Source organism: Rhinopithecus roxellana, chromosome 19 (assembly GCF_007565055.1).
Source record: "Rhinopithecus roxellana isolate Shanxi Qingling chromosome 19, ASM756505v1, whole genome shotgun sequence".
NCBI lineage: Eukaryota > Metazoa > Chordata > Mammalia > Primates > Cercopithecidae > Rhinopithecus > Rhinopithecus roxellana.
In genome coordinates this window covers 102,110-232,805 of record NC_044567.1, presented here as the reverse complement: position 1 = coordinate 232,805, position 130,696 = coordinate 102,110, and the positions used below count along the sequence as shown (strand labels likewise).

Sequence of the window (130,696 nt, the reverse complement as noted above, 5' to 3'; positions counted from 1 at the left end):
AAACTATTACAAGGATAGAAAATCAAACAACACATGTTCTCACTCATAGGTGGGAATCGAACAATGAGAACACTTGGACACAGAGTGGGGAAAATCACACACTGGGGCCTGTCCTGGGGTTGGAGGAAGGGGGAGGGATAGCATTAGGAGATATACCTAATGTAAATGATGAGGTAATGGGTGCAGCACACCAACATGGCACATATATACATATGTAACAAACCTGCACATTGTGCACATGGACCCTAGAACTTAAAGTATAATAATAAAAAAAAAGAAGAAAGAGATTTGCAATGTGCTAGTCTCAGTGTTAAATACAGAGTACATACAAAGAGAAGCAAACTCTTCAATACTCTCTTAAATTAGGACTTTTATGCTTTTAATTGTTCTATCTGGTTTTTGGTTTTGATAGTCACAATCATCCAGTGTAATAGCTAGGGGATGTCTGTGTGTGCGTGTGTGTGTGTGTGTGTGTATAAATATTTTTATTTTGCCATTTTTTAAAGTTCACCAGAATTTACAGATTATTTCTATGTTATACATCTTTTTAATGGACTTTTAATTCCATGCAATAAGGAAATAAATATTGCACTTGCCTCATGTCTTCCCACAATTTAAAATGAGTCTTGTGATGTGAGCCCGAAGTGTTAAAACCATCTTCCTCATAGTGCCTTGTGGACTGATTTGTAGATTGCTGGATGTGGCTAAATCGAAAACCGCCCTAATGGGTCAGGGACTGTGTTAACTATGTTACAATGTCTTTACCGTTAATCCTCACCAGAGTCAACTCTAGAGGCTGGGAAGTCCAAGATAAAGGTGCCAGCAGATTCAGGGTCTGGTGAGGGCTTGTTCCTCATAGATGGCATGTTATACGTATCCTCACACGGAGAAAGGGTAGGGTACCTCTTACTAGTCTCATTTAACAGATGATAAAAGTGAGGCCCAAAGAGATGAGGCGAATTACCAGAATTCAAATAGCAAAACAGATCTCTCAAACTCAGGCCTCTTAACTGCAAATCCAACACTCTTTGGCAGACAACGCATGTGAAGAGACAGGGATATGGTGAGCTGGAGGGAATTTTAAAGTGAATCCACAGAAATTATGCATATTATTCCAGAAACATCATTCATACCTTTCATCCCAAACACAAAAATGAAAGCATCATTTCAAAGAGTACCAAAAGAATGGGGTATCAAAAGGATCAAACATAAATGATATGTAGGGACTTCTGTGCAAACCCAATTAGCCAGAGAAAGTGACAGGAACATTTTAAATGTTCCCAAAGTGTGCTATTTAATCCTCTGCCCTGGTCTATGGCTTGATCCGCACCAAAGAGCTCCAGATGGAATGGATAGAGAGTCTGGGGTCGGCGTGGTGTTGTATTATGACTGCAAGTTGGCATCTCGCCAGGCTGGGCCTTCACTCTGTCCTCCTGCATGACCTTAGCCCACTTTGGCTTGCTGAATTATTTAAATGTTGTACATTACTAGTTAATAGACACAACATATTGAAAGTTTTACAATCAAATATTTATGCGGCTAGAAAACATTTTACGTTATCTTTAAACAGCCATGTCATCTATTTATTTTCATTCTCTGATCTTTCTGTTTTGTATCAGAATCAGAGAATTTAGCCTATTTACCCAGAAGTAAATATTATGATGAAAACACAGGGCGGCTCAAAAGTAGACTTAGTAAAATGCAGAAGTATTTTTTTGCCAGTATCAATTGCACAACAGCCCCTGCATGGTAATAAATTAAGAAATTTCTATGGGATGCCTGAAGTATGGTGGTTAAATACTTCATGGCTAGACACTGTCTCTGCCTGCCTGATCCCCTGATGGCAGGATGTACCTAGATACATCTAGCAATTCTTTCTGGCCATTCATTCTTTTCTACAATAGAGAGAAACTCTCCTAGGGCAGTGAGGCAGCATTTGCAGGTGACTCCAATCAGGGAAATATATTTAATACTGAATCTTGGGTCGAAAGTAAGAGTTGACAAGCCTATGGTCTGAAGTGTCCTGTTGGTAGTTAATGGTCACTAAGTTTTCAGCTTGGTCTCCTCCTTTCTTGCCAGATATTTCTAACTTCTGAGTGCTTCCCCCTAATTCTGTCCTGTATGGTTGCTTTACTAGATTTCAAGAGCTGGTCCCATGCACTTATCTCTTCCCCGGAGAGAGTATCTCCTCTTATCACTGAGTATCTCCAACCAGTATCTCCTCTTATCACTGAGTTAGAGAGAAAGACCCTCATTCTTCCCTTTTTTTTTTTTTTTTTTTTTTTTTTTTGTTTTTGTTTTGAGACGAAGTCTCACTCTGTCACCCAGGCTGGTTGCAGTGGTACAATCTCGGCTCACTGCAACCTCCACCTCCTGGGTTCAAGTGATTCTCCTGCCTCAGCTGCCCGAGTAGCTAGGACTACAGGTGCCCAGCATACCTGGCTAATTTTTTGTATTTTTAGTAGAGACAGGGTTTCACTGTGTTGGCCAGGATTGTCTTGATCTCCTGACCTCACGATCTGCCTGCTTCGGCCTCCCAAAGTGCTGGGATTACAGGCGTGAGCCACCGCAACAGCCCCTCCTTCTTCTTTTACATACCACTTCCAAAGAACATTCACATAAGGAAGGGATCAGAACTTCAGAGGGCCAGAAAGCACCACCCTCCGACGGGCCTTGGTCCCCAGCCTCTGACCTGAGGTGCTGAAGACCTAATTTCTGCCCCTTACCCTTCACCTGGTTCTTCTGGGCTATTTCTTGGGCATTCTTGCTTCACCCAATTTCCTAACCTTTAACTCGACTCCCAGTCAGTCTTACATCTGTTTCACCCTAAGGGTGAAGGCTGATAACCTTCTGCCCCTGGGGTTTTCTTCCTTACCAGAAGCTTCCTTAGACAGGTGGAAGGTGGTGTATGGATTTAGGGCAAGTAACACCTGTGTCAGAATGGATGCTTCTGTCAGTAGCCTCAGGCAACCTCCTAACCTCCCTGAACATCAGCTTTTTCCCCTACTATAGAAGAATGAAGCGCAAATAGTAGGATTGATATAAGGAATAAATGTAGTTTATGTGTAAAGAACCTCATACTATGTTTGGTCCAGAGTGAAGACTCATCAGCCAAGTAGTGGTAACTATTACTCCTACTATTTGTGGTACAAATGCCCTGATTTCCTTAAAGCTTCCCCCAGGCTTGATTTCCTCAATTTCTTCCTGATACTGACATGGTTTCTCTAAGTCATTACCTAAACGTTAACTCTTAATCAGTGATTCGTAACTACAAGATGATGTGGAAGATAGATGGGTGAAAGAAAATAAAAGAAAGTGAGAAAGGATGAGAAAAGATTGGCGGAAAATGCAGGTTAGAAAATCCATGCTCTAGAATAAAGTATTTATATATATATATATATTTTTTTTTGAGACAGAGTTTTGCTCTTTTTGCCCAGGCTGGAGTGCACTGGTGCTACCTCCGCCTCCCTGGTTCATGCAATTTTCCTGCGTCAGCCTCCTGAGTAGGTGAGATTACAGGCATGCGCCACCACGCCCGGCTAATTTTGTATTTTTAGTAGAGACAGGGTTTCACCATGTTGGTCAGGCTGGTCTCGAACTTCTGACCTCAGATGATCCACCTGCCACAGCCTCCCAAAGTGCTGGGATTACAGGCGTGAGCCACCGCACCCAGCCAAGTATTTATAATTTTAAGAATACAAATTCAGTAAAGCACAAATTTTTACTGAATATAAACTCAGAAAGTAAAGAATAAAGGTCCCTTTCTACAAGAGAAATGAGACATAAATGAGATAGGAACCCAAAAACAGGGAAGAGCTCCTGGGTCACAGAAACCCTGGTTCGAGTCCCCGTGTGAGTACCTGAGCAAATGGGTCCAGGGTCCATTTGCACGGGCCTCAGCTTCCTCATCTCTGAAATGAGACAATATAACCAGATTCATTGGACAAACGCTTAGCAACTACTCACTGATCGCCTACTCTGGACAAGTTCTAGTCAATGAGGTTTCCAAGGAGCACAAGAGAATTAAGCTTCCTGCCCATATTCCAGTAGTAGAGACAGAAAAAAGTAGATAACTAAATGGAATAATTTGAATAATCAGGAACTTATAGAAAATTAATTGGATTGTAATTATTTGGGAGGAGTGGACTGCTTAAGATAGGAAGGTCAGAAAACTTGTTTCTTGAGGCTTCTGTGAATGGAGTCCAGGCATGCAAAGATCTGGCGGCTGGACGTTCCAGGCAGCGTGGACTGCAAATGGCCATGGGGTGTGTGCAGAAGGAGAGGGGGCTAGTGTGGCCAGAGACCAGCAAAGAAGGAGAGCCTGGATTGAGGTTAGCAGGGCAGGCAGGTGCCAGGCTTGCGGGGATTCTAAGTCAGCAAGGAGCAGAGGGCATGTAAAAATCGGGCAAATGGAGGTGATTCTGACAAAAAGGGATATTCACAAAGTTGCGGGTGGGATAGGAAAACCACCAAACATGGTAGGACAGCAGACACCTGACCACTCTTAGCACCTAACAAATAGGAGACAGTGGTCACTGGGACCACAGGGAGGGAGTCAAATAGAGAGAAATTCTTGGCTGGAGTGCTGGCGGGGACCCTGGGAAATAAATGCCCTGACCTCACCCTTTGTCTCCCTCCAATCCCCAGTAGAACTCCCCATTAGCTGAACACACCCAGAAGCCAAAGGGCAAAGGAGTCTACTAATGCAGGTCCTATTGACCAACTTCCCTGGGGACCCCCCAGGGTGAAGAGTGGGACCAGAGGAGAAGGAGGAAGATGCAGAGGGGCAAAGCGAAGCTATCAGGAGATACAGCAGCCGTGATAAGGTGTTCGCTTTATGCTAATGGCACTGGGAAGGCTGCAGGAGAGTTTTAAGCAAGGGAATACTTGGAAATGATTTATGTTAAAAGATCTTTCTGGCTGCTGTGTGGAGCCAGACTTAGAGAGGCTAGATCAGAAGTTGGGAGAATATTTAGGAGGTGATTACACCATCTATGTAAGAAATGCATGCTAATATGCTTCAGCATGATGGCTGAACATAAAGAGAAAGAAATGGATTTATAACACACATTGGTATAAAAATTTTAAAAAAAACACCCAAGTTCTACCATGGCCGTGAGCTAAAGTGAAGCTTTCGTGCAGCCGTAATGGAAAATAAGAACATATGTGCACCGTGCCTGCTGCAAACCCTGGAACCTCTGGCCAATACCAACTCATGTTGCTTTTACGGTGCAAAGAGCATTGAGATAAATTTATCAGCTCTATGCCATTTTTATTTATAATAAGGAGAAAGCAAATAAAAGAATTTTCCAAGCCCAGCATGTAGAAAAATGATTTGTTCAGTTGACCCGACAAATAACAAATAGTAAAGTCTTCCAGTTTTATTGTTGGCATTATCATAAAGAACAGGCTGTGCTTATTATCTGGTTCAAGGGGGTTCTGTCTGTGTGATGTTGAAGTGAGTTATAATCTTTAATAAACAAATAACATCGATTTTTTTTTAATTTCATAGTCATGGATGTTTGTGGAATTGTCTTTTCTCTCCTCTCTCTCTGGTGATGCTTTTGGCAGACATCAGAAATGCTTTTGCTGTGTCCCCAGACATGGGGTGTCATTTCCAACTATAGAGTCGTGAGGGCTGTTTCTAAATTTCATCAATGCTTCTTCAAGGACCAGGCTATACCAATGATGGCAGCTTAATGGCTCCTGTCCCAATCCCAAGACATTAATTCACTCCTGGGAAGTTCCAATGTCCCATGATAAACCTGTGTAGACTATTAAAGTTATATTCTTAGGTGAGGTAAGCCTAGCATAGAACGAGGTCACAGAGCAAAGGGAACCGTGGAAAGGTGGTTTGGTCACTCTGCACATAAAAGATGTAATAAATATTGTTTAGAGAACTGATCGGTTTTTGCAAAATTTACGTATAAGGATCAAAACTCCTAGTATTTTTAAAAACAAAGAACAAATATGTGAGTACTTCAGACACATCTGAGGTCAAATGTCAGCCCCTATGCTCACCAAATTGCTTCACCTCTGTAAGCAGGGCTACCCCTAGAAGATGCAAGGGCTTTTCATATATATATGTGTGTGTGTGTGTGTGTGTATATATATAGTGTGTGTGTGTATATATATATATAAATGTATATAGCAGGGATCCCATCTGCATAAATAATTTGAGTCACAGAAAATCAGCATGTCAGCTCCATTCTTGAGGCCCAATCTTGTGCCAATTCCACAGAAGAAATAATGCACAAGCCAAAGGAAGTTATCAGCTCACTAGGCTACCCTCCCGAAACCAAATGTGATCATGGGGACCCAGGACAGTTCATGAGGCTCAAGTTTCAGAGCTCGTTCAGGCATCTGGTTGATCCCACCACAGGACAGAGGGTTGGAGAGTACCCTGAGGGAAAGCAACAGGAACTAGGGAGAGGGTCCTACCCTATGTGACATGGGGTCAGAACACCTAGCCGAGACGCTGCCTCTTGCCTCCACAGTTCCCAGATACCACAGGAAGACGTAAAAGATTTCAAGAGAGGCATTCCAAAGTACAGGAGGATCCCTGAGATGTGGCAGCTGGGATGGAGGCCCTACTTGCATTGATCTAAGGATGGTACTCTCTCTGAACCTCAGTTTCCCTATCCGTAGGATGGGAATAAAAATTGTAACTACTTGCTAAGGTCATTAAGTATTAAGTGAGATAATACCACCATTCAGATTCCTAGCACATAGTAAGCATTCACTCAATATTGGCTAATGTTGTACTCATGTGTATATATAAATACATACACGTAAATAAGGGTGTTGTAGCCTAATTTCAGAAAACGGATGTGTTCATTAGCATTTAACATTGGACTCTATTCCCCAGCAGGTGTGGTGACATGCCTGTCTTCAAAAACCACTGGGAAGCAAGCTCAAATACAGCCAAAGGAAAGAAAGAGAGGACACAAAAATCTTCAGAACGATTAGCTTTAGTTTCACAGAGTTCTGCCCAAGCAGATATTCGTCTGCAGGGTTTATTTTGTTTTTCTTTTCAAATAGGGCAAAAAGAACACTTCCAAAATGAAATGCCTCAAAACTGAATATAATTGTTTCCATTGTTATAATTAACTTAAGCGTGAAGCATTCCTCATTTATATTTTGAGTGAAGCCTTTAGAAAACTCAGTAGTCGGCCAGGCGCGGTGGCTCAAGCCTGTAATCCCAGCACTTTGGGAGTCCGAGACGGGCGGATCACGAGGTCAGGAGTTCGAGACCATCCTGGCTAACACAGTGAAACCCCGTCTCTACTAAAAAATACAAAAAAAGCTAGCCGGGCGAGGTGGCTGTCGCCTGTAGTCCCAGCTACTCGGGAGGCTGAGGCAGGAGAATGGCGTAAACCCGGGAGGCGGAGCTTGCCGTGAGCTGAGATCCGGCCACTGCACTCCAGCCGGGCGACAGAGCGAGACTCCGTCTCAAAAAAAAAAAAAAAAGAAAACTCAGTAGTCCACCAACCCAGGCCAGCATCTCAGGGGGTCTGACAGCAGCATCCCTGGAGATGGCCCCACGCCCCTCGCAGGGGCACCACGGCAGCCACGAGGCACTGATTTCATGCAATGCCAGCCTGGTCTGATGGAACTGGATGCCGTTTCAATCATATTGAACTTTCCCCTGGTTTGTAATTGGTCTGGCTGTTTTACCGCAAAAAAATAGTTATTTCCCAAAGGATCACCATTACAGAGTCTGAATATGTGGCATTTGTAGAGTACTTTAGAATAGATGAGGTGTTTCTTTTTTCTTTAGTTTTGCTTGTAAATGGATTGGTTGATGCCTAGGGATTCTAGCATTATCATCATCATTGCCTTCACCACCACCATCATCACCATCATCGTCAACATCATCATCATGGCTCTCATTTGTAGGAAACCTATCATGTACCAGGCTCTGTCCTGAGTGTTTTCTTTATATCTGTTTACCCACTGAATTCTCTCCATAACCTATGAGCTAGATATCCTTGCTAACAGATGAAGAAACCAAGGCACAAAGAACAGAGAGGTTAAGTTAGTTGCCCAAGGTCACACAGGTAACAAAAGGTGGAGTTACAGAATTGCATTCTGGTGCCAGGCTCCAGAACCCGTATCCTTTGCCTTCACTAGCCTCTGTGCTGCTATAGCCAAAGATGAAGACATACAAAGCTACCAATGACTAGGTGTTTCATTAATCTTCTCTCCAAACCGAAACCGTCTACAGCCACATAAATTTTATCGGATCTTCTAGGATTCTTATTTGGTCATTTTTAACAAATTTTCTGTCAAACACACTGGAGGATATCCTAGACGCGTGTCTTGAAAGCCGTAGACACAGATACTGTTCTTTAGTTTTAAATGATAATGTAACAAAATCCTGGTTTTATTAATGGAATGGGTCAGTACCAAGGTCAGTTCGTAATAAAGAATTTTCCAGAAAAAAAAAAAAGAAAAAAAGAAATTGGCAACGTACTGTAAGAAAAGACTGCATGAGCCAGGAAGCAACTTAGAGATGTTTAAATCTTCCCTGACATGAATGCTGGCCACCCAGAGGAATAAAAAAAAACACCTGTCCCAGCCAGGCAGAGATTCAGGCAGGGTATGTAGATACCCAGAGAGGGAAACCTGAGCAGCCTTCTCAGTCATCTGTCACATTAGAGGCCCCATGTGTCCATGAGTCACACAGAAGCCTTGCGACCAAGACCTGGTCTTAGGTCTGTCTCCAACTAGAGAGGCCACTGTTGGTGAATCAGTGACTCTTTGTCCTGTGTCCATTTTTTCAATGGTACAAAAGTTTCTTAAATCTCTCAAAGGATTGTGATGAAAAGTCACAAAGGAAAATACACACAAACGGGCTTTAAAAAGTTAAAATTACATATGACATTGGAGAAAAGAAGCATAAAAACAGTGCAATTGTGAAACAGGAAGGTCCTTGTCAAGACAGGCGTATGACAGCTAAGGGCTGTGAACTGCTGCTGGGATATTGGGCAGGTTAAAGTCTGAGGACCGCTTGAGTCAGTTTCTATAAAACTGCATATCTGCTCAAATCTTAGGCGCAAAAAGGAATTTTGCTCCAAAAGCCTTCAGTGGATCTGAATGTCCCTTGGCCATTTGCTGGACTGAATGATTAAGTTTTCTTTGAGTGAACACCGGGTTCCTGAGACCGGCTTCCTGAGAGTATCGCTGGTGGACAAGCCTCCCACTGTGAATTTTCTTTACTGTTATTATAGCTGGTTTTAATAGCATCTGGAATTTTTCCTTTTCAGACATTCTCACTTGGAATGTACTAATTTTCATAGTCAGATGTTGGTTTTAGCTAATTTGTTGTAACTCTTTGAATGGGCCATGCTATTACCAGAGAGAGAAAAATATCTTTCCCAGTGTCCCCTAAAATGAAAAGCCCCGCTTCCTGACTCATAGCCCTGGAGATGTTGGGGGAGGTGAAGAGACTTAGAAAGCTCTTGAGAAGGGCTGGGCACAGTGGCTCATGCCTGTAATCCCAGCACTTTGGGAGGCCGAGATGGGTGGATCATGAGGTCAGGAGTTCAAGACCAACCTGGCCAAGATGGTGAAACCCCGTGTCTACTAAAAATACAAAAACTAGCCAGACGTGGTGGCAGGCACCTGTAATCCCAGCTACTCGGGAGGCTGAGGCAGAGAATTGCCTGAACCCAGGAGGCAGAGGCTGCAGTGAGCTGAGATCGTGCCAAGCACTCCAGCCTGGGTGACAGAGCAAGACTCCATCTACAAAAAAAAAAAAAAAAAAAAAAGACATGCCTTAGGGGTGGGGGGAGGGATAGCATTAGGAGATATACCTAATGTAAATGACGAGTTAATTGGTATAGCACACCAACATGGCACATGTATACATATGTAACAAACCTGCACGTTGTGCACATGTACCATAGAACTTAAAGTATAATTAAAAAGAAAAAAAAAAAAGAAAGCTCTTCAGGGATTTCTATCCACTAAATAGTACTGCCGGCCTTCCTCCGCCCCCTCCTCACTCCCCTTACCTATAGGGTGGTGCTTCACCATTCCTTAGCCATAATAGGCATCCTGAGTTAATGAGATGAGGCATGCATGATTTGTAAGGTCACCTGAAGCAGCTCAGGGATTTATGGGCCTCCATTCTGTTTTCTGCAAAGCGGGGGAGATACTAAGCAAACTGAGAGAAGGGGGGAGTTAGGAAACAGAATGCAACCAGTTGCAAAAAAGAAAGAAAGAAAAGAGGCCGGGCGCGGTGGCTCAAGCCTGTAATCCCAGTACTTTGGGAGGCCGAGACGGGCGGATCACGAGGTCAGGAGATCGAGACCATCCTGGTTAACACAGTGAAACCCCCGTCTCTACTAAAAAATACAAAAAAAAAAAAAAAAAACTAGCGGGGCGAGGTGGTGGGCGCCTGTAGTCCCAGCTACTCAGGAGGCTGAGGCAGGAGAATGGCGTAAACCCGGGAGGTGGAGCTTGCAGTGAGCTGAGATCCGGCCACTGCACTCCAGCCTGGGCGACAGAGCGAGACTCCGTCTCAAAAAAAAAAAAGAAAGAAAGAAAAGAAAAACATTTAGAAGAGAAAGCAAACTCCCAGATCACACTTTACGAACCAGAAGAGGTTTAAGTGTATAGTGTTGTATTAGGCCCTGAACAGAGTGAATCAGAACAAAACAGTTGCTACACCCAAGCATCACACAACAAACCCCTGTTGGGCAGCTGCTTTTTGAAAGCCTCCATATATCATGCCTTGGTAGAATCAAAGGATACAGGACCAGCCAAAGCTCTCAAGAAGTATGTAATCTATTCACAGAAGAAAAGACAAAAGACAATAAACACTATTCTGTATATAATAATTCAAATACAAATTATGTCAAAGGGCAGTTTATTATGGAAAGAATAATAGAAACTTAGCAAAATAGTAATAAAAGGAAAAATAGATATTGGGTTATAAACATAAATGAAAACTATATTCCTATGCTCCAGGAGCCTTCAAACTAGTAGAGGAATTTTTATGCTAAAAAAATAAGATGTCCCAGGCACGTGGCTCATGACTACAATCCCAACACTTTGGGAAGCCAAGGCACTCAGATTGCTTGAGCCCAGGAGTTTGAGACCAGCTTGGGCAACATGGCAAAATCCCTTCTCTACAAAAAATACAAAAATTAGCAGAGTATGGGGATGAGGTGGGAGGATCCCTTGAGCCTAGGAGGCGGAAGCTATAGTGAGCCAAGATCACAGCATTGCACTCCAACCTAGGCAACAGAGTAAGACCCTGTCTCAAATAAAATAAAATAATAAAATAAAATAAAAAGTAAAGTTAAAAATAAAAATAATTGATGATACTTTGAAAATGCAATAACAGGCCGGGCACGGTGGCTCACACCTGTAATCCCAGCACTTTGGGAGGCCAAGGCAGGTGGAGTTCAGGAGCTCACTTGAGTTCAGGAGTTCGAGACCAGCCTGGCCAACATGGTGAAAGCCCATCTCTACTAAAAATAAAAAAAAATTAGCCGGCATGCCGGCAGGTGCCTGTAATCCCAGCTACTCAGGAGGCTAAGGCAAGAGAATCGCTTGAACCTGGGAGATGTGGTCATTACTCACATTGACACTGTTTAAATGAGCCGAGATCGCACCACTGCACTGCAGCCTGGGTGACAAGAGCAAAACTTCATAGAACGAAGGAAAGAAGGAAGGAAGGAAGGAGGAGGGAGGGAGGAGGGAGGGAAGGAAGGAAGGAAGGAAGGAAGGAAGGAAGGAAGGAAGGAAGGAAGGAAGGAAGGAAGGAAGGAAGGAAGGACCAAACGAATGAATGAACGAACAAGGTTGGGAAGAAAGGGGAGGAAATAAAGGAGGAGAAATTGACAAGGGCCATAGTATGTGGAGCTTTCTATGTCACACTTAGGAGCATGGACATAATTATTTGGCACAAGAGAGCCAAAAAGGAGTTTAGGAAGGAAGCAACATGATCCGCCTTATGATTTAGGATTATCCCTTTGGTGACAATGTGGAAGATGGACTGGAGCAGGGAAAGCCTAAGAGGAAGAAGACCACTCAAGAGACACATGTAATAAACCAGGAGAAAAAATCAACAAGAGCTTGAAATAAGGAAGAGGCATTAGCGATAAATAAAGGAGGTACATTCCGTAGATATTTTGGGAGGAGAATGGATATGGCATGGTGATCGATTGAGGATAGAGAGAATGCAGAAACACAGATTGTGGCCATTGTCCCCAAACTAGTAATTATGTGGACACTTTTTCTGATTCATTGGAATGAGCAGGAAAATTCAAGAAGTAAAGTGTGGGAAAAGGATTAGGTCTGAAGGGAAGCTTGATGAGAGGAAGTAGTTAAACTTGGTTTTGCACCTGTTATTGTCAAAGAGCTTTTGCGAAATCAAGTGGAGAAAGCATTTGGATATATGGGTCCAGAGCAAAAGAGAAGAATTTCAGAAAGATATACAGCTTCGGAAGGAGTTCTAAGAGGAAGAAAAGAAGCAGCAATGATCAATTTCAAGAGAACCTGGAAAAACAAAGATGGATAAGTGTCTACTGGAAGACTGGGTGATCATTACTCACATTGACACTGTTAAAATAGAGGGGGAAAAAAACAAGTAAAGTTGAAGAATTTGCACCCTGAAAATTGCATCTACCCAGTAATGAATGACAACTATGAGTTCATCTCCATGCAGCACACTTCTCCATTGTCCCTATTCTCTATGGCAAACAAGTCACAGCAGCGAGACAGTCCTCTCAGATATAACTTGGACCCCAAGGACACTATCATTACATGGGTCCAGTGCAAACAAGCTTGGGCAATATCTCTGTGTCATATAACCTAAAGGCAAGAATGGAGCTGGAATCACGAATGGTTTGCGTTTACACACTGCCAGAACGCTCACCGTTTCTATTCTACACTCCTCTTCACCCCTCTTAAAGTGAGAGTAGCAAGGAACCAGGAAGACAAAGAAGAGGCCACACAGGGGTGCATGACTTTCAGCATGGTGACCCTGCTACCTAGTAAATGCGGCCCAACCCGGCGGCTCCAAATCGGGATGAGCACATTGTATTCCCTTTTCTTGGGCAGGAACTAGGATGGAAAAGTGCAAAGAGAGAGAGGAAGGGTGAAAAGCATTGCTGGCTGTCAGGCAGACTCAGAAGGGGCTATGACCGATCCTGCAACTGAGACTACTTTCTTTATGTTGTTTAAATCTTTGTTTAAATTAGGCAAAAATCCTTTTACATTCACTTTTATGAAAGAAAGCAGGTTATGTTAATAGTGTGGCTGACACGAGTTCCATCTGTGCTTTCATGACATTAACTCATAGAATAATGACACCGGATTTCTAGTTTGTTGAGAGTTTGTGGATGACCCCTACCACGATATTCTTAGCCCCTAGAGGTTCTGGACCCTATCTGCTTTATCTTTATATTCCTTAGAGTGCTAGAACACAGTCTGTGCTTAATAAATATTTCTGGAATGGAAAGAAATTGAGAGGCTGAGGTTGCATTTCTTAAATAGGTAATTCTTCAAGTAGGTAACTTGATGGTACATACTTCATCCTTGCCACTGCAGTCAAGTTCTTGGAAAGCAGAGGATAAATTTCAGAACAGAGTTCACCAAGAAGGTTCATAGGGGGTCTGACTCAGTGTGCAGACCTGCCCTATTGGCTCCAGAGCTGGACTCACCCTTCCTCCCCACCCCTGCTCCACACACACACATACAGACACACACACTCTTGCATGGGCCTAGTGGGTGCTGGGAGTAACTGAGGGTTTTAGAGAGTTCAAGGTGGAAAGGAGAGAAGGCAGGATGCAATTAGAAAGCATCTCTACATTATCATTTCTGGTCAAATTGACTAAAGAATCTTAGAAATAAAAAAATACTAAATCTTCCATGCTACTGTTAGGCTGTGATTTCATTTCTCATTCTGTGTAAAAAGTCAACCTTGCACTTAAAATCATATTTATAATTTTGCATTCATTTTTAAAAGAACCCTCAAATTTTATAAGACTCAGATCATACAATTTGGATCTGCTCCTGGCTGACCTATAGTGTTTTAATACATTTTTTAAAATTACAGATAGTTCTTTTTTTTTTTTTTAGAGACAGAGTCTGGCTTTGTCATCCAGGCTGGAGTGCAGTGGCGTGATCTCGGCTCACTGCAACCTTTACCTCCCAGGTTCAAGCAATTCTCCTGCCTCAGCCTCCCAAGTGATTTTTGTATTTTTAGTAGAGACGGGGTTTCACCATATTGGTCAGGCTGGTCTCGAACTCCTGACCTTGTGATCCACCCACCTCAGCCTCCCAAAGTGCTGGGATTACAAGCATTAGCCACTGCACCCGGCCTAGTTGTTCATATTTTTAAAAGCTAATACCTTTAACATTACAACCTGGATTTCCAGTGTCTTTGAACAGTAAAGGAGTACAGCAATGAGGGCCTGTGTTCCTTCCCTCATGGCTACAGTCACCTAGAGCTAGATCATGGCTGCCCTCCTTGGATGAGCCATCTGCTGTCCAGTTGGTTTCAGGAAATCCCCTTCTGCCTACATTTTCTCTTACCTCTGGGTCACTCAACTCATTTGAGTTTGCAAACCTATCTCTCTATGCATGCCTGCCAGGCACTTGCCACAGTGACTTGCTGACAACCCTAAATGCATTTCCTTTTCCTTTTTCTTTTTTTGAGACAAGGTCTCACTCTGTCACCCAGGCTGGAGTGCAGTGACACAATCATGGCTCACTGCAGCCTCAACTTCCCAGGCTCGGGTGATGAGGTGATTCTCCCACCTCAGCTTCCCATGTAGCTGGGACTACAGGCATGTGCCACCAAGCCTGACTTGTGTGTGTGTGTGTGTGTGTGTGTGTGTGTGTGTGTGTGTGTGTGTGTGTGTGTTTAGTAGAGATAGGGTTTCATCATGTTTCCCAGGCTGCTCTCAAACTCCTGGGCTCAAGTGATCCACCTGCCTTGATCTCCCAAAGTGCTGGGATTACAGGTGGGAGCCACCATGCCTGGCCCCCTAAATGCATCTTAAATGAGCTAATGAAAGATGGAGAAATGCTTCCCTGAAGTTACTTATTCACCGATGTGTGAGAGAAAAAAAGAGAAAACAGACAAGAGGTGATACTGGAGAGAGGTCCTGAAGAACTGTTCATGAGATCCATTCACACAATAATGACCTTGGTGGGGGAAGGGGATTTGCTAAGAGAGGACCACAGGGAGAATTCGAGGTCCTGAGGTTAACATAGGTGAGCTGTCCCTCTGCTCACCACACTGTCCCCTGTCTGTGACCCAGCCGCTGACCTCATGGTGCTCCTAGGAAAGGAGATGTGTTAGGGGTCAAGATTTAAGCTAGTGACTCTGCACTGTACTTTGGACTCGCACCAATGGATATAATCACTTCCATTGTGGCTGAAGGCTGAGGACCACAGCTGCAGAAGGCAGAATTGAAAAGTGACCTCTCAATGAACTATCCCCTTGGATAATCTTCTCCTCTTCAATATGGGAGAGACCAGTGACTGTGATGGAGGCACTGTTATGATTAGGTACATTATTTAGCAAAGATGAAGAGGTTTTTCAGACATAATTAAAGTTCCTAATTACTATGACTTGGAATTAAAAGAAAGATTATCCTGGGTGAGCCTGACCTAATCAGGTGAACCCTTTAAAAGAGGACATTCTCAGCCAGGTGTGGTGGCTAACGCGTGTAATCCCAACACTCTGGGAGGCCAAAGAGGGCAGATCACCTGAGGTCGGGAGTTCGAGACCAGCCTGACCAACATGGAGAAACCCCTTCTCTACTAAAAATGCAAAAATTAACCAGGGGTGGTGGCGCATGCCTGCAATCTCAGCTACTCAGGAGGCTGAGGCAGGAGAATTGCTTGAACTAGGGTAGCAGAGGTTGCGGTGAGCCAAGATTGCGCCATTACACTCCAGCCTGGGCAACAAGAGTGAAACTCCGGCTCAGAAAAGAAAAAAAAAAAAAAAAAAAAAGTCTCCTGCTGGCCTTGGAAAAAAAGCCAGCCATTGTGAGTTCTAACACTGCAAAGACCTGAATTCTATCAACAACCAGTAAGCTTGGAAGGGGACACGGAGCTTCTCATGGGACTACCACCCCAGCCAGCGCCTTGAGTGCAGCATTGTTAGACCCTAAGCAGAGGTCCCAGATAATCCATGCCTGGACTCCTGACCATGAAAACTGTGAGACAGTAAATATGTACATTGTTTTAAGCTGCTGAATGTCTAGCAACTTATTACACCGGTAACTAACAGCAAAGGAGAGAAAGATAAAATGAAGGGGAAGGAGACAGAATTGCTTGGAATCTTCATGAGTGATTGGAGGTGGTTGGGGCAAGGGAAGTAAAAAGAAGGGTCCAAAACACACCAGGTCCGGGCACGGTGCCTTATACCTGTAATGCCAGTGCTTTGGGAGGCCAAGGCAGGCGGATCACCTGAGCTCAGGAGTTCAAGACCAGCTTGGTTGGTCCTGATGGAGTGAAGCCCCATCTCTACTAAATATACAAAATTACCTGGGCTCAGTGGCACGCATCTGTAATCCCAGCTACTCGGGAGGCTGAGGCAGGGAGAATCTCTTGAACCCGGGAGGCGGAGGTTGCAGTGAGCCCAGATCACGCCACTGTACTCCAGCCTGGGTAACAGAGCAAGACTCTGTCTCAAAATAATAAAAAATAAAATAAAACCCACCAAGAAGAATTGTTCTGGGCACCCCACATGTATTGTTTCATTTAAACATCCCAACTCTTCCCGGAAGTATTTCTAACTCCATTTTACAGATAAGACGTTGAGCATCCCGGAGAACCCCAATACTTCCCTCCGAAGTGCAAGGTTATCCTGATTCGAAGATCTTTCTCACACTGGAGGCTCATGTCTTGCCTCTGTGTCACACCACGGGCTTACTCCAGGCCCCGGGAAAGAAGGCCGTGGAGTAGCCTGGCAAGAGAAACACACTCCAAGATGGTGACATTGCAGGACAGAGCCTGGCAGCACGCCACTGCTGCATTAGCCCTGCTGCTTCTGAGCATAGCAGCCTAGGAGTTTTGTTTTCCTTGGGAACATCTTCTCCAAATTCCATCCCTCTCCATTTTTGTTTTTTTTTTTTTAAACCAAAAGTGCTTGGCTAGAGAGGAGAAATGATGAACTTCTATATGAGCATATTTATAACCATAGATATTCCAAGCCATAGGGGGTATAAATTTCAGGACATATGTCAGTAACTCCACACTGTGGTGGGAAAATTGAGGGGGTCTGTGGTTACTGGTATTTCCCAAACTTACTGAAAAAAAGAAACTATGCTTCCCTACACACACACATGCACGTGCGCCCACACACACTCCACACATACACACACACTCCCAGGCCTGCAGAGAGAAAAAACAACCTACTCCTGGCCAACTCATCTAGGTCATGCAGACCCTACATTCAATGCTGGCTTCAGCTAATTTCACCCCAACTTGCACTGAAAAAAATAATTCTCTGCCAAGTTGCCATGTATCTCTTCTCAGCCCCAGAGCCTTAGGGATAAAAATCTGTTTGGCGTTTTCTTTTTTCTTTTTTTAATGTTGCTCAAAATAGTTTTCCCTGCTCAGATAATTTTGCAATATTCCTTATCCCACCAATCTCTTCCCTGCAGAGTACCTCCCTGCCACACACATCTCAAAGCCGGTCGGAGCCCTTCCAGACTGCTGTGTGCACCCGTTCCCAAACCTCCCTCCACTTTTCTTCTTCTCATTGAAGACCAGGGGGCTGGGGGTTGACTAAAGACCAGGAGAGGTAGAAGAGAAAGAAAGAGCTCAGGCGGAATCATGCCCTCTCCCCCCATGTTCATGTCCTAATCCCAGGAATCTGTGAATAGGTTACATTATACGGCAAAGGGAATCCAGGCAGTAGATGACATTAGGGAGGATAATAAACTGACTTTATGATAGAGTTTATTTTTGCAGTAAGGTAAATGTAGAAGAGGAAAGCAGAAGGTGGGGAAGGGAGCGTTAAAGCGATAAGATGCACTAAGAACTTGATCCATGATTGCTGGCTTCAAAAATGGAGGAAGGGGCCACAAGCCAAGAACTGGGGCAGCCTCTAAAAGCTGGAAAAAGTGAGAAAATCGATTTTCCCCTAGAGCCTCCAGAAACGGACACAGCCCTGCCGACACCTTGATTTTGACCCACTGAGACCCACTTTGGACTTCTGACCTCCATAACGGCAAGATAATAAATGTGTGTTGTTTTAAGCCACTAAATTCGTGGTAATTTGTTATAGCAGGAATGGGAAAATGACGTTACATAACCGCTGAGATGCTCCCGCACCCCAAATCAGCCTAGAGTCAGGCGCCCAGGCCAGGACTACATCCCCAAAGAGAACATGGACGGATTGTTCTTCCTCGTCTCTGACACATCAGCAAGAACGTGTCTATCCCTGAAGACCTTATTTACAAAAGCGACCCACTCAGATCCAGAGAGTAAGCTCAAGGGTTAACCCCTCTAATGTGTTTTCAGCAACAGGGCATGGGGCAGAGGCCGGGACTCAGGACATTAGAGGTTGTCCCCATGAGCTATTGTCACCTCGGGTCTCCATCTGTCACCGACTGATTTTTTTAAGGACTCATAGTAGAGACATAGGCAGGCTTGTGTGTGATAGATGACACCCGGGGCCCACGTGCATATGAAGGTGCAAATAAACCCTAATTATATACGTATATAGAGTGGGTTTTATGTTCTGAGCCACCAACTATTAAACCAGCTTCTTGAGAGATGGGTCTTGGTTTTATTTCATTGATCCGTGTGCCTATAACACCTCGGCCAGATGCACAAATAACTCTGGGTCGTTACGGAATGGATTTCCCCCTAAGGACAGACTCATTCGTAGGCAGAGTTTTTGAGCCTTCCCCAAGCTAAGCCTAACCCGAGGTCTGACTTGCCCCCTGCTCCAGAGCCCCTCCCTGTTTAGAGCCCGGTAAGTTTTTCGCTCCGACTCAGGTATCTTTTCCCATTCCCTCGGGGTTGTGAGGTGTGAGCGCTGTGTCGCAGCTGGATCTCCAGATGCACCGAGTCACATTTGTCTCCCAAAAAAGCATATCCTAGAAAAATGAAAGTCTTTCCATTTTCCCCGTGGAAATGCATCTCAGTCCCGTATTGGAGCTGCGAGATACAGAATCGTCTCTGCCAGTACCCTGAGCCCCCTGCAACCCAGGAGAATGCGTGGGCTCCGGTCCGTCGGAAGCTTTTCTTCTCAGCGGTCCAGCTTATTTCCAAATTGCCCGGCGCCAGCCGTCCCGCCGGCGCGCACGCCCTTTCGCGCAGCCTTTGAAGCCGGCTGGCGGGGAGATCCCGGCCGCTTCCCTTTCGCAGGCAGAAGCCGGGCCGGGAAAGCCCCGGCTGCGCACGCCCATCCCCAGGCCCTCGGAGCTCCCAGCGGCCGCCGCAGCCGCGCGCACAACCTGCAAGCCCCGCGGCGTCGCAGCCCTTCCGCCTTTCCTGTGGGCATAGCTCCTTAGCTCGCGCCCTTCTCCCAGATTCCCGACCCCCGGCCTTGCTCCCGCCCTGTGCGCCTCGGCGGCTGCTGGGCCCGCTGCAAAGAGTTAAGAGCCGGCTCCCGAGACAGCTCCGGCGGCTCCAGGTCCCCAGGCCCCGCTCGCCGCTCCTGATTGGCTGAGCGCCTGTCAGTAGTAAAGAGTATCAGATGGCAAAGTTGGGACCTTCATAAAGGCGTGGTGGCGATTCTCCGCAATCGCCGGCAGCCTATGACATCAGCCAGGAACGCCTGGGATGCCGCTGCTCCTGGCCAACCTCCGAGGAGGAGGAGGGTCCCGCCGGCTAAGAGTTAATTAGCCCCGCACTGCGAGGGGGGAGGCGCCAGTTTTCTGGGGACACTGGCTGCCACTGTACTCCTACCCAGGGGAGCTCACGGAGAGTTGGATGAATTCTGGGTTGTTAGCTGCGGTCAGCTGGGCTCCCGGGAGCCTGTTGCTGGTGGAGAACAGGGGGCGCCTGGCCAAGGGACCAGCGGCTTGCTGAGACTCAACATGACACTCCTGGGGTCTGAGCATTCCTTGCTGATTAGGAGCAAGTTCAGATCAGGTAGGGCGAAGGCATTTAGCATTCCTTCTTAAACTTTCCTCTTCTGCAATTCTCAACTCTAGAACTGCTTTCCAATAAATGTTTCAAAGCCTGCCAGGTCTCCCGCAACTTTGTTCCCCAAAAGCACATTGTGGAAGCGAAGAATTTTATTTGACTTTGGGGGCCTTTCGTGTCTTCCGTTGTAAGTGCTTTGGGTGGTTGAGTGTGGTTGTTCATCTGTGAAAAGGCCAATCCTTTTATTTTATTTTATCTTATTTTCTCTGCATCTATGACTAGAAATTTTGAAGGGGTACATTCGGAGGGAGCAACTTTGGAAATGAACAAATAAGGGATTTCAAGTTTGGAAGCTGCGTAGTATCAGTTACAATCGCTGAGAAGATGAACCTGATGTTGTGTTAGGTACAGGGGTCACTTAAAATGTAGCTAATCCAAACAAATGTATTTCCCAAAAAAAGTCACTTGGGGGAAGTAAAAATAGCAAATTTGGAGCACACCAAGTATTTAAAATGACATCACTGTAGAAAAAAAAAAAAAAGAAAGCCCAGTGCCACAAATATTTTTTCCCAAACCATCTGATATTTATAAATAGAGAATTTCCCCCAAAATTTCTGTTAGTGGCACATGGAGAAACTTCTCAAAGGACGCTGAGTGGAGGTGAGTGGCAGGGAGAGACGGGAGCTCTGACCGCTTCTCCAAAAGAGCTTGTACACGCGCCCATGGAAGGTGTCTGTGTGGGCCTCCGTGTTTGGACAAAGCAACACTTGACTTCTGAAGTTATTTTTCAGTAGCTCTGTGTATAATGTTGATTTTAGAAAACTGGTTAACAGCACATTCAATACTGTAGGACTTCTACTTAGATTGATTACTTTTATGAGAACTCCGATGTGAGCATTAGACATAACAGGTGTCAGAAAGACGCTGGCATAGTTTGCTAAGCTAAGTTTTCCTTAGCGCTTCTACATGGGGCGAACTCAATTGTTTCACTTGGGATGGATGGTTCAAAAAGGAAAAACGTAGATGCTGGGAGGTAAGGTTCAGTCTCTGACTTTCTTAGATGCCCTCGGATTTTAGATGCCTGTGGGGTCAGCTGGAGATTTTCTTAGGATCTTCACTGTTGACGCAAGGTGAAAATTCAAGAGCTTAGGCGGTCACGAGCCTCACTGTCCCTGAAGCTCTGGGATGAGTCTGCCAGCCACCGGGGTCGGCAGTGGATTAAGTCCTTCCTTTTCATGGTGAGGTGAGGCAGTTATCTGTTAATTAGCTAGAGACCTCACCACTGCTTTGTATTTGGTCAAAACCGTAAGGCAACACTGCCACCTTTCTGAAGAAGAGAGGATGTAGATTTGTTTTGTATGAAGCTGCATTCATATCAAATGCTTACTGGCCAGTTTAAATGTGGAGGGTCTGGTGGTGCTGGTTTGTCTCTAACAGGATTTGGTGATATACTGGATAGTAGACTTGCAAAATGCTCATCAATCCCTCCTTCAGCTAAAGTGCAGTGGAGAGGGAAGACAATTTTTGCAGCGCTCCCAACTTCCATCTCAGTGGATTTGTGGAGTCCTGGTGTCTCCTAAGTAGACCCCGAAGACCCTGATCCTGGAGCTTCAGAGAATTCCAGCCTCACTTTTTTTAAAGTTGTGCAGGCCTTTGTGTCATAAGGAAAGGTAGCTTCGGGAAAACATGATATCAAAGCGGAAGCGGGCATCCTTAATCCTCCCGTGGTTGATAAACAGGGAATCTGGAATCTGAGATGCAAGCATTGATAGTCTCTTGACAGACAGGAGAAAAAAAAAAAACAAGTGGAATGTAAAACTTAGAAAATGTAATGTTTGAATGGTGGTTATTCTTTCCGGAGGTAATTACTCCTACAGCTGTGCCAGCACTGAGGTGGAGGCAGGCTAACGAGAGGGTCTTTCCTTAAGAGAACGCCTTTTATTTTGTCACCAGCAATGAAAAAGGGCCTTGACTCTATTTTGATTTCTCTCTCTCTTTTGCTGTTTTCCCTTCTCCTTCATCATCTTCTTCTCCTCCTCCTCTTTCAAAAACAATTCAAACTGTAAACTCATAAAACTCTTTCTATCTTACTGTGAATATTTGCTCTGATAGTAGATCGTGGTATTATGTATTCCGTTAAACATATTTCAAAAAAATAAATGCAACAGAATTGTTCTGTGATTACAGCAAGAGACTCGCTGTGACAGGGTTTGTTTATAAGTGAGGAGATAACTGCTTTTACTCTCAAATCATCATCCATGTCAACCATGGCCGACCAACTTTCTATAAGCTGTATTTGAGTGACCCCGTGATTAAGGACGAAATTATGCTACAGCAGCAGTAAGCTCTGAAAGTTTACATGTATGAACATGTTTAGTGACATAAACTCATTCGAGAAGCCAAAGGGTGTCCTGGTTGAGTGGGTGGGTCTCGGGGGCCAGACTAGCTGGGTTCTTAATAGTCGTCTCTACTTATTAGCCACATGATCCTGAACGTTAGGTAGATTACATAATTCTCTGTGCCTCAACTTGCCTCACCTGAATAATGAGGATGACTATAGGGTCATTGTGAGAATTAAATGTGAAGTAGAGAACTTCAAAAATGCCCAGGCCTCAGAAGGCTCCTACAAAACATTTTTCTATTATTAATATTGAAGTGCAGTTGGACCCCCAGTTGGTCACTTTCTCTGAGTCTCAGTTATTTAATCGGTAAATGCTGAGGTTGGATTACGCGATGTCTTAGACCCCTTGGGTAACATTTTATCGTTCTCTGAAAACATGTAAAAATTGGCTGGGAACAAGTATAACTGTGACTGTGCTGTGTGGCAATTGTACATGAAGGAGAGGCAGTTTACATGAATGGAGTCATTTGTGCTGATTTTAAACTAACTGCATTTTTCCAGTTTTTAATCTTCTCATGTTGTTTATTCAATATCTAATCAGTGTCACTATCAGCAGTTCTCCTCCATATCAATCTTCGTGTCCTACAAAACACACAGGGAGGTACGTATGTGTGCCACACACAGACACACACAGCCCTCAGACACAAAGGATTGAAAGTGGAGAGAGAGGTCTGTGAATGGACGTTGCTTCTAAAGAATCGTTGCATTTCTTTTGCTTCTCTCTCCCTCTCTTTCCCACTTCCCCATCTTAAACCGCCCAAACAGAGGCAAAGTCTGGCAACTGCCATGACCTTGACCCCACTCCCACAAATATAAACTTGTTCAGTTTAGCAAATAAAAATACAGAATGCCCAGTTCAGTGTGAATTTCCAAGCAATAATGATTAATTTTTACTATATAGCAGTACTTGGGACATACTTTTCTCTGAAATCCAAATTTCACTGGGCCCTCTGTATTCTTTTTGGCAACCCTACCTACAGTCTGAGTGGTCTTTGATAAACACTTTCTGCTACCCCATCCAATATCCTATCAAGCTCTTGAGATTCTCTGGATTCCCAAGGACTCCTCAAAATGCGAAACTTGTGTTTTAGGCATGAAAGGAGAAAACTCCAGGTGGGGAGGGGGTACCACGAGAAGGAACCCTAGGTCCTCCGGAGTACAGCCAGCTTATGGGTGAGGAAGAACGTGGGAGCTTCACCTCTCTCTGGTGGTCTGGGAAGGAGGAAGATAAGCTCAGCAGGCAGACCGGTGCTCAGGCAGCAGAGTATCCAGGGGTTGTAACTGTAGTTAAAAGAAGGCAAGGAACACGCAAAGCAGGCACTCATGAGGCTGTGGCTGAACTCAGGTAGTGCGACCCACTCCACTATGTTCTTCTACTCCAACAGACCCAGGATCAGGCCTCCGGTGCCTGTGTTGGTAGCTTATCCTTTCAGAGAGGGCAAGGGACATCTTAGCAGGACCCTGCAGTCATCTCTCTCTGTCGTTTCTCTGTTCTCCATCCTTCAGACAACCTAAAATGATGACTGATTCCTACTTTAAGCTAAATCCTCCATACCTCTGGCACTGAATTTTCTCTCTCAGGACTTGAGGTTAGCCTAAGAGGTCGGCCCCCGAGATTTTTATCATTATGGACACTATTGAAGACATTTTCACCATGAGCTTGAGAGAAGCCCAGACTATCTACCTTCATCAGCAATTAGTTTTCTCGTTTAGAACAAATAATTTAACCTACAAGAGTGCCTTTCCCATGATCTGTAATATTTCTGTACGTATATATAATTTAATTCACCTTTTTAGATCTCATTTTTACCTTCTACAAAATGGAGGGTTTTGACTGGTTCATGTTTCAAGTTGCTTTTAGCCGTAAGACTCAATACTTTTCCAAGGGAATGACCCTAAATATTTTTGTAAATGCTTGATCAAAGCATTACATATGAGAATACAATTTAATGCACCTTTAAAAATGAACATATTTTAATTTCTACATGGAATTTAAAAGTTAAAGGAACATTTGGGGTCTGGCTCAAGCCACCTGCTTGAGACCATTCCTGTCTCCTCAAGTCCAGCTGTATTCAATTCACTCACAGCCCTCATGCTCTTCCCTCACCATCTTAATCACTATAGCAAGAACCGCAACCCCCCACCTTCACTGCCCTAGTTTTATTCATAGCTCTTATCACCATTGGACAGACTAAACTGTTTACTTGCTTATGTTCTTATTATTTTAATAATAAGGCAGAAATTATTGTCCATAACGGCAGAAATTATTACTTGTTTGTGTTTGTTTTTTATGTTTTATTCTCTAGCACCTAACACTGCTGGGCACAGAGAAGGTACCCATTAAATATACGTTGAATAAATATGTTTTATTCTTCCTCCAAAGTCTATTCAAAAACATTGAAAGCAAACAATATAGGTTTACTGTTAGGCGTGTGTTTGTGTGTACTGAAACTAGAACAAAAAGGAGAGGAGTGAATATAAATACAAAAGTCAAAGTTATAGCACAGTGGAAGATGCTAAATGAGGAGGTAGGGGTGTAGCCCAAAGGTAAGAACCAGGTTATCCCTATTGTTCTTAGGTTAGTCAGTAGTTGTGTCCCTGTGTTGTTAAGCAAATTAATTAAACAAAGGCTCAAAGACGATGGTGTGACAGTGTGTCATGAACCAAGGATTGTGATTAGTTCAATTCTGTGTACTCAAGGTACTTTTTAAAAAAACATATAAATTATTTAAGACCAGGAAGAGTGGCATTTGTCTTTTATCTGCTACAGCATACGACAGAAACAGTTAGCAAGATTGTGTCAAGTTGACTTGAACCAGATTGAATGTGCTCTACTCTAATTGGATTAAATTGAAGAATAACAGAAGTGCAGGGCAGAAGCAAAATGCTCCACCCAGGGTTAGAATTTTACACGCTTCAAAAAAGCCAAACCTGAATAGGAGATGTTGGAACAGACTGTTTTTCGTTTCCTTTATTTTCATCTAATTAGCAAGGCTTCCAGAGCATCTAATGAATGGTGAACGGATATCCCACATCTCTGTCCAGATCAAGGGGGAGGAGCTAGCAGGTGCATTTCACAGGTCTCTGCTTTCCTGGTTCCATTCCTTCTATCCTGTGGGCCGAGTCACAGTGGGAGCTCATCTGGGACTCTGTGATCTTGGGAACATGTTTATATTCCCAGGGCTCTCTGGGCCTCTGTTTCCATATTGGTAAGGTGACTCATGGTCTTCATGTCCTCATACCTCTATGAGGGAAAGATCTTTGTAGAATTATTAAGAGTTTCTTTCTGAAAAGAAAGAAATTAGTGAACCTTTATTCACTATGTGGAAATGGATTACTACTGGATCTGGTGGCATGTGAGTTGCATGAGAGTTCTCACTTGTGTGTGGAGTAGTTAAAAGTTTTCGATAAACACAAATAAGATTAATAACAACAACAGCAACCATTACCCCAATAACAGTTTTGCAGCCTTATGATTTTAGCGCTTTGAATTTCTATTTTATTAGGCAGATAATGCTGATATGTTTCAGAATAACTAGTAAGTCAAGCTTTACTTAATGAGTTTTGGATCATTATTCTTAGATAAAACAGAAAGAGGTGTCCAATTTTTGTTAAAATAAAATGTATCATTTATCCCCAGAAATTTAGAATAAATAAAACTGTTTTGTGACTTTTATTCTTCCAGAGCATAGCAAAAGGTTCTCTGGAACTCATGAAGGGAGAATAATGTCTTTCTTTTCTCCTGCTGGTGAGGGAAGATATGTTCTTTCGTTTCACTGTTGGAGTACTTCTCTTATGAGTACAATTCCTCTGACTGATTGATGTTTGCTGTGTTCAGCTACCTTAGATCACTAGAGAAGAAGTTGAATTCAAAGTGAATTAAGCCACTGTAATATTGTAAAATGTATGTATTTTACAATATTTTACAATATTTACTCCTAGCTCTCACTTAGTTTGTGCAGCAATGATTAATGGATACACAGACCCTCAAATACTTAGTATATCTCTTTATCAGCAATCCTTCTGACACCTCAGTTTGAACTACTGCATTGAGTATCCTCAACTTGTATCTCCTTCCCCGTGGCCTCTTAAGTGGTACAAAAGCATCAATCAATCAGTTGATTCTCATAAAATATGGTCAAGTAACCCCAGGCAATATCCCCATTTCACAGATGATGTGAAATGACTGGAAAATACCCCATAAACTATTCTGCCTTTTGTATTTCTGAAACAACCTCTTTAGGAAGCCAATCTTGTTTCCTCCTGCCTGGTTGGGCTGGTTTTTCAGTCCTAGGTAAAGTTCCACAAGGAACTTTTTGTTATTTATTTGAGACTTATTGCTCTGTCTGGAGCTTCTAAAAAATGATTCCGAAAAAGTTAAATCCAGAAAATGCTGTTCAACATTAATTGAATGATAGTTCAATTGTTCTCCTCAATACATTTATTTTTATCATTTGTGTTCTCTTTCCATCCTTGTCCAGGTGCATAAAGATTTTTACAACATGATAATCAGAGTATATACATAAGTTTATACTCAGCCTTTTTATCAGTTAGTGTAATAGCATAAATATTTTTCAAGCGGCTACATAGCAGCATAATTTTTGCTTTAAAGACTGTATAATATTCCCCCAAGTGAGTATATAGTAATTTACTATACTACATAGTATAGTAATATAAACCTTCTCCACTTGTATTGGAAAATTAAGCCAGTTATAATCTTTATATTATAAATAACATGACTATGAAAATCTGTGTGCATAACACTACTGTGAAATCCTTCATCTAAAGAAAGAAAATATTTTCCTTCCTTTGGATTGTTTTGGAGGCTACTCATTATTTAGAGTAAATGCCTAAGTGTGGGAATAATGGATCTGAATATTTATAAGCTGTAATGATGGCTAGTGTTTTTGGAGCACTTACAATGTAACAAACTTGACTTTAGGCCTATTTCTATTTGGCGATGAATGCTTGTCCCTACTGTACAACTAACTCAGAGTAACCTTGGGTACTTACCCACTGTTGGCTGGTATCTGATGAGCCTTTCATACCTTTTTAGTAGAGATTGAAAAGGAAAATGAGTAACAGTTGCCTAATGGCTTTGGAAACTTCCATGTGGTCTGCTATTTAGGGACCACCTGTTACCAAATATGACTCACGCCTCATCAAAAGGGAAAAGAAGAGGACTAGGAGTTACTGAACCTATTATCTGTGGACATGTTTATCATCTCATTTAATCCTTACAAAAATGTGATTATTCCTATCTTAGAGATGAAGAAGCTGAGGCTCAAAGATGTTAGACAACCTGGAGGCCAGGTATAAACATGTTTGTTCCACTGTCCCATGAAGATTATCTTTATTATAACCAACAGCTCCTTTCTTTCTTTCCCCGCCCCACCCCATAACCATACACACGTACTCGACCCAGTAGATTTCATATGCCTCTTTCTGGGCTACAACTCCAGGCATATACCCAATTACTGCTATCGTCCTTGATTTCTTAAATAGTGATTTATCAAGCTAGTTGTTTCTAGTACTTAACCTATAAATTACACATGCCATTCCTACAAAGTCCCAGGGGTTTTAATAAAACTTGACTTTTTAAACCTCAGTTTATTTGAGAAAAAAAAAATAAGAAATTTTTGAAAGGCAACAGCAAGAAGAGATTTGCTCTAAGACATCAAACATAGTTATAAAAGAAATATCTAACAGTTAATACCAGAAGTAAAACAATTATTATCAGTGGATCAGAATTATGTGTATGTGCATGCATATGCATATATCCATAAATGGATATATGCATAGATTTAACCTCTGATAACAGTGACTGTTCAAATCTACAACAAAGTATGTAATGGATTTGTTGAAAAAATTGACTATTTCTTTGGAAATACATACTTTGAGATATTTTATAATATACCTTAAAATAAACTCCGTATAGGATTAAAAAGCTAAGGAAACCTATAAAATATTTGAAGAAAAGAGAGGAGAATAATCTGATCATCTCAGAGCAGGACAAGCCTTCCCAAACTTGTGGCCACGGCCAGGTTAGAAATAAAAATGGACATATTTGGTCACTTAAACATTTTAAAACTCCACAGTAAAATATCAAAATAAATTTTAAGTCAAACTGTAAATTGAAAAAAAATACTTGAAAATATACATGAGACAAAGTTATTGAAAGGACTTACGTGAACAATAAGATTTAAAGCAAACAACTTAAGGCAACAACAATTCAAGGGGAAAAATAATCAATCGGCACATGAAATATACTCAACTCACTAGCATTCAAGAAAATGCAAAGTGAAAGATCAAGATACTATTTTTTTTTTTTTTTTTTTTTTGAGACGGAGTCTCACTCTGTTGCCCAGGTTGGAGTGCAGTGGTGCGACCTGGGCTCACTGCAAGCTCCGCCTCCCAGGTTCACACCATTCTCCTGCCTCAACCTCCCAAGTAGCTGGGACTACCGGCGCCCGCCACCATGCCCGGCTAATTTTTTGTGTTTTTAGTAGAGACAGAGTCACCGTGTTAGCCAGATGGTCTCGATCTCCTGACCTCATGATCTGCTGGCCTCAGCCTCCCAAAGTGCTGGGATTACAGGCATCAGTCACCGTGCCTGGACTACTATTTTTTAGAAACTTCAAATTAACAAAATTTTTAAATGTTTATAATATTGAGCATTGAATAAGCATGAAGACATAGATACACCTATCATGTTGGTGAGCAATCTATACTGTAAAGTCTTAACAGATACAATTTTATTACAGTTTATAATGCCTAACCCAAAAAAGATGGAAACAGCATAAACATCATCTGTAAGGGAATGATTCATTAAATTACAATATATTCACAGTATAGAATACAATAAAACACAATGCAAAGCAAAAATAAATGATAAAATTCTTTATGAACTGATGTGAAAAGATCTCCAAAACATATACTTAATTTTTTAAAATTCAGTTTATCAAACAATCCGGCAACATATTTTCATTTATGTTTTTTAAAAAGTATTGGCTGGCCGTGGTGGCTCACACCTGTAATCCCAACACTTTGGGAGGCCAAGGCAGGCGGATCACGAGGTCAGGGGATTGAGACCATCCTGGCTAACATGGTGAAACCCCGTCTCTACTAAAAATACAAAAAATTAGCCCGGCATTGGTGGTGCCAGCCTGTAGTCCCAGCTACTCGGAAGGCTGAGGCAGGAGAATTACTTGAACCCAGGAGGTGGAGGTTGCAGTGAGCCGAGATCACACCACTGCACTCCAGCCTGGGTGACAGAGCAAGCCGCCGTCTCAAAAAAATAAATAAATAAATAGTATTTATATATAAGTACACAGAAAAAAAAGTTTCAAAGATATAAGTAGAACTGTTGATTATGGTATCCACAGATACAGACAGCAAGACCTTATCTTTCCTTTGCCATTTGCATCTTTTAAAATAAAACGGTATTTGTGTCTACGTAATTTTTAAATATGCCTAAAACATAAGAAGAACTTGACATCCTAATAGCGGTGGGGGAAAAAAAGCATATCTGTAAGTCTTTAATAAAGTAGGCAAAGATTTAAGTGAAGATTTAGAGGATGTGAACACTAAATAATATTTGATTACATATTTTAATCCTCTTACTTGATATAGAATACAATTTTAGACTTAGCACCCACCCCCTGCACATGCACACATGCACACACGGAAAGAAGACCATAAGACAGTAAAAAAAAGAAATTTCTTTTAAAAGTTAAAAAACTTTAATCCCAACAAGTTGCGAATTAAAATATACCAAAGGTGCTAAAGCACACGCATGGAAAAAAAGCCTGGAAGGACCCTGTTCCCAAAATGATTAGCTCTGGGTGGTGAGATTATGAGTAACTTTTAAATTTTCTTATGTTCTTTCTTATATTCTTGATTATGATTATCCAGTATCTCCTATACCGAGTATTATTTGTTTTTTAAGATATGGAGTGATGGGGAGTGGGTTAAGGATACCACATCTGCGTAGCAGCTCAATCAGGAGTTGGCTGAGTCCCTGAGAGGTGTAAGTTGCTCTCAAATTCTCATTAATCCTGGATCATGCTCACAACTCAAACTGCAACAAACTACAACAAATGAAACTTGCTTCTCAACTAAGGGACTGAAAACCCACAACTCTGCTATTAATTTTTGTTGGAAAATCTTAACGTATATATGTGGTATAGGTATGCCATCTGGCTGACTTGGTTTCAAATCCTGGCCTCCATCCTTATTGGTCGTATGATATGAACTCGAGTGCATGCCTTCAAGCTCTCAACCTTCTACTTTTCTATGTGTAAATGTGGAAACAAGAATGCCTCCTTCATTGGAAATTTTGGAGGTTTTAGTGGAAAAGTATATAAAAAGTGCTTGACATAGTGCAGGGATGTGCTGATGTACTTGATAAACGGTAGCTATTTTATCCACACATAAATATTAATTATATTTTAATTCACACTATGCAGCCCTAAAAAAGAACGCGATCATGTTCTTTGCAGGGACATGAATGGAGCTGGAGGCCATTATCTTTAGCAAACTAATGCAAGAACAGAAAACCAGATACCACATGTTCTCACTTACAAGTAGGAGCTCAATCATGAGAACACACGGACCCACAGGCGGGAAGGATACATACTGGAGCCTGTTGCAGGGTGGAGGGTGGGAGGAGGGAGAGGATTAATGGGTACTAGGCTTAATACCTCGGTGATGAAATAATCTGTACAACGAACCCCCATGACACACGTTTACCTATGTAACAAACCTGCACATCCTGCACATGTGCCCCTAAACTTAAAAGTTAAAAAAAGTATATATTATCATATCAATGTTTATATCAATATGCTATGATATGTTAATTTACAATGTTTTAAAATGATTTGTTATAATAAGATATCATATTGATTCTAAACAACAATGACCAGCCTCTCATGAATTTCTCTTAAGATTCACTGCCCAGTTATTATCATTTCTCTTTTTTTTTTTTTTTTTTTTTTTGAGATGGAGTCTCACTCTGTCCCCAGGCTGGAGTGCAGTGGCACTATCTCGGCTCACTGCAACCTCTGCCTCCCAGGTTCCAGCGATTCTCCTGCCTCAGCCTCCCGAGTAGCTGGGACTGCAGGTGCGCACCACCATGTCCGGCTAATTTTTGTATTTTTAGTAGAGATGGTGTTTCACCGTGTTGGCCAGGATGGTCTCGATCTCCTGACCTCGTGATTTGCCTGCCTCAGCCTCCCAAAGTGCTGATATTACAGGCGTGTGCCACCGTGCCCAGCCTATTATTTCTTTTTACCCCAGATTGTGCTTGAGAGTTATGAAGGTAATTTTTGTCGTTATATAATTTATATTGTATTTTGCAAAGTGTTTTATATATCTATCATCACTTATTTTTTTCCTTGCAAAAAAAAAAACTGAAAAGGCATAATAATTATACTTATTCTCCAGTGAGGTGTGGTTTTTATTTTGGATCTGGTCCTTTCATGCCTCTGAAGATAGTGCCAAGCCTTGTCTGGGTCTCAGCAAGATCACTACATGCTATGAGGACCAGCAAAGGCTCATGGCTGAGCCCAGATCCTCTTCTCTGATAATTGAGAATGCTGTTCTGTCTAAATATAAAACCAAAGAGAGAGAGCTGGAGAGAGCTCTAGAGAACAAAGTTTTGAGGATAGACAGCTGGGGGCAGGCTTCCAAATTATAGCACCTCATATTTCTTTGATGTATTCAACTCTCTCCCCCACCAAAAAAGATCATATTCATTAATATTTTTATTTATTATTATTATTTGAGACTGAGTCTCACTCTGTCACCCAGGCTGGAGTGCATTGGCGTGATCTCGGCGCACTGCAAGCTCTGCCTCCCGAATTCACGCCATTCTCCTGCCTCAGCCTCCCGAGTAGCTGGGATTACAGGCACGCGTCGCCATGCCTAGCTAATGTTTGGTTTGTTGTTGTTGTTGTTGTTGTTGTTGTTGTTGTTGTTGTTGTTGTTGTTTGAGATGGAGTCTCTCTCTGTTGCCCAGACTGGAGTGCAGTGGTGCCATCTCGGCTCACTGCAAGCTCCGCCTCCCGGGTTCCCGCCATTCTCCTGCCTCAGCCTCCCAAGTAGCTGGGACTACAGGTACCCGCCACCACGCCCCGCTAATTTTTTGTATTTTTTTAGTAGAGACGGGGTTTCACCGTGTTAGCCAGGATGGTCTCAATCTCCTGACCTCGTGATATTTTTCTACCAGTTCTGTAAGATTACAAGTTTGATTGTACACATGAGGTTACTGAGTTTCCAGAGACATTAAGAAATTGGCCCAAGGTCACCCGGTAGATTCAGACCTAGAACTCTCATCTCAGGGCTTACAAAATCAAATTTACCACATGGTCCCCCAGAGAAATGGGCAGCCCAGGGGAATGTGGTCTTTTCAGATAGGCAGATGCCTGGCATTTAACCCATTTCCTCTCTCAACCTAACAGTCCGTCTGCTTAAAGCTTTTTATTTTTTATTTTTTTTGAACATGGTAGCCATCTGCACTGGCTTCAAGATTGAAAGAATGAGATGAGAAGGAGAGATGGAAAATTCAGCAAGTGTAACTCAGGGTTGGCTGGGAGAGGAGGACAGAATGAGGCATAGGGGATAGCGAAGGAATCCTTGGCTTAGTAGAAATGCAGCCTTCACAAAGGATTGTGTTCTTAACACATAGATTAGAACCTGGCAGTAGAGAACGTCCCAGAGACAGAAAGTATTCTCAAGCATCATGTTTCGCTGTTTCAAAACCTTGTGTCTAACAGTAGAGCCAGGATTATTTTCTAACATTTAAAGAATGGTTAATAGACCTATATTTAGATATATGTATAAGCATATGTTTGTATATGATATATAACATATATATAATATGAGAGAGTTAAAGATTTATCTTGGAGGATGCTCTTTGCAATGATATATATGCTGCAGTAAAACTGAGGGAAAACTGGAGATGCTTAACAAAAAGAAAATATTTAAATACATCAAAAATGGGATTTACCATGCGCGTTAAATATGGTGTTTTCAAAGGATCATGAGATGCAAAACTGTTTACAATGCAAGAAGGAGGTTTCAGAGTTGCATGTGATACAATCCCAATTCTTGAGAACTTGTAGGGTAGGTGCCTTTTTATATCCATGTTCAGGCATATGAATCAGAAGAAAAAAGGCAAAGTATTAGCAGGTGCTGCTTATCGCTGCAGACTTGAATTCCTATTAATTTTACCGTTCATCCTGAAACTTTTATACATTTTTCAAATTTTCTATAATGAACATGCACTTGTTTTATAGTCAGAAAAGGTAATATATGCTTTAAACGCTATAATAGAATAGTATATATCACAAGCTTAACTTAGGCTCTCAAAAGAACTTAAACCTATATTCAAGAACCACAGCCCCACGGAATGAAGACTCTTCTCTTACTTTTAGAAGAACTGCTTTGCCTCATAAAATACACCCTTTCTTCCAAACTCTAATTCCCCTAACTCTTATTCAGCTACTTAGTGGATACCCACAGTTAACCTCATTAATCTTCATAAGGTAATTTACTAGGGCTAAAGGGCTCTTAATTTGACCACTATAATTACCCTAGAGGTGAGTATAATGATATCCTTCTTACAGGGATGGGAAACTAAGGTACAGAAAGGGGAATGACCTGCCCAAATTTACACATACAGTACGGTGAAGCAGCACTTGAACTCAGATCTCCTGGCACTAAATCTTGTGGCCTCTCTCGATGAACAAGCGAACACAAGAAGGCGTAAATCTGAGTCCCTTTGTCTTAGGCATCTCTGCAGCAATAGCTTTCAAGGAACGCGGGTCAAATGGCAGGTCCTTTTCCCGGAGGCCCCTCCCGCCGGCCCCGGGCTTGTGTGCACGCTGTCTGCTTAATTCGCTCATGGCTCTGTGCCACAGAATACATAAACAAGTGGGGAAAGCCTCAGAGAGGAATCTTAGTGCCCAAATGGAGCAATTTGTCTTCTGCAATTATTGTTTGAAATTGTTTATGTCAGTTGCCGAGTTTCTGTTCTGTACTTCAGGGACCTGTTTGTGATGGAAGGAAAATTTCCCTGCCGCGGAACAGCCATGCTAGTTGGACACTTGCAGTGACAGTGTTGTCAGCTGCTTCCCTGTCCTCCCTGACTTCGAGAGGGGTTTGATGAGGTTCCCTACACCCCAATAGAGCACCCCAGGAACTCTCTGATGCTCACATGCCTGCTGCATGGGCTAATTTAATCCTTACAACAATCCTGTAAGGAGGGACTGTTGTTACAGTCCTCCATCCATAGACGAAGAAACCAAGCCCCCAGCACAGAAGGAACTGCCACAAAATCCCATGCCTTGTAAATGGAAAAGCTGGGGCTTGGTCTCACGCACCTTTGGTTTGTAAGTCCATGCTTGTGACTGCTACCCTGTACTGCTTCTCACAAGCACCCGAACCAGTCAGAGCTGGCTTGAGCCATCTGACTTTGCCATCCCATCCTCCTGGTGGGCATCTGAACTGCGAATTCTGCCCTCTAAGTGACATCGTAAGCCCCAAGGCATTTCCACTTGAGGTTTTTGTTCCCTATTCCTTTAGTGTCTTGAGTTATTTTAACATGAAAGCCTCAAGCTCACAAACCTGGCAGCTTTGTGAGTGAGAAAGAATTCCTTTTGAGGCATGAATTAGTCTTCTTCAAATGTTTTGACAAGCTGAGAGTGTGGTGCTTAGGGAGAGAATAGCTTCGCAGTGTTCGTGTGAACAGACACCTTTCTAAAACAACTTGAGCCCAAGCATGAGGCTCAGTCATTGAAATCACAAATCACTGCATGGTAATTCTGAGACCAAGCGTTTTGGCTTTCAGTATTCTCTTGGTTTTGACTCGCCAAATGCCCAGCACTAGATGCTGGCCTGAATTCACGTCTCTTAATCTCCCTAAAGGAAGCAGAGCCAGGACATCCCTTAGGATGAAGAAAGAACAGTGTGTGCCTGGTCTCAGCACCCCCTGCTTGAGTGCTCTCCTGTAAGGGTCACTGAGGCCAGCCCAGCACCCGCCAGAGCACACCTTGTTCCTTGAGACCATCAAGGGCTACCTCAGTGACCTGATCATCATTTTCACCTCCTCCTCTCTGAGTACTCCCTGCAGTAGATGAGCAGACCGTCGGGCCTATGTTATTCTTGGTCAGTGAATACAACAAACAACAGCACGCAGGGCAACATTTGGCTAGGGAACAGTTACCATCGGTACCTGGAATCAGAAGGCAAGGAGCAGAGTGTGCTCAGGCATTAGCACTCCACACAAAAATAATCCCTGGCTCTCAGCCTTGTTTGGGAAATGTGGCCAGAATTGGGGCAAGACCGATGCGGATAACCAGGTCTCTCATTTCACCTTCTCCCAGCATTCTGTCAACCACCATCTTCTTTTTACTGAGAAATTCGATGCTTCTGTATGCCAAGGAGGAACATGTCAGACCCACAGGTGACACGGGCCACTGGTGGGGAAGAGTGGCTTTGTCCTAGAGTCAGATAACGCCAGGCAAAGAAAAGAATTTGGTGGTGAACCACACATAGGAAGAGAAGAGGAGAGTTGTATCTATGATATGTGCCACACAGTATCAGCTTCCAGCTCTGGAGGAGACCAGAAGCCTCCGATGGTGGTCCTGCTTGTTACTTTCCAGGAAGTCATCCATTCACCAGCCAACAGCTTTCCCAAAGACCTATGCCTGGTAGTGTCCTTGAACGCAATAATGTCAAGGTCAAAGATTACATACGAAGATGCGTCCAACTAAACCTGGGGTAGGATTCAACAGAAAAGGGAAGGTAAAAGACTAAATTATAAACAGGTACCACTGCCCTTTACGTGGAGAGAGTTTTCAGCGGGCTCATGCTCTGTTGTATCCAGGGTTTGTGATCTTGACCTGGCATCTTATGGAGAGGATGCAACATAAATAGCCATTCAAGCTTCTCTTCACCACCTGCTTAACCAAGATCCTAAGTATGATAACTGCCATGTGCATTCTGTCAGGAGTGTACATTCTGCTCACTTTTACAAACACCTGCATCCATATACCCAGAAGTCTTTGATTGGTAGAACAGGATTTATTTGTTTTTTATTTTTTTTGAGACGGAGTCTCGCTCTGTCGCCCAGGCTGGAGTTCAGTGGCCGGATCTCAGCTCACTGCAAGCTCCGCCTCCCGGGTTCACGCCATTCTCCTGCCTCAGCCTCCTGAATAGCTGGGACTACAGGCGCCCGCCACCTTGCCCGGCTAGTTTTTTTGTATTTGTTAGTAGAGACGGGGTTTCACCATGTTAGCCAGGATGGTCTCGATCTCCTGACCTCGTGATCCGCCCGTCTCGGCCTCCCAAAGTGCTGGGATTACAGGCTTGAGCCCCCGCGCCTGGCCTGTAGAACAGGATTTAGAAGTAGATCTCAAAGCTTTACCTGGTTGTGCTGACAGCTTTCTGCCACCACAGGATGCCCCTCTTCAACAATTATCATATGGAACCTCTTTGTTTGCAAATAATAGAGAATCAAACACTAGAAACCCTGAACAAGCTTAAGCAAAAAGGAACACTTATTATAAACAAACCAGGATGTCTCATCAAACTGAACGACAGAAATGTGTTTGCAACTTGGGTGGAAATAAGCTGCCATTGGGGATTTGAACACTTTCAGGCCACTTTCTTGGCTATCTTCTGTCTTCTCCTGCAATATAGGCTGGTTTTGTTTCTCATTTCACATGGGTGAAAATGGCCGCCTCCGACTGCTATTGAATTTTCTCTTTCAGTCCCATTTCCAAAATTCCTAGGGAGAAGCTCTGTCTGGCTGGGGGGATGCCCATCATGAGAACAAAAACTGGGACTAGGAAGACAGACAAAAACTGTGTGGATGGCAGAGGAGAAAAGCATTTCCTATTAAACCCAATGGAAAACCATTTCAGACGAGAATAAAAGAGAGGCCCTGGCTTCCCCTCCTTTCTTTCTTTTGTCACTGCCACCAATAGCTGTACTGTTGGTACCTGTCTCTCCTTGTCTTCCTCTGTCGCTTTCTCTCTCTCTCTCTCTCCCTCTCTCACTCCCCCATCCCGCCCTGCTCCTTCTCTCTCTCTCTCTCTTATTCTTTCTCTCTTTCTTATCAGGCCTGTCAAGTCTTTCGGGAATGAAAATTACTCACACAGACACAGACACACACACGTACACACACAAGCTGTTGTTAGGTAGAACTGGAAGGAGGCAAATTAAATGCTATGGGCCTGACAACTCCATTTATTGATTTGTTTAAGTTTTCTGAGAGAAAAGGCCAGAAAAGCCTTCCCTAATTCCCAAACTACGCGAAGCTCCTGGTGTGACACTCCGCAAATCGTAATTATTTAACATCTTTCTACCTCCCTAGGCTGTAATCTCTCCGTAGGCAAAACTTGTGACAGTTTTATTCACAGCTGGATCCCTCATGTCTAAGAGAGTGTTTGGACATAGAGTACGTGATCAGTAAATATTGAATGAATGAAATGAATGAATGGAGAAATGAATGATGTTAGCATGTTCACCTTACTGGCAAATTCCCAGATGAAGACATTACTTCAAAGGCTCCTGGCAGCCCTACCAATTTGGCTACCAATAATCATAGTAACAGTGCTTTTGTTTTTTTCAAAAGTCTGATCAAAGAGTGTGTCATATAAGTAAGTTTCATTCGCATCTCTCTCTTTCTCTCATCCTCTCTCTCTCTATCTCCATTTTTCATTAATTTATTATTAAGACATAGCAATCCTTTTTTCTCACTTGTTTCTCAAATTTGCCCTCTTTGTTTTATTCCCAAGTGGACTTTCTTGCCTTATCCATGGATCATAATGAGAGTCTCTAAACCAATCCTGTCTCTTCCCATCATCCTCACATCAGATGAGTCCTCTTAAAATGTCAACCTTACTGAATTACTCTGCTGGTCAAAAAAAATGCCAGTGTAGCCCTCTTTCTACAGGATAAAGTACGAAGTAGCATCCATGGCTCTCTGTTTCTGAATTCCTAACTCCTGTTACAGTGTTATCTCTTAGCACTCCCGAATAGAAACATGTTCCCTGAATCAGGCAATGTCCAGAGGAACACTACATATTTTATGGAGCCCTGTGCAAAATGACAGTGCAGGATCCCTTGTTCGAAAATGATTAAGAATTTCACAATGGTGACTGGGCATGGTGGCTCACGCCTGTAATCCCAGCACTTTGGGAGGCCAAGATGGGTGGATCACGAGGTCAGGAATTCAAGACTAGCCTGGCCAACATAGTGAAACCACGTCTCTACTAAAACATACAAAAATTATCCGGGCATGGTGGCACGTGCCTGTAGTCCCAGCTACTCAGGAGGCTGAGGCAGGAGAATCGCTTGAACTGGGGAGGTGGAGGTTGCAGTGAGCCTAGATGGCGCCACTGCACTCCAGCTGGGGAAACAGAGTGAGAATTAGTCTCAAAAAAAAAAAAAAAAAAAAAAAAAAGAATTTCACAATGGTGATAGCACCTCATCAAACCAAGCACAGGGTCTTTCTAAAAATATGACTCAGTCACAGCACAAGTTATATGCTTATGAAGCCAGCCCTGGGTAGGAAGTGCCATGTTTATTTCAGATTTAAGATTTTATTCATTTTGGGCCAGGCATAGTGGCTCATGCCTGTAATTCTGGCACTTTGGGAGGCCAAGTCAGGTGGATAACTTCAGGTCAGGAGTTCGAGACTAGCCTGGCCAACATGGTGAAACCCCATCTCTACTAAAAATAGACAAAATATCAGCCAGACATGGTGGCACATGTCTGTAATCCCAGCTACTTGGGAGGCCAAGGCACAAGAAATGCTTAAACCCAAGAGGCAGAGGTTGGCAGTGAGCCAAGATCACACTACTGCACTACAGTCTGGGTGACAGGGTAAGACCCCGTCTCAACAAAAGAAAAAGCAGGGGGTCTGGGCGCGGTGGCTGATGCCTGTAATCCCAGCAATCTGGGAGGCTGAGGTCGGTGGATCACTTGAGGTCGGGAGTTCAAGACCAGCCTGGGCAACAGGGTGAAACCCCGTCTGTACTAAAAATACAAAAGATTAGCCAGGTGTGGTGGTGCATGCCTGTAATACTAGCTACTCGGGAGGCTGAGGCAGGAGAATCACTTGAACCCAGGAGGCGGAGGTTGCGGTGAGCCAAGATCATGCCACTGCACTCCATCCTGGGAGACAGATTGAGACTGGCTTAAAAAAAAAAAAAAAAGAAGTTTTATTTATTTTATTTTGTTGGTCAAGAATACTCTTTTTGCATCTTACCCATAAATTTCTCACTTGAAAAGTTAAAGGTTCAGTTCTTCTGCCCTTGGTAGCCTTCTACATATATGGATTATTTAAGAACATGTTGCCTAACACTTGGTTTAGTTAACTCAAGCGTGTGTATCTTTTTCTTCATCAGAGTATTTATGACTGAAATTGCTTCGTATAATTCCTGGTGCTTAGAGGTACCTCAACAGATAGAAAGGAATTGTTCAATACTATTTGAGAACTTGAATTGGAAGATACACACAAGAATGCATGAGCACCAGGCTGGCCTGGTAAATCCCAAAGCCTTCTGGAGTCACCATAGAAGTAATAGCTGTTCTAGTTGACATTTCCCTCTAAAGCATCACTTTGAGACCCTGCATTTCACCCTTAACCTCTTAGACCCGGTGGTGAGATATGCTTTACAATCTTGCAGCCTTTTCCTGTCCTTTGAACATAACGCTAAGAACATATTGTAATCTCATGGGAAAAACTTGAGATTAAGAGGAATCTCAGAACCCTGAATTTGGAGACTTACAAAAACAGACCTTGGTCAAAAATGAAGCCAAATGTCATGAAATGTTAGCCTTCCAAGGAGCCTTTGACATCATCAACTCATCTCTCTTGCTTTACAGAGGAGGAAACTGAAGCTGCAGAGGTGTCTCGTCCAAAGTCATAAGGCTATTTAGTGGGAGGAACACGGGCTCTTCTCCCAAGTTCTTGTGTGACTTGCAAGACAGCCTGCCGATATATCAGGGCAGACAGAACTTTGGGTCAATTTCTAGTCCACGCTTGTAGGTATTTCACCTCTGTGCAAGGCAGAAATTGAATGTAGGCCCAGTTTTCTTTTTAAGACACTTTAATTTTTCACAAAATTCTGGAATTTGGCATCTAACTGTACAACACTCAAATTATAAAGAAGGTTTCCATTTAGACACAGGGCTTATCGTATCTGCAGAACATGGACACAGTCTAGAGGCATGGGAGTACAAGCAGCATCATGGGTCTGATGAAATGATAGCTCTTGTAGTTGCCAAGGGCACTGGTTGCTAGGCAGGGTACAGAAGAGTCTAACAGTAGCCAAGAGTCCACTGTAAGAAAAGGTGCTGCAGAAGTGGCAAAAGCCCACCACCATCTGCTGATGGAAAAGAAAGGTTTCCCTCTCTGCTGTTGCCAAGGGAGCTGGCTCTCTCCTGGATTTGAGAGCTTTCCAGTACTCTGGAGCCTTCAGTATCCTGCAAGGAAGCTTCGAAGGACCCAGATGGGTTGGGAGAAACAGCCATGTTGGTGTAATGGCACTGTAATCTACACCCGCTCTTTGCTCCTGAATAAAATCGTTCATCTATTCCTAAGTAATATCTCATAGGAGGTTTGAGATTTTTAGAACCAAATCGTAAAAATAACATACCGAAGTTGGAAGGCGTTTAGGGGACCATGCAAACCCATGATTTTAAAACTCTGCTTCATAGAGTTTTAACATTTTGTGAGAGGTTTTGCTTTTGTTGTTCACCTCCATGCTATTTTTTTTTCTTTCCATGTAAGATTTTTAGTTAAAAAACACTACACTTTCAGTAATACGTTTTTAAAAATTTGAAACCATCTAATTCTAACCAAGTCCTTCCCTTCATGAGTAAAGAGTCTGGAGCCCAGAGAGATGAATTTCTTGCATTATTATTACTTTGATGTGTTGCTAGAAAAAGACATGTGGGTTTACTCAGTAAATTCTGGGGGGTTATTTTCACCTTCCCACATAGTCAAGGCAAAGCCATTCCTAAAGGGACTAGAATTCGTGGAATATTTAGAAGAAATAGAGGAAGATGACTTTGTGGGTGAGAGATGCATGGCTGGAACAGTGAGTCCTCATCTTTTAATTTTTTTATTGGTCACGCTTTTGAAATACATTTTTTCTTTCCCCAAAGGATAACTTATTAAGTATACAATAAACAGAAACCATTTTATCATTTCGTTAAAAGTTTAAATATAAATTAACGTATGTTCAAAAAAATATCTGGTCAAATCATGTATTCTGGTGTTCTTTTAGAAAACACAACCATTCTTTGGGGCTGAAGAGCTCGCGGCAAGTAGGGGGCACAAGCAGGTCAAGCAACGCTAGGGGGAATTTACTTAAGATAAATGGAGTAGTTGGGTAGGCAAAAACCAAATAGTCAGTGGAGAGGAGGTAGAAAGAAAATCAATCACATTTGAATAATATGATGGTGTTAAGGAAGCAGTGTATCCATGGCAACATGGGAGAAGAAATGGGTAAGGATGATGCTCTTAGCAAGGATGATTTATTTGGGTGGATGAAACAGAAGATTAACACACAGATTCCAGTAACTTCTCTGTGATTCTTTGGATAATAAGTATACTGAATGGAAAATGGACAAGAACTAACAATTCCCAAAGAGTTGAGATGCATTAAGATCCCTGGTGTTATTGGTTTGGGATAACAGTGTTGCTGAAAGCATTGGAAAGTCTCCTACACCCAATGGAGGAACAGGCAGCTGTTCTCCACCTTGAATGTCAACAGGAGGCTTCTGGGTTTCAGTTGACCCCCCAGCTTTGTCAGTACAACCTGAACTGAAGCATGGATGGGCAATTACCCTGCTTATTAGAGCAGAACAGATCACTTATAGGAATGATCCTGGGCCCCGCTTTGCTGCTTCCAAATTATCTAAACAGTTGAGCAGATAGCCAGATTCATTCTGAAACTCTTACAGCAAATCATTTATGTAAAAAAGTGTTTAGTTTCTTCCTTCCTTTCCTTCCTTCCATCTTCTTCCTTCCTTCCATCTTCTTCCTTCCTTCCATCTTCTTCCTTCCTTCCTTCCATCTTCTTCTTTACTTCCTTCCACCTCCTTCCTTCCTTTCATCTCCTTCCTTCCTTCCATCTCCTTCCTTCCTCCCATCTCCTTCCCTCCATCTCCTTCCTTCCTTCCATCTCCTTCCTTCCTTCCATCTCCTTCCTTCCTTCCATCTCCTTCCTTCCTTCCCTCCTCCCTTCCTTATTTTCTTCCATCTCCTTCCTTTCTTTCTCTCCTTCCTTCCCTGCCTCCCCCCTCCCTCTTTCTTTCTTTTTTTCCTTCTTTCCTTCCTTCCTTCCTTCCTTTCTTTCCCTTCCTTCCTTCCTTCCTTCCTTCCTTCCTTCCTTCCTTCCTTCCTTCCTTCAGGATCATTTCCGTCTTGGGTCCTGGGTGGCAGCCCACGATGTGGGCAAAAGTATTGCCTTACAGAGTTGCCCATCAGAGTTCTGCTAGGACACTTGGCCTATTTCTTGTTTCCCTTCTGGAGCAAGGCCTAGTGTATCCCTGGTTTAACACATCTTTCATTTTCTATTAAATACATGTGAATTAATTAGTTGTCAGTGGAATAGATATTCACACCCATGTACGCACACACATGCATACCTTGTTCTTAAAATTACAAAATAAACTTGGTTTTCCTATTCCCATTTTTTAAAATTTCTTCTTCTTTCTACCCTTTCCCTTATCCTTGCTTTGTCTTCTTTTGTCTGCTCCTTTCTTCGCTAAAATCCTCAGTACATTTAGAATTGACTCACACTCAGATTTAATCAGATGAAACTTTTCCTACCTGCTGCATATAAACACTTACAGGAATACATAGCACTACTATCATAATCACATATATTACTTCTATTACTGGTGTAGATATAATTTTTGGTCTCTTGAAATCTTTTAACTTCTTGGAAATAATCCTGAAGCCTTGATTTTGGAACGTAGACTCCCACACCCTATAAAGTATATATTTTGTCAGATATAAACCTAGTCTGACACCAAACAAAACAAAATATTTAGGTCAGGATATAAAGAAAAAGTAGAGACAGATTTGATGTTATATAAGCATATATTATATGACAAACAATATATCTAAAATCCATTGGATATAGAAATGAATGATATTAGAACAACTAATTAACAATGTGAGGCCAGGCACCGTGGGTCACACCTGTAATCCCAGCACTTTGGGAGTTCGAGGCAGGAGGAGGATCACTTGAGGTCAGGAGGTCAAGACCAGCCTGGCCAACATGGTGAAACCCCATCTCTACTAAAATACAAAAATTAGCTGGGCATGGTGGCAGGCAACAGTAATCCCAGCTAATCGCTTGAACCCAGGAGGCAAATGTTGCAGTGGGCCGAGATCACACCACCACACTCCAGCCTGAGTGAGACTCAGTCTCAAAAAAATTTTTGAAAAAATAATTAGAGCCTTTTGTAACACTATACACTAAAATTAATTCCAGATGCACTGAAAAGTTAAATGAAAATGTAAAAACCAAAATATAAACATATAAGAACATTTCAGTGATACATAATCTGGAGATGGAGAAGGTCTAAGTATACATCAAAGATAGAACTCATAAAAGAATATTCTAAGGGATTGCATATAGAGATGTTCAATGCCAAAAATCATCACAAGATTGAAAGGCAAACTAAAAAAAAAACCAGTGGAAATTTACAACATCGATGACTGACTATGTTTAATGTACTTCAGATATAAATAGATACCCCAAGTCTATAAGGAAAAAAAAATCCCAGTGGAAAATCTGTCAAAGAATGTTATCAGACAGTTTGCAAAAGAAAAGATACAAATAGAAAAATCTAAGAAAACATGTTTGACTCATTAAAAAGTATGATGAGATACCATTGTTACTTATCAGATTAGCAAAGCTTTTTTTCTTCTTCTTCAGTAGCGTCAACCACTGTTAACAAGGTTGTAGTGAAGTTAAGGCACTCCCATAGTCCCGGTAAGAGTACAAAATGACTCATCTTTACTGAAGGAAAGAAAATTAAGTTTACAGTCAAAAGGGATTAACTGGATATTGAAGCATAATGAAATACTATGTGGCCATAAAAAATGAGAGTTCATGTATACATAACCACACAAAAAGTAAGAACATATTGAAAAAAAATGGAAAAGCAAGGCACAAAATAGTATAAAAACATGGTCTCATTTTTGCATGTAGCGTATTTGCTTATTTCTATTTCTCAAGCGTACTTTTTTCTCAGAATTTCCTGGAATGTTTGTGAAAATGTATTCCCAGTCTACCCCAGACGTACTAGGCAATAGTCTCCAGGAAGGGGACTAGGGGAATTTGTGTTTATCAAGTCTCCCCAGGTCGTTCTTATATCAGGTAAATTGGGGAAATCCTGATCAAATCTAATGTAAACTCTTTATTCAATTCATATTGAGACTGAGCTCCAGCAAGGCTCTGGGAGCTGTCAAAAGCAATAGCTATTTAGCTGCGGAATGGGATCTAGAATCACATGTGTCCAATCCCAGATGAACAATCCCTTTTTAAAGCCCCAAGCATATCCACTAATATTCTTAAATTTAACTCCCAACAACTTCCTAATCCCTTTGTAGACAGGTGGCAGGATTCTTAGCTCTATTGTTGCACATTCGGTAATGACCTTTCTTTGTTGATAGCAAATGGAAAGTTTTCCATTTTCACCGTTCCCTAGCAATGTGACATTTTCAAACAGTAGCTCAAAACTCTTTAAATAGAAAAGATCCATTTCTACTCTATCGTGACTCAGTAACAGCCACAGGATTCTTCTCAAACTTTCCTAAAAATGTCATCTTTGGGCTGGACTCAAGAGGAACATTTCAGCCAAGGAGACACATTTTCCACTCTGTCAAGAATGAGCGAGCATGGGGTTGGAACATAAAGTGTTTTGCAATCCTCAGAAAAGCAATACTTCTCACCAAAACCATGGCAACGACTCCACGTGATGCCATCAGAGTCTGGGATCGTTCAGGAGCCTCATTCTAATTGAAGACTTGGTCGGGGCCATCACCTGTGTTGGTCAGAACAGTCACCCAGCTGCCTGTTGGCTTCAGAAAGAAAACGGTACCCTACCTGACTGTTGCCATGGAGACACTATGGGCAGTGATTCTGAGCTGAGCATCCCTTATGTTGAGTTACTTAGGGGGCAGGTAGCATGAAACGTGCCTCATGTTCTAATGGCTTCTGATTCTTCATTTAAAAAGATAGGCCCTTCACCCTCGCACCAAATGGAAGAAATACGTTAAAACACAAGGTATAACATGACTAAAGTTACTGTTTTCTCATCCAAATATTAATAGTTCCATTTGGAACTTACACTCGTGAGATAAAAGTTTAGAGTCCAAAATCATGGTTGGAAATTTGCCTGCCTAAATTTATAACTTTCTGGCCTTGGATGAGCTTTTATATCTTAGGAGCTATGACCGGGAATAATAATACACACTCCTCAAGAATTATTGGGATATTTCAATAGATGATTTACGTAAAACACTTCTTTCCCTAAGACTGGCACTTTCCAATTCTGTTAGTAATGAGTCCCCTTCAACTTTCTTACTAGGAATTATCAACACGAGAGAGACAGGGAAAAGGAATAAAAGAAAGGAATAGGAAAGAGCTGATCTGTAGTGAATTAATGACTCAATTTCTTCTATTCACCTCATTTTCTGCCTTTTCCATCTCACTCGATGTGATGTGTTACTCCTGTGTGGTCAGTTTTCCCTTCATGTACATGGCATAACTTCTTCTAAGGGACCATCACTCCTTGGCATAGCCAATGTTTAAGGCAGTAATGACTTTTTAAAAGGCATACGCTTGCATTCCCATTCGCTTCCTTTTCTTCTTTAGATTTGGTATCCAGAAAATAGGTGGGCTTTCTTGTGAAGCAGCCACTATCAGTACAAAGCAGAAAGGTCTTTGATAACCTTGCAGAATTTAGAAAGTGGTAAACTCATTAATGCTGTCCCAATAATCCTGAAATTGTTAACTATTATTTGTTGTTAATATTGAGATTACAGCTATATACAGATGCTATCTATACAGAAGGCTAGAGCTCTTGGACACTGAGGATTATGAAGCTTGGCAGACTCAAAGTTAAATCTATGTTTTCCATTCCCAATGTCCTTGCCCCATCCTGTTGCCTTTCTTTGGCATCAAGAAAGGCCTGCCTACCACCAGCAGGCATGTGGCAAAGGTGACTGTCTAAGTTATAAGCAAAATGTCACCATGTCCTTCAATCCTATTTCCCTCCTCTTCAACCTGAAACTCTGAGGAGACCTGTGCAGCTGCACCTGGTTCTCCCTCTTCTGAGTGCCTCTGCTTTCTCTCCCAGGCACAGGTGAGTGAACTCTGCCAAGCTTCCTAACCCTCAATGTCCAAGAGCCCTGGCCCACCTATCTGTACATAGCAATAATCTCAATATTAACAACAAATAATAGTTAAGAACTTCACAGGATTATTGGGAAGGCATTAGTGAGTTTATCACTTTCTAAACTCTACACTCTCTGGTTGCAGTCCCCATGTTGTGCAGGGTAGTTTAGCTCCCATTCTTGAGCTGGAACCCAGTCCCAGCCCTGAGCTGCAAGCGTGGAATCTAGTCCTGGTTCTCCACTATACTCGACCAACAAGTTTCTATGCATTTTTAAATAATTATTAAACAGTGGGCTGCTTCTCTGACTCAATAGGCTTCACACCTATTCTATGATTATAGAATATTAAGGAAACAAATTTTCCCTTCTTTGGTAAGGTACGTGCTTAGGGTGGTGGTAGAACTTGCTACTTGTTCCTGAAGTTCATTTTGGAGAAAAATCACAGGGTGGAGCTGTCATGGAACATTTATGTTTTTTAAAAAAATAAAAATAAAAAATAGGCCAGGCGCGGTGGCTCATACCTGTAATCCCAGCACTTTGGGAGGCCGAGGTGGGCGGATCACCTGAGGTCAGGAGTTCCAGACCAGTCTGGCCAACATGGTGAAACCCTGTCTCTACTAAAAATACAAAAATTAGCTGTGCATGATGGTGGGCGCCTGTAATCCCAGCTACTCAGGAGGCTGAGGCAGAAGATTCGCTTGAACCTGGGAGGAAGAGGTGGCAGTGAGCCAAGATTGTACCACTGCACTCCAGCCTGGGAGTCGCAGAGAGACTCTGTCTCAAAAAAAATAAATAAATAAAATAAGGTGCTCCCTACCTACCAGACATGAAAATATATACCATTATATATCATTAGTCTAGAATAAAATAAATGGTGTAGCACTGGAACAAGAATATTCAAATGAGGAGATCAGAATCCAAAGCCCAGACCTCTGAGTAAAGAGGCGACTTAAACACAAACATATGACTCGCAATTCTGATGACAATGGCCGAAAGAATGCAAGAATAGAAAAAATACTGCTTTGATTCTGGAAGCCTAGAAAGACTGACACCCAAATGTCAGAATCATAAGAGAGATTTCTGCTGTTGATAAAACATATTGGGATGACGTAGAGAAGACACCAAGAACTCACTTCCCGCGACCTTCCAGAGATAAGAATGAGGTCCCTAAAAAGATGAATGAAGAGAAACCTCCAGGAATACCTGTCACTTAGAGGTGGGTAGAACTGGGAGTGGAAAGAAGGCATGGGCCAAAAAGTCACCTTCTGTTCAAACAGTAGTTTTAGCTATGATGGATCAATGGAGGTTTGCCAAGAGCTCTGGGACACAAATGGGTGCAGCAAGCTGAAAGCAGGGAAGGGAAGGGAGGCTCTGCTCAGCAAAGCACAAAAAGGCATCCAGGAAGGGGCCAAGCAAAAGCTGCAGGTGGCTGTGCTCAGATAGCAAAGCAACTTCACCAAGCATAAGGCCACTGGAGCAAGGTTTCTCTCTGAAGTGTCAGGACCGTCCTATCTGCAGTGGGAAGCAGCAGAGAGGGATGGGTTCGAGCTCAACCTCTCGTATCAAAGCTCAGCCGAACCTGGAGAAGAAGACACCCCAGGAACGAATTCCACTGCTACGATCATCCGGGACTTGGCTCTCTGCCCACTCCCTTTAGAGTTAGACCCTGACCGGGCATCAGGCCTCCAGCTTCAGAGGAGAGAAAGATTCCAGTAGCTTCCATGTGATTGGAGCAACAAGGCTAAGGGAAATGGGCAACCTGGTCATACTTTGTGGGAAGATCAGAACAACCTTTTAGGAGAGCTGTTGTCATACGTACCAAACACCTTGAAATTTGACATCTCCTGTGACCAAGTCATTCTACTTCTAGGAGTGTTTCTTAATGTCATATCAAAGACGTGGCCAAAAATCCACTGGAAAGAATGTCCACTGTGATTTTTAATGTTAAAACTTTAAAAAATCTAAACATTCAGTAATAGCCAATGGTTTCAATGACTTATGGAATAACCAAAAAAAAAAAAAAAGAAAAAAGAAAAAGAAAAAGAAAGGAAAGAAATACTCTACAGCTACTAAAATAGCATCATTTGATGGGTATTAAATGGCATATGAATGTATCTTTGATATATTACTAATAAAAATCAGCTAATGAAGGAACCCTTATAATGTGATCCCACACAAACATATAGGAAAAAGGACCTCAACTTCATGAATGAAATATTAGCAAGAAGTATCCCTAGTTTAGAGATTATCTTAGTCTGTTCAGACTGCCATAACAAAATGCCATAAACTGGGTAATTTATAAGCCACAATAATTTATTTCTCACCGTTCCAGAGGCTGGAAAGTTAAAGGTACCAGCAGGTTTGGTGTCTGATGAGGGCCCCTTTCCTAGTTCATAGAAGTCCCTCTCTCACTGCCTCCTCCCATAGTGGAAGGGGTCAGACAGCTCTCTGCGGCCTCCTTTACAAGGGCACCAATCCCAAAGATGAGGGCTCTGCCCGCATGACCTAGTGACCTCTCAAACTTCTTAACACCATCATCTTGAGGATTAAGATTGCAACGTGTAACTTTTGGAGAGACACAAACATTAAGACCAGAGCAGATAAGTATGTTTTCTCCTAGAAGCTTTTCTATATTTTGCAATGTTTCTGCATTAAACGCATATTGTTTTTGCTTCTTATCTCTTTATCCCTTTGTGCTACATTCTAAGAGGACAGTTTAGCTCAATCTTCTAGTCCACAAATTCATTTTTAGTTGAGTTTATTGTGATGAATGAATTTTTACTTTGCGATTAGTGTTAATAGGAAAGATATTATCTTTTGAATTTTAATTTTTTAAATTGTAGTACAATACACATAAAATGTACCCTATTAACCATTTTAACTGTATAATTCAGTGGCATTAAGTACACTCACACTGTTGTATAATCATCACTAAGATCTTGCAAAGCTGAAATTCTGGTTCCATTAAACTATAACTCCCCATTCTCTCTTCTCCCCGTCCCTGGAATCCCCCTTCTACTTTCTGTCTCTATGAGATTGACTACTCTAGGTACCTTATATAAGTGGATTTATACAGTGTTTCTACTTTTGTAATTGGCTTACCTCACTCAGCATAATGTCTTCAAGTTTCATCCATGTCGTAGCATGTCAGAATTTCCTTCCTTTTAAGGCTGAATAATATTCCTTTTTTTTTTTTTTTTTTTTATGACAGAGTCTCGCCCTGTCACCAGGCTGGAGTGCAGTGGTGCAATCTCGGCTCACCGCACTGCAACCTCCACCTCCCGGATTCAAGCGATTCTCCTGCCTCAGCCTCCAGAGTAGCTGAGACTACAGGTGCATGCCACCATGCCCAGCTAATTTTTGTAATTTTTTTTTTAGTAGAGACGGGGTTTCACCATTTTGGCCAGGATACTCTCGATCTCTTGACCTCACAATCCGCCCGCCTCAGCCTCCCAAAGTGCTGGGATTACAAGTGTGAGTCATCGCACCCGGCCCCATTTTCTAAATATACCACATTGTGTTTATCCTTCGTCCATTGATGGACACTTATGTCACTTCCCCTTTTGGCTATTAAGAATAATGCTGCTATGAGGGTAGACGTACAAGTATCTCTTCATGTCTCTGCCTTCAATTCTTTTGAGTATATACCCATAGGTGGAATTGACGGATCATACAGTAATACTGTGTTTAATATTTTGAGGAGCTGCCATACTCTTTTCCACAGTAGTTGCCCATTTTGTATTCCCATCAACAGCACACAAGGGTTTTTATCTCTCCATATCCATGTCAACACTTGTTTTCTGTTTTACGGATGGTAGCCATTCCTATGGGTGTGAAGTGATTAATGTATTATTTTTCTGTTGATGAATTCTCTTGCCTGTTTCTGAGAAAGGCCTGTTCCCTTTGTTCATATTGTTCCCTTAAGGGCATGTTCTTTCCTTTGGTTAAGTTTGGAGTCTGTGTTAGCCAGGATGGTCTCGATCTCCTGACCTCGTGATCTGCCTGCCTTGGCCTCCCAAAGTGCTGGGATTACAGGCGTGAGCCACCGCGTCCGGCCTAGGTATACATTTTTAAAACTGTCATTTCTGTTATTTATAGGAATCAGGTGTTTGCTGAGTTTGCCATCTTGAAACAGAAAATATTTGGTATTTTTGCTACTAAAAAAATAGAATAGGAAGTATAAATTACTACAAATTAGCACCTAGAACCAGATTGTGGCTTACGTTAGAATTTAAGTAAATGAAGAAGTTGACATTATACATCAGTAAGCAAAAGAAATTTTTTAATAAGTGGCAGTTATATATAGTTTTCCAACTATTTGGAATAAATTAGAGTTACAGCCTAGCCTCAAACCATATACCAAATTCCATATGCAGAGATATCATAATCAAAGGCAAAGAACGTGCACACATAGGTTAGGCTCAGGAGGGGCAGGATGAACTGGAAAAAAAGAGTTTGTATGGGGAATAATGGGTACATAGGAAAAGACCTCAAAGGCTAGAATAAGGAGTCACCACAAGATGCTATACCAAGTAATCTTATAAAAAAGGAGTTTGGGGAAATTGATCTGGTAATGCTGTGTAATGTGTATTGCGAGGAGAGCCCACTAATAAAAATAAGAAAAGAAAGATGTGAGATGGTTTAATCCAGATCTGAACTGACGATTCTTAACTTTTGTAAGTCTCAGAGACTTCCGCAAATCTGATAAAAGTCATAAGCCAGTCCATAGAAATATGCATTTACACACATGCAAGCAACATTTTTGCATACAGAGTCAGAGATTTAACAGGGTTCCTGAAGACCAAGTTCTTGAGGTGGGAGGGAGAGGAATTTATTTTGTATTCAGGGAAAATTGAGTTTATCTCCCCAGCTAGCATGTTACGGTCGTGAGGATAGTAACTGTCCTCTTCACCACTGTATGCCAACAGCAAGCAATGCTTTCACTTAGCAGGCAGTCTAATATGTAATGAATGATTGAATGAATGTAATGAATTAATGCCTTCAATCTTTAGAACTGAAAAATCCACAAACAATTAAACAAAAAAAAAAGAAGTATGCAAATGGGTGATGTCAAGTAGTCCAGTGATTTCTCCATATCGAAGCAAAGAAATTTTGTCTCCTACCGGACCCTCTTTAGTGTCATTGTTATGGAATTTTTCTCTCTGTTTTCTTATCTCCCCTCTCCTCTGATAATTTTTTTTTTTTTTTTTTTTGAGACAGGGTCTCGCTTGTTACCCAGGCTGGAGTGCAGTGGCTCAATCTTGGCTCACGGCAACCTCCGCCTCCCAGGTTCAAGCGATTCTCATGCCTCAGCCTCCCGAGTGGCTGGGATTACAGATGTGCGCCACCATGCCCAGCTAAGTTTTGTATTTTTAGTAGATAGGGGATTTTGCCATGTTAGCCAGGCTGTTCTCAAGCTCTGACCTCAGGTGATCCCCCCTGGCCTCTCCAAGTGCTGGGATTACAGGCATGAGCCACCATGCCTAGCCTCCTTTGATAATATATCTCTCTTCCTTTAGAAATTCTGTTAAAAGGTTTTGTGGCCACTTGCTTAAAGATGATGCCCAAAATCAGTGTTCCAGCCCTGACCTCTCAGCCTTTCTCCAGCCCTACATCTTAGTTGTTTATCAGGCACCTTGTTTCTTATTTACCAGGACACCAAAAATTCAGATTGTCTAAAACTAAGCTCATCATTTTTTCAGAGTTCTCTGTCAACTTTATTATAGCATAACTAACACATGTTTTCAGAACCCTAGTCTTTAAGCTTTAAATTAAAGGAGCTTAAAGTTGGAAGCCGTGGCTTTCTTTGGGAATCTAATGTGTGCTATGGACCCATACCCAAGAAAAAAAATGCATATATGCAGATATAGTTGCATACATTAAGTAGCTGTATTTCTTGCAACATATCCAAAGATCCCAGACTAACAACCCCTTGAAAGATAGTAGTATGTATTTGTTTGTTTGTTTGTTTGTTTGTTTGTTTGTTTGAGATGGAGTCTTGCTCTTGTCGCCCGGGCTGGAGTGCAATGGCACAATCTCGGCTCACTGCAACCACTGCCTCCCAGGTTCAAGCAATTCCCCTGCCGCAGCCTCCCGACTAGCTGGGACTACAGGCACACACCACCACACCCTGCTAATTTTTTGTATTTTTAGTAGAGACGGGATTTCACCATGTTGGCCAGGCTGGTCTTGGACTCCTGACCTCGTGATCCACCCACCTCGACCTCCCAAAGCGCTGGGATTACAAACGTGAGCCACTGCAACCAGCCAGTAAGCATATAATTCTGTCCTCCTTCACGTCACCAAAATCTTCTGATTCTTTTTGTTCAAAGTGTTTTTAATGTTTTCCCCTTTTGTTTCCATTTCCACTGCCTTTGTCCAGTTCAATCTAAGTCAGAATGACTTAATAGCTAGAGAACTGAAAGAGTCTTCTAATTGGCTAACTCTAACAATGGGAGATCTTTACAAACTTTTGTCTTCATTTGATTAAGATCTATGATATTGAAAGACAAAATAATTGAGAATTCTTATTTATAATGGTTATAATGTATAAAATGTGTTGTTTAATGGAAAACTTGGAAAACAACTTGTTCCTATCACATTTGGATAAAAATTCACCAGTAAAACTGCCTGGGCCTGAATATTTTTGTATGTGTGTGTGTGGGGGGGGGTTATAATAATCAATAATGATTTAATAAACATATTGCTATTCAGATTTCCTGGGGTTTTTTTGGTATCAATTTTGGCAAGTTTTAGTTTTCAAGAAATGTATCCACTTTAAGTGTTTAATTTATTAGCACATATTTGTTAATGATATTTTCTCATCTTTAATGTCTAGAATATATGGTTATAACACATTTTTTAGTCCTGTTATTGATAAATTTTATTCTCTACTTTTATAATCAGATACTTCGGGAGGCTGAGGCAGGTGGATCACTTGAGGTTAGGAGTTCTAGACCAAACTCACTAACATGGCGAAACCCATCTCTACTAAAAATACAAAAATTAGCCTGGCATGGTGGCACACGCTTGTAATCCCAGCTACTCAGGAGGCGGAGGCAGGAGAATTGCTTGAACCTGGGAGACAAAGGTTGCAGTGAGCCGAGATCGTGCCACTGCACTCCAGCCTGGGTGACAGAGTGAGACTCTGTCTCAAAATAAATAAATAAAATAAAATAAAGTCAGTCTAGTTAGGAGTTTTCCAGTTTTGTTGATCTTTGCAAATACCTAGCTTTTGGCATTGTTAATTTTTTCTACTACTTGTCTGTTTTCTATTATAAAGATTTCTGCTTTAATCTTTATTATTTCTTATTTCTACTTACTATGAGCATACTTCTTTTTTATCTTCTTAATGGTAGAATCTTAGGTCATTGATTTCAAGCCTTTCTCTTTTTCTAATATAAGTATTTAAAACTCTAAGTTTCCCTCTAATCACTGCTTTAGCTGTGTCTCGTAAGTTGTAATATGGGTTATGGGAAATTGTGACATGAAATAGTTATAATATGTTGTACATTTTTTATTATTCAGTTTAAAATATTTTTTATTACTCTTGTGATTCTGTTTTGACTATGAATTATCTAGAAATGTATTGCCAAATATTTTTGTTAATAGCATATTGCTTTTGAGTAATAATTCCAGTGTGGTCAGAAAATGTACTCTACATGATATCAATTATTTCAAATTTATTAAAACATATTCTATGGCCTAGTATACATTGGTAAATGTACCATGTACACTTGAAAAGAATGTTTATTCTGCAGTTGTTGGCTGTAGTGCTAAACAAGTATTAATTATATCAAGATGTTTGATATTATCGCTCAAATCCTCTATGTCATTAGTAGTTTTTAAAATCTAATTATGTCAGATGTTGAGAGAGGAGTCTTAAAATCTCCTACTGTCATTTTGAAATTGTCTATCTAGTCCTTTAATTCTGTCCATTTTTTTTCATGTATTTTGAGGTTCTGTTCTTAAATGCATATCCATTTATAATTGCTATGTCTTCCTGATGAATTCTCCCTCTTATAATTATAAAATTTCCATTATTTATCTCTAACAATACTCTGTGACTTGATGTCTATTTTATGTGACATTAATATAGTTATTCCAGCTTTCTTATGCTTGCTGTCTGTATGGTATATCTTTTTTCCATCTACTTACTTTCAACCGATCTGACAGTTTATATATAAAGTGTGTCTCCTGCAGACAACATATAATTGAATATGGCTTTTATAAATTCTTTCTGATAAACTCTGTTTTATTTGAGCATTTCAACTATTAAGATTTGACGTAATTATTGACATGGTTGGATTTGGATCTACCATTGTATTACTTGTTTTTTGTTTGTCCCTATGCTTTCTGTTCCTATATTCCCCCTCTCTTTCCTTCTTTGGATTACTTGATACTTTTAGTATTCCATTTCAATTTATAGGGTGTTTTTAGTTATACCCTTTGTGTTCTTATTATTGGTTACAGTATAATCATTAATTACGACTGTCTACCTATAGTTAGTATTATACCACTGCATGTAAACTATAGAAATTTGGCAGTCATAAGAAGTCCTTTACGTTATCACTGTAATCTGTATTACATCTATGTTCCTTAAGAGCATCGCAAGACAAAGTTATAGTTTTTCCTTATAAAGTTATATATGTTTAATTACGGAGAAATATAAATATCTTTAATGTTTATTAATACAGTTACCATTTCTGACATTCTTTATTCATTCCTGAATAACTGTGTTATCTTCTGGTATCATTACCCTTGAGCCTGAAGAATTTACTTAAGCATTTCTTGTAAGAAATCATATTATTTTTTCTTTACCTGAAAATGTCTTTATTTCGCCTTCATTCCTAGAGGACATTTTCTATTCTGAGTTCGTAGATTGGGGGATGGGGTGTTTATTTGTTTCTCTTTTAGTTTTTTATTTTCTAGCTTTCATCGTTTCTGAAGAGAAGTCTGTGGCTATTTAAATCAACACTTTTTTTCGGTCGGGCGCGGTGGCTCAAGCCTGTAATCCCAGCACTTTGGGAGGCCGAGGCGGGCGGATCACGAGGTCAGGAGATCGAGACCATCCTGGCTAACACAGTGAAACCCCCGTCTCTACTAAAAAATACAAAAAACTAGCCGGGCGAGGTGGCGGGCGCCTGTAGTCCCAGCTACCCGGGAGGCTGAGGCAGGAGAATGGCGTAAACCCGGGAGGCGGAGCTTGCAGTGAGCTGAGATCCGGCCACTGCACTCCAGCCGGGGCGACAGAGTGAGACTCCGTCTCAAAAAAAAAAAAAAAAAAAAAATTAACACTTTTCTTTATACAATGTGTTGTTTCTCCCCCACCTGTTTTTAAGATTTTTCTCTTTATCTTTGGCTTCAGTCACTGGATTATTATGTATCCAAGTGTGGTTTTCTGTGTATACATTTGGTGTAGGGTTTATTGAGCCTTTTGAATCTGTACATTTTTTTTTCACCAATTTCAGGAAGCTTTTGTGATTTTGAAATTGTCTATTTATTCTTTTAATTCTGTCCATTTTTGCTTCATGTATTTTGAGGTTCTGTTCTTAAATGCCTATCCATTTATAATTGCTATGTCTTCCCTCTTATAATTATGAAATTTTCATTCTTGATCTCTGACGATACTCTGTGACTTGATGTCTATTTTATGTGATGTTAATCTCCTCTACTTCAATTATATTAAAACCTGCTCTATGGCTCTGCTATACTTCTGAGACCCTAATTACCTAACATTAAACTTTTAGATATTGTCTCACTGGTCCCTAAGGCTAACGTTAGACTTTTAGATATTGTCACACTAGCCCCTGAAGCTCTGCTCATTTTTTTTTTCATCTTTTTTCTCTCTCTTCTCCAGTTTGATCTATCTTCAAGTTCACTGAGTCACTCCTTTGATATTCTTCTATTAAGTCCATTCAACAATTTTTATTCCAGATACTGTATTAAGTTTTAATGTTTCTACTTTGTTTCTTTATGTGTTCTATTTTGCTGCTGAGATTTCTTATTTTTTGTCCATTTCTTTTACTTCATTGAACCTAGTTGGAAATAACTATTTTAAAGTATTTGTCTGATAATTTCAACATCTGACTCATCTCAAGGTTTGCATGGGTTCATTGTCTTTTCCATTTAGAATTGGTCACATTTTCCCAGTTTTTTGTGTTAGAGTATTTTAGATTGTATTCTGGACATTGTGAGCCTTACATTATACAGACTCTGAGTTCTGTTGCAGTCCTCTGGAAAACACAGTTTTTGTTTTAGCTGATGATTAATCCAAGTGGATTCAAACTTTAAGATCTCTCGTCAATGTATACAGAGAAAATGGAATATCCATGAGGAGGAGTCTGAATTTCCAAAGATAGAATGTGTTTGGAGGAGTGGGGCAATGGGAAGGAGAACATTGTAAATACTGCCCTCAGAAGTTAATAATTCAATATTATTTAATTTTTACCGTTACATGTATATGATATATATAATCTATTTGTGCTATAGATACATAATATTGGGAACATAGTTATATTTATTTATAATATATAATTTTGACAGTTTTACAGTGTTTTAATTTTTCTAAGAAAAGCACAACCCCAATAGGCCTTTGAATTCCCAGGAGAATTCCAGATTCTCATAATACTACCACTTATCAAAATGTCTTTACAGGTGCCACACATTCTGCTAAGCAATGTGCATACACTGTTTTATCAAACTTTATAGCAACAGCACCAGGTAGACATTATTTTTATTTACAAATGAGGAAACTGAGGGTCAGAGAGGTTAAGCAACTTGCTCAGGGATACATAGCTATTAAGGGGGTAGAGATGAGATTTGAACCTAGGTGGAACTCTGTCTCCCCTCTTGATATCATTGGTTGCCACCCAAGTGGAATTAGATGATATTTATCTTACAAATGACAGAGTGTGGAGAGAGAGAATGTAGCACTGCAAGAATAACATGCGCTTCAAAGAAGAGACAAGTATTCTAATTCTAGTTTGGGACAGACTTACTGCAAAACCTTGTAACTTTCTCAACTTCTCTCCTTCTTCTTCCACTGTCTCTACAACAGAAATTAAAATGTACTTCATAATAATTTTCAGAACTCTTTTAGAAATAAAATGAGATGAGCTACGAATGTATAATGAAAATATAATGATTGTAATGATATTTAGCCCAACTCACAAACTAACACTTCCTTTTCTAAGTTTTACAGTTAAGACTTCAACAAAGAAGGACTCAGGAACAACTGGCTAACCAAGGCTTAATACCACGTGAGTACCTGCATCTCTTAATTACTGTTGTACATAGGGCCACACCATTTGGGAGCTGGAAAGTGCCTCAGAGGTCATTTAGTTTAAGCCAATGCAGTGGTCTCCCAAGATCTTCAAAGCATTGGTATCAGCAGAAATCCCAGACCTTGGATGCTTTGCCCCGACTGCCACCTACTCACCTGCAAGGGGCTCCTTTTAATGATACTGGTTATGCCTAAAATTCCAATGTAGTGGATTTGTTCTCAGGATAAACACAATTCATTATGGGCACCCCTGACTCATCTACTTTTAAAATTGGATATAATTAATATTCATTCCAGAAGCATCAATTACATCATCTTTTTCTCACCTCCTCAGTTTCAGTTCTGTTTGGGGTATTTGAGTCCACAAGTAATTGAACATTGGTCAAGTATTTCCTCTCTAGAAGGTGGAGTGGCAATACCATTTTAGCATAAATGATATAATGTTGAATTACTGGCCACGATCTGGGTAAAAGAAGAAGGATTATTGTATATTTTAGAAGATATATTTTAAATTGTCTACCAATTCAACAATGAAAGCTAATTCCTGGTTATCTGTGGAAATAGAGAAAAGGGTACTCTGGATGAATAAGTCATGGGTAAAGCTGCTCCAGGCCATAGATTCTAACTTCCTCACCAATAAAATTTAAAAATCAAGATCTATAATGACTTGTGCAGAAAATTCAGGTGTCTGTAAAATGCTGTTGTGACTGTTACTTCAGAGTTCAGTACACAACAAGCAAAAGTTTGCCCTTGAAAAACTGTAGTGTAGTTAGTTATATGGAAGCCCTATGTGTAGGTCTGTATAGTGTAGTTAGTTATATTAGTTAGAAAAAATGTTGCGTAGCTAGTTATGTGGAAACACTATGACCCATAGCTAAACATTGAAAGTTTAGTCTTTGTCTCAGAAACAGAACAAAACTAAGAATTTTTCAAGCCTCTTGTTTTGTAATTCAAAAGTAATCCTTTGTTCATGACTGAGCTCTACAAATAGTAAATAGTATGTGACCTTAAACTGGGACAACTCTTTTAGAGGTTTGTGAAGTACAAAAGAAACAGCTCAGCCTGCTATTTCAAGGCTGTTTAAGCAACGTTGACAACGATGCTGAGAAAGCAAAGGAGCAAGTCAATGTGTGGCCTGTTTCATCTTAGCCTTTCCTTGGAGGTGCTAAAGACAGGGAGAAACCAAAGGTCTGCAGATGTCAGATCAGGTCAAGACAATTTCGCTCAAAGCTAATAATCTGTCCCTTCACTGATGTTTCTCTCTCTTTAATTCTGGAAAGGCAAATGGAGCAGATGGACCCAGGACCTTTCCATAAGCCCAAGTTGTACACACCTGATTTAAAGTTTGACTCATGTGCTTAAATACTCTGGGCCTGGGTCTTGCAGCTGGCATTAGGCTGAGAATAAATATTTTTTGAAGGATATGGGGTTAAATCTGAAAATTAGTAAAAACACCCAATGAAGATGGTAATTAACGCTATCATACATTTTAAAATAACACCTATCATGTAAGTTATATAAGTCAAATGTTCATTTGTATATTAGAGTCCTATGAAGATATAATATTTTGTTCTGCAGGAATTCCAGAATCAAATAATATGCATATTAACAAAATACCGCTTAACTCAAATTTTGCATCTTTAGTCCATTGCATCATTAAGATAATTTCTAGAAAAAAGAATCCTACAAATCATGAAATAATAAAGCATTTTAAAATCACACACTATGACGAAGGCTTTCCCCAATCTTCAGCTACCTCCTCTCAACCAGGCTTTCCAAGAGTGTAGATTCTGCTACGGAAAAGTGTCCAAGTCATGACAGGTGCACACCGCAGGCCCCGCCTGTACAGATCTTTTCTACTCAGCTCTTCTCAGGAAGCTAGAGATAGGATGCATCTCTTCATCTGCTGATGATTAGCCTCTTCAGCCCAGTGAGAGATTAAACATGCAATCCACATGCATTTCAGCAGGGCAGTGTGTTTCCTCTGGCACCTAAGGAAACATGTCTAAATGCAAACGACTGGGAGAAGGAAAGAGAAACCAAGGGCCTCAGGATGTTTTCAATTAAATATAATTCAACAAATTTTATTATAAACCAGGCTATATACAGGGGACTGTGCCAGGCACTTTAGGGATAACAATAATAAGCAAGATGGCCCCTCAGAGAGAGTCAAGATGTTAGGGAGAAAGCTGATAAAAAGCACACAGAAGTAGGCCGGGCACGGTGGCTCAAGCCTGTAATCCCAGCACTTTGGGAGGCTGAGGTGGGCAGATCACGAGGTCAGGAGATCGAGACCATCCTGGTTAACATGGTGAAACCCCGTCTCTACTAAAAATACAAAAAAAAAAAAAAAATTAGCCAGGCCTGGTGGCGGGCACCTGTAGTCCCAGCTATTCGGGAGGCTGAGGCAGGAGAATTGCGTGAACCCAGGAGGCAGAGCTTGCAGTGAACCGAGATCGCGCCACTGCACTTCAGCCTGGGCGACAGCACGAGACTCCGTCCAAAGCCAAAACAAAGCAAAAAACCATAATCCAGTGTGCAACTCATTACCTTACACAAGAAGACTTTATTTTTTCATTCTGTTATTTACATTTTTTGAAACAGAAAGTGAAAGAAAAGGAGAAAGGAAAGGAGGAAGGAAAAAAAGTTAATATTCCTTAGAGCCTACCTAATTCTGTGATTTTCTAATTTTTTAATTGTTAAATCTTATGCACTATATATATGTGTGTGTGTGTGTACATATATACATATATATATGCACTGGCTGAGGCAGTGTCAAGGGTGTCTGCCCCATTTGCTGGGCCCCTCCTCATCCCTTCCAGAAGCCCCCTGATAATTCTCTCTGCAGTGCTGGTTCTCCTCAGAATAGAGTTTGAAAACCCCTGACCGATCGCAATCCCTGTTTGTCTTTCTTGTTCATGAAACTGAGGTTGAAGAGGCCTAAGAGATTTTTCCGATGTCCCAAAGCCTAGATCTCATGTGGTTCCATTTTCTACAGTTTCATTTATGAGAATGTAAACCCATGCCAGATAAAATTATTCATAAAATCTCGCTTTATTCATAAAATTTGAAATAGTTGTAGTCTTTTTAAACATGCCATAAATTGTCAAAACTCAAAGCTGATGGCTAAGTGAACTGTTAATTGTCCTTATCAAATAGCAATATTATTATTATTATTATTATTATTTTTTTTGAGACAGAGTCTCGCTCTGTTGCCCAGGCTGGAGTACAATAGTGTGATTTCGGCTCACTGCAACCTCCGCCTCCTGGGTTCACACCATCCCGAGTAGCTGGGACTACAGGTGCACGCCACCATGCCTGGCTAATTTTTTGTATTTTTAGTAGAGACGGGGTTTCACCATGTTAGCCAGGATGGTCTCGATCTCCTAACCTCGTGATCCACCCTCCTTGGCCTCCCAAAGTGCTGGGATTACAGGCGTGAGCCACCGCACCTGGCCAGACTTACTATTTTTAACTCATCAACAGAAGCACCTGCCGAGAATTAGTTGTGAGTTTTACATTAGGTTAAATCTTCAGGGCTTATCCACTGGATAACATGCAACTCCCTCCTACTGGGGAGGAGCTGAGGCCAGAACCTGTGTCTCCTGATCCCTGCCTAGGCTCCTTTTCTCAAACGTTCAAAATGAATCGCTTGGCCTTTAAAAACACTTACTTATATTGCTATCATAAGGCATTTTACGGCCAAAAATTTCAGTTAGAACTTGGAAAATTTTAAAAGTGTATCATGTGAAAACGCCAAAGATAAACCGATGATTTAGATGCAATGGCTTCAAGTTCTACATCATCATCTATGCTTTGCCACGATGAGCATCGAATGAAAGATTTCACTGACTTACCTGTATGGCAGGTCTCCCTTCAATGGCATTTCCAAATTGATAAGTAAATTATGAGGCTCCTCCCCCATTGACTCTAATGAGGTGAGTCATGTGTAATTCTAGTGAAACTAATCCAAATGGATTGAAATTTTTTTCCTTCCCTTTTCCTGGGCATGCATCCTGCAAGTTTGGAGCTTGCTGCAGAGTAATAAACAGTCGTTAGCAACCAGCAACAAATTCTTTTTTATAAGCCTCGTGAATCACTTCTCTTAAACATTCGCTTTGTTCTTATGTGTGGGCATTATGAGTTTAGGCTAATTTCCCTCTTTACGTGCTTTGAATGAATTTAAAGGCACCATCTCTTGATTTTTAATCAAGACGGGCAGGGTTCTGAGGCCAGGATAGAATCACCGGAACAACTTTAAATAGCGGGTAAAGGGTTCTCAGTCCAGGTGCATTTACAATGGCAGTTGTGAAATTCACATTTTCAAAATCGGCATGAAACCTTAATGAAATATCCTCTCAAAGTTAACTTAGAAATAGTACTTACAGGACTCATTGTTTAGATTTATCTCCAAAATCTCACCTCTAAATCTCAATATGGAGATTTCAAATTGCCTACTTCGCCATCATCAACCAGGATTCATAGGAAATGGTTTCACTATCCTTCCCTTTTGGGTTCAAGGTTGCAAGAGGACATCAAGGTTCTCTACATTCTTGTGGCATTAGCACAGAGGCCACCTCCTTCCCTAGACCTATTGGGCCTGTTCATTATTTCTTATGCAAATTTTCTCTCCTGCAACTCTTCTCCCTGGGTATCACTCTCCTGGGTAAAATTTTAAATAACACCATTTTATTCCAACTGCTTCAGAAGACTTGATGTGGAAAGATGACCAGCCATGTAAATCAGACTCAATAAACTGGTCATAGAGCATTTCAATAAATATTTATTAATCCTTTGCTGTGAGAAAGGCTCGGGGGAACACACACAGAGAAGTCGGACTCAACTTCTGTTTCAAAGTGCTTCCAGTCTAGGAGGGGTCCTAAACCACCCCCATTTAATCATCTCATTTAATAATTTTGGACAACTTCGCACCACTACATAAGAATGGGTAGCCAGGAAGATTGAAGGAAAAATCACTTTTTCCTCTCCCTCTGCTACTAAAGTGAATCTATGGTGTTTCACCCAGGGGAGAGATGTAAGAAGGTTTAATTTATTCTCCTGGAATACAGAAGATGAGATTAGAGAGCTAAAGTGGATTTGAGAGGACACGGGGCCCACAGAGGCTGCTACGTGTCCACAGAGTCTCAGAGAAAGCTGCTGCTGGCCAGAATGAAATGTCTGGGCAGCCTGGTTCCATGATCTGATCAATGTAAATGAATTTAAAGATACAATGAGCTGTCTATGAATGGTGCTGCCTTTATTTTTTTTGCAGACTAATCCAAGCTACAGCAGCCACATACTTACTGCAAAACCTTGGTAAATCCCTGAATTTTGTGGTACTTCTGAATAGCAAGAAGAATGACCGGGGCAATTCCCGCACCCCTATCACATGCAGCTTCACGATAGTTTTGAGAAGTTGACCGGACAAAGTCTCTCTTCCTTTTCTCAGTGCATTCATTTGACTTGGCTTTTCCCTACAGCACCCTACCACACACTGTCGGCTGTTTGAGCAGTACACGGCGCAAGGGAATTAATCTGTCTGCCTCTTCCCTTCTTTCTAACATCTCAAATTCAGAGATAGAGAAAGGTGCCCTGGATTTTCATGTCAATCCCATTTGGGTCAAAAATCTTACCTTCCTTCTTTTCACCCCATCTCTCCTTCAATTTTCCCATTTCCCTGTTCCTTAGAAACTAGAAAACCAGTAATTACAGGCACACTTTGAATTTGTCCTTGTACCCTCCTTCTGAGAAATTCCAAAGTGTTCGCAGATGTTGCATCAAATTCTCCAACTGTGCTAGCCAGGTCTTGAACATTACAAAGCTACACTGGGAAAGGCACTGTTTTCAGACCATTAAGACTATCATTTGGGGTAACAGACCCTTAAGACTATCATTGGAGTACTGAACTAGCAATTTTTTTCCAAGCGTAAAAGAAAATATAATCTCCAAAGCATTATCATTATACGTAGTATGTATCCTGTTTGAAAAAAAAAAAAAAGTTCTTATGACCCAATTTGTCTTTAAAAGCAAGATGGAGAGAAGACAAGCATGAATAAGCCCATTTTTACAAGTGGGAAAGTGAGAGCACAGGAAAACTCTCAGGCTTACTCCAAGTTATACCAAAAGTAGATGGCAAAGCAAGAGCAGAGCTCAAATGGATGGTTCCCAAAATTTTAGCCACCCAGGACTTCTTCAGTTCTACCCAACACCGCCATAGGTCTTACGTTTAAAATAGCGTTGTCTTCCCTGTCCCCCAAAGAATAATAATTAATTATTAATCCACGCATTTTTAAATAGTTAATTTTATGTTTTTAAGTTAATTTTCTAATTCATGGTATATAAATTTACCAGCTAGTGCTTGTTGATGAGAACTACCGGAACTAAACCAAGTCTCTATGATTCTGGGCAGGAGCAATGAAAAGTGACAGCTTTGTTAGTCTAAGCAGCCTTTCTCTGGGCAGACATACTCTTTCTCTTCAGCTTTTTGAAATGCTGAAAATCAGTCCTGGTCATTCATTGCTCCCGTTTGGAAGTCCTAGGTTCCCAACACTCCTAGATCAAGATCCACTGGACTTACAAATCCCATCACAGCGGTTCTGAAGCTTTTGCATCAGAATCACCCAGAAGGCTTGTTAAAACACAGATTCCTGGGCCATACTGGCAGAGTTCCTGACTCTGTGCGGCTGGGTTGGGGCCCAAGAATTGGGATTTCTTTTTTTCTTTCTTTCTTTTTTTTTTTTTTTTTTTTTTTTTTTTTGAGACAGAGTCTGTCTCTGTCACCCAGGTTGAAGTGCAGTGGTGCGATCTTGGCTCCCTGCAACCTCTGCCTCCTGGGTTCAAGCGATTCTCCTGCCTCACCCTCCTGGATAGCTGGAATTACAGGCTCCTGCCACCGTGCCCACCTAATTTTTGTATTTTTAGTAGAGACAGGGTTTTACCATCTTGGCCAGGCTGGTCTTGGACTCCTGACCTCGTGATCCACCTGCTTCGGCCTCCCAAAATGCTGGGATTACAGGGGTGAATCACCACACCCAGCCAAGAATTGGGATTTCTAACACGTTCCCAGTTGCTGAAGATGCTGGTCCGGAGGCTGCACTTTGAGAACGCTGCACTCATTGCTGCCCTCAAGTCTCTGGCTCTTTAATTCTGCCTCTTGGTCCTGTTAGTAGCAATGGATCTGGGATTGCTCCAAGCCTGCGGCTGAATGGTCCCATTAAGAGAAGTCAGGGCCTGCACCAGGCACAGCCCAACACCAGGTACAGCCCTGCTTCTGCTGCCAGAGCTGCCCAACTCCAGGGACCCTACCCTGTGCTAAGGAGTGAGGCCCCTGCCTTCACTGAGTTCTCTGTGGCCCCACGGCCTGTTTTCTCCTCTTTCTGGGATCCTGCTGGAGGCATGAGGTTACAGTGGAGAGCAGAGGACTGCAGGAAGACCGTTCTTATCTCGGAATCTTTTTTCTAAGTAAGCAAATGTTTATATGCTCAGTTGACCCAAATTAGCGATAGCTTTGGGGACAGAAATAGGAATAGCCTGCAACAAAACTCTGAGGCAAGAACACAAATTCCCTTGTGAGGAGTCATTAATCTTCCTCCGGGGGGAACGAGTTATATGTGTGGCTGATTGAATTTACAACAGTATTTTAATTCAAAATCACATGGAGTTTTTTTAAAATGTAGAATCCAAATTCCTTTTCAATCTTAAATGTCAAAGTTCTTTAAATACAGAATGTTGCCATTTGATACTCCCCAGGCTGGCAGCAGAAGTGGTTTTTATGTATTTTCCAAAAAGCCAACTGAGAGGTGGGGAGCGCCATTGCTTTTGTTGGCCTTTTTGGGAGGTGGCTAAAACCCACGGTCTCTGTGGTCACTGAGAAGGCAAACCTCAACCCCAGGTCCATGGCAGGATAGTTTTCCATGGTGTGACCTCAAGCCAGTGCCCCATATAACACCCCTTAACCTCTGAGGAGAAGAGCATGTGGACCTCTCTGGCTTTCCTCCCAAGTCCTTGCTAAATGGAGATAGTTTCTTCCACCCTGTGGCAGAAGATTCCAGAAGACCTTTGTGCTCCTGGCATCAGGGAACTGGACCGTGTGAATCATCTCACAGGGGAGTTATTAACACCAAGAAGTGATGAATTGTAGCTCTATGAAGCTGAGATACAGGAAATACAGTGTTTCTTAGAACAATTAATACGCTTTGCTAATAAGAATTGAACAGCCTCAGAGACATGAGAACCCGTTAAATTCCTCCTAAACCCCAAGCCCAGTTAAAACCAATTGTGTTTGGAATGTCAGAGATATCCCAAGATCTAGTCATGCTATTCCCTTCAGGGAGTTTCTAGATGAAAAGGGTATGCTATTCTTTTTAGCCACTTAATAAGACTACACGAAGATCGATTCCTTTTCTGGGTTATGTAAGTAATTAAACTACACCAATATGCAATACCTAACTAAATGATTACCAAGAGATAGGACAGAGGAAAGACCTATTGATAAAGATTGTATAGATCCACAATGGCCCACTGGACTTCAAGCAGACTTTGTATCATAATCTGGTTGCTTAAGGGGAAAGGGAGTTGCTTTGCAGAACTCCCTCGATATAAATTCCACCTGCGATCAAACGCAGGCAAAGGCAAGCCTTATTAAGGATGATGACCAGACCCAACTCAAAGAAAATGCATGAGCAACACAGGACAGCTGCATATAAATTTCTCAGAATCACTGAGTTGGGAGAAATGGGAGAAAAGGGTCATCTAAAAAGGGAGGTTTTGCAGAGAAGCTCATTTTAAGAGTAAAAAGCAGAAAGCAAAGACAACTGTAAAACAGTTTCCAGATCAATGGTATTCAAGAAGCGTGTTCATTTTTTTTTTCTATAGGAAGGGAAGTCTCTTAATCTTTGGTCACAGTGAGAAGGATGCCTGTCAACTATTTTTGGCACAAGGAAGCCAGATGGGGCAGTTCTGCAACATTGTTAATGTTGGGGTGAACAGGGAGATTTATAGAGAGTGTGACTTATTAACTCCCCAAGCAGCATCCTTAAAGAGGATACTATGGCCAACTACCATTATGGTAGCCACCGTGACTACAACTATGTCTGCTTGATCTCCAGCAAACCCTGCTGAAAACTGTGTCCAGATTCAGCATGGTCTTAAGGGTTGAATGAGGCATGTGTGCACACACACACCCTGATCTGGTCAGAAACCTAATTTTTGTGCTGGCCAACATTTGGAAGAATATTGCATTGCCTGCAGCTTACGGTAAACCACTGTTCGAGTAATATTGGAACTCTGGATCATGTAATTCCTCAAGTTGTCCAGACATACAATTCAGAGGGAGAAAAATCAATGCAAGTCTGTAACTGCTAATCCACCTTATCACTTATCATGAAAAGTGATTATTTGTGGCTCCTGATTGAGATTGTTCTAGATTAGGAAAATCAAGGCAAAATATAGAATTTTGCAAAATGATGTTCTATTTCTTTGCTCAAAAGAGTTTAATAAACCCCCATAAGAGGTGCTATGAAGTTGTGATGAGGAGGAGGTCATGGGAAGAGAGTGAAGGCTGGTATTCTGTCCAGGTTGTTCGCAGCTGCCGTGTGTTCTGTACGACTGACCAGTGCCTGTGTCTACTGGTTGTTAATATTTTACATACCACACCTTGAAAGAGGTTAGAGTTGTCACAGGACCTATGTTCCCAGCCCTAATTGATCCTGAGCAAGTCAATCAATTTCTGTGGACCTCAGTTTCCCCATTCTGTTCACTGTTGGAGTTAACTTCCCTGTCTCCAAGGTTCCTTCCAGCCCTCAAAGTTTGATTCTCTGCTTCTCACTCAACACCCTCAGTTGCATGTTCCTGACCTACCAGCCACACACTTTATCCAGAGTACAGTCCCTTCCTCCAAAGCACCACCCCACCCCACAGACACAGACCACAGTCATCCCCTGAGCCTTTTGCACTCTAGGACAGAGCAAAGTCAAAGAGGGTGTTAGTTACCCAAGTCTACACCTCTCCCTCAAACCAGAGCATTCTTTCTGTTTTCAGCTTTCCACCACCCCTTCTATTTCCTCCAGAACTTGGAATGTCCTGCTTCCATCACTTCTCTTCTTGTTGCACATCCTGCCTCTGCTACTCCCCCTGTTTGAGGCTTCGATTCCACTTCCTCTGTCTCCTATGGCTTCAGGGCTGCTGGTGTCCTCCAGGCCTGTCCTCTCTCATTGCTTGTGGCCTAATAAAGGCAATCACCTCCCTACTGTGCATAACTCAGCAAGCACACCGGCAAACTCTGCGATACTGACCGATGCCCTTAACCCAGTCTCCACTCATGATTTTGTGTGTCTGTTTCAGCACTGAAACGTCCAACTGAATTCCATGAGCAAAGAAAACATTTGGAGAGTGACAAGGTAATTTTTGCACATGTCTTTACCCAAGCTTAGGCTACAGGTTATGAAGCTCTGAATGCTAACCCTTGGCGGATGCGTGTAGAATTCCTACAACAAACTCAGTCAATTTGTCAGTCCCCTGCCCTCATATCATATGGAATCTGATTCCTATTAACCAGTAACTATAAAAATGGGATCAACTATGTTAGCTCTGAAACTCCTATTTTGTAGCTTTTTTAAAAAAAGTCCCCCATTTTTCTAATGTTGGAAGAAATTACAGTAAGGATGCACTAGAGTCAAAAACACTTTAGAGAGGGAAGTGGAGTCAGCTTTCAAGCTGCCTTACCTTTTATTCCCGTCATTTTTTTAACAACAATCAGATTTTTAAAAATCCAATTCGGCCGGGCGCGGTGGCTCAAGCCTGTAATCCCAGCACTTTGGGAGGCCGAGACGGGCGGATCACGAAGTCAGGAGATCGAGACCATCCTGGCGAACAGGGTGAAACCCCGTCTCTACTTAAAAAATACAAAAAAAAACTAGCCGGGCGAGGTGGCGGGCGCCTGTAGTCCCAGCTACTTGGGAGGCTGAGGCAGGAGAATGGCATAAACCCGGGAGGCGGAGCTTGCAGTGAGCTGAGATCCGGCCACTGCACTCCAGCCTGGGCGACAGAGCAAGACTCCGTCTCAAAAAAAAAAAAAAAAAAAAAAAAAAAAATCCAATTCAATGCTAAGGCATGGTTTATGCATACAGACCTTATTTGTAGCTACTTAAAGGCAAAAGGTTATTTTGCTTTTTCCCTTCTTTTTTTGTAGCATTCGAGGGTGAGATTTGGCATATATTCTGTACCTTCATAACAAATCTCTGCAACCTGAATTTGTCAATAACATATTAATGAATACTATTTAGCAAGTATCAACACTTTGAGTGAGAAGGAAAGGCAAAGAGAGTATCTGCCTGCCGGTGTTTCCTTGCCTGAGAGTGCTAGCTTTGCAACTTGTCTGTGGGTAGAGAGGAAGAGGAGGGATCTGCTACCCTTCAAAGTAGCTCACAAGTGGCTGTGATTCCTACTACCTGGAGAATAACAAAGAACAGCAGACTCTTATCAGAACTGGAGTGATTCCCAGACCCCTCTCAGGGGGCCACTGGGAGATCTACTACAGTGAGATTAAAATCTCAGAACTAGACATCAGAAACCTGGGGTCCAGTGTTGGCCCTCCCACAGCCTGCAACAGCCCTACCGACAGTCCCATCAAGAAGATAATGAGACTGGGCAAATAACCTATCTCTTCATGCCTGTCCAACTCCTGGTGGGCCTGAATCTGTAGGCTTTACATTTTCACATGTCCTAAAAGGGAAGTCAGGTGAATAATGGGAAAGAGGCATACGTTGTCCTGTTATTTTAGATTTAGGCAATGTTTTAGCTCTGATCTTGGTTAATTTTGTGACTGTTTTCGGAGGAAACGGAGGCTGGGTGCTGTGGCTCACAGCTGTCCCAGCACTTTGGGAGGCTGAGGTGGGCAGATTGCTTGAGTCCAGGAGTTCAAGACCAGCCTAGGAAACATGGTGAAACCCTGTCTCTACCAAAAATTAAAAATTAAAAAAAAAAAAAATTAGCTGGGTTTGGGGATGCACGCCTATAGTCCCAGCTACTTGTGGGACTAAGGCAGGAGGATCACTTGTGTCCAGGAGGTCAAGGCTGCAGTGAACTATGATTGTGCCACTGCATTCCAGCCTGGATGACAGAGACCCTGGCTCGAAGAAAAAAAAAAAAAAAAGGCAGTGGAACAAGATTGGTTATAATACAAGCAGCCTAGTATCTTGTTATAGTAACATTTTATTAACCTGTACCAACCTGCCTGCCCCTGAAAGAGCTTTAGGTTTGTAGCCCTGACATGGACCCAAGCTCTTTACCTTCTTATTTTTCCCATCTAAAAATTACTGGAGGGGTCTTTGTAAATGTTCCTTCATCAAAATGTGGGACACCAAGAATATTTTCATGTTTCATTTATTATTTTAAAAGGTTATTTTCTCCTGTGAGATAAATTGAGTTTTTTTAAAAGGTAAAACTAGGTGATTCTCTTTGTTTGGGTTCTACAGGCTAAAAATTCCCTGAAGCGCAAAGCCAGAAACAGGTGCAACAGTGCCAACTTGGTTAATATGCACATACTCCAAGGTAAGTCTGCAAGAAATCAGACACCAAGAGATGCTGTAGAATGGCGGGCCATTTTCCCACAGTTACTTGTCTCTGTACAGTTGCTGAGCCCTCTTAAAAATCTCCATTGTCATTACAAAGTGGTAGTTTCAAGCAGTCATCTAAGCCTTCTAGGCCACGTAGATAACCAAGTTGGGAAGCCATAAAATGGTTAAGCGGGTTAGAGACTCCGGCTCTGATCTCAGCTGTGCCATGTCCTCCCTAACTCTAAGGCCTCGGCGAATCACGTAACTTCTAGGAGTGCAAGGAACACGTCCAACATGTGCTGACAATTATTACTAATCTGGATCATCACTCGCTTTGGCAGGGGATCACGGTTCCCTCGCTGCCTTTGTATCCTCCAGGTAATTGATTGCGCTTTGCTGACGCCTTTACCTTCTGGTGTGCAGAGAATACAATCTGAGGAAATTAGTACTGATCAAAGCAGGCCTAGTGCTGCTTTAGGGTGCCGCCTCTGTGCTGGGGTGCGTGAGACAAGGCAAACAAACAACTAATTGGTCCCCATATTCTGACATCTGGATACAGGAGGAGAGGCTTCTACTCCTGCCTCGTAAGTTGCCTTAACTGAGACAGAATCCCCGAGACCATTGGTGCCCACCCTAAAAGAGGTCCAACCCTATTTGACAGTTACCTATGAGATATTTGTTCCTTGAACACACACTGTATTGGGTGTCTGCTAGGAGTTGGCTGCTCTGCCAGGCCAGTGGGTTCAACGATGAAAAAGCCACAGGTTTGTGCCCTCAGATGGTCTCACGGTCTAACAGAGGACATGAAAATCACATTTACAATCCATCATGGAAAGAAAGGAAATGCCTGGTGTGGTGGGTGTATGGAAGAGGATCAGAGAAAAGAGCCATCGGAATCAGAATGGACAGGGAGGAGTGAGGAAATGGGCTGGGATGTGAGGACTGAGCCAGGTAGAAAAAGATGGAAGGGTGTCGCAGTCTGAGGGAACAGCCTGCACAAGGCCTGAATGCTATTTCTCTAGAATGTGGATTTCCTTCCAAGACTGAACACTAGCTTTAAAGCACACGAAAGGCTCTGAAATATCCTGGAAATTGTGAACCTTGGTTCTTTGATTGGCATCATTTGTTATTTTTTCTGGCTTTCCAAGACTGACCTTTATTCAACCTTAAAGTAGGTGGGATATTTTAAGACGGAGAACTGTTCGCAGGGTAGGGAAGAGAAAGGGGCCAACGCTGAAGTCAAGGGAAGGCTGTGTGGGATGGGAGGCTTTGATCTGCATGAGGCAGCCAAAGGATGCCAGGTGTCTCGAAAACAGGGAAAAAAAGACCCTCAAAGGGAGGTGACAGAATTCTTACCTCCTTTGCAGTGGTGCCTACAAGCCTAGAGGCAGCAGCTGTGTCAGCACAAAAATCACAGTTGCACAAAAATCCAAGCGATGTCATTTTAAATGACATACAGACTTTTTAGGCCAGGTGCAGTGGCTCACGCCTATAATCCCAGCACTTTGGGAGGCCAGGGCGGGTGGATCGTGAGGTCAGGAGATCGAGACCATCCTGGCTAACACGGTGAAACCCCGTCTCTACTAAAAATACAAACAATTAGCTGGGCGCGATGGCAGGCGCCTGTAGTCCTGGTTACTCAGGAGGCTGAGGCAGGAGAATGGCGTGAACACAGGAGGCAAAGCTGGCAGTGAGCCGAGATGGTGCCACTGCACTGCAGCGGGCAACAGAGCGAGACTCTGACTCAAAAAAAAAAAAAAAAAAAAAAAATCCCCACACTAAGTGGGGATTTTCTTGAAACCTTCAATTTTTTTGCACACTTTTTTAGCATTTTTCACATTTATGACAATGAGTACACAGTACTGCTATAATCAAAAAAACATATGAAATGTTATTTCTTCCATCAATATGGTCTTGAATTAAAATATCAGGGTGTGAACTGCACTAACCCCCAGTTCAATTGCATATCTCTGGTGCCTCCCATGGGGTCCTCTTTTGTCAACAGAAATTGGGAATTAGCTTCTTGAAACATAAAAGATCTGCTAGATACAAAATGACTCCTGCTGCCCAGGAGTTTATTGTCCAGTTTCAGAAGCAGCAAGAGGAAGGGTTTGTGCTTGTAACTGCTAGAGGCAGTCAAAGCAAAAGGGATCTGTAAGAACAGGAAGAGTTAGGAAAGCCTTATGCTGGGACCCAAAAGTACGATGTTGGTAGTGGGGGGTGGGGAAGAAGTTCAAGGTGGGGAAAGGAAATAAGCCAAGGTGCAAAGGTGAATGCAGCAAGACATAGAAGACAGAAGGATAAGGATCAGGCTCTCTGGAATGGTAGATTTGGGCTGGAGAGCCACAGGTCATGACAGGAGGTAGATTAAATTTGTAGCAGTCTTGAAAAACTGGATCGAGAGATGTGGATGGTAGGAAGCATCTTGTACGGAGGCACCAGAAGAAAGGAGGGCTTTCTGAACATCAGTCTTGAGTTGGTACAAAGGATGAGTCAGAAAGATGGCTGAGGCAGAGAGCCAGCAAGCTGCCCTTGCAAAGAACTGGAAGGGGTCCTTTGGAGAGGATGTGGGCTTTGGTATGACCATTCTTTGGTTTGGAGTATCCACATTCCCTCCATTGAATGTGAAATGCTTTGAACAGGCAGCTTCCACAGCCAAGCCTGTGGCAACGGATGAGACATCCCTAGACCTCTTCTGTATGGAGAGTTCTAGATCAATGCCAGACACAGGGTCTTGGGTTAGCAGGTGGTTAATAATAAAATAATGGGGCTAAGGGACTTGTCTGTAAATATCTCACTTTCTAGATTTATGAAGTTGAGAGTGAAGTTGCAAAGTCTTATAGAATCTTAACTTACAGTTCTCCATGAGAACAAAGCTGGATTCTCCTCTGAGTTCTTCCACAGAAATAAGTCAGGGCCCAACCTAAAAAGGAAGTTTGGTGTCAGCTGTATCGAAGTGGATTTAAGGCTCTGTACGTGACCTTTCACACCCTCCAAATGATGAGAAACTGCCTGTGGATGAATTCAACTTTTAAAAATCCCTCAGTTTAATTAGATATCTGTTTCAATGGAATTTTTTGTCTTTCGCAACTGACCTGGACGTTTGACTCAGTCGGTCACAGCCTTGACTAGTCCAAAATCCTTTAAAAGTCATACTAGTACTACTAATAATAACAACAGATAACATTTACTGCAGGCCTAGCCTATGCCGGTCACTATGCAGACGAAATGTGTATCCAAGTGCCATAGCTTAGGGTCAGGCAAGCAATACAGACCCTGCAGACTGCTTGCTTACAAAATCTCTGAATTGCACATTTTTTTCAGAAATCCTCGCAAAGCAAGCGTCTCTGACTTTTCCATGTGCCTCTCGATTTGCCTTTATTTGGAAGTGTCTAGGCTTTGGTGATAATCCCTGTAAAGTGATGATGATTGCATCAAAAAATTATTAGGATGGTGGAGCACAATGTGACACAATCTTTTGTAACCACAAGCCAAAAAACAAAAGAGATGGAGAGAGGAGAGAGAGAGAGACATCAAATTCTAGAACTGATCCTTTTCATTTCAACCCTTTAGCTTCCACTGCAGAGAGGTCCATTCCAACTGCTCAGATGAAGCTGAAAAGAGCCCGACTCGCCGATGATCTCAATGAAAAAATTGCTCTACGACCAGGGCCACTGGAGCTGGTGGAAAAAAACATTCTTCCTGTGGATTCTGCTGTGAAAGAGGCCATAAAAGGTAGTTAGAACACATGGCATGTCTCTCCTTGGTGCTCTTGAGATCTGAGGGCAGCCTGGAGCTCTGTCATGCTAGGACCTTTGGGAATGAGGGCCTCTCACCTGACAAAAGCCATACCATGGGTTGTTAGTCCAGTTCATTCTCCATAACCAGGGATCCTGGGCATTGGTTGCAACTCCCATTCGTGTACTCCCCAAGGCCAAGTCAACACAGGATAATTTTGCTCTAGTCAGGCAAGTTGAGAACCTGACCAGGTATAATCCTCAAAACATCTCCCCTATAAGACGTCCTTTACTTAGGAGTAAATCACGGTCCTCTTTAGCCTTCCTTGTTTAAAGAGAGGTAGACTATATCAGCAGAAAGAGCACTGGCCCCAGACTAGAAAACCTGGACCTCAGGCCCAGTTGCCCCAGTCACTTCACCTCGAGATGGAGGTGACAGTACCCACCCTACCCAGCTCACAGGCTCCTGGGAGTGAAGTTCATGGTAAACAATGCATGGAAAAACTCTGACAGCTCTCAATGGCTCCACAAAGTCAAAGGACAGATACTCAAAAAGGAGACACAAATATTGATTCTGTTATAAACTGTATAAAATCATTTTGTAGACTTTTTGAACAAGTGATACTAGGGGAACCCAAACGTCCTGCCAGTACTGAATTCACTCATAGAGGCTTTGGGGTGGAAACCGGGAAAACTATGGTAACAGGGAGAAAGGGGAGCTTAATTCTCCTACAGACACACTTAACTTTCTCCAGCTATGCCCGCAATCCGCTCTGAAAACTATTGGTAGATGTTAATAAGCAGTGTACATTTAAATGTTTTGACACATTGTCAAAAAGTATGTATAAGCGCATTTTATCCAAAACTAAGTTTATTATAAAACTTGTCGTCCAGTTTAGTCACATTCTAAAATCTTGCTCTCACCCAGCGATTCAGAGGCCACATGAATTTTGCCTTTGGAACTGGTAAATATGAAAATATCAACTCCAGGAGAGGCAATATACTCGTCTGTCAGTACCCACTTACATATCCCACTGTGATTTTCTCTCTCCTCTACTCTCTTCCTCCCCACTAAATATCTGGGGCCTTTGAACTTGGCCTTGAGTATTCAGGAGTGCACTGCCACCATCTTTACTCTGATAAGCTCTCAGGCAGGTAAAAATCTCCATTGGGCATCTCTTATTGTTTCTTGAAGCATTCTGTTCTGTGCCTGTACATGTATTTATTTATTTTTCTTTTATTGGGTGCATGTACATTTAAGACTTATTTTTACACGACAGGCAAAAGGTTTCCTTCTAATTTGCATTCTTTGGTTTCTAGCAGATTATATTTTTCCTTGTGATTATGTATCATTGGCAATACTTGGCTTTTTATCTTCTTTCGTGCTGAGCGTGTTCTCGCTTTACTGCTCTGTGTATGCTATTTATATAGGGAAAAAAATGCTAATCCTCCATCTGTCACAGGTATTTCACATCTTTTTACCAGTTTGTCCTTCACTTTTGATTTTTTTATATAGTTAATTTTACCTATAGCAGTTCCTAATTAATGTATAGTCAAATCCCCTCATCTTTTTCATTATGTTTTCTGAATTCGTGTTTATTGAAAGTATTTCCTAAGTCAAAAATATAGAGTTTATGCATCTAGATTGCCTTGTAATATCTATATACTTTTATTTTTACATTTAAATCCTTAGTGTGTCTGAAATTATTTAAGTGGTTGGTTTACGAGAGAGGTCGAATTTTTTTTGTTTATCACAATTTTATGATCTGTTTTACATTTTGTGTTAATATCTGTCTTCACAAGTTTCTTTACATTTGTCTGATTTTCCTAATGCTTCATGGCTACTCTTGCAAGTGTATTTTAAGTGAAAATTAGAATCAATTTTTTGTGTCATCTTCAATTCTATTGTAATTTTGTTTAGGATTGCACTGAGTTTATGTGTTAATTTATAGTGAATTCATATGTTTAAAATACATAATTTTATAAATTCTTCCATAGTATCTATCTCCCACTTATTCAAGTCTTTTTTTATTTCCCTTTGCAAAGCTTGTTGTTTTTAAGTAAAGTCATGTTGATTATTGCTCATATATGGGAAACCTATTAATTTCACACATTTATTTTATAACTGGGCAGTGTCAAAGATCTTAATAGTTCCAATAGTTTCTCAGTTTATCTTAAGTTGTCCAGGTCTAAGGGAATGGAATTTGTTTTCTGCTTCATTTTTATTTTCTGCCTCGGTTCACTGGCTGGTACTTTTTCACAACAAAATGATTAGCATATTATAGAATTAATATAATTTCTAAAAGTCTATGTAGTACATTAGTAAAATAAATTACATACAATGTTTATTTTATTTATGAATATATTATTTATACATTATATACATTTTAGACAAATTATATATTATAAAGTATAATATACTATATTATACAAACCAAATAATATATATCTTATATAAAATATCTATATCATATAGATATTTATCTTATATATGAAACTATATGTATGAATTACATAAAGCACATGTTTATATTATACAATCAATAATGTGGTAATATATAATTTAATAGTTATTGTTATATTACATAACAGAATACTATTATTATTGGTACCTTGCCAGTGTCTCAAAAGTAATATTATATTATATTTATTATATTATATTAGTGTTGCCTTATGTTTTATTTTATGTTGTAATGTGTTATATTGATGATTACATACATTTTTGTTTTGTTTCTCTCTTAAATGGGGATTTTTCTAGTCACTCACATCTGTATATGATGTAACCTTTGGTATAGGATAGATATTCTAAGGAAGTATTTCTCTATTCCTGTTGCAATAAGAGTATTTTGCAAGACAGATATTGAGTTTTTTTAAATGCTTTCAAAGCATTTCAAAATATGATGACATGGCTTTTCTTCTTTGACCAAGTAACGTAGTATTGCTACCTTTCCTAATCTTCCTTGAATTTCTAGGGGAAAACAATCTCTCATAAATTTGGTTTTAGAAACTGCTAGTATTTTATTTGGGATTTTGCATCTATTTTGTTATTAGTTGGGATAATGCTGGCTGGGGAACAAACCACAAAACTTCAACAGTTTAACAAGAAAGATGTATTTCTTGCTTGGAAAGAGTTCAGAGAGGCATTTCCTCCATGAAAAGCCTCCTTCAGTCTTGTTTCGCCACCATTCCCTACAGCGAGGGTGGCACTTTTTCTTAAGGGAGCAGATAATAAATACTTGAGACTGTCCCTGTCACTACTCAACTCTGATGCTGTAGCAGGAAGGTTGCCATGGGCAGTAAGTAAACAAATAGGCATGACTATGTTCCAATAAAACTTTATTTACAAAAACAGGCAGCAGGCACAAAGGACTTAGTTTGCCAATCTCTGCCCTGGAGCTTTGTCATTCTCTGAATGTATCCAGCAAAGGGGGAAGAAAAGATGAGAAGGTTCATCCACTTATTAAAAAAATCTCAACCTGGAAATGAGCACATCACCTTCACTCACATTCCATTGCGAGAACAGTACATATGGCTGAGAAAGGTATTCTCTGGCTGAACAGCCATTTCCGGCAGTGCCTTTATATTATGGAAGAGGGATCCTGGCTTTTGATAAGTAGCTAGTCCTGTCTGCCACAATCTTCATAAATGATGCCGGTCTATGTTGTTGTTTTATATTTTTCAAATTTAAATTCAAACCTACACATACTTCACAAAATAGTTTATAATTACCTTTTCATATTTTTTCATGTTCTGGAAGCATTTAAATATGATCACAATGATTGGTTGTTTTAAAACATTGCTTACTAAAATCGTAGGAAACCAAGGAAATTAAGAAACCAGTACCTTTTTCAAGAGTAGTTCTTTGAGTTTTTTTCAATTTTGTCCATAATTATTTGTGCACTCAAATTTTCTCTTTAATTTGTACAACTTACCTATTACTAAATGTCTCACTCCCCTCCTGAATTTTAAAGTTATTGGCCTCAGGAAGTAGACAGTATTGGCTCCCAATTGTTCTAAGTTTCTCTGAAGAATCATGAGCGCCCAGTGGAGGAAGGTAGTTGCGGGAAATGAGGATGTATAAAAAGAGAAGAGGGCTAAAATGAGGCTCCCATGCAGTAGTATTTAAGATGGAAGCAGGGAATCTGTGACTAATAAACAGAAGGAATGGCTAGAGAAAGAGGCAGAGGATACAGGGTGACTTAATCCAAGAAAAATCCAAAAGCGGACAGCAGTAATGGGCAATTGAACACCTGTTACTCATCTATGCATCAGCCTCTTTAGCAATGACCCTTTGAATGTGCCTAAGAGTTTTTATGGGCAAGGTGAACAGGAATATCATAAAGACTTGCTTAGAGACAGCTAGAGAGAGCGTACTTAGAGACAGCTATAGAGACAGCTATAGTCCTTCCAATGGCAAAGGTGACCCAGCTCTCTCTTCTGTGTGTCACGTCTTGTGATCGTATCTTCTCCCTTGGTTGTGGTTGCACTGTGTATCATTCTTCCAGCCTCTGTGTATTTTCCCTCCCCTGTCCACGTGCCTTTCCAGATGTGTTTACATTTTCCGGCTCTCTCTGCAGCTGTGTTTCTGAGTTTCTGCCAAGCTCTGAGAGGATCATTCCATCATTGCCTCCCTCCCTCCAAACTTCATTAAGGACCAACAAGTCTCTAACCCTCCAAAAGAAACTCTAGAATCTGGAACCTCTCCCAACACAGGGAAGGACATTATTGACAGAGGACTGTCCCTACCCTGGGATTTTCCCTCTTACTCCCAGACATCATCTCTCTTGCAGTCAGCAGGATGAAAGCACCATGTCTCTTCCCCTCCCCTCTTGAGTACCAGTTTCTGATCAATCTCCCAGCCTGCAAGTTGACTTTCTGAATTCATAGGGTCTTATAGTTTCCAGGTGGAGGGAAAAAAAAACAGGCTCATCACCCTAAAATGACATTCTGTGGGGGAATAGGGGACTTGGGGCCGTATCTGAGAGCATGCACCTCATGGCCTATTTCTACCTTGTAGAAAACCGCTGATCAGGCCAGAACACTGAATAGAAAAAGCACTATGTTACATGGAAGCAATGATTCATGAGAACAGATATTATATCCTGGAGTTTAGCATGACCTTGCTCAGTTTATGAGTGGTCATTATTACTGAAATATCCCTCTGTGTTGAGAGCCCTACAGGCTTACTTCTAGCTTGTTAATTCTCTCGCTGGTCATTAGAGCATTTTTTTTCACTTTCTTCACTTAACGTGAACATCCCTTAGCTCCCGCGAAAGTCATATGTTGTCCAGACGTCTGACTCCTAGCTTGAGTAAAACAGAACCCAGGCTGACCTTCCCAGCCTTCCCACAGTAGAAGGGCCCAGGTTTTCAGCTCCAAATGACAAGCATTTCCTCCTAAAGTGTTCTCACCTTTTCATGGGACTGGGCCAGTCTTTTCACCTGAGTCAGGTTTTTTTGTTGTTTTTTTTTTGAGACAGAGTTTCTCTCTTGTTGCCCAGGCTGAAGTGCAGTGGCATGATCTCAGCTCACCGCAACCTCTGCCTCCCGGGCTCAAGTGATTCTTCTGCCTCAGGCTCCCAAGTAGCTGGGATTACAGGCATCCACCACCACGCCCAGCTAATTTTATAATTTTAGTAGAGGCAGGGTTTCTCCACGTGGGTCAGGCTTGTCTCGAACTCCCCACCTCAGATGATCCGCCCACCTAAGCCTCCCAGTGCTGGGATTACAGCTGTGAACCACCATGCCCAGCCAGGCTTTTTTAAAAAAGAACCCGTGATTTAGAATATATAGACCCATTGTCAAAGCTAAATTTGTTCTTTTTACCACAATGACCCTTATATGTAGAAAGCAATAATTCTGATCCTCCAGGGCTGGTCCAGAAGCTACCCATTTCTATCACTTACATTTATAAAAGATCCAACAATAGTCACTGCTCACCAATGTGACCCATGCTTAGACTTCATAACAAAACCTTCCTATTCACTAAGAATCTAGTCATTCTTCAGGGAAGCCAGAAGTCTTCACCTTCTCTGATCATTCATTTTGAAGGCAGCTAGATGATAACCGTGGCCCTGAGTGAGATGGTAGGGCTGTTTGCTTTGGCATAGAAAAGGAAACTTTGCTTTGGCATAACTTTCTCATGAACAAAATCTATCACTCCATCATGAGAAATAATCTCCAAAGAGCTAACGACCCTTGGGGTAAAGAAACACATTAAGGCATACATGACAAATACTTTGCTGAGGATGGTTCTGGGAAAGAGGAGGGCAAGAGAATCGGGGAGCTGGGAGCACTGGGGCGTGTGGGAGTGGCGGGAGGAAAGGATGAGCGCGGAGAGGGAAAAGCAGTGCCTGGAGTCTGCCTCTGCCGCCCGGTGAAGTAAGGGCTTTGCCTCCATGGAAGTCATCTCAGGCATCACTGAGAGGTGGGCAGGGCATGCCCAAGGGGGAGCCGAAGTTGAGGAGATGCCTCTAGAAATCTGAGGGCAGCTTGAGGCTCTGGGAGGGGCTGAGGAGGATCCTATAAAAGAGAAAAGGGAGACAGGATAAAGCACTTTTTTTCTGAGATGGAGTTTCGCTGTTGTCGCCCAGGCTGGAGTGCAATGGCGCGATCTCCTCTCACTGCAACCTCCGCCTCCTGGGTTCAAACAATTCTCCTGTCTCAGCCTCCCAAGTAGCTGGGATTACAGGCGCGAGGCACCACACCCAGCTAATTTTTGTATTTTTAGTAGAGATGGGGTTTCACCATATTGGCCATGCTGGTCTTGAACTCCTGACCTCGTGATCTGCCCGCCTTGCCTGATGCTATTTTTTGTCCCTAGAGGATTCATCTCAAGAAAAATGCAGGACAAGTATTTACACAGGTTAACTGCTTTTCCTGACCTGTGTGGCCCTAGGATCAGGTGTATCAAAAGACATGAAGATCATCCTGGGCAGCATAGTGAGACTTCATCTTTACAAAAACTTTAAAAATTAGCCAGGCGTGATGGTGCATGCCTGTAGTCCTAGTTACTTGGGAGGCTGAGGCAGGAGGATCACTTGAACCCAGGAATTTGAGGCTGCAGTAAGCTATGATCAAACCACTGCACTCCAGCCTGAGTGACAGAGTGAGACCCTATCTCTCAAAAAAAGAAAAAAAAAGGCCAGGCGTGGTGGCTCATGCCTGCAATCCCAGCACTTTGGGAAGCCGAGGGCCGGGGGTGGGGGTGATCACCTGGGGTCAGGAGTTCGAGACCAACCTGACCAACATGGAGAAACCCCGTCTCTACTTAAAATACAAAATTAGCTGGGCGTGGTGACAGGCATCTGTAATCCTAGCTACTCGGGAGGCTGAGGCAAGAGAGTCACTTGAACCTGGGAGGTGGAGGGTGCAGTGAGCCAAGATCACGCCATTGCACTCCAGTTTGGGCGACAAGAGTGAAACTCCATCTCAAAAAAAAAAAAAAAAGTACGTAAGGCTAATTTCTAAAGTGCCAGGGATCTGAGTAAAAAAAATTATTCATTCAAACATCTACCTATTATGCCATTTCCATAATAAAGGCATCTGCTCCCCTTCAAGAGCGGTGAGTTCTGACTTTGGTTAGATAGTCCAATAGATCTGTAGACTATGACATGCTAAATCTATACAAATATCTTTAGGCAACAGCTAACACTGAAACAATAGCTACGTTTCTGTGTACGACTTTCTCCCTGGGGAAGCAAATTTTGCTTCAGTCTCTTCCAGGATGTTAGGAGGTAGTCTGTCCACGAGTTAAAATAGCTCCCATTGCAGTGGAGTGAACCAGCTCACAGGTTGATAAGGAAGGAGGTACATTTTCACGTTTCACTTCATGATTTCCTGCCCTTGGTGTGGGTCCTCACAGAAAGGTAACTAGGACTCCAATTATCTTGCTTTAATCTTGGCATTTTAAATGTTTATGCAAAGAAAGTACAACTGACTCATTCATCTGATCACTTCCAAGAGGGAGAGAGAAGGCTCCGAGTCACCGGCCCAAGATCCCCAAGGGGCCAGTGCCCAGAGCCAGCCCTGCGAGCATAGCCAGAGGATGATGTCAGGGCTTCCCAAAGCAGGTCCTTGTCATCACACCCCTGATGCGTCTGCAGGGACAATAGCCAGCACACTGCTCTCCATCAGCTCCCAGCCAGTCTCATGCTGGGGGAGATTGGAGCGGAGGCCCAGGGTCACACCACGGAGCCAGTAGACTTGGTCGTTCCAGAGGCAGTCAGATAAGGTGACCTTTGTCCCTCTCTGCATGGGCTTGGCCTGAACAGGAAGGAGAGGGAGTGGCATGCCAACCTTTCCACCCACACTCCTCCTACTCTGAGGAAGGTCCGCCTTTGCTTTCCCAGCGTGAACCTCTCAGGACCAACCAGTTTTTCTGGTTCTGGAGTTGTGCTGACCTTTGCCAAGCTGACCAGAGGATAAACTGCCTCCCGGGTGGTCTGTTTATTTCTTGACGATGTTATACTTGAGACAAACAGATACTCCTACCAAAAACAATAGCAACAATAACCGCAAGAAATTATTCATCACTTACACGTCAGGAACTGGGCCCAGTGCTTTCCATATGTTGTTACCTAATCCTCGAAACCCTGAGAGCTAGCTATGATGATGATTTCCATTTTATAGATGGGGAAACTGAGGCTCAGAGAGGTCGAATAACTTGCCAACAGTCACGCTATCCCTGAAATGGTAGAACCAAAAAGCAAATTCAAATGCGTCTGACTCCAGAACCCAGGGCCTTGTGGACCACACTGAACACCATAGGTGGCGTTCATGCCCAAAGGAAGCCACTGCCATGTACTTACAGGAACCTCTCCGCTGCTAAGGTTTTTCCCATAGACAGCGACTGAGTCAAGTCTATAGCTGTGTGTGGGCTCCCTGCCCTTGCCCTCATCTTCTGCCCTGGCAGTGGCAAATCTAAACCAGCCACTAGTAACCCTGAAGGAGTGGTGATGGACAGGGGCCCCCATGGTGGGGTCTTGTGGCCTGGACAGCGACCAGTGGTCCTCAGTGTGGCTGTCAGAGTGTTCTAACCTGGCACATCGTGCTTTTTAGATACCGGAGAGGAGTCATATTTGGGGCCGTGGCACTCCTCCTGGTTGTTTACGCAGGTGTAAAGCTGTCCTTGGGATGTAGTTCCATGCACTCATGGTTTCCTCATTTCATTGACTTAAGCATGGGAATGTCTCTCCTGTGCTACCCCTGCCCTACGTACCCCCAATTGTCTCCTACAAGCAATGTCTCTCCAGGGGTTGGCTCCTAAAATAGCCCTCTCCCCCAGCTGAAAGCACTTCTTTGTCATCCTCCCCAACCCAACTCTGCTAATGGCCACTCTATCATTTCTCATCCACACGCCCCGTCCTTTCATTGTCAGACGCGCCCCTCTCCCTTTCTGCTGTCCTGTCCACCGCTGACAGTCACTTCAGGCTCCATTCAATCCCACCTCCTCCAGGAGGCTTCTTGGACAACTTCGCATCGCTCTCTCCTCCCTGTAACCACCACTAGCACTCACCAGGCAGTCTGGCCCGTGACAGATTCTCTGATTGTGTCCCATCGAGATACAAGGATCTCCTTTCTCATGGTTTTCTGTCTCTTCTCTTAGCCATATCTCATCTGATCACACCTCAGCTTGTCTCTACTCCTCTTAAAATGGGAAGGCTGGAGTTAAACGCAATAGCTTAGGAATGCTCTGTCCAGCCCTGGGGAAGGGGGGATTGATTACCTGTACCTTTATCCCAGATACTCAACTTCTAGACTTTTGCACATCATTTTGGTGCTTTGACCTGAGGTCACCAAATGCCAGGTGTCAGAGTGGAAAGGGCTGATTCACTGGTGGTAACTTCAGGGCTCCAACAGTCTTTCCACCCCTTTACTAAGGCAAGTCCAAATAAAATTCATTGGGACTCTCCCTTCCCAGAATCTCCTGCCTTCTTCGTTCCGGAAAAGCAAGATGTCACAGTCAGTCCCTCAGATCTCAAAAATTCAGCTATTTTGTGGAATTCCAGAGACACCCTTAGTCTCCGGAATCCTCTTCCAGGATGTTAGGAGGTAGTCTGTCCATGAGTTAAAATAGCTCCCGTTGCAGTGGAGTGAACCAGCTCACAGGTTGATAAGGTTCAACTTATCATGTATACAGAGTAGGCCAGGCGCAGTGGCTCAACCTGTAATCCCAGCACTTTGGGAGGCTGCGGCAGGTGGATCACAAGGTCAGGAGATCAAAACCATCCTGGCTAACACGGTGAAATGCTGTCTTTACTTAAAATACAAAAAATTCACTGGATATGGTGGCACGCGCCTGTAGTCCCAGCTACTTGAGAGGTTGAGACAGGAGAATTGCTTGAACCCGGGAGGAGGAGGTTGCAGTGAGTCGAGATTGTGCCACTGCACTCCAACCTGGGCAACAGAGCGAGACTGCATCTCAAAAAAAAAAAAAAAGTAGAGATGTTGGTCATTTTCTATGCTACCCCTGCCCTACCTACTGCCCCCAATCAACCGGGCAGGCTGATGATGTTCCGTAAACCACACAATGGCTTCACCTGCTGACTTCCAGGAAGGATGACTAATTCTGCCACCCCCTCTGCCAGGTGAGTCTGAGACTCCAAAAATGGCACTGCTGTCCTAGTTCAGTCCCAAAATAACTGGGTGGAGCAGACCTTACAATGTGTTCGTTTATTAAAAAGAAACGAGAAGTCTGGGTGCAGTGGCTCACACCTGTAATCCCAGCACTTTAGGAGGCCGAGGTGGGTGGGTCACTTGAGGTCAGGAGTTCAAGACCAGCCCGGCCAACATGGTGAAACCCCGTCTCCACTAAAAATACACAAATGAGCTGGGTGTGGTGGCACATGCCTGTAGTCCCAGCTACTTAGGAGGCTGAGGCCAGAGAATCACTTAAACCTGGAAGGTGGAGGTTTCAGTGAGTTGAGATCACGCCATTGCACTCCAGCCTGGGTGACAGAGCAAGACTCTGTCTCAAAAAAAAAAAAAAAAAAAAGAAAGAAAAAGAAATGAGAAAACGTGCTCCCTTCCTGAACTATTAGGAAGTCTAACAAAGTTGGCTGTTTTTGCTATTGCTGCCACTGCTAGGTGAACTACTCATCCAGCTGCTATTGTTATTATTTGCTCTCTCTCCACTCAAAACAATGAAAGCTGGGTTTGGGGAGGATAAGAGGAGAAACCCCTCTCTCCCTTCTCTTAACATTTCTACCCACATGTTAGAATATGTAGAAAATGTTGCAATTTGGTTAATTTCCTCTAATTTGTACACACCTGGGATATGATACCCTGTGTGGAGACAGGAGGGGTCTTTGTCACGAGAAGTATCAGATCAGAGAAGATCCACATGGATTTAGACTGAAGGAAGTGGGCAGAGGAGGTAAGATGACGAAGCTCTCAGACAGAGGGTCCCGCTGGGCAGAGAAGACTGGCTGCCCTGAGAGTCTAACGAAGTCACATGCAGGGTCTCTGACAATGTGAATGGCACTGGTCCAGGGCACGTGCCATGTGAATCCTAAGAAAATACAGTGACTTCTGGAATGTGGAACGTTTAACCCCCTATCCCCACCCACCCACCTACCCACTGCCTGCCTACCTGGCCCTCAGTAATACACATCATCCCCTGCTTTTTTTTTTTTTTTTTTTTTTTTGAGACAGGGTCTTGCTCTGTCACCCAGGCTGGAGTGCAGTGGCGTGATCTCAGCTCACTGCAAACTCTGCCTCCAGGGTTCAAGCAATTCTCCTGCCTCAGCCTCCCGAGTAGCTAGGATTACAGGTGCCTGTCACCACGCCTGGCTAATTTTTCTATTTTTAGTACAGACAGGGTTTCACTGCGTTGGCCAGGCTGGTCTCAAATTCCTGACCTCAGGATCCACCTGCCTTGGCCTCCCAAAGTGCTGGGATTACAGGCGTGAGCCACTGTGCCCAGCCACATTCAGCATTTTTCTAAGGTATGAATTTCTATGATGAACATGTATGACTTTTATATTCATGGAAAAGCAATAATGACTTTTATAAATAACCCATGGAGCAGAAATGCTCAGCCTCAAACCCCTCCCAGTTAGTGGGCCGCCCCGGGCCTGTGACTGGAGTTTTCCCCTGCCCTGTCCTTGCATGGCCTCCTTCCTGATGTGACACTTGAATGCCTGTGAGAGGGCCTGTGACAGATGCCAGCAGTGGTGGCGATGACAAGCCCAAAGCCACATTTGTTCCATTACTTCTAGCTCCTCGTTGCCTTTCCAATCCCTGCAGTAAGAGCTCCTTTCTCTTATCTGCACAAGACAAGAGTCAAAAGTTCTTGTCGGTGTGATTGCAGAATATCGGGCTGGAAAACTTCCTGATAATACCTAAATTCCTTTAGCAGAGCAGTCCCTGGAATCGGGTCAGGAGAGCTATGCGGCTTCAGCACATTGTGTACTGTGCAGCTGGATAATAAACCAGATGAAATGTGGCAAATAAAAATGTAAGGGACATATAAGGATGTCATTCTAGTCCCATCTGGTGCGATAACCCCTCTCCCACACCAATTTTTCTGTTCCCTTAGCAAAACCATGCAGGCTGCCTGAGGAAGAGTCTCTGCTTGCGTGAGCCATTGAGGAGTTCCAAAATAGACACAAAGATATGAGGAATACAAAGAAATTCCAAATAATGAAAAATAAGGATCAAGCTGAAGTTTCTGAGACACATTTATGGCTTTTGTAAACAGTCATGCACTCGTTGAATGGCTCTTCGGGACACAGTGGTGACATTAGCTAATTCTGACATTTAGGAATTTAAACTCAGTAGCTGTCCTAGCTTATCCTTATGAACAAAGTTTGCTAAACATTGTGTGCCGTGTGCCCCGCTTTATGTTTGAAGATGATGCAAATGGCAGGCTGTCATCTCGATTCCATTTCTCATCGTAAAACCCACGGGACACGGGCGCATGCTCCTACCACGTTTTCCTCTGGCCTCATTCTGCACCCAGCATTCCCTTTTCTTTCCTTTGCCTTCCCCAGTTTCAAAAACATATGGGTTCCCATAGAAAACGGGAAGAAATGCAGATACCTGAAAATAAAGTTTAACAAATGATGACAGACCTCTGATAGAGCAAGTCTTTCCTACACGCCAAACAAACCACTTTTTTATAAACACAATAATTTAAAGTATAGCTTCACGCTTACCTAAACTTAAAACCAACTGGAGAGAGAGAGGTGTATTTTTAATAGAAGTGAGACATCGAAGCATTTCTAAAAAAGCTGTTTGACTCTCCTAAGCCACTAACTGAGTTCCTGGATTTCACCCCCTCAGGTAACCAGGTGAGTTTCTCCAAATCCACGGATGCTTTTGCTTTTGAAGAGGACAGCAGCAGTGATGGGCTTTCTCCAGATCAGACTCGAAGTGAAGACCCTCAAAACTCAGCGGGATCCCCGCCAGACGATAAAGCCTCAGAGACCCCTTCGACAGGTTCTCTGGGGACAAACCAGGTAAGAAAAAAAAAAAAAAAAGAAGAAAGTAAAACAGCATCTCAATGTATTATCGTTTCACAGTGTTAAAATCGGTTACAGCTGGTTTTGCTTAAAGAACCCGGAGATGTCCCTGGCTGCCACAGCATTTTGATGCCTCTTCTCACTCTGTTCAGCACAGGCCTCTGTGTGGGGTAACAAAAGCTCCAGAAAACACTGAAAGAGAACCTCCAGTACTACATCCTTTAACTTATCCATTAAAGCATCTGCTCCGCCAAGCAGATACCTTTTATCTCCATTTTTATGGACAAAGTAACTAAGGCTCAGTGATATTGGATGACTCGCCAACAATCTCCCAGCTAGAAAGTGCCAGGGCAGGACTGATTCAAAGTTCACCATCTCTCTGTGCCCTGAGGACTCGCTACAGGGCTCTGGGGAGTGCAGAGAAGGAAACGTTGGCTCTCTCCAAGGCAGGGAGGCCCACGTTGCTTCTACTCTTAGCAGGTATTCTACTCTTAGAGGGTATTCAGCTTACCTAGCAAGCTGCTGCAAAATTCAGCCCCAACCCAACCATAACATTCACCTCTTTCTGGACAAAGCTACAAACCCTTGAGCATAAGGAACGTGTATTCAGAATACTCTTAAAGCACATTTATAAAGAATAATGATGATTATGGGCTGGGCGCAGTGGCTCACGCCTGTAATCTCAGCACTTTGGGAGGCCGAGGTGAGCGGATCACCTGAGGTCAGGAGATCGAGACCAGCCTGGCCAACATGGTGAAACCCCATCTCTACTAAAAATACAAAAATTAGCCAGGTGTGGTGGCACACGCCTGTAATCCCAGCTACTCAGGAGGCTGAGGCAGGAGAATCATTTGACCCCGGGAGACGGAGGTTGCAGTGAGCCAAGATCATGCCACGGCACTCCAGCCTGGACCACGAGAGAGAAACTCCGTCTCAAAGGAAAAAAAAAAAAAGAATAATGGTGATTATGAACAACAGCTCCGGCCACATATTAAATGCTCATTCTGGGCCAGGGGCAGTGCCAAGTGCTTCGCAAAATTTCCTTATTTGAAATCAGAGACCTCTCCAAGTAGGTATCATCGAGGTGGATTTGACAGAGGAGGAACTAAAACTCTATGAGGCCGAGCAACTGGGTGGGCTCTAGAAATACAGCAGAGTGCCAGCCACGCTGGGGAAATCCAGCCAGAGGGTATTCACAGAGCCCCAAGAGAAATGCCTGCTGGCGTCCACATATGAGGGGAAGGAGATGCGTAAGTGTGGAAGCCAGATGTGAGCTCTTCCAATTCTGCCTCTATCCGGAGAGTCCTTCAGACCCTCAGTCCCTTCTCTTTAGGAAGCATTTACCCCTCCTGGCCTCATATAAATTGTGCAATGAACTGAAATTAGATAGATTTGAAAGCTGTTTTTTTTGTTTTTGTTTTTGTTTTTTTCGCACTGAAAAGTACCATACAGATATTAGGGACAGTTAAAATAATTATCATTCAGTGCCTCGTTTCCCAAAACCATGCCAGTTACTGTTTATCGCCATGCCTGTCTTCACCCCATCAGAGCAAACCTAATGCTGCCAAAGGAGAAAAAGTGAAATGGGAGGAAAAAAGGGAGGCATGGAAAGCTGAGCTGAGTTATTCGTGTGTTTATTGTGCAAGAGTTTATAATCAAAGCATTTTTCCTTCCCCTGCATGCCACAGTTGGTCTTTGCAGCCAAATTTCTTTGATAACATCAAACGGTGTATCAGATCATTTGTACACATTATTCTGACAGTAAATTCCTCAGCTTCTGATTTAAGAATGGTTTGAGGAAAAGGCAAGTTCTTTTCTGCTTCACCTTAGGAGAGGGAAAGAAGAGAACAAGCACCGAACAATGCCAGGCAAGATGCAAAAGTCATTGTATATCATTTCTCCTGGCATTCATGTTTGACAGATGAGGACACTGAGGCTCCAAGAGAAAAGAATCCTTCAGGCCTTTGACAGGTGCCAGGCAGGGCTCAGGGAAGAACTGCAAAGCTCATTCCTAACCCCTGCATGGAGAGATCATGGGCAGCCCTGGCTCCTTTTTGTCAGAGTTGAAACAGAAGAATGTAGGAGAGAAAGAGGAAATAACTTTTCCCTTTACAGACTCTGCCTCTGATAAAGGTTTCTTATGTCTTTATACACATGCATACGTACACACACACACACTCACATATGTATACACACAAAACCACATGTACATATACATGCCTGTGTGCACGCATGTATTCACACATGTGCACACACACGAGACACACATGTGCACATATATACGCACGTATATACCTAACATGTGCACACATGTATGCACACACATGCACAGAAGCATGCATGCACATGCACACATGCATGCACATGTACACACTCACACACTTGGACATACACACACATTTGTACACACTTGCACACACACACTTTCCCTTTTTCTGCTAACATTCTTTTCCTCTACCTTGTTCGTTGTCCTACTTTTCCTCCACATTCCTACACCCACTCTTCCCTGCTGCTTTCTTTTTCAGTTGCATTATGAAGACAGGTGGACCTTGTCACAGACAGGTGGAATGCTCACACAGCAAGACCAGATGTCCCAGTTTGCCTAGAACAGACCAGTTTTATACCTGTCTTTGGAATCATTACTTAGAATGATTCCCTTTCTCTCTCAAAAGTGTTCTCAGCTGGATGACAAGCATATATATATATACACACACACACACACATATATATACACACACATATGTATATATATACACACACATATACATATATACACACATGTATATATGTGACTCCTCCCCCTGGGAAAGTAGGCTGATGTTTACTCAGGTAAGAAGCTAGGATGAAAGCAGCAGAGGTGTATGTACATGGACTCTGACATTTCTGTGTCACACAACTTACTCCTGTATCATCCTAATATCGGTAACATTTGGATTTCAGGATCTTGCTTCTGGCTCAGAAAATGACAGAAATGACTCAGCCTCACAGCCCAGCCACCAGTCAGATGCGGGGAAGCAGGGGCTTGGCCCCCCCAGCACCCCCATAGCCGTGCATGCTGCTGTAAAGGTATGGTCGCACCAGCCTCGGAGCCCCGCCTGAACGCTCGGCTCGCGGAGCCAACTTGGAGCAGAGCTTTCTGAGTTAGGTCTGACAACGCGAGGAGAGTTACACGGAGGACCCATGCAGAGGTTCGGCTCACTGGGAGGGTCACCAAACAGGAGATGGGAAATGGGTCACTAGTGTATATGGACCAAGATTTCATTATCCATGCAGCACAGCAGAGGCCACCTCTGCCGTGGAGAAGGCTGTGGGTTTGGATTTTCTTTGGGATCACAGCTCAGCCAGCGTGTTTCCGACGTAAAAGATTTCATAAGCTCACCCTTGAGGTAGACACAACTGATTGTAAGGCAGGATTTGGAAGTTTCATAAAATAGGTATACAGCAGTTGAATTTTATGCAAGGGAAGTATCCCTGAAAAGCTTGCATAAAGTAACATTTACATCATTCAGGCCAGTCTTCCGATGGAAATAAACACGGGGTTTCATTCACAGTAGGCAGGTAGCTAGACTCATTATAGCAAATGTTTAGTTTTCTCAGCATTATCTTTTTGTTAATTTTTATTTTTATTTCAATAGTTTTGGGGGTGCAGGTGGTTTTTGGTTACATGGATAAGTTCTTTAGTAGTGATTTCTCTTTTTTTCTTTTCTTTTCTTTCTTTCTTTTTTTTTTTTTTTTTTTTTTTTTTTTTGAGACAGAGTTTCTCTCTGTCGCCCAGGCTGGAATACAGTGGCCAATCTTAGCTCACTGCAACCTCTGCCTCCCAGGTTCAAGTGATTCTCCTGCCTCGGTCTCCCGAGTATCTGGGACTACAGATGCCAGCCACCACACCCAGCTAATTTTTTGTATTTTTAGTAGAGATGGGGTTTCACCATGTTAGCCAGGATGGTCTCCAACTCCTGACCTCGTGATCCACCCGCCTCAGCCTCCCAAAGTGTGGGGATTACAGGTGTGAGCCACCACGCCCGGCCCTTTAGTGGTGATTTTTGAGATTTTAGTGCACCCATCACCTGAGCAGTGTACACTGTAGGCAATATGTAATCTTTAATCTCTCACCCCACTCCCAATCTTCTCCCAATCCCCAGATTCCATTACATAATCTTATGCCTCTGCATCCTCATAGCTTAGCTCCCGCTTATAAGTGAGAACACATGATATTTGGTTTTCCATTCCTGAGTTACTTCACTTAGAATAATGGCCTGCAGCTCCATCCAAATTGTTGCAAAAGACATTATTTCATTCCTTCTTATGGCTGAGTAGCATTACATGTTGTATATGTACTACATTTTCTTTATCCACTTGTTAGTTGATGGGCACTTAAGTTGGGTCCATATCTTTGTACTTGCGAATTGTGCTTCTATAAACACCAGCGTCGTATCTCACAGTACACAGGCTGCTCTCTCTTCATTTAACTGGATGCCTGGTAATCATGTGGCCTTCTTCATAATGTTTTATCCCAAATAACTTTTTTTTTTTCTTTTGAGACGGAGTTTCACTCTTGTTGCCCAGGCTGGAGTGCAATGGTGTGATCTCGGCTCATTGCAACCTCCACCTCCCGGGTTCAAGTGATTCTCCTGCCTCAGCCTCCCCAGTAGCTGGGATTACAGGTGTGCACCACCATGCCTGGCTAATTTTGTATTTTTAGTAAAGACAGGGTTTCTCCATGTTGGTCAGGCTGGTCTTGAACTCCTGGCCTTAGGTGATCGGCCTGCCTCGGCCTCCCAAAGTGCTGGGATTAGAGGCATAAGCCACCATGCCTGGCCTCTCCCAAATAACTTCTAACTGATTTGGGAACACGTTTTCTCAGCTCAAGTGCCACCACTTAATGAATGTTAAAATGACTCTTATGAGATTTAAAAAAGATTGTAAATTGAAGTAAAAATCAATGATATAGTAATAGTTTTATGGTCTAATGGATGATAGACACTTCAGTTTCTCAGTAAGTCTCCCCCACTGAACCACAAGAGCTTAAACCCATCTGAAAATCCACTCAGCTCAACAGATTTGAAATTATGTGACTATCAATGCATTTTGTTCATTGCAGGGGAAGGAGGAGGAGATGAGTCCCATTATTTCTAAAGCTGAGTATAAAGAGAAATGTTATTCACATTTCTATCACAGTATTTAAATTTTGCATAATTCAAATTAGCAGCGCGGCACGGTGGCTCACGCCTGTAATCCCAGCACTTTGGGAGGCCGAGGTGGGCGGATCACCTGAGGTCATGAGTTCGAGACCAGCCTGGCCAACATGGTGAAACCTCGTCTCTACCAAAAAAGCAAAAATTAGCCAGACGTGGTGGTGCGTGCCTGTAGTCCCAGCTATTCGGGAGGCTGAGGCAGGAGAGTCGAATGGCTTGAACCCGGGAGGCGGTAGTGGCAGTGACCCGAGATCGTAATCACTGCACTCTAACCTGGTGGACAGAGCGAGACTCTGTCTCAAAACAAAACAAAACAAAACAATTAGCAAAGCCTTCAACCTCACTGTAGTAGAAAGTATGATAGAAGCCCAGGAGATGAACAGATCACTTTCAATGAAAAGGGCGATTCTTACAGACACCCAGCTGGTCCCGTCAGGCTGGTTGTAGAAGAGCCATCATTTTTTTCTGCTTGGTCAACAAACACACACAACCTTAGTATCCCCTGGGCTCAAAAACAGCATAGTAGTAATAGCCTTTACCCCACACTATCCAGGGTAAATGATCCGATTTCAGTACCTTCTGGAATGTGCTAAGGCAACACGGAGAAAAAAAGCTCCCGGACCCCCGTCTTAGCTGCGGGACCCTGCCAGGGCTGCAGCTCCCATCCTCCCCAGACAAGGCAAGCCCCAGAATGAGGCGACAACAGCAGCTGATCTGGAGCAAGCCAGGGCAGAGCTGGTTTCGGGAGCCCTGCAGAAACTCTCCAAGGACAGAAGACTGATTAATTAACTAGAATGCTAATCGATTAGTAAGCAGGGAGAAACGGAGCCACCAAACACACAGAAATACTTGTGCTCACTATTCATTAGTCACCAGGAAGAAGTCTCTTTGGAAAACAAAAGAGCCTTTGGGGGTGCACTGCGCTGAGTCCAAGCGAGTTGTAAGCTCCTTTGGGTAAGGTCACATTCAGATGTGTAGTTTGTGGTTAAAGTGGAGACGCTGCCAAGTCAGAATATGCCTGCCAGCTGTTCAGGAGCCCCCTCTTCTGGACACCGGTGGTAACACACTTTTCTTCCAATGTTCCCCCAAATCCTTGATCACTTGCGGTCATGACATCCATGTTCTTCATTTCAACCTTCTGTAATAAAGTCAGGGTTTGAAAATTCCTTTTTTTTTTTTTTTGAGGGGGAGTCTTGCTCTGTCGCCCAGCCTGGAGCGTAGTGGCGCAATCTCGGCTTACTGCAACCTCCACCTCCTGGGTTCAAGCTATTCTCCTGCCTCAGCCTCCCAAGTAGCTGAGACCTACAGGCATCCACCACCATGCCCAGCTAATTTTTTCTGTTTTTACCAGAGATAGGGTTTCACCATGTTGACCAGGCTAGTCTTGAACTCATGACCTCAAGTGATCCACTCACCTCCACCTCCCAAAGTGCTGGGATTACAGGCGTGAGCCACTGCGCCCAGGTTTAAAAAAAATTACTTTTTTAAAACCTGATAACAGGATGGACCCATTCTTTCCTAAATACAGAAGTCTTTTATTTCAGGAGCAGGTTATAGACACAATTACCTGTTCATTGACTACCTGTTATTATTTCAATATTATCTTTTATAGTCTTTATACTGATTAGTGAGAGAAAAAGTAAAGAATATTTTCTCCAACTTGCAGATGAGGAAACTGAGATGTATTAAAGTTAAGTGATTGTACCACTTTCAAACATTTGTCTTATCTTCCAAGACTATACCCTTAACTTTCTGATTCAGTGTGTCTGAATCCTGCAATACATGCTTTGGGTTCCAACTCTGGGAAGTGTTCCAGTAGGTGGATAACCCTTCCCATAATAAGTAAAGTATCCTTATTTCAAAAGGTGTTACTTCCTGATCTTTCATCGGTATTTGGCATGCAGGCGAGAGGGTGTTAAGCAGGCAGATAGGCAGGGTTTATCTTACTTTCAGTCCAAAGCAACAAATAACCACATTCTAGACTTTCAAAGAAAATCTTAGTTTCATCTAAGTTTATGTACTTAATAAGTCAACTTATTAAGTGTTTAACTAAAGGTGACTGCCCATATGCATATGAACATTCTTTTGTTGTTGTTGTTGTTTTGTTTTGAGATGGAGTTTCGCTCTTGTTGCCCAGGCTGGGGTGTAGTGGCGCGATCTCATCTCACTGCAACCTCTGCCTCCCGGGTTCAAGCAATTCTCCTGCCTCAGTTTCCCGAGTAGCTGGGATTACAGGCATCCGCCACCGCGCCCGGCTAATTTTTGTATTTTTAGTAGAGATGGGGTTTCACTATGTTGGTCAGCTGGTCTTTAACTCATGACCTCAAGTGATCCACCCACCTCATCCTCCCAAAGTGTTGGCATTACCGGTGTGAGCCATCGCGCCCAGCCACGAAAGAACTTTCTACAAATAGTCTCAAGATCAGAAGGCAGCCTTTGTTAGGCCATCAGTTGGTTTTAGGTTAGGAGAATGCACTCATTGAAAGACAGGATTACATTTTGCTGTACTCCAGAAAGGAAGAATTCTGGAGCTGCTTCTAAGATTCAACTTTCCCTGTCTAAGGAGTGTCCTTCCAGTGTGATACATTTGCAGTGAATTTGTTCATTCGCAACGTTAGTGTTCTAGGAGCTCTTTGTACATCATGCCTTTGCTATATCGTATTTCTGAGATTCAAGAATGGCCATCAGACAAAACTGCCTCACGATGTGTCCGTGATGCAAAGTCATTCTCAGTCATGGCCTAAAGCACTTGCCATTTCCTCACGCTCTTTGCAGTCCAAATCCTTGGGTGACAGCAAGAACCGCCACAAAAAGCCCAAGGACCCCAAGCCAAAGGTGAAGAAGCTGAAATATCACCAGTACATTCCCCCAGACCAGAAGGCAGAGAAGTCCCCTCCACCGATGGACTCAGCCTACGCTCGGCTGCTACAGCAACAGCAGCTGTTTCTGCAACTCCAAATCCTCAGCCAGCAGCAGCAGCAGCAGCAGCAGCAGCAGCAGCAGCAGCAGCAGCAGCAGCAGCAGCAGCACCGATTCAGCTACCCAGGGATGCACCAAGCTCAGCTTAAGTAAGTCCGGCAAGCCTGGGAGGGTGGCTGTAGGCAGAGGTTGAGAATGGCGTCTGTTAATATCTATGTGATGTACATGGGGCCAGCACCATGGGGCCTAGCAAGTCCTGTATTGCACCATTTCCTCATCCAGTATGTTTGGAAGGTGATTCAATTTAGAAACTGTGCACACCTTTTCAGAGCCATAAGACTGGGAGGAAGTGAATCCAGGGCCCTCTTTATCTGCAGATGGATTCCAAACCCTCAGTGGATACCTAAAACCTCAGATAGTACTGAACTCTACGTATACTATATTTTTCTCAGGCATACATATCTATGATAAGGTTTCATTTATAAATTAGGCACAGTGAGAGATTAACAATAACAGCTAGCAACAATATAGAACAATTATAGCAAGATACTGCAATAAAAACTATGTGGATGTGGTGGTTTCTCTCTCAAAATAACTTATTGTACTGTACACGTCTATTTTTGAACCACAGTTGACCTCAGGTAACTGAAATCTTATAAAGTGAAACCGCCAATAACGGGTGGACTACTGTAAATCAGTGCCCTTAGTAAGAGGCCCCTTTGGGGAAAAGGAAAGGATTAGCACTTTCAAATTGGACTGTGAAATGTCTAAGAATGTGATATTGGAATTATGAGCAATTCCGATGCACTTCTGCTTTTGGAAAGAACATCGCTGGGCAGCGGAGAGACACCCTCAAAGACTGACTCTTGGGCCCAGGTTCTGTGACCACATTGCTACGTCACCTTTTAAATTGTCAATATCCCCACATGTAAAGTTGAGATATGGATTCCTCCTGTCATCCTCAGACTATGCTAGCAATTATGCCAAGGACTAAACACAACCAAGCTTCACCAGGTGTGTTTGGCCTCCCCAGGACAGAGCATCAGCTGAATCACAGGTGGATGTGTCCTCTCTCGTGTGCCACAGTCCCCACCACTCCCTCTTATCTCCCTAAACAAAGTTCAGATGTCACACACCACTTGCCATCTAGCCGGCCCTGTTGTTTTTCCTCACCCTGCTCTCTTCTGCTGGTTTATTACGTGCCTGACCCTTGCAGGCAATCACTTTGGGATCCGATCTAAACGCAAGTTATACCACCAATATTTGATTGTACCTGACGTGCCTCTTTGTTTGTCTTTTAGAGAACCAAATGAACAGATGGTCAGAAATCCAAACTCTTCTTCAACGCCACTGAGCAATACCCCCTTGTCTCCTGTCAAGAACAGTTTTCTGGACAAACTGGTGTCTCCTCTTTCAAACCCGGCCCACTCCCGCCTAACCTGGATGATCTGAAGGTATAGGATTTGACATGAGTTGCTTTCTTTTTTTAAACAAATACAACAGTATGTTGTTAACAGCACCATGACCAACTGGTATCTGGAGTAAGAGAGTGGGAGGGGAAGAGGACTACAGGAAACGCTGAAGGAGGTGACAGAATTTATCCTGCTGTGGTTGAACACCCCAGTTGACTAGCCCATTTTACGCAGCCGTAACAGGATATGGGAAACTGGGAAATTTGTGAAGAAAAGGAATTTATTTCTCACAGTTCTAGGGCTGAGAAGTCCAAGGACATGGCACCAGTATCTGGCGAATGCCACCCCATGGTAAAAGGGCAGATGGTGGAAGGGCAAGAGCATTTGAGATAGAGGGAAAAGACAAATGTTATGTTTATTTTACCATAGTAAAAAAAATAATTTTTAAGTAGGCTATTTCTAGATAAGAGTAAGACAGGAGACCAGTAAGACAGGAGATGCCTTAGTCACAGAGAAACGTGATCCAGATATGATAGTGCCATCTGTCAGACCCCTCAAAACCCACTTTTGGGAGGCTGAGGCAGGTGGATCCCTCTAGATACACATGCTCAGAATCATTGGCTGGTGAGAGTTATGATAATTAGTATAGGTGTGAAGAGATGATGATCATGATGACGATGGTGCCTATCAATTTTTCTTTTTTTTTTTGTTTTTGAGATGGAGTCTCGCTCTGTCATCCAAGCTGGAGTGCAGTGGCACAATCTCGGCTCACTGCAAGCTCTGCCTCTCAGGTTCAAGCAATTCTTCTGCCTCGGCTTCCCTAGTAGCTGGGACTACAGGCGCCTACCACCACACCTGGCTAATTTTTGTGTTTTTAGCAGAGATAGGGTTTCACCAAGTTGGCCAGGCTGGTCTCGAACTCCTGACCTCAGGTGATCCACCTGCCTTGGCCTCACAAAGTCCTGGGATTACAGGCATGAGCCACCCTGCTCAGCCCCTACCAATTTGTATTTTTTAATATAAGCCATCCATCATTTATTCTGTGTAGATTTGCTTTAATTTTCACCCTGCAAGATAAGTTTTGTCTCCCCAGTTTAAAAAGTGAAAATAAAACCAGAATCATGGAGCCGGGCGCAGTGGCTCATGCCTGTAATCCCAGCACTTTGGGAGGCCGAGGCGGGCGGATCACGAAGTCAGGAGATCGAGACCATCCTGGCTAACAAGGAGAAACCCTGTCTCTACCAAAAATACAAAAAAAAAATTAGCTGGGCATGGTGGCGGGCACCTGTGGTCCCAGCTACTCGGGAGGCTGAGGCAGGAGAATGGCGTGAACCTGGGAGGTGGAGCTTGCAGTGAGCGGAGATCACACCACTGCACTCCAGCCTGGGTGAGAGCGAGACTCCATCTAAAAAAAAAAAAAAAAAAAAAAAAAACAGAATCATAAAAGGTCAAATGATAGACAGTTTAACCAGCTTATGAATGACAGAACTGAGGATTGAAGCTAAGTAACTTATTTCAAGGGCTTTGCTATTGTATGAGAGAGGAGTGGAAAGAGAGGGATGGGCAGGAGAGAACGTGGCTGGACTTGACCACTCACTGTGTGTATGGGGAGAGGTGCCATCTGAGTCCTGGGAGAGTGACATCAATGACAGAAAGAGGGAGAGTAGAATGAAGAGTTGATATGAAGGGACAGTGGCAAGTTCATTCAGTTTGGGAAAGTCAAGTCTCAGGTACCAGCAGGACAACCGAGAGAAAAGGCATCCATTTCCATCAGTAAGAATTAGCCAGGGTGTGTTGTCAGGGGTGGGAAAAGAAATTTCAGAATCATGTGTAATGTGTGGAGCATTGAACCTAGAAGGGTGAATGTGACTGACAAAGAACAAAATGGAAAGAGTGAGAAGGAAGGGGAGAAGAGGAATGAAGGAGACATATGATGCAACCACAATTGGGGAAAGGAAGAAATAAGAGGAATGGATGAAGGTGACCCCCCAAATAGTAATCAGAAAAGTCATATAATGAGGTGACATTTGCAAGCAATTTTCACGTTTTGCTACATAAAAGGAAAAGAACACTGACAGAAAAGTCTTTGATTTCTTTTTGAAAAGTTCATGGTTATATATGACAGTATGTGGATAATTTTTTGCATCCTATTAAAAAATAAAATTGGCCAGGCGCAGTGACTCATGCCTATAATCCCAGCACTTTGGGAGGCCAAGGTAGGCAGATCATGAAGTCAAGAGATCAAGACCAGCCTGACCAACATGTTGAAACCCCATCTCTACTAAAAATACAAAAATTAGCAGGGCGTGGTGGCGGGCACCTGTAGTCCCAGCTACTTGGGAGGCTGAGGCAGGAGAATGGCGTGAACCCGGGAGGCGGAGGTTGCAGTGAGCCAAGATCATGCCACTACACTCCAACCTGGTGACAGAGCGAGACTCCGTCTCAAAAAAAAAAAAAAAAAGAAAAAAAAAAAAAAACTGGAGAGAGAGAGAGAGCATACCAGAGAGACAGAGAGAGAGAGAGACTGAAAGTTTAAAAAACTGGGAGAATATCTTATTGATGTTAAGAAATAATGATTCATATTTTAAGGTGTGATAATGTTATTGTATCTTTGGTTTTTTTAAGAGTACTTATCTTTTAGAGCTAAAGACCAAATTTATATGATTTGCTTCAAAATAGTTCAGGAAAGGTAGGAGAAGTGGGTTGGAGTATAAAATAAACAAGATTGGACGTGAGTGATAATTGTTGAAGTTTGTTGATGAGTTGATAGGGTTCATTAGACTTTTCTATCTACTTTTGTGTATGTTTCAATTTTTCCATAATAGTTTTAAAAGTTATTAATGATTAAAACACCAGTGAATGTAGGAAAAAGGTGTATACAACCTTTGTCCTGAACAAGCCCATACAGTGTAATATTCTGAAGTTTAAGGTAAATTAAACTCAACCGTATTCATTTTATTTTAGAATATGAACCGCATTATTTAATAATGTAGTTAAATTATTCAGTGCCAAGACAGATTCTAAAATAAATGTAGAACTCATCAATTTTAAGTAATTCAAAATTAAAACAATAATGAGATGCCATTTTGTACTTTTTCAAACCAGCAAATCTAAAAGATAATGATAAAACAATTCCAGCAAGACTGTAGGGTGAATAACTAAATAATTGCTAATGTAAGTTAATTCAATCCTTTCTGATAACTTTTAGCTGATTATAAAGTAACATATATTGACTGTCAAAATATGATAGTGTGTAGAAAAGTCAACAGTATTTTAAAAAATAAGGCCGGGGGCGGTGGCTCAAGCCTGTAATCCCAACACTTTGGAAGGCCGAGACGGGCGGATCACAAGGTCAGGAGATCGAGACCATCCTGGCTAACACGGTAAAACCCTGTCTCTACTAAAAAACATACCAAAAAAAAAAACTAGCCAGGTGAGGTGGCAGGCGCCTGTAGTCCCAGCTACTCAGGAGGCTGAGGCAGGAGAAATGGTGTAAACCCGGGAGGCGGAGCTTGCAGTGAGCTGGGATCCGGCCACTGCACTCCAGCCTGGGCGACAGAGCAAGACTCCGTTTCAAAAAATAATAATAATAATAATTAAGACTCACAGAAAGTAGATTATATTTCCTTCTAGGTTTAAAATGCATATAAACATTTTGTTTTAAAATAATTGTCTTGAAAAAAATTACGTGTACATAAATTACTGGCATGCTTCTTAATACATCACGAACATTTTTCATAACTGTTAATATCCAATAAATTTTTTATTTTTAACAGGAGCATATCACTTCACCACCTAGTTAACATTCCACTGCTGGACACTTAACTAGCTACCAGATTTTGGCTATTCAAACTGTGAATTCAGTCCGGGCGCAGTGGCTCACACCTGTAATCCTAGCAGTTTGGGAGGCCAAGGTGGGCAGATCACTTGAGGTCAGGTGTTCAAAACCAGCTTGGGCCAACATGGTGAAACCCCATCTCTACTAAAAATACACACAATTAGCCGGGTGTGGTAGTGCGCACCTGTAATCCCAGCTACTCAGGAGCTGAGGCAGGGGAATTGCTTGAACCCAGGAGGCGGAGGTTGCAGGGAGCTGAGATCGTGCCACTGCACTCCAGCCTGGGTGACAGAGTGAGACTCTGTCTCAAAACCTATATATATATACGTGAATTAATGTAATAATATTAGTAAAACTATGTTGCACAACCATTTGCCAGGCACTATTCCAAGTGCTATATATATGTGTGTGTGTATATATATATATATATATGATTTCAGTGACCTTTGTGCCTACATTTATTAGTTTCTCTGATTATTTCCTCAGGCTAGAATAAAATTCCTGAATTAAATATATTAATATTGTCTAAAGTTTTTGATATATATTGTAAAATTTCTGCCCTGAACGTTTGTGTCAGTCTGTTCCCAGAAGCAGCCCTTCTCAAGCATTCATGTGTGAACTGAATCACCCTGGCTCTTGTAGCATGCAGATTCTGATTCAGGTTTGCGGAGGGGCCCAAGATTCTGCATTTCCAACTAGCTCGCAGGCGATGCTGATGCTGTTTGTCTAAGGGCCATACTTTGAATAGCAATGTAGTAAAGAGCTTTTCAAAAATGTTGTAATTTGGGGTGGGGCGCTGTGGCTCACGCCTGTAATCCCAGCACTTTGGGAGGCTGAGGTGAGTGGATCGTCTAAGGTCAGGAGTTCCAGATTAGCCTGGCCAACATGGTGAAACCCCGTCTCTACTTAAAATACAAAAATTAGCCTGGTGTGGTGGTGCGCGCCTGTAATCCCAGCTACTTGGGAGGCTGAGGCAGAAGAATTGCTTGAACCCGGGAGGTGGAGGTTGGAGTGAGCTGAGACTGTGCCACTGCACTCCAGCCTGACCAAAAGAGCAATACTCTGCCTCAAAAAAAAAAATAGTTTTGTTTAATTTTTGCTCCTACTTAACTAACACAAAGTCTTCTTATTCCTTTGCCAATTTAATAAATACAAATATATATATATTCTTTTGATTTGCATTTCTTGGATTACTAATGATGATATACATACATTACTGTCCGTATTTTAAATTTTATTTTGTTTCTGAAAAGCTGGATCATATATCCCTTGCCCATTTTTATACTGGGTATCAATCTTCTTTTTAATCAATTAGCACACTTGATACATTGAGCTTTTTAACACTTTATTATTTGTGTTGCCATTAGTTTTTCCAAGGTAGCTATTTGTATTGAGCTTTGTAGTTTCTTGACTTACAGAAGTTTTAAATTTTGTTTTCAATATTTTTCTCGAGCAATCTTTTCCTACAGGTATCAGAATTTCCTATAATATCAGAATATTTGCCTATAGCCTTCTGTTTTGTGAAATTATTGAAATTTAGGTATTTAATATGTTTCCTGTTTTAATTACAAAAGTAACATATTTATGTGAAATATTTGGAACTTGCAGATAAGGAGAACCGTTGTTAACATTTTAGCATATTTTTATCTGGATAATTTCATATGCAACTATAGCTTTAAATATATATGTGTATATATATCCATACCTTGTTTATATAATTTTTAGAAAAATACAATCAATGCAAACTTTGTTCACTTATTACTATACCACAAGCAATGAATCATCCAATGTCAGCAAATATTGATAGCATCAGCTTTACTGGATCCGTAGTGTCCCATCATTTGCATACACCATCATTTACCTAACCAGTTCTCATATTTGTAGACATTAAGACTTTCCAGTTTAAGAACATTATAAAAAATACAGGGATAAGATAATTACATGCGATTAACATAATAATATTAGTAAAATTTTATATTGCACAACCATTTGCCAGGCACTATTCCAAGTGCTTTATGCATTTTAAGCCATTTTAACCCTCACAAAAATGCATAGTTATTCCCTCCATTTCCCAGAAGGGAAACTGAGGCACAGAGTGATTGATCACTGAGTTAGTAACAGGCAGGGCCAGGATTTGAACCGATGGCCTTATCACCACCTACTCTCTCAGTAGACGACTAGTTATCCAGCTGGTCTTTAAAATTAGGGATATAAATGTTCATAACGAGCCGTGGTTCTCAAAGTCAGGTCTGGGCACCAGCCTGGGGACTTGTTAGAAATACATGATCAACTGAGCCAGAAACCCCACAGTGGGGCCCTGCGGTCTGCTTTGTAACACACTCTCCAGTGGTTCTGGTGCATGCTCAGGTTTGAGGGAAGAGAACGTGGTAGGAAGAGCCCTCACCAAGGAAGCCAGAAAAGCTGCCGACTTCGCTGTACTTCAAGACTATTGTTGGAGGGTTTGTGTCTAAACCCAGACGGATATGTTTTCTCATCTAGAAAACGGGGACACGGATCGCCATGAGGGATGACAGGCAGTAGATTAGACGACTTCTACCATTCATTCAAGCTCTACATTTCTATGACTCTAAGGCCATGAAAACATCATATATGATAAAGTTAAAAGTAATTGTTAAAAATTGTGCAAAACTAGTTTATATCAGGGGTAGGAGAGGAAATTGGAAAGAGGTATAAAAAAGAGTGGGTATTGTAGAATTCCATTTGTGATGTTCTGAAGCTAATTTATAATGAATACACTTTTAAAAATATTGTCGTTAAACAGCACACTAACCACATTCTGATTTCTTTAGGTCTCTGAATTAAGACAACAGCTTCGAATTCGGGGCCTGCCTGTGTCAGGCACCAAAACGGCCCTCATGGACCGGCTTCGACCCTTCCAGGACTGCTCTGGCAACCCAGGGCCGAACTTTGGGGATATAACGACTGTCACTTTTCCTGTCACACCCAACACGCTGCCCAATTACCAGACTTCTTCCACCAGTGCCCTCTCCAATGGTTTCTACCACTTTGGCAGCACCAGCTCCAGCCCCCCGATCTCCCCAGCCTCCTCTGACCTGTCGGTCGCCGGGTCCCTGCCAGACACCTTCAATGATGCCTCCCCCTCCTTCGGCCTGCACCCGTCCCCAGACCACGTGTGCACGGAGGAAAGTCTCATGAGCAGCCTGAAGGGGGGCTCTGTTCCTTCTGAGCTGGATGGGCTGGACTCCGAGAAGAACAAGATGCTGGTGGAGAAGCAGAAGGTGATCAATGAACTCACCTGGAAACTCCAGCAAGAGCAGAGGAAGGTGGAGGAGCTGAGGATGCAGCTTCAGAAGCAGAAAAGGAATAACTGTTCAGAGAGGAAGCCGCTGCCTTTCCTGGCTGCCTCCATCAAGCAGGAAGAGGCTGTCTCCAGCCGCCCTTTTGCATCCCAAGTACCTGGGAAAAGACAAAGCAGCAGCTCAGAGTGTCACCCGCCGGCTTGTGAAGCGGCTCAACTCCCGCCTCTTGGAAATGTTTATTGTGTGGAGTCCTCAGATCAAACCAATGTACTTTCTTCCACATTGCTCAGTCCCCTGTGTTCCCCTCAGCATTCACCGCTTGGGGTTGTGAAAAGCCCACAGCACACCAGTTTGCCCCCATCACCCAACAACCCTCACTTTCTGCCCTCGTCCTCCGGGGCCCAGGGAGAAGGGCACAGGGTCTCCTCGCCCATCAGCAGCCAGGTGTGCACTGCACAGGTAAGAGCACCTTGACCATGCCTGGTGCACACCTCTTTCTGGAAGTGGGTTACAAATTTTCAACTGCTAAAGAGCTAATGTCAGAACTTTCAATGTGAAGGGTTTACCAAAAGCATAGCAGCATCTCCCAGACACTACAATCCTTGAATCTCCATGGTAGACCAAAGTCACTCATCCTCTAAGGCAGGGGTTGGCAAACTTGCTCTGTAAAGGGCCAGATGGTAAATATTTTTTGCTTTGCAGGTCACACTGTCTGTGTCATCCCAACCTAATTTTGCCTTTGTATCACAAAAGCAGCCACAGACATCATGTAAGCAAATGCACATGGCTACGTCCCAATAAAACTTTATTTAAAAAAAAAAGTCAGTGAGCAAGACTTGGCTTGTGGGCTGCAGTTTGCTGACCACTGCTCTCAGGATTCCCAGGATTCCTTGGTATCCAACCTTATCATAGGCCAAACCAATGCCTCAAAGGTTTAAAGGGGAAATCATCAGATCTTACTCTTCATGTAATGGTCTGCATAGTGCAAACATTTACTGAGCACCTACTATGTGCCAGGCCCTGTTCTCATCTCTGGGAATTAGTGCTGAGCTAGTCAAACAAAAATTTCTATTCTCATGGGAACAGAGACAGTTTAAAAGCAAATGAAACAATTTCAAAGTAAATTATGTACTATATTAGAAGAAGATACATCTTATGGAGAAAAAGCAAAAGGGGGTGTGTGTGTGTAATTTGGAAGTTTGCTACTTTTTTCTTGAGATGGAGTCTCGCTCTATCACCCAGGCTAGAGTGCAGTGACATAATCTTGGCTCACTGCAACCTCTGCCTCCCGGGTTCAAGCGATTCTTATGCCTCAGCCTCCCAAGTAGCTGGGACTACAGGCGCATGCCACCACGCCTGGCTAATTTTTGTATTTTTAGTAGAGACAGAGTTTCACCATATTGGCCAGGCTGGTCTCAAACTCTTGACCTTGTGATCTGCCCGCCTTGGCCTCCCAAAGTGCTGGGATTACAGGCGTGGGCCACCACGCCCAGCTGGAAATTTGCAACTTTAATTAGAAGGGTCAGGGACATTTAGCAAAACCTTGAAAGCAGTAAAAAGAAAAAGTTGTGGATATGTGGGATGAAGGCATTGAAGGCAAAGGAGAAATAGCACATGCAGAGGCCCTGAGGTTGGAGCTTGTAGGGACTGTTAAGGATCAGAAAGAGGGCCAGTGGCTGCAGCAGAATGGGAGTGGTCATAGGAGATGGCTTAGGAGACTCACTAATTCAAAGACTAGGCAAAAGTGACTGACAAAGACTTTTATGCTCATAAGCTGAGGAATTACTAGGAAAGCCTGTATAAGTCAAGTTGAGAAAGGTTACATTTCAGAAGGCTCTGAAATCAACATTATTAGAAAAGGAATCAGATGAAAACTCACATTAATTGAATACCTGCTAAGTGCCAAGCATTAAGAGACATGTCTATGAGTAATCTCAGTTATTGTCACAAGAAACCTATGAGCTCCAATGTATTCTTCCTTATTTGTCATTGAAGAAAATGAGGCTTGAGAGCTTAAATTAGTTACCCAGGATCACAGGAACCCAAGATCTGCTAATTCTAAGTGCATGCCTTATTCAAGTGGAATATCTCCACCCCAAGAGTGTGAAGGGCGGCAAAAGATAATGGGAATTAATTTTTACAAACCTACAGGAACCATGCATTCCAATGAATGATGTCTACCCCTGAGGGGCACTCTGGGAGAAATTAGGACCTAAATAAATTATTGTCATAATTAACAAACATTTATTGAGTGTGTAGTGTCCTGGGAAACAAAGGTAAAAATAGCTCTTGAGACACAGCTCTGGACCAAACTTTTCAGTACTGACGATATTGCTGTTAACATTGTACAGTGATTTATGGTTCACAAAGACTCTTTGAAGACATTAAAAATTTCATGATGAAACGATAAAGAACAGGCTGGGGGCGGTGGCTCACACCTGTAACCCTAGCACTTTGGGAGGCTGAGGTGGGCGGATGACAAGGTCAAGAGTTCAGACCAGCCTGGCCAACACAGTGACACCTCATCTCTACTAAAAATACAAAAATTAGGCCGGCACAGTGGCTCATGCCTGTAGTCCCAGCACTTTGGGAAGCTGAGCAGGTGGATCACAAGGTCAGGAGTTCAAGACCAGCCTGGGCCAATATGGTGAAACCTCATCTCTACTAAAAATACAGAATTAGGCCAGGCGCGTGGTTCATGCCTGCAACCCCAGCACTTTGGGAGGCTGAGGCGGGTGGATCATGAGGTCATGAGATAGAGACCAGCCTGGCCAATATGACCAATATGGTGAAACCCATCTCTACTAAAGGACAAAAATTAGCCGGGCGTGGTGGCACGCGCCTGTAGTCCCACCTACTCAGGAGGCTGAGGCAGGAGAATAGCTTGAAACCCCGGAGGCAGAGGTTGCAGTGAACCGAGATTGCACCACTGCACTACAGCTGGGCGACAGAAACGAGACTCCGTCTCAAAAAAAAATAATAAATAAAATTAAAAAAAAAAAGAACAATATAGGTTAACAATGACTGATCTATGCTTACAACAGTAAATGCTTGTGGGGAGGGAGGGACAGATTGATTATAGAGGGCTGGAAAGGTCCAGGAAGCTTTTGTGAAGGGGTTGGACTTGACTGGAAGTGTCCATGTTAAAAAGTAGAGGGCCAGGAAAGGGACAAGGTAGGGAGATGGGATGTACAGGCCATGCTGCTGGAGGCCGTGGTGGGAATAGTAGAATTACCTTGCAGAAGTAAATAGCACCAAACTGTAGAGTCTCGAAACACCCATCTGGGTTGAAAGTGGAAATCTTATGATGTGGCATATCTGGAGCCACTGGAAGGTTTTAGCAGCAGGTGACGTCTAAAAAGCCAGATTTTAGGCAAGTTCATCTGCTGCTGGCCATGTAATTTGTCACTTCTTCCTTTACAGGAACCTCAGGACTCCACGATGGCCATCCTCCAAAGCTTCTCTCCAGGTTCTCCAAGCCCTCCACCCACCCACCCTTCTCTGGAGCCCAAGCAGACAGCAGTCACGGGGCTGGGGGCAACCCTTGTCCCAAAAGCCCATGTGTACAGCAAAAGGTAGACACCTGAAAAAGGCTCAACATGGATTCACTTTGCCTCTTCTCTCTTCTTAACCCGGGAGGCAGAGGTTGCAGTGAAGCCGAGATCGCACCACTGGCACTCCAGCCCGGGACTAGCAGAGCGAGACTCTGTCTCAAAAAATAAATAAATAAATAAATAATAAAGAACAATATAGGTTAATAATGACTGATCCATTGCTTACAACATTAAATGCTGTGTGGGAGGGAGGGACAGATTGATTATAAAGGGCTGGAAAGGTCCTCCAAAGTGAGCATAATGAAGTTCCCTTTAAAGGCAGAAGTTAATTTCATTTTAGAGAGAAACAAATCCACTCCAAGTGCATGTAAAAGGATGTACAAATATGAGTTAGAAGTTTTCCCAGGGGGTCATTTCCTGGGGTCATCCCAGAAATCATGATGACTAAAATGGCCATAATCTGCAAAACAACGTGAACAATTAACTAATTTCTGTGAAGTTAAAGATTGGGATCAGGGGATGTGGGAAACAATGTTGGAGGAAGAGAGAGGGACACAGATCCCTGGACAGGATTGGAGAGATGTGCAAAGCAGGGGTCACAGTGCAGTATCTTTATGGAAAAGGAAGAGACGTCACCCTTCAGCTGGTGGAAGAAGTCAGGGGTATGAAGGATTCAGGGTATGGAGAGTCTCAAGGGGCAAAGAAGAGGTGGCAGAAAGGAGACAAACAACATAAGCATGACATAAAAGTGCCACATACCACAAGTCAGGGAAGGGGCAGAGACCCTGACGTGGGCCAGGCACTCCACAGGAGAACACACTCACAATAAACAAAGCTGGTTCATAAAGAGACCTCAGCAATGCCTCCAGCTCTCTGCAAAATAACCCGTTTGGAATAAATGACCTGTGGGATAGATTACTCTGGAAATTCCTGGGTTGATTTTTTTTTTTTTTTTTTTTTTTTTTTGAGACACGGTCTCACTCTGTCACCCAGACTGGAGTGCAGTGGTGCGATCTCGGCTCACTGCAACATCCACCTCCCAGGTTCAAATGATTCTCCGGCCTCAGCATCCCGAGTAGCTGGGATTACAGGTGCGCCACCACGCCTGGCTGATTTTTTTTTTCTTTTAGTGAGATGGGGTTTCACCATGTTGGCCAGGCTGGTCTCGAACTCCTGACCTCAGGTGATCTGCCCACCTCTGTCTCCCAAAGTGCTAGGATTACAGCCATGAGCCACTGCACCCGGCCTGATCTTTTTCGTATTGAACTGGACTCTTACTTATTTTCCCCTAAAAGAAGAGGGTGCGCCTTAAGGGAGAAAATAGATCTGCAAGGTTCCCATTCTAAGATGCCACCACCAATAAACCCACAGTAGCATTCACTATTGTTAATATATGGGAGTTATTTTCTAAGCCCTGGACCTTTTCTTTTCCTCTTAGATCAATTTTTCCAAAATTTAGCCTGTTGTTTCTAGAACAGAAACAGTATCATGTCAGACCCATGAATTCAATGCCTTTCTCCGTATTTTACCCATGCAGATGGCTGGTTTACACTCTTCTGATAAGGTGGGGCCAAAGTTTTCAATTCCATCCCCAACTTTTTCTAAGTCAAGTTCAGCAATTTCAGAGGTAACACAGCCTCCATCCTATGAAGATGCCGTAAAGCAGGTAACCATGTGATTTGTTCTTTATGGAAGAATAAATAGACTGACTCAATGAACAGACACTTGTTTTATATGATTAAACTTCACACAGTTTGTAAATTCTGATACTGAGTGTGTCATGTGCCACGCCACCAAAATAAGCAAATTATGTAGACAATAATTGGAAAACAGTGTTGCATGTGTAGCTGTGTGAGGCAGGGAGAGAAGAGAGAGGGTCACCTGTCTGGCTTTGGTACCAGCTCTGCCATCTGCCAGCTGCCACTGTCGCTCAGGTGAACACTTCACCTCTCTTATACAAAACAGGGATATTTACTTGGTAAGGATTCTAGATAACCTAGCACTTACCACTTTGTTCAGGTACATAATAGCTCCTCAAATAGATGACAGTGATTGTCAGGGTAATACTTCCTAAGGTGCTCCCTGGCTTTAAAATTCAATGACCCTGCCAAAACATCGATGGGTGTTGAAGCTGGATAATAAACGCAAGGAGGTTCACTGTATCCTCTGCTTTCGTTTGTATTTGGAAAGTCTCAAAATTAAAAAGTAGGAAAAAGAAAAAACAAGGCTGGGTGTGGTGGCTCACACCTGTAATCCCAGCACTTTGGGAGGCCAAGGCGGGTGGATCACATGAGGTCAGGAGTTTGAAACCAGCCTGACCAACATGGTGAGACCCCGTCTCTACTAAAAATACAAAAATTAGCTGGGTGTGGTGGTGCGTGCCTGTAATCCCAGCTACTCGGGAGGCTGAGGCAGGAGAATTGCTTGAACCTGGGAGGCGGAGGTTGCAGTGAGCTGAGTTCACAGCACTGTACTCCAGCCCAGGTGACAAGAGCAAAACCCTGTCTCAAAAAAAAGAAAAGAAAAACAGAAAACAATTAATGATCCCCTATTTCAAATAGTCTGAGCTTGGATAAGGTATTTGATAGCCCTTCATATATGCTTAACCCAGAGAGGAACATTTACATCAGTTGCTGTATACAGATATCCCACAGATCAAAGTCAGTCTGCAGTTAAGTTTTGTTTGGCTTAAAGAATATTTTAAATAACAGGAGATGGTATGCAAAGTGGGCTTTCTCATTTCTAAAAAGTTAGAGGATCTGGCAACCCAGGAGCCACATTGCTGCGAGACAATTGCCTAAAGCAAGGCTCTTCTGCTACTTTGAGCCACAACTATGCTCTGCTCTCTGCCTCTTTTTCTTATTCTATATTCAGTTCATTTCAATTACCTGCCAGACACTTAGGCTTCTGGTACCTTCTGAACTGATAAATGACTCATTTTTTGGTCAGTGCTCCCATCCATATTGATTACTGATACCTGTGTTTATTGAGTCTGGGCTCTCAGAGTAGTGAGATGGATATATGCCTTTGTTCTCCCCATTCCTCTCCCCTGGTTTCTGTAAACATCAGCTGATTCTTCAGTTTCAAAAGAAGAGGGCCAGGCAAAGTGGACGTCCAGAAATAAGACTCTACTGAGATGAGCCAGAGAGGAGGGGACATACCCTACAAGTGTCTACAGCTTCCTCAAGCTACTGCAATGAGGAACCAACAAAATATGAGCCAAGTTCTTGGACCACATTGCAGAAACCAAGCAAGAGGTAGATTCAGGTCATTTCAAAGTAAGAGCCTAAAAAGACATTTTCTATATACTAAGATGTCCTGCTCCTGGGATGAAAACCTCTCAAACAATAGAACTGACTCTAAGGTACTCTGTGCTAGGAAGCATTCTGCCTTCTTTTTCCTTTCTCCTGTTGTAGTAGACTGTTTCATTCAGCAGTTTATCTGCATAAAATTAATACTGAAGCTGAATCAAACATGGTTAAAAAGCCATTAGGCAATAGAGCCATGGTCATAGCAGCATGATTCACCATAGCCCAGAGGTAGACACAACCCAAATGTCCATTGACAAATGAATGGATAAACAACATGTGTTATATCTATACAATGGAATTTTATTCAGTCTTTAAAAAAAAGAAATTCTGACACATGTCACAACATAGATCAACCTTGAGGACATTATGCTTAGAGAAATAAGCTAGTTGCAAAAGAACAAACACTGTCTGATTCACTCATATGAGGGACTTAGAATAGTCAAATTCATAAAGGCAGAAAGGAAAATGGTGGTTGCCAGGGGCTAAAGGATGGGGCGTGGGAAATTATGGTTTAATAGGTACACAGTTTTAATCTTGCAGGATGAAAAGAATTCTGAAGACAGATGGTGGTGATGGTCACACAACAGTGTGAATATACCTAATTCCCCTTAACTGTACACTTAGAAATGGTTGATAGTAAATTTAAAGTTATGTGTATTTTACCACAATTAGAAAAAACAAAAAAACAAAAAAATCTTTAACCAAACCTAGTTCAAACTCCTGCAGTGCTGCTTCTAATGATTTGCTACGGAGATAACCACCTTCTAAATTGTCTGTCCTCCTTTGGTTAATCTGTAATAGCAAATGACCCGGAGTCAGCAGATGGATGAACTCCTGGACGTGCTTATTGAAAGTGGAGGTAAGACTGTCTGTGCCCTGTCCATTAGGACATTCTGAGCCTGCGTGAACTCTTAAGGAATGAACTCTCGGTAGCAAGATCAGATGCACACTGTGAGTCGGATGTACCAGGCAGTCCTCAGGGAGAGTCATTTCCTTTGAGCTTCTCACACATTTTTACAGCTGATAAAAGAAAGCATAGTGGATGATTCCTCACTGCCTTTGTCCTAGGAGCATTTTTCAGAATCATTTTAATAGTTTTCATGTCTCAGCCTAATCCTTGTTTCCTTAAGTGTTTTCTCTTGCTGCACTACTTCTTTCTATGTTCTAATCTCAATGTGCCTGCCTTCTCAATTATGAGAAAAGAAGAAAGCAGATAATGAACGTTTTGTGCCACCAACTCAAAGTGAAATTCAATTAGTAACCTTCCACTGGATGGTTCATTCAGGCTTAAATGTTATTCATGCTAGCAATAAAACATCATCAACATGTGCTTTTTGTCATCTTTTAATTTGTTCATTTATTTACTTAAAAAATTACAGAGTGTGTACCTAGAATTTCAAACCACACAAATGAATAAGATGACCTGAGGAGGATGTGTAGAAAAAAAGAAGAGAACTCAGGGAAGAATCTTTGCACCAAAAACATTTAAAATTTCAGAGACAGAGGTAGCAAAGGACTCAGAGAAGGGGTAGCCAGGCATTGTGCTAGTCTCAGTGCTGCATCAGATGAAGTCCTGATTTCTATAGAGTTTACAGTCTGGTAAGGGAGACAGACAACAAGTGAACAGACCTTTCCTCCACTGTAACAAGAGGGAAGAAGAAAGAGATGGGTACAAACATATGTGTGTATATGAGTTCTGTGATGTAAAAATGAGAAGAGTTCATATCAGATGCCTGTATTTTTATATATATATATATACACACACACACATACACACACACATACATATGCATACACACACACACACACACACACACACATATATATATATATATATATATTTTTTTTTTTTTTTTGAGACGGAATCTCACTCTGTCACCAGGCTGAAGTGCAGTGGTGCAATCTCGACTCACTGCAACCTCCGCCTCCTGGGATCAAGCAATTCTCCTGCCTCAGCCTCCCAAGTACCTGGGACTACAGGCGTGTGCCACCATGCCCAGCTAATTTTTTGTATATTTATTAGAGATGGGGTTTCACCATGTTGGCCAGGATGGTCTCGATCTCCTGACCTCATGATCCGCCCACCTTGGCCTCCCAAAGTGCTGGGATTACAAGCGTGAGCCACCGCACCTGGCCTGCTCTTGTATATCTTTAATGAAATATGTGGCAAGGCCAGAAACGCATGAGGATGTAGAAGAGGAGTTTGGAAGATTCAGGTGAAGAAGAGCAGTTATGACTTAATTATGAATGAATTGAGTTTTCTGGAGAAACACAGCAGGGTTGTTTTGCAGTCTTAAATGCCAGCGGTAGGTCTGACATCAGAAATCTAAAGTGAAACCAAGTCAGCTTAGTTGTTTAATTTTTCTGTTGCAATGTTCTGCTGATCCAGAGCATGCTCAGTGAAGGCAGACGATCAGGTTCATCCAGAGGTGGGGTTCTGCCAAAACTACAGCCTGGACAAGGAAAGAAGTGAAGACCAGAGGGACTGGTGGACAGTGATAACGTAGTAGAGTCTATGGATTGGCGTGACTGTAAATGGTTGGGAAATTATTGTTACCAGGTACTTAATAAGTGGCTTGGAGGGTTTGGAGAGGAGGGACAGAGAGTAGAAAACATAGCTTGAAAGTGAGCTTTCAGAGGGATGCAGTATTTGGAGATGACACAATCCAAGGTGTGTCTGACAGGGTGGGAAAGAGGGAATCACTGGAGTTGAGAGCAAGTCGGGAGCTGAGAGGCCACCATGAATGCTGTGATTTCCAAGGATGCTCAGGTTACAGAATGAGAAGGGCTGAAGTGGGGAAAAGGCAATGGAGTAGGAAGTAGAGTTTACAGTGAATGAGAAGGAGTGACTAGGAGGCTAGGGGTGAGGCATTGGTGTCACCCTCAAAACCCAAAACTGCTGAGTTGTCATCAGAAGGAGGGGGAGTAGCAATCAGAAAGTGGCAATCAGGTGTGGCACCTGGTCCCTCATCTTCAGGCCCTCACTGAGGGTGTCGGGATGGACTCAGTGTCCTCAAGGGACTACCAGAGGTCAGAGGAGTAGGCACAGGAACCTTCAGGGAAGAGAGTTTAAGAATCACAGAGTGGAATTCCCAACAGGAAAGGGTTTGGGAAAAACCAGAGGGACTATGAATTGGAGATTGACAGAGCAGCTTAGAGATGAGATTGGGTGGTGAGCGGTGACGAGGGAAGCGTGGCCGTCTTCTGTATCTAAGTGTAACTCGCTCATATTGCATGGCATGCTCAATTTGAAGTGATTTAACAAGTCATATCGTGTATTGCCCACAGAAATGCCAGCAGACGCTAGAGAGGATCACTCATGTCTTCAAAAAGTCCCAAAGATACCCAGATCTTCCCAAAGTCCAACTGCTGTCCTCCCCAAGCCCTCGGCTTCCTTTGAACAAGCCTCTTCAGGCAGCCAGATCCCCTTTGATCCCTATGCCACCGACAGTGATGAGCATCTTGAAGTCTTAGTAAATTCCCAGAGCCCCCTAGGAAAGGTGAGTGATGTCACCCTTCTAAAAATTGGGAGCGAAGAACCTCATTTTGATGGGATAATGGATGGATTCTCTGGGAAGGCTGCAGAAGACCTCTTCAATGCACATGAGATCTTGCCAGGCCCCCTCTCTCCGATGCAGACACAGTTTTCACCCTCTTCTGTGGACAGCAGTGGGCTGCAGTTAAGCTTCACTGAATCTCCTTGGGAAACCATGGAGTGGCTGGACCTCACTCCACCAAGTTCCACACCAGGCTTTAGCGCCCTCAGCACCAGCAGTCCCAGCATCTTCAACATCGATTTCCTGGATGTCACTGATCTCAATTTGAGTTCTTCCATGGACCTTCACTTATAGCAGTGGTAGAATGCCCGATGCACCAGCGCTACGGAAGACCAATAGGAGTTCCATGGGGGAAAGCACACAGCCATACGCACTTTACTGTCCAAAAATAAGAAGAAGAAGAAGAAGAAGAAGAAGAGAAGAAGAAGAAGAAGAAGAAAAGAAAGAAGAAGAAGAGAAGAAGAGAATAAGAAGAGGAGGAAATAAAAGAGAGCAATGGAGACTTCTGTGCCAATCAACAAGAACAAATTGAAGACATTTTTAGAAATACATATACTGTAATATTTACCAACATTCAGTACCTGTTAATGATTTCAACAATGCATTCAAAAATGTGCTTTCTCAGATTAAGGATGCCAAAAAAGATATTTCACTGCCTTTTCAAAGACCAGTATATTTTCTAGTCCATTATTTTTCTCAGGCATTGTTGGGGCATAAGCTCACACTGCAAGCTTTTCTCATTAATTCACTAGAGATAACGTGGAAAGGAAACACAGTCTTTTGAGAGCACAGGGAAGCCAGCCCTCCAAGGTTATGGAAGACATACCTGCGATGGAAGCTGTTGCCCAATGTCTCCATTACTATCTTTCAAAAGAGAAGCCAGACCCAGCTTCAAATCAAAAGTTCTTGAGACAGAGGGACAAAACCAATCTTTTTTGAGGAAAGCTAAATCAACTCAATGTCCCTCTACCACAAAACTGCCCCACTGGAGTGGTTCTGAACCTGAACCCAGGACTCTGTGTGGTCACTAATAACATTTAACCTGAACTGAGTCCACAGAACTCCACCCAGAACTTTCTTCTTTTTTAACCAGTGGCCCAATCATTCCCACCATATCTCTGCTGATAAGTACGTGTCCTAGATGAGAACCCTGAAGGATGCAGACCTTCTTCCCCCGAAGGAGATGCCACAAACTCCCCAACACAGCCAGCCCCCTTTAGTTGCAAAGACTAGAGATGACCACATTGGTAGAAACATATCTCGAGGCACAGGAAGGAAGCCGTACCAGGGATAATTCAGATAGGACTAGAGAATAACATCATTTCACATACCCTGGAATAAACACCCTGGGTTCCTATAACAGGACTATTACTTATGGGAGTCCAACTTCTCCTTTTGTTTTGCTATTATCACTTTATCTTTCTCTCACTCCACTTTTCCCTCAAGGTACCAATCCTTTCCTGTTCCTCATTTGGCCATCTTTCTTTTTCTGCCCCAACATTGGGAGGGGAGGACTTCTCAGCTCTAACAAGCTGCCATACTCCTAAGAAAGCCATTTTTGAAAAATGTAATAATCCAGGTTCTTCTGGAGAACTCATTCTCCACACGCACAGTTTGCTGCAAAAGGAAGTCGCAAGAATTTCTTGAGGAAGAAACTGGTGACTTGGTTCATCAGTCACAATGTTCCTTCTATTCTCATTCAGTTTTCAAGAAATTATTGGTTTGTGTTGCTCTGGGGAAATTGGAAATCATTACATTGTAAACACAAATACGGATGATATTTACAGGAGAGAATTTCAGATCTGGGTTTTTGAAAGAAAACAGAATTGCACATTGAAAACATTGGAAGTAAAAAGACAATGGTCTAATGTGCATTCCTCATTACCTCTCGTGGCTTTGGCTGGGAGTTGGAAAAAACTAAAATTTCAGGACAGTCTCTGTAAGGCTCACTGTGGCTCCAGTTCACCATTTTATATTGTTGCATGCTGTAGAAAGGAGCTATTGCTGTTGTTTTGTTTTTTTATTTAAATCACTAAGGCACTGTTTTTATCTTTTGTAAAAAAAAAATGTTTCACTATGCACTTATAGAAAAAATAATCAAAAATGTTGTGATTTTAGAAGCTCTCTTTTTGATAAACCAAAGATTTAGAAGTCATTCCATTGTTTAACTTGTAAAAAATCTGTGAACACAGAGAGGTTTTGGTGATTGCTACTCTGAAAGCTGCCAGATCTTATTCTGGGGGTGGGATGTGGGTGGGCGAATACACATACACACACAAATACACATGTATGTATGATAGATGCATACATATGTGTATATTATATCTGTGTGTGCATGTATCTTCAAAAGCAGCATTACTGAGTTCTACACCAAAAGCCTTTAACCCTTAATCTGATGTGAATGATACCTGGCCTTTCTCACTATGAATTTCTGATTAATCAACCAGACTACATGTTGCCTCTCTGTGTATGACTAACGGCTCCAACCCAATGACTCACAGCTACTTGCTTATCGTGAACAAGCTCATCTTGGCAGTGAATGTGGATGTGAAAAGACAGAATGGCGTCACCATTAGTAGCTGGAAATGGTATCACAGTCTCTTATAGAAGAATATGAAAGGAACATGAAAATCATTTTACATTCCTTTATCTGCATTGTGTTTCAAAGGATCCACATGATAAATTTTTTATTTTGCTTTTATGTCAGTCATCAGAACCAACAAAATCCAGAAGAAAAAATCGCCAGTGTTTCCTTCGAAGATGAAGCTACTGGGGAAGAAAACCTTATTAATACACTCCACACATTTGTTCATTCCTCAGCTGTTGATGTTTTCTTGGGGTCTTGACAAAGCTTGCTGGTCAGTGCACTTTTCAGGTGTCACATTTTGCTATTTGTATGTTCTTTTTCTTCCCCTTACTTCCTTTGGAAAACAAATTCACACAGTGCCCCTACTCTGAGACCTGGGACTGAGTGTTAATTATATTTTTCCTTTGGGTATTTCTATCTGAGAGACTAGACCTAGTTAGGAGGCCTCTGTATTTCTCCAGATTGTGCTTTTTTATGGGGATCTTTTAGGATATGACCCAGGACTGATAGATACGCCTGATGGTAGACAAAAGATAAAATGGTTCCTATATCCCAATGCAAACCAACACAGTTAAAAGAACAGATCTCTGGATAACTGCTCTCAACCTCCTTCCACAGCCTCCACAAACCACATTCACCCTCTCTCTTCATAGCTCAGACATGAAATTTGAGGGAGAAAACTGGAGATAATTGGGAGAAAATTGATGAAGTTGGCTGCTTCCAGTACATCAGATAATCCATGAATTTGTCTCCCATTGAGAATTTTATTTTAAATTCTTTTAAACTCCTAGTTGTGTCTTTTGTGATGACAAATCAGGCACGACTAAAAGATGTACAGAGACTTATGAAGATGGTCACATTCAAGTTCCCTAATGCTCTTAGAACCTGAAGATGACCATGTGCAGTTTTCTTAAGACTTCTGAACCCCCGTGGTGATGAAGACTTGAAGACATTTGCAGCTATCTGCTGCAGTCTAGTAGATTCATACTTACCTAAAGAAGTCAAAAAATTTATTCGTGCAAGTGCTTGCAGCAAGCCAGTGCTTATTAGTCCTGACCCTGCTTCTAACAACGTTAATGAGACAACGCATATTCTATTGTAAGGGAGAAAGAGGGAGGAAGAGACAGGGAGGGAGGAAGGAGAGGGAGGGAGAAAGGAAGGGAAGACAGGAGATGGGAAGGGGGGCAAAGAGAGAAGGAAAGAGAAGGGAAGGAAGGAAAGAAGAGAGGAAAGAAGGAAGGGAAGAAAAAAAGGGCCAAACTTTCTGATCTATGAACTTCTCAGTTCAGCTAAGATGTAACACTATGAGAAGTAAATCAGAATTTTTTTAAGGAGAAGTCATTCTTAGCACTGCAATAATTGTACCAGTAATTGAGGAAACCAAGACAACATTCACCTGAACGATCAAGGAGCTGAGAACTGTCAGCCTTTTGCCATTCAAAAACATTTACATCCAACCTGAAAAAAAAAAAAAAGAATCAGTAAAATCTACCCAAAGCATTCAAAATAGTCCTTTCCAAATATTATTTATTTTAAAGTCAATCAGCTCTTCTAGAAACAGATTCTAGTCTGGCTGAAAACTCCCACATCACATTTACTCATCCAGTGGCTAATATTTGATACCAACCATGGGCAAAGCACACAAATCTTTAGATAAACAATACTGAATTGATTCAGCAGAGATTGTTCAGATTTGAATGACCAGGGGTTGATATTTGCTATATGTAGGAACACTGAGAATCTCCCAGTTCTCAAACTAGAAACCTTTTAGCTATGATAAAAAAAAAAAGGGTGGGGGGTCTTCATTTTTCCAAAAGGGAGGGTAGAGGTGGGGATCACTTTTTAGCTAAAAGCTATCTCTCAATCCAAAATTCTTGCCTTTTTCTTGGTAGACAAACACCAGTAGTCTATCACTTGGAGATCTTTTAATATTTCCCATCATTTAAAACATCCACGAGAGTTTGAAGATTTGTTTTGATTGCCAGATACAGAAGCCCCTTGAAAGTAAGGAAAGGGTGGAAAAAGGTTTTTTTGTGTCCTATCCCTATTTATCATAGCAGCTTTGTAGACAAAAGGGACACTTACTGGTGAGCCTCTTGCCCTTAAAAGAAAATCATCTAAGAATACGAAGGCAATTTGATTCCCCCCTACAGCCCTCAGCTGCCTTCCTCACAGAAGGAAGTTCCTAATTGCTGGTACACAGTTTGCTATCAAATATCAGATATGAGAAAACTTGTAGTGAAAAGAGTCTGCATTCTTGGTTTTCTCATAAATCCAATATAAACTGGTAGATTGGTTCAGGGTTGAAATTGCCAATGGTTTATTAGACAGATGATACTGACAGACACACAAAGCCCAGGTCCTGAAACAAGACAATCCTATAGTGCCAAGATCTGGTCAGTTGCGTTAAGGAGCTGAGTTTGATTCTAGAGTCCAGGTTTATAGAGAAATCATGGTTAGATTGAGATTACCCATGGGGAGACGATTGCAAGACAGGATGAGATCTGGGAAGAATTTTGTTGTCATCTGCCAGGGAAATTGTCACAGGACTCATTGAATGCAATAACGTGAGTAAGTTTCCTTTTGATTCTGGGACTCAGCGATTTCCCCTGTGGATTAAGACAAACCAATGCCTGAAGGTCTCCTGTGCTTATTTTAACCATCTGCTCCCATCATGAACACTGGAGCATGCATTTCCTAGAAGTGGTTTCATAGCTCCTGTGTGTTAATGGAAAAGGGGAGTATAACGATGGGGATCCTGGAAGTTATTTTAATGTTTTCTAAAGGAAAGGAACCCACACTGCTCCCCAGAGTTCCTTTCCAATGACCCTGCAGTGGGAACAGAGGACAATGTATTGCTGGGTGCTTAAAATCCTCCCTCAGCGAAGCACAAAGAGACACTTTGTAAAGAAAAAAAGAGCAAGCATAGGTTCTCTGCGGGACCTTGTAGAGTGGTGTTTTCACGTTGGTCTCTTTGGCTCAATTATGCATAATCAGAAAGAAATGTGGGTTACTGGGAAGAGACAAAAAGCAGTGGCTAAAATACCAAAGTTGGCATGTGTTCTTTTTTAAAAAGAAAATGCATATATTTTTAAATAAAATGTTTATTTTAAAAAGAAATGTAAAGCTTTTTTTTTCTCGTGGCTGTGTGATGTACCCAGGCCTTGTGCTATGTGCTATTTATGAGTTATTTCCTTTTATTCCCACAATGGCCCCATGAAGTAGTATCATTATTATCCTCATTTTTGCAAATAAAGAAACCAGGCTCAAAGGATACATAAATTTCCTAAAGTTACACGACTGAGAAACGGCAGAGCCAAGAGTCAGACTGCGATTTGCCCACCTCCAAAGCCTGGATCTTAAGCACTGCACACACTACCTGAACTGATACTTACTATGGATCATACTAATACAATCAGAACTTTTGCAAAACAGATTCTCAAGCTATGCATATGCCCATTAAGATACACACATACATATACAACTTAGCCAATTCAATGTTTTCATCAGTTTAGTAACTGAGCAAGTTGAATAATAACGCAGGATAAATTGGGTATCAAGAGGCCTATATATATGGACACCCTGAATAAGACCTAGTTTTTAATCTACCTTTTCTTCTTAAGTTTATTCCTGCCTATTATTTTGTCATTGGTGAACATATGAACCACATAGGGGAAATGTCAGACTGTGAAAAGAGCCCTGGAGTGGACAAACATCCCAAGCCCTGGTTTAGCTAAGAACTGATCTTTCTCCCTACCACAGCTCTCTCTGCCCCTGCATCTGCCTTACTTTCTGGTGGGCTCTCCCATGTAGAATCAACAAGGTCATGGGTTACCAGCAGCCCCGCATGTAGTAATTCCAGCAACAAGAGAGTTTCTCAGTCCTGAGAGTCCTGGCAGAAATCTTAGAGCTTGCTGTCAGTGGTCCCAGCAGGCTATGGTCACCCCTGAATCCATCTCTATGGCCATGAGAAGCAGATATAAATAAATGCACAGGGTCTGGATTCCCTGCTCAGCCCTGAGCTATGGAGTGGGATCACTTGAATCTTATGGACTGGCAGTAGGGAAGGTGAGTTTTTCTAAGAGAAAATTGGGGAGCTAGTACCAAAGGGTGCTGAAAAGGCAGAAATAGTAGATTTCTACAACATAATTCCTACTTTCAGGAAGTTTGCTATCTAGCGAGGAGACAAGAAAATAGGGAATAATGCATAGTCTGATTAATTGCATGCTATGTGCTACCCAGAAGGGCATTTAATAAAGTCTTGTGGGTGGAGGTGGAGGAAGGATGGATGGCCAGGAAGAACTCTCCAGAGGAGGAAGTCACTAAGCCAAGACATTAAATGACACAGGAGTTAGGCAGGCAAACTACTAAGGAAAGGAGCATTCAGGCTGAGGAAATAGCCTGTGCAAAGGCCTGAAGATTTAAGAGAATTGACCGTCTTCAGGGGATGTAGAGAGTAGAACAAGGGGGCAGGGGTACTGCTGGTAGAAGCGTAGGAAAGAAAAGAGGGCCAGGGCTGTCAGAAGAAAGTACCACAGTGGCCGGGCACAGTAGCTCCCACCTGTAATCCCAGTACTTTGGGAGGCCGAGGTAGGTGGATCGTGAGGTCAGGAGTTTGAGACCAGCCTGACCAACATGGTGAAACCCTGTCTGTACTAAAAATACAAAAATTAGCCAGGCATGGTGGCACGCGCCTATAGTCCCAGATACCTGGGAGGCTGAGGGAGGAGAGTCTCTTGAATCTGGGAATCGGAGGTTGTAGTGAGCCGAGATCATGCCACTGCACTCCAGCCTGGGTGACACAGTAAGACTCTGTCTCAAAAAAAGAATGATGGGGTTTGGGAGGCAGGCAAAAGAAAAGGTAACGACTTAGCTCATGACAATAACCCAGCCAAAGGGCAGATGGTGGTGGAAATGGAGAGATGAAGGTAGGTTTGAAACATGTTAATAGATTGCAAAATATGGAACTTGATTATCGGGTGTGGATGGGCAAGGAGAGAGAGGTTCTGGATTTGGAGGAGGAAGAGCTCAATTTGGAGCGTATGTTAGTGCCATTCACAGAAGTAAAGACAAGGATGAGGAAGAGTTACTTGATAGGAAAAATAATGAATTTGATTTTTCATCATCTGGTATCTGAGGGACACTCAAGTCAAAAGTCTTCATTAGAGAGATATGGAGCTCAGAGTGCCTTCAATGGAGATATAGATATGAAAGGGGTCAGCATTCAGATGTTAACTGAGATCATGAGAATAGCTATGACCTATACAGTATGTGGAGTGAGAATAAAAGAGGATCCTGAGATATGCCAACATTTAAGGTATTGGCAAAGGAGAATGAGAGGGAGTGGCTAGAAAAACAGGAGGGGATGGTATTCCTATCACTAAGGCTGGAGAAAATTTCAGGAATGAGGGGGGTCTTTAATTCCTTCTAATGCTACTGTGTTCCACTAAGATAAGGAATGAAAAGTGTTCATTTGATTTAATAATAAGAAGGTGTTTTATAATCAAGGTGAGAGCAATTTGGATGTAGTGGTGAGGCCAGGTGGGTACAAACTGAGGAATTAAAAGGAGGTCAGTAAGTGGAGACAGTGAATCCAGGTGTTTCTCTCAAGAAGTGTGGCAATGTAAGAGGAAGACACACAAGACCATAGCAGACAGTCAGACATTAAAGGACTGATTTTCAAGAGGAGAGAGATATGAGCTGATTTCAAAGCTAATGAGAATTAGGTAGTGTAAGATAGAGAAAAGGAGGCAGAGAATGAGATCCAGGTTAGGTTGCCTTTGGGATGTTGAGGCAGGAGAGAAAGAGGAGGGTGGGTAGAGATGCAGGTCCGTGTGCGGGTCATACAGGTGTGGTGGGAGGGCACTGAGGAAATTTTCACAGGGTGGCTTCCATTTGATACTTGAAACAAGATGGAGAGATAACACTCACCTATGTGGCAGAAGATGAATGAAGTTGGAGTTTTAATAACAGTGGATAATGTCTGAATTAAGAGCTGTGGAGAATGGGAGAGAGAACTGATTGGGAGACATAGAAGGATGCCTGGGAAGAGCTGGAAAACTTGACTGTAGATCATGCCGTCTGCACAATGGTAGGACTTTTCATCAACAGCATCAACAGCCCAAAAGTGGAAGCAGAGAAGGCAGAGAGGCAAGTTGAGCCAGGTTGAGGGTGCTTTAGAAATGGGTATGAAAGCAAGAAAACAGAACTGTGCTCAGGATATGACTATAGAGGAAGTAAAATAGCGAACCATGGAATACACAAAGTATTATGCTAAAAGTGAAGCTAGGAGTCAGAAAGTGGTAGGATAAAAAAATTAGAAGTGGACTAAGTATTGATGCAATACTACTAATCATGTAATTATATTGCCATCATCGTGATCATAATGTAAATGGGTACCCATGTTCACAGTTTAGTAGGAAAGATAAGGACTGAAAAGTGTTCATTTGATTTAATAAGAAGATTGCAGGTAACCAAGGTGAGAGCAACTTGGGCACAGTCATGAGGCTAGGTGGGTGGAGACTTGGCAATGGCTCAAAATGGAAGCCTTGATACCCACATGCCTAGACTGACAAGAAGTCCATGTTATCACACCAAAACCCATATCACACCCAAATGTTAAGGCATGTCCTTGTGTCCAGTAATGGGAAGAGGGATCCACTGCTCCTATCTTTTGTAATGGAACTGGAACAGAAACACATATTCTTCGAGACTAGAGATCCTACAATAATCAACTAAGATGGGTTGTTTTGAGATGGGCCTGGGTGCCTCCTGGCCTCTAGGTGAAGGATTTGGTATCACAGCTGCCAAGAGGGAAGTCCAGGGACTTTCCACTTACTCCTGCTACCAGCCTAGGAGGCTCATCGAAAGGTGTGGTGTTACTCCCTTGGTATCATGCTTAGGCAAGACATTCCCATGCCCAAGTAAGCTTGGACTTCCACCAGGGGCTGGCAGAGAACTCTGAGTGGTATGACCCTCTAGAAAAGGGTGTTACATCCTGTGCTCTTGTTACGCATTTCCCAGGGCAAGATTTGAGCCCTGTGTGCCTCTGCTGTGTATCAGATTGGTAAAGCTTCACACAGTTACTTTCCCAGGGTCTGGCAAGGACAAGATCCCGTGAGGGTGACCATATAATTTATCATCTAGAGCACAACACTTTTGTTCAGGACAAATGTGAAATCCTAAAGGAGGCCAAGACAATAGGCATATTCCGGACTATCTCAGGCAAAATAAGGGCCATGATCACCCTAAATACAAGCCACTTGAAGGACCTAGAACCCTCATACACTTTCATGTACCATAGTTGTTCAGTTGACATGGTGCAGGGGCCAGGCTACTCGGTCTTATCTCTTTCTAGCTTCAAGACAATTTGATTGACAACCTTGCCCCTTGCCTGACACCAGGTTTTCCTTCCTTCCTTCCTTCCTTCCTTCCTTCCTTCCTTCCTTCCTTCCTTCCTTCCTTCCTTCCTTCCTTCCTTCCTTCCTTCCTTCCTTCCTTCCTTCCTTTGTTCCTTCCTACCGTCCTTCCTTCCTCTCTATCTCTCTTTCTTTCTCTCCTTCTCCTTCTCCTTCTTTTGAGAGAGAGTTCTTGTCACCCAGGCTGGAGTGCAATGACATGATCTCAGCTCACTGCAACCTCCACTTCCTGGGCTCTAGTGATTCTGCTGCCCCAGCCACCCAAGTAGCTGGGATTACAGGCACCCACCCCCACATCCAGGTAATTTTTAAATATTTTTTTTTAGTAGAGATGGGGTTTCACCATGTTGGCCAGGCCGGTCTCAAACTCCTGACCTCAGGTGATCCACTCCCCTCAGCCTCCCAAAGTGCTGGGATTACACACGTGAGCTACTGCACCCAGCCCAGGTTTTCTTTAGAAGTGGGTTTCCAACCCACTTCTCCCTACAAGGTCTCTGTAACTTTAAATCTTAAGCTAAAACCTTCACCTCTTGATCTCTGCCCTCCTCAAAACCTCTGGAATTGACACACAAACCAATTCAACCTTCTTCAGCACTATCTGTGACAAGAGGCATCTGGAGAAACAGCCTATATTGATCTGAAGGCTTGGGATGTCTGTCCCCAGAACAATAAGGACCTACCTACCTTACCTCTACACAATCAAGAGAGGTCACTAAACTGAGAACTCCCTATAATAAAAACAATCTCCTCCAAAACAGAACACTCCAGCCCAGAAGGCGTGCCATGAGACACCCTCTTGCATTAGCTAATATTAATTTAATGTGTCCTGTGTCACTTGCGTGGTATGAAATAAGTCAATTCTACATACACTTTCTCATTTAACTCTCTAAATTCTGAGAGTTGGATTCTACTATCATCTCCATTTTTAAGATAGGGAAAAGTAAATGATTTGCCCAAGAGCACACAGTAGATGGTAGAGTCAGGATTTGAACCCCAGTGTGGTTGATTCTGGCACAGGTGCTGTATTGTCTCCCCCAAGTTCTCATGGTGTGGTGTGAGGTGAGCAAGAATATTTTCAGACCAGGAGCCTGTCTCAGAGGAGTATGTCTGAATTGACAATTCTGTAGAAGAGGAGCTCCCCATGAAGACCACAGGATGCCTTGGGGATATGTAAATGAAATGAAGCAGATGTGAAAATTATTGAGATGGACAAGGTAAAAGGGCTGGAAATCTGCAGCCATGTAGACATCAATATAATCCAAAATGACAGCAGGACATGGAGTGCAGGAGTAGGTCAATCCAAGCTTAAACATTGTCAGTGAGGCTGGGTGTGCTGGCTCATAGCCTGTAATTCCAGCACTTTGGGAGGCTGAGGTGGGCGGATCACTTGAGGCCAGGAGTTCGAGACCAGCCTGACCAACATGGTGAAACTCCGTCTCTACTAAAAATACAAAAAAAAAAAAAAAAAAAAAATTAGCCAGGTGTGGTGGTACACACCTGTAATCTCAGCTTTTTGGGGGGCTGAGACAGGAGAATCGCTTGAACCCAGGAGGCGGAGGTTTCAGTGAGCTGAGATAACGCCACTGCACTTCAGCCTGAGTGACAGAGCACGACTCTGTCTTAAAAAAAAAAAATGTCAATGAGTGAGGAGAAATAACTGAGAAGTATGAAGATGACAACAGGAAGGAAGGAGGGGGAGTGGTAGAGCCCCAGAACCCCACAGCATATGCTTCTAATAAGCAGGAGCTCTTGCATGAAGGTGGATTAATAAGAGTCTAGAAGCAGGGGTGAGGATATGGAGGATTTCAACCCCGCTGCCAAATCCCAAGGTGTATGGGAATGGGGAGATAGAGAAGCCCCCACCTCAGAGTGTTGAGAAGTGATCCCCCACCTCAGAGTGTTGAGAGTGATGAGATCCAGCCACAGATGTTGTAGATGCGGGGACACTGACTTACCATAGGACAGAGAGGAAGTTTGGAGGAAAAGAAGCAGTTTGAGTGTGGACCAGTGGCTAGGGCAGTATGGAGATGAAAGTACAGGGCCAGGCTCGGTGGCTTAGGCTGTAATCTCAGCACTTTGGGAGGCTGAGGTGGGTGGACCACAAGGTCAGGGGTTCGAGATGGGCCTGGCCAACATGGTGAAAACCCACCTCTACTAAAGACACAAAAAATCAGCTGGGTGTGGTGGTGTGCGCCTGTAACCCCAGCTACTTGGGAGGCTGAGGCAGAAGAATCACTTGAACCCGGGAGGTGGAGGTTGCAGTGAGCGGAGATGGTGCCATTGTGCTCCAGCTTGGGTGATAGGGTGAGACTCTGTCTCAAAAAAAAAAAAAAAAAGGTACAGGAGATCATGTGTGATCTGCTGGAGCTTACATCATAGGCAGGGATGAAGAATATCAGAGATGGGAGCCATGGTGTGTTTACCTAGCCACAGGTCTGCTGAAAGAATTCATTCAGCAATCTCTCAGATAGAGAGGTCTGGAGTTCAGAGTGCCTTCAACAGAGAAACAGATATGGAAGGGATCAGCATTCGGATGTTAACTGAGATCAAGAGAATAAATATGACCTACACAATATGTGGAGTGAGAATAAAAGAGGATCTTGAGGAATGCCAACATTTAAGGTATTGGCAAAGGAGAATGAGAGGGAGTGGGTAGAAAACCAAGAAAGGATGGTATGCCTATCAGCAAGGCTGGAGAAAACTTCAGGAATGAGGGGGGTCTTTAATTCCTTCTAATGCTACTGTGTTCTATTATCTCCCAGATAGATTGCTGACAGAGGAGGTGACTTCTCAGAGGGAATTAACCACAGCCTGGATTTACTGCGTGTTTGAGGAAGTTCTAGTCCTGTGAACAGTCCATGAATGAGCGAGAGAGCAAGTAAGAGCTTGGGGATGAGTAAGACGTGGGTTTGAATCCTACTACTACCACTTGTACAATTTAAAACAAATTTTAAACATCATTCTGAACCTCAATTTCCCCACTGGAGAAATGGAGTAAATCATAGTACCTGTCTCTCAAGGCTGTGTGATGCAGATTAAATGGATAATATTTTCAAAGGACTTTGCCCAGTTCCCGGCAAACAGTAAACACTGGATAATGTTACCTTTTATCATACGTATTGGCAATGACACGTGATAAGGGCTACGGTAGAAGAAATGTTAGGTGATATTAGAGTATATAGTTGGATCAATAACATAGTTGGGGAAGTGGGGTAGGGAAAGTTTTCTAGACATCAAGTTTGGGTCATCAAAGAGAAGGAGTTCACATTGAGATACCATCTCACGCCAGTTAGAACGGCTATTACTAAAAGGTCTGGCAAGGTGCGGTGGCTCACGCCTGTAATCCCAGCACTTTCAGAGGCTGAGGTGGGCAGATCATGAGGTCAAGAAATCGAGACCATCTTGGCCAACATGATGAAACCCCGTCTCTACTAAAAATACAAAAAATTAGCTGGGTGCAGTGGCACACGCCTGTAGTCCCAGCTACTCGGGAGGCTGAGGCACAAGAATCGCTTGAACCCGGGAGGTGGAGGTTGCAGTGAGCCGAGATCGTGACACTGCACTCTGGCCTGGCAACAGAGAGAGATTCCATCTCAAAAAACAAAACAAAACAAAACAAAACCAAAACAAGACGATCTAAAAACAACAGAACAACAGATGCTGGTGAGGCTGCAGAGAAAAGGGAACACATACAGTGTTAGTGAGAATGTACATTAGTTCAGCCACTGTGGGAAATGGTTTGGATATTTCTCAAAGAACTTAAAATTGAACTATCATTTGATCCAGCTGTCCCATTACTGGATATACATCCAAAGCAAAATAAATTGTTCTACCAAAATGGCATGCACTTGTATGTTCATTGCAGCATGAATAATAGCAAAGATATGAAATCAGCCTTGGTGCCCATCAACAATGGATTGGATAAAGCAAGTGTGGTACATATGTACCATGGAATACTACACAGGCATAAAAAATAATGAAATCATGTCCTTTGCAGCCACACGGATGCAGCTGGAGGCCATTATCCTAAGTGAATTAAGGCAGAAACAGAAAACCAGATACTGCATGCTTTCACTTATAAGTGGGAACTAAACATTGAGTACTCACAGTTATAAAGATGACAACAGTAGACAATGGGGACTATGAAAAGGGGAAGGGAGGGAGCTTTTCAAGGTTTGAAAAACTACCTATTGGGTGCTGTGCTTAGTACCTGGGTGATGGGATCAATTGTACCCCAAACTTCAGCATTACACTATATACCCATGTAGCAAACCTGCACATGTATTCCTTGAACCTAAAATAAAAGATGAAATTACAGGAAAAAAAAAAAAAGCCACAGAGGAGTCAAAAGTACTCCCACCAGAGGAATTCACATATGTGAGGACTTACAGGCAAAATAAACAAGTTGCACTGCAAAAAGCTGGGTGAATTGCAGAACAGTTGGAACAGAGGACAGTCGTATAGCTAGGGTGGAGGGAGGGGAAGACCAGGAAGAATTGCTGGAATATCCAGACAGAAAGCCAGAGTGAGGGTCACAAAAGTGGAGGAAGCTGGTTGGGCATGGTGGCTCATGCCTGCAATCACCGCATTTTGGGAGGCTGAGGTGTGTGGATCACCTGAGGTCGGGAGTTCAAGACCAGCCTGACCAACATGTAGAAACCCCATCTCTACTAAAAATACGAAATTAGCTGGGTGTGGTGGCACATGCCTGCAATCCCAGCTACTGGGGAGGCTGAGGCAGGAGAATCACTTGAACCCGATGGCGGAGGTTGCGGTGAGCCGAGATCGCACTATTGTACTCCAGGCTGGGCAATAAGAGAGAAACTCTGTCTCAAAAAAAAAAAAAAAAAAAAAAAAAAAAAAAAGTAGAGGAAGCTGGGCAGATCCAGCAAATATTCATAAGTATTAGTAGAAATACAAAGACTTTGAAATTGATAGAATAGAAAAGCTGGGATGGGAAGAGAGGAGAGAAAGGGAAGATCCAAGAGTCATTCTTGTCTATCTTTACTTCTATAGATAGCCCTGCCTTTACCACAGTGCCTTCCCAACTGTGAATACTCAATCAAGATTAAACAAAATACATAATATTCTCTTAAAATTATTTTTCTGGCCTCTACATCTGCATGTTGTCACATGAGATTCTGATGATCCACCAACAGATGTATCCCCTTGCTCCTCTACTAGGTAATTTTAATTTTTGCACCTGGCACCCAGCCTACCTCTACCATCAAAATCCCCAAGAGAAGAAAGATATCTAAGGTTAACGTGCAAGCAGCGCATGGACCGTTACAGTGGAAAGGGCTCTGCAAGGTCCAGGCAGGCAGGCAGACAGAAAGACCTGACCTACCTTGGAGGTTTGCTCCACTGCCATAGGGGGTTTTCTGGGAACCCAAGCATTGGAGAGGTGCAAATGAGTTGCTTATCATCTAGAGTGGCGTGGAAGCTGTAGAATTTTCTCCTAGCACTTATAAGAAGCAGGCATTGCAGTTAGGTGGAAGAGAGATAGACTCATGAAAAAGCCTTGTGGTCTGTAACGAGGATATACTCAACAGTGACCTAAACTGACATCCAGAAATTGGATGCACACAGGCTTCTGAGCAGATGATGGCAAATAAGTGTAATAACCCAGGCTGAAGCTCAACAACCTCTCCTCCACCCTCCAGTCATGGTA

At 42.6% G+C, this 130,696-nt stretch overlaps 1 protein-coding gene and 1 long non-coding RNA gene across 2 annotated transcripts; one reads left to right on the top strand and one right to left on the bottom strand.

Moving 5' to 3' along the window:
- Nucleotides 1–19,816: 19,816 nt before the first annotated feature.
- LOC104667948 (myocardin) lies at nt 19,817–115,323 on the top strand. The gene is given in 15 exon segments (XM_030923667.1): nt 19,817–20,082; nt 58,109–58,174; nt 68,539–68,594; nt 70,671–70,746; nt 74,325–74,486; nt 87,775–87,950; nt 90,894–91,019; nt 95,924–96,216; nt 97,369–97,448; nt 97,451–97,521; nt 104,128–105,056; nt 108,023–108,173; nt 109,690–109,818; nt 112,265–112,322; nt 114,752–115,323. Coding segments are annotated over 15 exon segments (3,000 nt in total). The 5' UTR covers nt 19,817–20,027.
- LOC104667947 lies at nt 25,437–59,117 on the bottom strand. The gene is made up of 3 exons (XR_748741.1): nt 58,354–59,117; nt 57,914–57,963; nt 25,437–25,763 (listed from the first exon to the last, which is right to left on the bottom strand). It is a non-coding gene; the product is annotated as an uncharacterized LOC104667947 (long non-coding RNA).
- Nucleotides 115,324–130,696: the final 15,373 nt, after the last annotated feature.